Source organism: Sebastes umbrosus, chromosome 7, assembly GCF_015220745.1.
Source record: "Sebastes umbrosus isolate fSebUmb1 chromosome 7, fSebUmb1.pri, whole genome shotgun sequence".
Lineage (NCBI taxonomy): Eukaryota > Metazoa > Chordata > Actinopteri > Perciformes > Sebastidae > Sebastes > Sebastes umbrosus.
Window position 1 is genome coordinate 14,022,914 of NC_051275.1, and position 118,481 is coordinate 14,141,394.

At 40.2% G+C, this 118,481-nt stretch overlaps 10 protein-coding genes and 1 long non-coding RNA gene across 11 annotated transcripts; 1 reads left to right on the plus strand and 10 right to left on the minus strand.

The window, feature by feature from the left end:
* Positions 1 to 1,938: 1,938 nt before the first annotated feature.
* LOC119491787 (extracellular calcium-sensing receptor-like) lies at positions 1,939 to 6,405 on the minus strand. The gene is made up of 9 exons (XM_037776008.1): positions 6,197 to 6,405; positions 5,654 to 5,948; positions 5,447 to 5,533; positions 4,960 to 5,229; positions 4,592 to 4,798; positions 3,769 to 4,044; positions 3,147 to 3,371; positions 2,927 to 3,050; positions 1,939 to 2,849 (listed from the first exon to the last, which is right to left on the minus strand). The coding sequence occupies exons 1-9, from the start codon at positions 6,403 to 6,405 to the stop codon at positions 1,939 to 1,941; spliced, it is 2,604 nt and encodes an 867-aa protein (XP_037631936.1).
* A 3,235-nt stretch (positions 6,406 to 9,640) lies between these two features.
* LOC119491565 (extracellular calcium-sensing receptor-like) lies at positions 9,641 to 18,190 on the minus strand. Its single transcript, XM_037775706.1, has 9 exons — positions 17,982 to 18,190; positions 17,397 to 17,691; positions 17,196 to 17,282; positions 16,680 to 16,949; positions 16,314 to 16,520; positions 13,736 to 14,011; positions 11,500 to 11,724; positions 11,280 to 11,403; positions 9,641 to 11,201 (listed from the first exon to the last, which is right to left on the minus strand). Exons 1-9 carry the CDS (start codon positions 18,188 to 18,190, stop codon positions 10,291 to 10,293), a joined length of 2,604 nt encoding a protein of 867 aa, XP_037631634.1. The 3' UTR covers positions 9,641 to 10,290.
* A 4,542-nt stretch (positions 18,191 to 22,732) lies between these two features.
* Positions 22,733 to 23,565, plus strand: LOC119490921. The gene is made up of 2 exons (XR_005207504.1): positions 22,733 to 22,779; positions 23,003 to 23,565. It is a non-coding gene; the product is annotated as an uncharacterized LOC119490921 (long non-coding RNA).
* A 1,450-nt stretch (positions 23,566 to 25,015) lies between these two features.
* On the minus strand, positions 25,016 to 32,793 carry LOC119491566 (extracellular calcium-sensing receptor-like). Its single transcript, XM_037775707.1, has 4 exons — positions 32,629 to 32,793; positions 31,452 to 31,658; positions 26,414 to 26,537; positions 25,016 to 26,335 (listed from the first exon to the last, which is right to left on the minus strand). Exons 1-4 carry the CDS (start codon positions 32,791 to 32,793, stop codon positions 25,425 to 25,427), a joined length of 1,407 nt encoding a protein of 468 aa, XP_037631635.1. The 3' UTR covers positions 25,016 to 25,424.
* Positions 32,794 to 36,678: 3,885 nt separating this feature from the next.
* On the minus strand, positions 36,679 to 41,163 carry LOC119491804 (extracellular calcium-sensing receptor-like). Its single transcript, XM_037776024.1, has 9 exons — positions 41,039 to 41,163; positions 40,455 to 40,749; positions 40,240 to 40,326; positions 39,694 to 39,963; positions 39,329 to 39,532; positions 38,509 to 38,784; positions 37,887 to 38,111; positions 37,667 to 37,790; positions 36,679 to 37,589 (listed from the first exon to the last, which is right to left on the minus strand). Exons 1-9 carry the CDS (start codon positions 41,146 to 41,148, stop codon positions 36,679 to 36,681), a joined length of 2,502 nt encoding a protein of 833 aa, XP_037631952.1. The 5' UTR covers positions 41,149 to 41,163.
* A 3,954-nt stretch (positions 41,164 to 45,117) lies between these two features.
* On the minus strand, positions 45,118 to 49,600 carry LOC119491793 (extracellular calcium-sensing receptor-like). The gene is made up of 9 exons (XM_037776013.1): positions 49,455 to 49,600; positions 48,870 to 49,164; positions 48,655 to 48,741; positions 48,140 to 48,409; positions 47,772 to 47,978; positions 46,948 to 47,223; positions 46,326 to 46,550; positions 46,106 to 46,229; positions 45,118 to 46,028 (listed from the first exon to the last, which is right to left on the minus strand). The coding sequence occupies exons 1-9, from the start codon at positions 49,562 to 49,564 to the stop codon at positions 45,118 to 45,120; spliced, it is 2,505 nt and encodes an 834-aa protein (XP_037631941.1). The 5' UTR covers positions 49,565 to 49,600.
* Positions 49,601 to 54,963: 5,363 nt separating this feature from the next.
* LOC119491781 (extracellular calcium-sensing receptor-like) lies at positions 54,964 to 59,325 on the minus strand. The gene is made up of 9 exons (XM_037775997.1): positions 59,201 to 59,325; positions 58,618 to 58,912; positions 58,404 to 58,490; positions 57,991 to 58,260; positions 57,618 to 57,824; positions 56,794 to 57,069; positions 56,173 to 56,397; positions 55,953 to 56,076; positions 54,964 to 55,874 (listed from the first exon to the last, which is right to left on the minus strand). The coding sequence occupies exons 1-9, from the start codon at positions 59,308 to 59,310 to the stop codon at positions 54,964 to 54,966; spliced, it is 2,505 nt and encodes an 834-aa protein (XP_037631925.1). The 5' UTR covers positions 59,311 to 59,325.
* A 1,969-nt stretch (positions 59,326 to 61,294) lies between these two features.
* On the minus strand, positions 61,295 to 65,399 carry LOC119491818 (extracellular calcium-sensing receptor-like). The gene is made up of 8 exons (XM_037776045.1): positions 65,124 to 65,399; positions 64,909 to 64,995; positions 64,362 to 64,631; positions 63,989 to 64,195; positions 63,101 to 63,376; positions 62,512 to 62,736; positions 62,284 to 62,407; positions 61,295 to 62,205 (listed from the first exon to the last, which is right to left on the minus strand). The coding sequence occupies exons 1-8, from the start codon at positions 65,382 to 65,384 to the stop codon at positions 61,295 to 61,297; spliced, it is 2,361 nt and encodes a 786-aa protein (XP_037631973.1). The 5' UTR covers positions 65,385 to 65,399.
* A 2,762-nt stretch (positions 65,400 to 68,161) lies between these two features.
* LOC119491777 (extracellular calcium-sensing receptor-like) lies at positions 68,162 to 72,010 on the minus strand. The gene is made up of 8 exons (XM_037775991.1): positions 71,735 to 72,010; positions 71,520 to 71,606; positions 70,974 to 71,243; positions 70,608 to 70,814; positions 69,970 to 70,245; positions 69,379 to 69,603; positions 69,151 to 69,274; positions 68,162 to 69,072 (listed from the first exon to the last, which is right to left on the minus strand). The coding sequence occupies exons 1-8, from the start codon at positions 71,993 to 71,995 to the stop codon at positions 68,162 to 68,164; spliced, it is 2,361 nt and encodes a 786-aa protein (XP_037631919.1). The 5' UTR covers positions 71,996 to 72,010.
* Positions 72,011 to 79,543: 7,533 nt separating this feature from the next.
* Positions 79,544 to 88,783, minus strand: LOC119490910 (extracellular calcium-sensing receptor-like). The gene is made up of 9 exons (XM_037774451.1): positions 88,659 to 88,783; positions 83,382 to 83,676; positions 83,172 to 83,258; positions 82,631 to 82,900; positions 82,263 to 82,469; positions 81,375 to 81,650; positions 80,760 to 80,984; positions 80,532 to 80,655; positions 79,544 to 80,454 (listed from the first exon to the last, which is right to left on the minus strand). The coding sequence occupies exons 1-9, from the start codon at positions 88,766 to 88,768 to the stop codon at positions 79,544 to 79,546; spliced, it is 2,505 nt and encodes an 834-aa protein (XP_037630379.1). The 5' UTR covers positions 88,769 to 88,783.
* A 4,817-nt stretch (positions 88,784 to 93,600) lies between these two features.
* On the minus strand, positions 93,601 to 98,010 carry LOC119490909 (extracellular calcium-sensing receptor-like). The gene is made up of 9 exons (XM_037774449.1): positions 97,886 to 98,010; positions 97,431 to 97,725; positions 97,216 to 97,302; positions 96,671 to 96,940; positions 96,298 to 96,504; positions 95,407 to 95,682; positions 94,818 to 95,042; positions 94,590 to 94,713; positions 93,601 to 94,511 (listed from the first exon to the last, which is right to left on the minus strand). The coding sequence occupies exons 1-9, from the start codon at positions 97,993 to 97,995 to the stop codon at positions 93,601 to 93,603; spliced, it is 2,505 nt and encodes an 834-aa protein (XP_037630377.1). The 5' UTR covers positions 97,996 to 98,010.
* Between the last annotated feature and the right edge of the window lie 20,471 nt (positions 98,011 to 118,481).

The window sequence follows — 118,481 nt, forward strand, 5'->3', positions numbered from 1 at the left end:
ACAGGAAGTTTTGATTAACATATATATTTTTGGGACAAGACTAAAATTGAAAGTAGTAGGAACCAGCAGAGACACAAGTCTGTCTCACACGTCTGTCCTCTCCCTGCCTTCTTTTGGAAATCCACATTTGCGACTCAGTTGGTTTAGTTAAATTTTTTCTAGTTTCACTCATTTTTAATTTAGATAACTCAAATATTCATGCTGATAAGTAGTTAATCATAAGCTGTAGATAAAACATTTCCTTTATATTAATCACTTGATGAGATCCTGCTACATAAATATTTGTACGTGTGTATATTATACATCCCCAGAGATCTTAAACAGAAATTCAGGTGCACACTAATCTTATCACATCTTAATCTTATATCTGATATATATTTTAATCTAGTTGAAATGTATTACACCTTTTAATGTTGATTGTGAACCATATATAAATTGACTAATTTTGTTAAATATGCTTAGAACATATAGAATTAAGTTCATGATAATTAACTCTGCTTACATTTCCTTTAGTTTCATGTTATGTTGGTTACTTTTATCTCATCAAAGCTCACAGTCTCATAAACCCAGCAGTCTGTCTTTTTCAGAGCAACCGCTCCCTCTTCTCGGTTGCTCTCACCCACACTGGATGGCTGTTTGATATGCTCTGAAATTAATCTTATCTCTTCATTTACTGTGTAATAAGCGCACATATTTATCAACATGTATAGGCCTTTCTCTGTAGTGTTTGTATAGCTACATGTTTTGATAACAAGGTTTATCTGTGTTGTGTAATTGGTTAATTCCTTTTAATTCAATTGATCAAGTTTTATTCAGTGGTTTATATCCTAAAAATGTTTAACATCTTTCTACTGCAGATGAAGACAAGATGTTAAATATGAAATAATTAATTATGTGAAACAAAATAAATAACACAACCGGGGGCACGGGCTGCTTGCCTGAAAGAACGACTTTAAATAAAAGACATTTTGATCTGTGAGACACCTCAAGCCACTCCATACAGCACAATCCACCAATCTACTCATTAAATACATTTTCAGAAGGGAAAGTGTTTGATGATTAGACTAATAAACACATTTATAGTCATTTATTAAATAAGGTAATTTTAAGAAATTGATAGTTAATATTACATGCAAGAAGAATTAGGAAATCCATCAATACATTCTAAACGTAAATTAGACCAAACTTAAATTTATAATATGAAACTGCTTCACAATCTTCCTCGATGGTTCTTATATTATCTGCTGCTGAATGATGCATTAATACCAAAACTAAATTGAATTGATAGGCAAACATCAAACAACAAATTCCAATAAGAAAGATATCAGTCACTCAATTGACCTGGTAACATTTAATTTGTTTCTATTCATAAATGTTCAACATTGTATTCACAGTAATCCTTCAAATATCCTTTATTCAGTTTATTCCTTTTTCCTTTTGTTTTATGATTTATTCAATTATCGTCTATTAGTAGTTTAGTCATGTAGTTAGTCAAATAAACATGTATTTTATAAAGAACTTTGTTATTTGATTTGTGTGTGTATATAAACAATTTGAATCACTGTTCACCATGCCCAAGAACGCCGTAGCAACCCTGAGATTATGAGACTCAATTGATTTGTATACAATTTTAGATTTTTCCCTATTTTTATAAAATGGGTGGTACCTGTGTAAATTCTGATATTAAAACTCATTGTGTGTGACATCTGAAGCTGAGTGTCACCACTCTCCTTCACATTTTACGATACATAAACATATTCTGATATAAATTATTGATTGATGATTAATCTGCTCAATGCAATAACGCTACATGATCCAAGTTATTTGTCATCAGCCTACTTTTTCAATTACTAATAATATTACTATTACTACCAACAAATCTTTCTGCCTTCATGTTTGTATTGTATAGAGTAAAAGTATTAATTCTGTCTGAATGTTTTATGACTCAATGCCCCGACCCATGATTGCTTTCTTTGTGTTCCTCTCTGGTCTCAGCAGGATTATGTAACATTTGGGTCCAAACAGTGCCACCAAGAGACCAAAACTGGAGGCCAGGATGGCGAATACCTCCACTGCATCTGCATATTTGCCTGGTGAGCTGACATAAGCGGGGACAAAGGCCACCCACACAGCACAGAAGATCAGCATGCTGAAAGTGATGAGTTTGGCCTCATTGAAACTATCTGGAAGATTCCTCGCCATGAATGCTAGTAGGAAGCTGAGGATGGCCAGTAAGCCAATGTAACCCAGTAACACTGCAAAACCAACTGTGGATCCGACTACACACTCATAAACTATCTTGTCATTGTAGTATTGAGTGTTTTTATGAGGAGCTGGTGAAGCAGAGACAAGCCAGGCAGTGCAGATTGCTGCCTGGATAGAAGTCAGAACCATAACTGTCCCTCTCTGCTGCACAGCACCAAACCACTTGAGACTGGCTCCACCTCCTGGTTTGGAGGCCTTGAACACAGCCAGAACCACCATGGTTTTCACCAGGATGCATGAGACACAAAGCACAAAGCTGATCCCAAATGCTGCATGTCTCAATTGGCATGTCCACATCCTGGGACGGCCGATAAACAACAGTGAGCAGAGGAAACATAATTTAAGTGATATCAATAGCTGGAAACTCAGTTCTGAATTGTTGGCGCGTACTACAGGGGTGCTGCGATGATAGATGGAGATGCCCAAGACAACAGCACAGATGAATGTGCCCAACAATGAGGTGGCTGTCAGGAAGATACCTAGAGGCTCTTGATAGGAGAGGAACTCTATTTTCTTAGGAACACAGTGGTCACGCTGGGGGCTGGACCAGAAGTCCTCTGGACAACTGGTGCACTCCATGGAGTCTAAGAAAACATTGATAGTGTTAAGATTAATGCTTAATTATATCCCTAAACTGCAATGTTTAAAACTGAATACCAACCAGTCTTATTGCTGATCTTTCCCTCAGAACAAGGGATGCAGTCAAAACAGCACTCAGGTTGCCCCCTCTTTCTGGCCATTCGGGCACCTGGAGGACAGCTCTCACTGCACACTGACCGGGGTGGCTGTAGGGAGAAAAATACACATCTGTTATTGAGTCAAATAACTATAATGAGTCATGCATGGTACACAAAATAGGTGTCTAAAAAATCAGAAGCAACCTCTTTGGATTCAAAGTTCCAGAAGATTTTGTCTTCATCAAGTGTGAGTTCTTCACCTTTGGCTGACTCTTTGACCTCGCCCACATTCTCAACTTTAGTTCGTCCATCAGGGAGCCACAGCCAGTTCATGACATCATATATTGGTAATGCATCACCATTCTCATCAAATGATACTTGATCACCAAATGGTGTGGTGAAGTTGACCTTTTCCAAGTAATACACAAGCTAAGAATATCAGAATAACGGATAGAGGAAAATCAAAAAGGAGAGATGAAAACTCAATTCTATATGACCATGGTGAAAACAGTGGTATCTAGTATTCAATAATCAACCTGCCTACTGCACCTATGAACATATGAAGATATTAACAATTCCAACAAAGCATTTCCATTAAATTGAAGTCACTGATATTACTGTATACCCAGTGACAATATACTCTGTCCTGATAATATTATCCAATGCTGTCACTTTGTTGTAGGGGGAATTGTTTCAGCTATCTGCTCTGCACTTTAAGATTAGTAATCTCATAGCTTTGTATTTAATCCTATACCTGAAATGTTACTCCACAAGATAGCATAGGATTTAGTCACATGAACAGGTGGAGTGTAAACTGATATCCCACCTGCCATAGCTCCAGTCTTTGCAATCTGGCACAGCTGTGTCCGCTGAAAGGCCCTCTCCCTGGCACACAGCGCAGCATGTCATCAAGAGCATACGCCAGAGCATACACAGCCTTGTACACGTTATACTCTGGCCTGAGGTTTGAAATGTCCAACAATTCAGTCTCCACACTCTCTAGATCTTCCTGTCCAGTGCATAGTACTCCCCCAGCCTCCACCCAACCTGCTGGAGGTGGTGCAAATCTACACTGAAATGTGTATTCCCAAAACTGATTTACCTGAATGTATTAAAAACTTTGTGTTATACATGATGACATCATACTGTATTATTCTTACAAATACCAGATTACTACACTTTGTCTATATCTGTCTGTAGATTTCTGCTAAATTCACCAAACGTTATCATTAGATAATGCCTCATTTGCATATTTAAACATAACATTTCAGAAAACAAGTAATACAAAAAATAATTTTCTTAGTGTAAGTAATCAACTGGGGAAGTTTCATGGTGTTATCTTAAATTTTTAACCCAATTCAGCAGGAGTGTCTTCAAAATGTATTGAATTTTATAATACATATCCTTAAAGACCGTTTTCTCAAAAATGAGTTATGTCAAGACCTTTGCCTCTAATATGTCAACAAAATGAAGCAACAATTTTGAACATAGCATTATCCAATGTTCAGATTTAAACATAAAATTTCAGAAAACTTGTAATAAAAAAATAATTGTTCTACTATAAGTTATCAACTGGGGAAGTTTCCTGGCAATATATATTAGTTAAATGTTTTAACCTATACACCTGGGGTGCCTCCACTTAAACTCACCACATTATTTCCATAGAGGTTGTTGTGTTGTATGTCAGGACGTATTCTTAACAGGAAGTCCCTGAGTCCTGGTATTTCTCCTCGACGAATGGCAATGCCCAGTGTTCCACTCAGGTACGGCATGAGGTGGGGGGTCTGGAGCACAGTAGCTGCAGTCCAGGCTTCACTGGCCATCCACTGCAGGCCTGTCACATTCTGCCTCACCACCTGTGCATTGCATTATATAAAATATATAAATTCATACTGTCATGACACGATTGATGTCTTGTCTCATTCAAACACATGTAAAACCCTTTTATTTCAGACAATCAAAACATTAAGTTGTAGAATTATATAAACATATAATTAAGCTATAATTGAAGCCACACCTCTTCCATGAGGTTAATCACGTGACTCTGATGTGCAAAGACAATGACCACACGAGCTGTAGATTTCCTCATCAAATCCACAATTCTCCTTAGTTCAGCTGCGTCTTTGTCCCAGGGCAAAACCTCAAAGTAGGCCAGACACCCTCCACCAGACTGAGCAAGGTCAGATTGAAAGGATCGGGCAACGTGGAATCCATAATCATCATTACTGACCAGAAGACCTGTCCAAGTCCAGCCAAAGCGCCTGAGAATCTGAATCATAGCACGCACCTAAGTAAATACAGAGTGGAGGAATTAATGCACAGGCTGGAATAATCTCTTAGTGATTAACCTGATAAACTGGTACCACAATGGACCATGTTTAACTAGTACCCATCAGACCAAACAGCTCCATCAATGGCAAAACGTATGTGATAAGTATTACACAGAAAATATTATATTTCATTGCAGTAAAAGGATGCATTTTATTTTGCTGACTGATGGTCACCTGGAAAGCATCACTTGGGATCGTCCTAAAGAAGGATGGAAACTTTTGCCGGTCACTCAGGCACGAACATGTGGAAAAAAAACTCACCTGTGAAAGACACAGACTGTACATCCTAAAAACATTCAAAGCCTTCATCGGCTGATTAGTCCAACGTTTACACTTGACATTGCATTTAAAATTAAAATGCTACAATAGAAGACAACTTACCATAGGTACTCTGTACAAACCTAAGACAGTGGAGATGGCGATAGAACGTCTAGAGGAAGATTCACCAACAATCCCAAGGACTGGAGGGGTTCCTACACAGGTCTTGTCCAACATAAACTGCTCTTCTCGACTACTGGCTAATGACAACGCTGCACGGAATCCAATTCCTAGGTTGTTGCAGTTGTCATTAAGACTGTATCCCAGAGTCACATTAGGTAGCAGGTTGGAGTTTCTGTTGATCTCATCAATAGCAAAGGCCATGGTCTGGGCCTGCCTGAATCCTAGAACATCAAAACTAACACAAAAATATCAATGTGCTGACAAGAACGTGTTGCACAATTACAGATTTTGCAAACAATTAAGCCAATTAAATAGCAACAATACCTGAATAAAAAATATAAAGGAGACAAGTGATATGTCTGAAATGGCATGAATACGCAATGTAATTCTGACCAGGTAATATCTTATCATATAAAATACATTTTACTAACGGGATTGGCTTCTTCCAGTTTCTGCATTTTGTTGTTTCCCTGACATACTGACCTGTGGCAGGGTGGCTGTTGTGGCTCTGAGGTAAAAGACAGGTCAGGAAAGACAGAAAATAAATGGATCTTAAACAGCCCTCCCAGAACCACATCTCCAGCCTTGTGCATCCCATTTAGAGGAAACTGTCCCTGTAACCAGCAGGAGGTGGAATGGAGAGGGTTCCCTCCATCACAAGAAAAGTAGGAATACAGCAACACAGAGTACATGAGCAAGAGGAGGTTGATATCTAAAAATGCCCACATGGCTTTCCTCCTGTTTACTCCTTTTCTGACTCTGTGTCAACCCCTTTTATTAACTTGTAGCATTGTTTAAGCTTGCACTCCACCCATCAGAGCATACGTAAAAGTAAGGGCAGAGCCTAATATGCATTTCATTGGAGACTGGTTTTGTATCGAGGTGGAATTAATTTGTGCACTTTTAATTACATCTCACCAAGGCAATTTTAGCAACCTTTCCAACCCAAATTGAAGTTGTGGATGACTGCTATGATTGATGTCTACTGAAATTTGCGTGTGATTTGTGGTGTGATAAGCATACCACATTAAGCTCACCAAATGCTCAAATTAGCCCAGAGTATGTCCACTAGATGGTAGCAGCATACCAAGACCCTCAGTGAAATATTACATCTTCCCTTGCTCTGTGTTCGTTTGATGGAGAGTTTTTGTATGTGGCTGGCACCCATAGTAACTTGGCAGGTATTAGATATGATTAGTTCTGCAGAAACATGCAGGACAGATTTCCCCATTAGTATGTCCAATTTGCAGTTTTATAGATTTGCTAACTGTATTTCTACGATTACAGGCAAAAACCTGTTACTTATTTACATCAACACATTAATAGTGAGTGCATGCACATACTTTTGAGATTACTGAACTCTATTACCCTTAAAATGAAGTAGAATATTGCATCAATTAAAACACTGGCTTTGTCTGTCTCAAACACATAAAAGCATCTTATTTAGGACGCCTTTAAGTAAAACATGCAGCAAATCCATGTAGGCTTAATGGCAGAAAATAATTATAACAGTAAATACAAAAACAAAAAAAGTTACAATTCTTTTCTGTATAATGTTAGGCCATTGCATAGTCATGGCTTCCAGAAGATTAGTTAATGATTACATACTTAAAACATGAATGAGGATCTAAATGCTAGTGAACTATTAGTTAATGAGTAACTCTCAATCAAATTTTTTGGATGATTTTGTTTTAATGATATTCAACTTGATAATATTCAGGGATGTGAATTGTAATGTTTATGTTGTCTGAATATGATGAATAAAACATCTGTTAAGAATTCTGCTGTCTCCGATTCTTTAAAGGAATCAATTGTAATGATGATGAATTAATGAGGGACTCCTCATTAACTATTCAGTATTGTGTCTCACTTTACTGGGGGGGACACAAAAACAATAAGTAATGTTTAACTAATCAGTAATTAATGAGTCGTTACTAGTTTTGTAATGACTTTTGATTCAGAGTTAATCAGGAACAAGTCATGAAAGTGGTGAAGTCAAGTCAATTTCAATTGTATTTTTATAGACCAATAAAATAGTCAGAATGATCAAGTCAAAAATATTCATAAACTAATCATTATTTAATGATTCATTAATATAGGTTCTCCCTGTCAGTTCTCTAGTAACTCATCATTATCTACTATATAATACTCCATTACAAATTATTAGTGAAGTACTCATTAGATCCTGGACAGGTCGCCAGACTATCACAGGGCTGACACGTAGAAACAGACAGCCATTCATACTCACATTCACACCTATAGACCATTTAGAGTCAACAATTAACCCTACATGTCTTTGGACTTTGGGAGGAAGCCGGAGATCCCGGAGAAAACCCACGCTAACATGGGGAGAACATGCAAACTCCACAGACAATGGCCCCAAGCTGGGTTTGTACCTGCGACTCTCTTGCTGTGAGGCAACAAATTGGAGCAACAAGTGAAGAAACAAAGGAGAATTTATGGCCTACTCCCCGGGTTTTAAGACTACCTACATTCCTTTGAGATGTTGGCTCACAGTCGCCCAAAGACACATGCAGCTGTGAATGAGACCAAAATGGAAATTACATTTAATGCAAATGAACATGTACTTTAATTGATGTGTTGTGCTTTGCTAACATATGTCTAATAACAGGAAGTTTTGTTTAACATATATATTTTTGGGACAAGACTAAAATTGAAAGTAGTAGGAACCAGCAGAGACACAAGTCTGTCTCACACGTCTGTCCTCTCCTTGCATTCTTTTGGAAATCCGCATTTGTGACTAAGTTTGTTTAGGTAAATGTATCTAGTTCAGTCATTTTTAGTTTAGATAACTCAAATAGTCATGCTGGTAAGAAGTTAATCATAAGCTGTAGATAAAACATTTCCTTTATATTAATCCCCTGATGAGATCCTGCTACATAAATATTTTTAAGTGTGTATATTATACGTCCCCAGAGATCTTAAACAGAAATTCAGGTGCACACTAATGCTTCAGTTAATCTTATATCTGATATATATATATTTTAATCTAGTTGAAATGTATTACAACTTTTAATGTTGATTGTGAACCATATATAAATTGACTAATTTTGTTAAATATGCTTAGAACATATAGAATTAAGTTCATGATAATTAACTCTGCTTACATTTCCTTTAGTTTCATGTTATGTTGGTAACTTTTATCTCATCAAAGCTCGCAGTCTCATAAACCCAGCAGTCTGTCTTTTTCAGAGCAACCGCTCCCTCTTCTCGGTTGCTCTCACCCACACTGGATGGCTGTTTGATATGCTCTGAAATTAATCTTATCCCTTCATTTACTGTGTAAAAAGCGCACATATTTATCAACATGTATAGGCCTTTCTCTGTAGTGTTTGTATAGCTACATGTTTTGATAACAAGGTTTATCTGTGTTGTGTAATTGGTTAATTCATTTTAATTCAATTGATCAAGTTTTATTCAGTGGTTTATATCCTAAAAATGTTTAACATCTTTCTACTGCAGATGAAGACAAGATGTTAAATATGGAATAATTAATTATGTGAAACAAAAGAAATAACACAACAGGGGGCACGGGCTGCTTGCCTGAAAGAACGACTTTAAATAAAGTACATTTTGATCTGAGAGAGACCACTCAAGCCACTCCATACAGCACAATCCACCAATCTACTCATCAAAGGTGATATATAAATACATTTTCAGAAGGGAAAGTGTTTGATTATTAGATTAATAAACACATTTATAGTCATTTATTAAATAAGGTAATTTTAAGAAATTGATAGTTAATATTAGATGCAAGAAGAATTAGGAAATCCATCAATAAATTCTAAACGTAAATTAGACCAAACTTAAATTTATAAAATGAAACTGCTTCACAATCTTCCTCGATGGTTCTTAAATCATCTGCTGCTGAATGATGCATCAATACCAAAACTAAATTGAATTGATAGGCAAACATCAAATAACAAATTCCAATAAGAAAGATATCAGTCACTGAATTGACCTGGCAACATTTAATTTGTTTCTATTCATAAATGTTCAACATCGTATTCACTGTAATCCTTCAATTATCCTTTATTCAATTTATTCCTTTTTCCTTTTGTTTTATGATTTATTCAATTATCCTCTATTAATAGTTTAGTCATGTAGTTAGTCAAATAAACATGTATTTTATAAAGAACTTTGTTATTTGATTTGTGTGTGTATATAAACAATTTGAATCACTGTTCACCATGCCCAAGAACGCCGTAGCAACCCTGAGATTATGAGACTCAATTGATTTGTATAAAATAGATTTTTCCCTATTTTTATAAAATGGGGTGGTACCTGTGTAAATTCTGATATTAAAACTCATTGTGTGTGACATCTGAAGCTGAGTGTCACCACTCTCCTTCACATTTTACGATACATATACATATTCTGATATAAATTATTGATTGATGATTAATCTGCTCAATGCAATAACGCTACATGATCCAAGTTATTTGTCATCAGCCTACTTTTTCAATTACTAATAACATTACTATTACTACCAACAAATCTTTCTGCCTTCATGTTTGTATTGTATAGAGTAAAAGTATTAATTCTGTCTGAATGTTTTATGACTCAATGCCCCGGGCCATTATTGCTTTCTTTGTGTTCCTCTCGGGTCTCAGCAGGATTATATAACATTTGGGTCCAAACAGTGCAACCAAGAGGCCAAAACTGGAGGCCAGGATGGCGAATACCTCCACTGCATCTGCATATTTGCCTGGTGAGCTAATATAAGCGGGGACAAAGGCCACCCACACAGCACAGAAGATCAGCATGCTGAAAGTGATGAGCTTGGCCTCATTGAAACTATCTGGAAGATTCCTCGCCATGAATGCTAGTAGAAAGCTGAGTATAGCCAGTAAGCCAATGTAACCCAGTAACACTGCAAAACCAACTGTGGACCCAACTACACACTCATAAACTATTTTGTCATTGTGGTATTGAGTGTTTTTATGAGGAGCTGGTGAAGCAGAGACAAGCCAAGCAGTGCAGATTGCTGCCTGAATAGAAGTAAGAACCATAACTGTCCCTCTCTGCTGCACAGCACCAAACCACTTGAGACTGCCTCCTCCTCCTGGTTTGGAGGCCTTGAACACAGCCAGAACCACCACCGTTTTCACCAGGATGCATGAGACACAAAGTACAAAGCTGATCCCAAACGCTGCATGTCTCAATTGGCATGTCCACATCCTGGGACGGCCGATAAACAATAGTGAGCAGAGGAAACATAATTTAAGTGATATCAATAGCTGGAAACTCAGTTCTGAATTGTTGGCGCGTATTATAGGGGTGCTGCGATGATAGATGGAGATGCCCAAGACAACAGCACAGATTAATGTGCCCAACAATGTGGTGGCTGTTAGGAAGATACCTAGAGGCTCTTGATAGGAGAGGAACTCTATTTTCTTAGGAACACAGTGGTCACGCTTGGGACTGGACCAGAAATCCTCTGGACAACTTGTGCACTCCATGGAGTCTAAGAAAACATTGATAGTGTTAAGATTAATGCTTAAATTATATCTTCAAACTGCAATATTTAAATCTGAATACCAACCAGTGTTATTGCTGATCTTTCCCTCAGAACAAGGGATGCAGTCAAAACAGCACTCAGGTTGCCCCTTCTTTCTGGCCATGCGGGTACCTGGAGGACAGCTCTCACTGCACACTGACCGGGGTGGCTGTAGGGAAAAAAATAGACATATGTTATTGAGTCAAATAGCTATAATGAGCCATGCATGGTACACAAAGTAGGTGTCTGAAAAAGCAGAAGCAACCTTTTTGGATTCAAAGTTCCAGAAGATTTTGTCTTCATCGAGTGTGAGTTCTTCACCTTTGGCTGACTCTTTAACCTCGCCCACATACTCAACTTTAGTTCGTCCATCAGGGAGCCACAGCCAGTTCATGACATCATATATTGGTAATGCATCACCATTCTCATCAAATGACACTTGATCACCAAATGGTGTGGTGAAGTTGACCTTTTCCAAGTAATACACAAGCTAAGAATATCAGAATAATGGATAGAGGAAAATCAAAAAGGACAGATGAAAAATCAATTCTATATGACCATGGTGAACACAGTGGTATCTAGTATTCAATAATCAACCTGCCTACTGCACCTATGAACATATGAAGATATCAACAATTCCAACAAAGCATTTCCATTAAAGTGAAGTCATTGATATTGCTGTATACCCAGTTTCAATACACTATTGGGACCCACCAATGTGACTAGTGGCAAGTGACCACATGAACTCAGTCACATGATCCTTGACCCATGGACTCAGCTCAGTAGCCATTGGCTACTGTAGCATTATTTCTCATTCACACATGCTTGTGAAATTCACCCGGGACAAAAGCAAAGGACATTCCTTTTGTTCTTTTTTTTCTTAACCCCCTTCCCACCCCTGCTGACCTGCGGGAGGTGAGCTGCTGCTCTTCCTCCAGACCAGAAGCTGTAGGAGCAGCTCTGCTCGCGAGTGCCTGCCTTTTTGACCATCTAACTTCAAGAAATAAGAGCTAGGAAGTTAGCACCAAGCTACCAAGCTGCAGTAACAGGACTGGACCAGTTTCCCTCCAAACTGCACAACTGGATTCAAGCACAGGAAGGAGAAAGACTTTGACCCTGGAACCACTTTCTCCAGCCTGCTTCCTCCAACTCCTCCATCTTGGAATTGCAACCTTTTCCTCCATGGATTTGTAACGTACTGGGCTTACCTTAGCATTAGCAATTGAACAAGGCTGAGCAACTTTGATTTCCGGAATGTACCTGTATTGATATGTTTAATGTTATTCATTGAGTTTGATTGATGTGATATTATTTGTAGTTAAGATATTTGGGTAGCTGGCATTGACACATCTGATGTGGTTAGTTTATGCTTCACATAGACAAGGTCTTGCATGCAAACTAACCATCTTTTCTAACCCACTGCATTATCTGACACACATTAAGATCACATATATAAACTGTGAATTAGTTTTAAACATAAACATACACATTCAGATAATCTCAACCCCCACATCAACCCCCCTCATTGACCTTCCTGAGCACATGTGCTCCGAAGAACAAAAAGGCCATGTGGTAACATGTTGGCGCCATCTTTGGTCCAGCCATCTTTGTAGTTTTACAGTGCTCGTCATATTGTCTGTAGGCACATGCAGACATCTTGAGACAAGTACCCATCTTGTCTGTGTTTATCTCCCCTCCCCCCCCTCTCTCTCTCTCTCTCACACACACACACACACACACACACACACATGCTCACACACTGTGTTTGGCATGTTTAGTTTAGTTATTTAGTTAGATTAATATTGTGCTTTACACCTTTATTATCTTGTAAATAAATGTTTGTGGATTATACATGCTGGTCTGCTTAATATTGTACAAGAGTGAATAATGCCAACCGCTGCTGTGTCAAGAACTCCAATATCCTTCAACCTTTACTATCTATTTCGGTTATAGTTATTAATTTAAATATTAATCAAAGTTCAAAATGTATAGTTTAGTATATTTAATGGCACTTATCTATGAGACTACATTAATGTGCTATCATTTTCTCTTTGTTTCAAAGAGTGGTGCCCCGAGAATGATTTAATATACATTAAATCATATTATTCAATATAATTAATAATTATTTTGATAATTATTATTGACTTTTGATAGCCATTTTAATGTCTTTGGAGCTTATGTACCAATGTAATTTGGTGCCCTGTTATTATTAGTATATTGTGATAATTTGTTAATATCAATTTTATTAATATTGATAATTATCTTTAATATTTTCTAATAACTAGACCAGCTCCTATCTGCGTCCCCAACAACATTCGGACCTGACAATATTATCCACTGCTGTCACCTTGTGGTAGGGGGAATTGTTTCAGCTATCTGCTATGTGCTTTAACATTAGTAATCTCATAGCATTGTATTTAATCCTATACCTGAAATGTTACTCCACAAGATACCATAGGATTTAGTCACATGAACAGGTGGAGTGTAAACTGATATCCCACCTGCCATAGCTCCAGTCTTTGCAAACTGGCACAGCTGTATCCGCTGAAGGGCCCTCTCCCTGGCACACAGCGCGACATGTCATCAAGAGCATACGCCAGAGCATACACAGCCTTGTACACGTTATACTCTGGCCTGAGGTTTGAAATGTCCAACAACTCAGTCTCCACACTCTCTAGATCTTCCTGTCCAGTGCATAGTTCTCCCCCAGCCTCCACCCAACCTGCTGGAGGTGGTGCAAATCTACACTGAAATGTGTATTCCCAAAACTGATTTACCTGAAATGTATTAAAAACCTTGGGTTAAAAATTATGACAACATACTCTATTATTCTTACAAATATCAGATCAGATTTAAATTTTAAGGTGAGACACTACAGGCAAAAACATTGTTTTTCATGAAGTGGTCAATTTTGAAATGTTAGGGCTATTTTGCTTCCATAACATGTCTTCTTTCAGACTAGTGGAAATAAAACATCCAATTAGGTGTTTATTTTACTACACTTTGTATATACACACGTGGACAAAATTGTTGGTACCCTTCCGTTAAAGAAAGAAAAACCCACAATGGTCACTGAAATAACTTGAAACTGACAAAAGTAATAATAAATAAAAATTCACTGAAAATTATCCATTGAAAATCAGACATTGCTTTTGAATTGTGGTTCAACAGAATCATTTTAAAAAACAAACAAATTAAACTGGCCTGGACAAAAATGATGGTACCCCTAGAAAAGGTTGAAAATAATTTGACCATAGGGACATGTTAAACTAAGCTGTGCCTGTAAATAGCATCACAGGTGTCTTCAAACTTTTAATCAGTCAGTTTGCCTATTTAAAGGGTGAAAAGTAGTCACTGTGCTGTTTGGTATCATGGTGTGTACCACACTGAACATGGACCACAGAAAGCTAAGGAGAGAGTTGTCTCAGGAGATTAGAAAGATAATTATAGACAAGCATGTTAAAGGTAAAGGCTATAAGACCATCTCCAAGCAACTTGATGTTCCTGTGACTTCAGTTGCACATATTATTCAGAAGTTTAAGGTCCACGGGACTGTAGCCTACCTCCCTGGACGTGGCCGCAAGAGGAAAATTGATGACAAATTGAAGAGACGGATAACACGAATGGCAACCAAAGAGCCCAGAACAACTTCCAAAGAGATTAGAGGTGAACTCCAAGGTCAAGGTACATCAGTGTCAGATCGCACCGTCCGTCGCTGTTTGAGCCAAAGTGAACTTAATGGAAGACAACCGAGGAGGACGCAAATCATAAAAAAGCGAGACTGGAATTTGCCAAAATGCATATTGACAAGCCACAACGCTTCTGGGAGAATGTCCTTTGGACAGATGAGACAAAACTGGAGCTTTTTGGCAAGTCCCATCAGCTCTATGTTCACAGACGCAAAAATGAAGCATACAAAGAAAAGAACACTGTATCTAATGTGAAACATGGAGGAGGCTAAGTTGTGTTATGGGGCTGCTTTACTGCATCTGGCACAGGGTGTCTTGAATCTGTGCAGGGTACAATGAAATCTCAAGACCATCAAGGCATTCTGGAGCGAAATGTGCTGCCCAGTGTCAGAAAGCTTGGTCTCAGTCGCAGGTCATGGGTCCTCAAACAGGATAATGACCCAAAACACAGCTAAAAACACCCAAGAATGGCTTAGAACAAAACATTGGACTATTCTGAAGTGGCCTTCTATGAGCCCTGATCTAAATCCTATTGAACATCTGTGGAAGGAGCTGAAACATGCATTCGGAGAAGGCACCCTTCAAACCCGAGACAGCTGGAGCAGTTTGCTCACAAGGAGTGGGCTAAAATACTAGTCGACAGGTGCAGAAGTCTCATTGAGAGTTACAGAAATCGCTTGATTGCATTAATTGCCTCAAAAGGTTGGGCAATAAAATATTAAGTTAAGGGTACCATCATTTTTGTCCAGGCCAGTTTCATTAGTTTGTTTTTTAAAATGATTCTGTTGAACCACAATTCAAAAGCGATATCTAATTTTCATTAGTTAATTTTGAGTACATTTTTATTTATTGTTACTTTTGTCAGTTTCAAGTTATTTAAGTGACCATTGTGGGTTTTTCTTTCTTTAACGGAAGGGTACCAACAATTTTTTCCACGTGTGTATGTGTCTGTTGATTTCTCTTAAATTCACCAAATGTTATCATTAGATAATGCCTCATTTGCATATTTAAACAAAACATTTCAGAAAACTTGCAATAGAAAAAATAAGTGTCTTAGTGTAAGTAATCAACTGGGGAAGTTTCATGGTGAAATCCTAGATTTTTAACCCAATTCACCAGGAGTGTCTTCAAAATGTAGTAAATTTTACAATATATCTTTGAAGGCCGTTTTCTTTGAAAAACCTTTGCCTCTAAAATGTCAACAAAATGAAACAACAATTTTGAACTAAGCTTTATACAATGTTCAGATTCAAACATACAATTTCAGAAAACTTGTAATAAAAAAACATAATTGTCCTAATATAAGTTATCAACTGGGGAAGTTTCCTGGCAATATATAATAGTTAAATATTTTAACCTATACACCTGGGGTATCTCCACTTAAACTCACCACGTTATTTCCATAGTGGTTGTTGTGTTGTATGTCAGGACGTATTCTTAACAGGAAGTCCCTGAATCCTGGTATTTCTCCTCGACGGATGGCAATGCCCAGTGTGCCACTCAGGTACGGCATGAGGTGGGGGGTCTGGAGCGGAGTACCTGCAGTCCAGGCTTCACTGGCCATCCACTGCAGGCCTGTCACATTCTGCCTCACCACCTGTGCATTACATGATATAAAATATATAAATTCATACTGTCATGACATGAATTATGTCTTGTCTCATTCATGCATGTAAAACCCTCTTATTTCAGACAATCAAAACATTAACTTGTAGAATTATATAAACTTATAATTAAGCTTTAATTCAAGTCCAACCTCTTCCATGAGGTTAATCATGTTACTCTGATGTGCAAAGACAATGACCACACGAGCTGTAGATTTCCTCATCAAATCCACAATTCTCCTTAATTCTGCTGCGTCTTTGCCCCAGGGCAAAACTTCTAAATAGGCCAGACAACCTCCACCAGAGTGAGCCAGATCAGATTGAAAGGATCTGGCAGCGTGGAGTCCATAATCATCCTTACTGACCAACAGACCAGCCCAAGTCCAGCCAAAGCGCCTGAGAATCTGAATTATTGCACGCACCTAGGTAAATACAGAGTGGAGGGATTAATGCACTGGCCAGAATAATCTCTCAATGGGAAACCTGCTTAATTGGTCCCTTTCAGCTTTGTTATCTGAGACCAAACGACTCCATCAATGGCAAAAAAATGTGACATGTATTACAAAAACAATATATTTTTCATTGCAGTAAAGGGATGTTATTTCGAAGGAATGATTCAGTGCAGTGTTTTTTTTTATATCATTCTTATTTTGCAGATTAATGGTCACCTGGAAAGCATCACTTGGGATCGTCCTAAAGAAGGATGGAAACTTTTGCCGGTCACTCAGGCACGAACATGTGGCAAAATAACTCACCTGTGAAAGACGCAGACGGTACATCCTAAAAACATTCAAATCCTTCATCGGCTGATTAGTCCACATTGCATTTCAAATTAAAATACTTTAAAAGAATCATGGTGGAAAACTTACCATAGGTAATCTGTACAAACCTAAAACAGCGGTGATGGCAATAGAACTACTAGAAAAAGTATCACCCACAATCCCAAGGACTGGAGGGGTTCCTACACAGGTCTTATCCAATATAAAGTGCTCGTCTTGACCACTGGCTAATGACAACGCTGAACGGAATCCAATTCCTAGGTTGACACAGTTGTCATTAAGACTGTATCCCAGAGTCACATTAGGTAGCAGGTTGGAGTTTCTGTTGATCTCATCAATAGCAAAGGCCATGGTCTGGGCCTGTCTGAATCCTACAATATAAAAACTAACACACAAATACCATTGCTAGAAACCACACCATGATACATTACCTGTGCTGACATGAACATGTTGCACATTTACAGATTTTGTAAACAATTAAGCCAGTTGAATAGCAACAATTATTACAATACTTAATTAATAAAAAAAAATTGAGGAGACAAGTGATACGTCTAAAATGGCATAAATACACAATGTAATTCTGACCGGGTAATATCTTATCATATAAAATACATTTTACTAACGGGATTGGCTTCTTCCAGTTTCTACATTTTGTTGTTTCCCTGACATACTGACCCGTGGCAGGTTGGCTGTTGTGGCTCTGAGGTAAAAGACAGGTCAGGAAAGACAGAAAATAAATGGATCGAAAACAGCCCTCCCAGAACCACATCTCCAGCCTTGTGCATCCCATTTAGAGGAAAATGTCCCTGTAACCGGCAGGAGGTGGAATGGAGAGGGGAGGGCACAGCAGAAGAAAAGTAGGAATACAACAACACAGAGTACATGAGCAAGAGGAGGTTGATATCTAAAAGTGCCCACATGGCTTTCCTCCTGTTTACTCCTTTTCTGACTCTGTGTCATCCCCTTTTAATAACTTGTAGCATTGTTTAAGCTTGCACTCCACCCATCAGAGCATACGTAAAAGTAAGGGCAGAGCCTAATATGCATTTCATTGGAGACTGGTTTTGTATCGAGGTGGAATTAATTTGTGCACTTTTAATTACATCTCACCAAGGCAATTTTAGCAACCTTTCCAACCCAAATTGAAGTTGTGGATGACTGCTATGATTGATGTCTACTGAAATTTGCGTGTGATTTGTGGTGTGATAAGCATACCACATTAAACTCACCAAATGCTCAAATTAGCCCAGAATATGTCCACTAGATGGTAGCAGCATACCAAGACCTTCAGTGAAATATTACATCTTCCCTTGCTCTGTGTTCGTTTGATGGAGAGTTTTTGTATGTGGCTGGCACCCATAGTAACTTGGCAGGTATTAGATATGATTAGTTCTGCAGAAACATGCAGGACAGATTTCCCCATTAGTATGTCCAATTTGCAGTTTTATAGATTTGCTAACTGTATTTCTACGATTACAGGCAAAAACCTGTTACTTATTTACATCAACACATTAATAGTGAGTGCATGCACATACTTTTGAGATTACTTAACTCTATTACCCTTAAAATGAAGTAGAATATTGCATCAATTAAAACACTGGCTTTGTCTGTCTCAAACACATAAAAACATCTTATTTAGGACGCATTTAAGTAAAATATGCAGCAAATCATTATAACAGTAAATACAAAAACAAAAAAAGTTACAATTCTTTACTGTATAATGTTAGGCCATTGCATAGTCATGGCTTCCAGAAGATTAGTTAATGATTACATACTTAAAACATGAATGAGGATCTAAATGCTAGTGAACTATTAGTTAATGAGTAACTCTCAATCAAATTGTTTGGATGATTTTGTTTTAATGATATTCAACTTGATAATAATCAGGGATGTGAATTGTAATGTTTATGTTGTCTGAATATGATGAATAAAACATCTGTTAAGAATTCTACTGTCTCCTATTCTTTAAAGGAATCAATTGTAATGATGATGAATTAATGAGGGACTCCTCACTAACTATTCAGTATTGTGTCTCACTTTACTGGGGGGGACACAAAAACAATAAGTAATGTTTAAGTAATCAGTAATTAATGAGTCGTTACTAGTTTTGTAATGACTTTTGATTCAGAGTTAATCAGGAACAAGTCATGAAAGTGGTGAAGTCAAGTCAATTTCAATTGTATTTTTATAGACCAATAAAATAGTCAGAATGATCAAGTCAAAAATTTTCACAAACTAATCATTATTTAATGATTCATTAATATAGGTTCTCCCTGTCAGTTCTCTAGTAACTCATCATTATCTACTATATAATACTCCATTACAAATTATTAGTGAAGTACTCATGAGCTCCTGGACAGGTCGCCAGACTATCACAGGGCTGACACGTAGAAACAGACAGCCATTCATACTCACATTCACACCTATAGACCATTTAGAGTCAACAATTAACCTAACCTGCATGTCTTTGGACTGTGGGAGGAAGCCGGAGATCCCGGAGAAAACCCACGCTAACATGGGGAGAACAAGTGAAGAAACAAAGGAGAATTTATGGCCTACTCCCTGGTTTTTAAGACTATCTACATTCCTTTGAGATGTTGGCTCACAGTCACCCAAAGACACATGCAGCTGTGAATGAGACCAAAATGGAAATGACATTTAATGCAAATGAACATGTACTTTAATTGATGTGTTGTGCTTTGCTAACATATGTTTAATAAACAGGAAGTTTTGTTTAACATATATATTTTTGGGACAAGACTAAAATTGAAAGTAGTAGGAACCAGCAGAGACACAAGTCTGTCTCACACGTCTGTCCTCTCCTTGCCTTCTTTTGGAAATCCGCATTTGTGACTAAGTTTGTTTAGGTAAATGTCATGTTCTGGCTGTGCCAGCCTCTTATGATTTACTTTTGTGATTTTGGATTTGGTGTTTGTTATATTATTCCGGTGTTTCCTGTTTTATTTTGGTAATTCACTCCTCCTGTGTCTTGTCTGGTTTTACTTCCCTCCTTTGTTTGTTTTCCCGCCTTTTGTTGATTGTCTGCCCCGCCCTGATTTGTTTCACCTGTGTGTAGTCTTGTCTAGTATTTAAGCCTGTGTGTTTCCCCTCTGTCCTTGTTGGTTCGTCTTGTCTCCCCAGTCCCGTCTACCTTGTCCTCCGTGTTCATTGTTTCCTCCATCTCTGGTCTTAGTGTTCCTCCTGCCCGTGTTCTCGTATCCTCTGGTTTGTAGTTTTGTTTTGTTCTCAGTTTGGTTTTGGTATGTTTTCTTTGTACTTTGTTCCCCTCCTTGTTTTGTGGTTTTTTTTGGATTTTGTCAGCTTTAAATAAAGCTCGCTTTTATTTAAAAACTTCCGTTCCTGCTTGTTACTCTGCGTTTGGGTTCCCTCTGTAAACTCACCACATGACAGAACGAACCAACCAGTAAAATGGACCCAGCAGAGCTGCAAAGGTTTTTTTTGAAAGTTTGTAATTTTGAAAGGACTGTGGAAAGACTCTTTTCTGCTGAGTCTGATGCTTGGAGTCCCATCTTGGAACAGCTTGCTGTGCAGAGGCTATATTTTAAGGAGAAGCCATGGGTGAGCCATTTTGTGCCCCACTTAGACATTGTTACAAAGAGACTGAACCAGTTCATGCACACCCATCAGCTCTCTCTGCCTACAAATCACCATTCTCAACTACAGACTGTTAACATTGGCTTCCTGACCTTCCAGCCCATGCCCCAGCAGTCAGCTAGCTCTAAGCTAGCATCAGCCCCAGATCTGTTCTTAGGAACCCGCTTTGCCCTGGGAGGCCCACTAAGTTTCCAGTCTAATCCTCGCCATGCTAGCATCCAGGACACTAGCTTCAAGCCGGATGCCATGCTAGGGGTTGGATCTCCCAGAAGGAAGCGTGGGTCTCAGAGGCGGCGTCCTCCTAAGTTTCTCAGTATTCAAGCCTACTCCTGTGTCAGCGGTCCGGCCGACCTCTGCTCCAAGTGTCCTGTCGGCGGTCCGGCCGACCTCTGCTCCAAGCGCCCTGTTGGCGGTCCGGCCGACCTCTGCTCCAAGTGTCCTGTCGGCGGTCCGGTCGACCTCTGCTCCAAGCGTCCTGTCGAGGATCCGGCCGACCTCTGCTCCAAGCGTCCTGTCGGGGGTCCGGCCGACCTCTGCTCCAAGCGCCCTGTCGGAGGTCCGGCCGACCTCTGCTCCAAGCGTCCTGTCGGGGGTCCGGTCGACCTCTGCTCCAAGCGTCCTGTCGGCGGTCCGGCCGACTCCTGCTCCACGTGTCTTGTCGGCGGTCTGGCCGACTCCTGTTCCAAGTGTCCTGTCGGCGGTCCGGCCGACTCCTGCTCCACGTGTCTTGTCGGCGGTCCGGCCGACTCCTGCTCCACGTGTCTTGTCGGCGGTCCGGCCGACTCCTGCTCCACGTGTCCTGTCGGCGGTCCGGCCGACTTATGTTCCAAGTGTCCTGTCGGCGGTCCGGCCGACTCCTGTTCCAAGGGTCCTGTCGGCGGTCCGGCCGACTCCTGTTCCAAGTGTCTTGTCAGCGGTCCGGCCGACTCCTGCTCCACGTGTCCTGTCGGCGGTCCGACGGACTCCTGCTCCACGTGTCTTGTCGGCGGTCCGGCCGACTCCTGCTCCACGTGTCTTGTCGGCGGTCCGGCCGACTCCTGCTCCACGTGTCTTGTCGGCGGTCCGGCCGACTCCTGCTCCACGTGTCCTGTCGGCGGTCCGGCCGACTTATGTTCCAATTGTCCTGTCGGCGGTCCGGCCGACTCCTGTTCCAAGGGTCCTGTCGGCGGTCCGGCCGACTCCTGTTCCAAGTGTCTTGTCGGCGGTCCGGCCGACTCCTGCTCCACGTGTCCTGTCGGCGGTCCGGCCGACTCCTGTTCCAGGTCTCCTGTCGGGGGTCTGGCCGACCTCCGTTCCGGTTGGACCGCAACCGCCACCTGCTTCTCCGGTTGGGCCGCAACCGCCACCTGCTTCTCCGGTTGGGCCGCAACCTCCACCTGCTTCTCCGGTTGGGCCGCAACCTCCACCTGCTGTTCCGGTTGGGCCGCAACCTCCACCTGCTGTTCCGGTTGGGCCGCAACCGTCACCTGCTGTTCCGGTTGGGTCGCAACCACCACCTGCTTCTCCGGTTGGGCCGCAAACTGCACCTGCTGTTCCGGTTGGGCCGCAACCGCCACCTGCTTCTCCGGTTGGGCCGCAACCGTCACCTCCTGTTTCGCCTGCGTTTCAGCCCAAAAACCTTGTTCCTGTGACTGCTGGGCCACAGTTCCAAGACCCCGAGTTCCCCGGCTCTGACTCTGCCTTGCCCCCGGGTCATCTGCCGGAGTTTCTCGGCTCGGACTCTGCCCTGCCTCCGGGCCGTCCGCCCGAGTTCCCAAACTCTGTCCCGGTTCTGCCCCCGGGCCGTCCGCCCGAGTCCCCAGACTCTGTCTCGGTTCTGCCCCCGGGTCGTCCGCCCGAGTTCCCAGACTCTGTCCCGGTTCTGCCTCCGGGCCATCCGCCCGAGTTCCCAGACTCTGTCCCGGTTCTGCCCCCGGGTCGTCCGCCTGAGTTCCCAGACTCTGTCCCGGTTCTGCCCCCGGGTCATCTGCCGGAGTTTCCCGGCTCTGTCTCTGCTCTGCCCCCGGGCCGTCCGCCCAAGTTCCCAGGCTCTGTCCCGGTTTTGCCCTCGGGCCGTCCGCCTGAGATAATCGGTGCCCAAGGTTCCTGGAGTCCCTCCTCCGGACCCCCCTCCGCCCACCCGGTTCTGTTTGTGGAACGTCTGGGATCCGTCCCTTGAGGGGGAGGCACTGTCATGTTCTGGCTGTGCCAGCCTCTTATGATTTACTTTTGTGATTTTGGATTTGGTGTTTGTTATATTATTCCGGTGTTTCCTGTTTTATTTTGGTAATTCACTCCTCCTGTGTCTTGTCTGGTTTTACTTCCCTCCTTTGTTTGTTTTCCCGCCTTTTGTTGATTGTCTGCCCCGCCCTGATTTGTTTCACCTGTGTGTAGTCTTGTCTAGTATTTAAGCCTGTGTGTTTCCCCTCTCTCCTTGTTGGTTCGTCTTGTCTCCCCAGTCCCGTCTACCTTGTCCTCCGTGTTCATTGTTTCCTCCAGCTCTGGTCTTAGTGTTCCTCCTGCCCGTGTTCTCGTATCCTCTGGTTTGTAGTTTTGTTTTGTTCTCAGTTTGGTTTTGGTATGTTTTCTTTGTACTTTGTTCCCCTCCTTGTTTTGTGGTTTTTTGGATTTTGTCAGCTTTAAATAAAGCTCGCTTTTATTTAAAAAACTTCCGTTCCTGCTTGTTACTCTGCGTTTGGGTTCCCTCTGTAAACTCACCACATGACAGTAAATGTATCTAGTTCAGTCATTTTTAGTTTAGATAACTCAAATAGTCATGCTGGTAAGAAGTTAATCATAAGCTGTAGATAAAACATTTCCTTTATATTAATCCCCTGATGAGATCCTGCTACATAAATATTTTTACGTGTGTATATTATACGTCCCCAGAGATCTTAAACAGAAATTCAGGTGCACACTAATGCTTCAGTTAATCTTATATCTGATATATATTTTAATCTAATTGAAATGTATTACAACTTTTAATGTTGATTGTGAACCGTATATAAATTGACTAATTTTGTTAAATATGCTTAGAACATATAGAATTAAGTTCATGATAATTAACTCTGCTTACATTTCCTTTAGTTTCATGTTATGTTGGTAACTTTTATCTCATCAAAGCTCGCAGTCTCATAAACCCAGCAGCCTGTCTTTTTCAGAGCAACCGCTCCCTCTTCTCGGTTGCTCTCACCCACACTGGATGGCTGTTTGATATACTCTGAAATTAATCTTATCCCTTCATTTACTGTGTAAAAAGCGCACATATTTATCAACATGTATAGGCCTTTCTCTGTAGTGTTTGTATAGCTACATGTTTTGATAACAAGGTTTATCTGTGTTGTGTAATGTGGTTAATTCATTTTAATTCAATTGATCAAGTTTTATTCAGTGGTTTATATCCTAAAAATGTTTAACATCTTTCTACTGCAGATGAAGACAAGATGTTAAATATGGAATAATTAATTATGTGAAACAAAAGAAATAACACAACCGGGGGCACGGGCTGCTTGCCTGAAAGAACGACTTTAAATAAAGTACATTTTGATCTGAGAGACACCTCAAGCCACTCCATACAGCACAATCCACCAATCTACTCATCAAAGGTGATATATAAATACATTTTCAGAAGGGAAAGTGTTTGATTATTAGACTAATAAACACATTTATAGTCATTTATTAAATAAGGTAATTTTAAGAAATTGATAGTTAATATTAGATGCAAGAAGAATTAGGAAATCCATCAATAAATTCTAAACGTAAATTAGACCAAACTTAAATTTATAAAATGAAACTGCTTCACAATCTTCCTCGATGGTTCTTAAATCATCTGCTGCTGAATGATGCATTAATACCAAAACTAAATTGAATTGATAGGCAAACATCAAATAACAAATTCCAATAAGAAAGATACCAGTCACTGAATTGACCTGGTAACATTTAATTTGTTTCTATTCATAAATGTTCAACATCGTATTCACTGTAATTCTTCAATTATCCTTTATTCAATTTATTCCTTTTTCCTTTTGTTTTATGATTTATTCAATTATCCTCTATTAATAGTTTAGTCATGTAGTTAGTCAAATAAACATGTATTTTAAAAAGAACTTTGTTATTTGATTTGTGTGTGTATATAAACAATTTGAATCACTGTTCACCATGCCCAAGAACGCCGTAGCAACCCTGAGATTATGAGACTCAATTGATTTGTATAAAATAGATTTTTCCCTATTTTTATAAAATGGGGTGGTACCTGTGTAAATTCTGATATTAAAACTCATTGTGTGTGACATCTGAAGCTGAGTGTCACCACTCTCCTTCACATTTTACGATACATATACATATTCTGATATAAATTATTGATTGATGATTAATCTGCTCAATGCAATAACGCTACATGATCCAAGTTATTTGTCATCAGCCTACTTTTTCAATTACTAATAACATTACTATTACTACCAACAAATCTTTCTGCCTTCATGTTTGTATTGTATAGAGTAAAAGTATTAATTCTGTCTGAATGTTTTATGACTCAATGCCCCGGGCCATTATTGCTTTCTTTGTGTTCCTCTCTGGTCTCAGCAGGATTATGTAACATTTGGGTCCAAACAGTGCAACCAAGAGGCCAAAACTGGAGGCCAGGATGGCGAATACCTCCACTGCATCTGCATATTTGCCTGGTGAGCTAATATAAGCGGGGACAAAGGCCACCCACACAGCACAGAAGATCAGCATGCTGAAAGTGATGAGCTTGGCCTCATTGAAACTATCTGGAAGATTCCTCGCCATGAATGCTAGTAGGAAGCTGAGTATAGCCAGTAAGCCAATGTAACCCAGTAACACTGCAAAACCAACTGTGGACCCAACTACACACTCATAAACTATTTTGTCATTGTGGTATTGAGTGTTTTTATGAGGAGCTGGTGAAGCAGAGACAAGCCAAGCAGTGCAGATTGCTGCCTGAATAGAAGTAAGAACCATAACTGTCCCTCTCTGCTGCACAGCACCAAACCACTTGAGACTGCCTCCTCCTCCTGGTTTGGAGGCCTTGAACACAGCCAGAACCACCACCGTTTTCACCAGGATGCATGAGACACAAAGTACAAAGCTGATCCCAAACGCTGCATGTCTCAATTGGCATGTCCACCTCCTGGGACGGCCGATAAACAATAGTGAGCAGAGGAAACATAATTTAAGTGATATCAATAGCTGGAAACTCAGTTCTGAATTGTTGGCGCGTATTATAGGGGTGCTGCGATGATAGATGGAGATGCCCAAGACAACAGCACAGATTAATGTGCCCAACAATGTGGTGGCTGTCAGGAAGATACCCAGAGGCTCTTGATAGGAGAGGAACTCTATTTTCTTAGGAACACAGTGGTCACGCTGGGGACTGGACCAGAAATCCTCTGGACAACTTGTGCACTCCATGGAGTCTAAGAAAACATTGATAGTGTTAAGATTAATGCTTAAATTATATCTTCAAACTGCAATATTTAAATCTGAATACCAACCAGTGTTATTGCTGATCTTTCCCTCAGAACAAGGGATGCAGTCAAAACAGCACTCAGGTTGCCCCTTCTTTCTGGCCATGCGGGTACCTGGAGGACAGCTCTCACTGCACACTGACCGGGGTGGCTGTAGGGAAAAAAATAGACATATGTTATTGAGTCAAATAGCTATAATGAGCCATGCATGGTACACAAAGTAGGTGTCTGAAAAAGCAGAAGCAACCTTTTTGGATTCAAAGTTCCAGAAGATTTTGTCTTCATCGAGTGTGAGTTCTTCACCTTTGGCTGACTCTTTAACCTCGCCCACATTCTCAACTTTAGTTCGTCCATCAGGGAGCCACAGCCAGTTCATGACATCATATATTGGTAATGCATCACCATTCTCATCAAATGACACTTGATCACCAAATGGTGTGGTGAAGTTGACCTTTTCCAAGTAATACACAAGCTAAGAATATCAGAATAATGGATAGAGGAAAATCAAAAAGGACAGATGAAAAATTAATTCTATACGACCATGGTGAACACAGTGGTATCTAGTATGCAATAATCAACCTGCCTACTGCACCTATGAACATATGAAGATATCAACAATTCCAACAAAGCATTTCCATTAAAGTGAAGTCATTGATATTGCTGTATACCCAGTTTCAATACACTATTGGGACCCACCAATGTGACTGGTGGCAAGTTACCACATGAACTCAGTCACATGATCCTTGACCCATGGACTCAGCTCAGTAGCCATTGGCTACTGTAGCATTATTTCTCATTCACACATGCTTGTGAAATTCACCCGGGACAAAAGCAAAGGACATTCCTTTTGTTCTTTTTTTTCTTAACCCCCTTCCCACCCCTGCTGACCTGCGGGAGGTGAGCTGCTGCTCTTCCTCCAGACCAGAAGCTGTAGGAGCAGCTCTGCTCGCGAGTGCCTGCCTTTTTGACCATCTAACTTCAAGAAATAAGAGCTAGGAAGTTAGCACCAAGCTACCAAGCTGCAGTAACAGGACTGGACCAGTTTCCCTCCAAACTGCACAACTGGATTCAAGCACAGGAAGGAGAAAGACTTTGACCCTGGAACCACTTTCTCCAGCCTGCTTCCTCCAACTCCTCCATCTTGGAATTGCAACCTTTTCCTCCATGGATTTGTAACGTACTGGGCTTACCTTAGCATTAGCAATTGAACAAGGCTGAGCAACTTTGATTTCCGGAATGTACCTGTATTGATATGTTTAATGTTATTCATTGAGTTTGATTGATGTGATATTATTTGTAGTTAAGATATTTGGGTAGCTGGCATTGACACATCTGATGTGGTTAGTTTATGCTTCACATAGACAAGGTCTTGCATGCAAACTAACCATCTTTTATAACCCACTGCATTATCTGACACACATTAAGATCACATATATAAACTGTGAATTAGTTTTAAACATAAACATACACATTCAGATAATCTCAACCCCCACATCAACCCCCCTCTTTGACCTTCCTGAGCACATGTACTCCGAAGAACAAAGAGGCCATGTGGTAACATGTTGGCGGCCATCTTTGGTTCAGCCATCTTTGTAGTTTTACAGTGCTCGTCATATTGTCTGTAGGCACATGCAGACATCTTGAGACAAGTAGCCATCTTGTCTTTGTTTCTCTCTCCCCTGCCCCCCTCTCTCTCTCTCACACACACACACACACACACACACACACACATGCTCACACACTGTGTTTGGTATGTTTAATTTAGTTATTTAGTTAGATTAATATTGTGCTTTACACCTTTATTATCTTGTAAATAAATGTTTGTGGATTAGACATGCTGGTCTGCTTAATATTGTACAAGAGTGAATAATGCCAACCGCTGCTGTGTCAATAACTCCAATATCCTTCAACCTTTACTATCTATTTTGGTTATAGTTATTAATTTAATTATTAATCAAAGTTCAAAATGTATAGTTTAGTATATTTAATGGTACTTATCTATGAGACTACATTAATGTGCTATCATTTTCTCTTTGTTTCAAAGAGTGGTGCCCCGAGAATGATTTAATATACATTAAATCATATTATTCAATATAATTAATACTTATTTTGATAATTATTATTGACTTTTGATAGCCATTTTAATGTCTTTTGAGCTTATGTACCAATGTAATTTGGTGCCCTGTTATTATTAGTATATAGTGATAATTTGTTAATATCAATTTTATTAATATTGATAATTATCTTTAATATTTTCTAATAACTAGACCAGCTCCTATCTGCGTCCCCAACAACATTCGGACCTGACAATATTATCCACTGCTGTCACCTTGTGGTAGGGGGAATTGTTTCAGCTATCTGCTATGTGCTTTAACATTAGTAATCTCATAGCATTGTATTTAATCCTATTCCTGAAATGTTACTCCACAAGATACCATAGGATTTAGTCACATGAACAGGTGGAGTGTAAACTGATATCCCACCTGCCATAGCTCCAGTCTTTGCAAACTGGCACAGCTGTATCCGCTGAAGGGCCCTCTCCCTGGCACACAGCGCGACATGTCATCAAGAGCATACGCCAGAGCATACACAGCCTTGTACACGTTATACTCTGGCCTGAGGTTTGAAATGTCCAACAACTCAGTCTCCACACTCTCTAGATCTTCCTGTCCAGTGCATAGTTCTCCCCCAGCCTCCACCCAACCTGCTGTAGGTGGTGCAAATCTACACTGAAATGTGTATTCCCAAAACTGATTTACCTGAAATGTATTAAAAACCTTGGGTTAAAAATTATTTGACAACATACTCTATTATTCTTACAAATATCAGATCAGATTTAAATTTTAAGGTGAGACACTACAGGCAAAAACATTGTTTTTCATGAACTGATCAATTTTGAAATGTTAGGGCTATTTTGCTTCCATAACATATCTTCTTTCAGACTAGTGGAAATAAAACTTCCAATTAGGTGTTTATTTTACTACACTTTGTATATACACACGTGGACAAAATTGTTGGTACCCTTCCGTTAAAGAAAGAAAAACCCACAATGGTCACTGAAATAACTTGAAACTGACAAAAATAATAATAAATAAAAATTCACTGAAACTTATCTATTGAAAATCAGACATTGCTTTTGAATTGTGGTTCAACAGAATCATTTTAAAAAACAAACAAATTAAACTGGCCTGGACAAAAATGATGGTACCCCTAGAAAAGATTGAAAATAATTTGACCATAGGGACATGTTAAACTAAGGTGTGTCCTGTAAATAGCATCACAGGTGTCTTCAAACTTTTAATCAGTCAGTCTGCCTATTTAAAGGGTGAAAAGTAGTCACTGTGCTGTTTGGTATCATGGTGTGTACCACACTGAACATGGACCACAGAAATCTAAGGAGAGAGTTGTCTCAGGAGATTAGAAAGACAATTATAGACAAGCATGTTAAAGGTAAAGGCTATAAGACCATCTCCAAGCAGCTTGATGTTCCTGTGACTTCAGTTGCACATATTATTCAGAAGTTTAAGGTCCACGGGACTATAGCCTACCTCCCTGGACGTGGCCGCAAGAGGAAAATTGATGACAAATTGAAGAGACGGATAACACGAATGGCAACCAAAGAGCCCAGAACAACTTCCAAAGAGATTAGAGGTGAACTCCAAGGTCAAGGTAGATCAGTGTCAGATCGCACCGTCCGTCGCTGTTTGAGCCAAAGTGAACTTAATGGAAGACAACCGAGGAGGACGCAAATCATAAAAAAGCGAGACTGGAATTTGCCAAAATGCATATTGACAAGCCACAAAGCTTCTGGGAGAATGTCCTTTGGACAGATGAGACAAAACTGGAGCTTTTTGGCAAGTCCCATCAGCTCTATGTTCACAGACGCAAAAATGAAGCATACAAAGAAAAGAACACTGTATCTAATGTGAAACATGGAGGAGGCTAAGTTGTGTTATGGGGCTGCTTTACTGCATCTGGCACAGGGTGTCTTAAATCCGTGCAGGGTACAGTGAAATCTCAAGACTATCAAGGCATTCTGGGGCGAAATGTGCTGCCCAGTGTCAGAAAGCTTGGTCTCAGTTGCAGGTCATGGGTCCTCAAACAGGATAATGACCCAAAACACAGCTAAAAACACCCAAGAATGGCTTAGAACAAAACATTGGACTATTCTGAAGTGGCCTTCTATGAGCCCTGATCTAAATCCTATTGAACATCTGTGGAAGGAGCTGAAACATGCATTCGGAGAAGGCACCCTTCAAACCCGAGACAGCTGGAGCAGTTTGCTCACGAGGAGTGGGCCAAAATACCTGTCGACAGGTGCAGAAGTCTCATTGAGAGTTACAGAAATCGCTTGATTTCATTGATTGCCTCAAAAGGTTGTGCAACAAAATATTAAATTAAGGGTACCATCATTTTTGTCCAGGCCAGTTTCATTAGTTTGTTTTTTAAAATGATTCTGTTGAACCACAATTCAAAAGCGATATCTAATTTTCATTAGTTAATTTTGAGTAAATTTTTATTTATTATTACTTTTGTCAGTTACAAGTTATTTCAGTGACCATTGTGGGTTTTTCTTTCTTTAATGGAAGGGTACCAACAATTTTTTCCACGTGTGTATGTGTCTGTAGATTTCTCTTAAATTCACCAAATGTTATCATTAGATAATGCCTCATTTGCATATTTAAACAAAAGATTTCAGAAAACTTGCAATAGAAAAAAATAAGTGTCTTAGGGTAAGTAATCAACTGGGGAAGTTTCATGGTGAAATCCTAGATTTTTAACCCAATTCACCAGGAGTGTCTTCAAAATGTAGTAAATTTTACAATATATCTTTGAAGGCCGTTTTCTTTGAAAAACCTTTGCCTCTAAAATGTCAACAAAATGAAATAACAATTTTGAACTAAGCTTTATACAATGTTCAGATTCAAACATACAATTTCAGAAAACTTGTAATAAAAAAACATAATTGTCCTAATATAAGTTATCAACTGGGGAAGTTTCCTGGCAATATATATTAGTTAAATATTTTAACCTATACACCTGGGGTATCTCCACTTAAACTCACCACGTTATTTCCATAGCGGTTGTTGTGTTGTATGTCAGGACTTATTCTTAACAGGAAGTCCCTGAATCCTGGTATTTCTCCTCGACGGATGGCAATGCCCAGTGTGCCACTCAGGTACGGCATGAGGTGGGGGGTCTGGAGCGGAGTACCTGCAGTCCAGGCTTCACTGGCCATCCACTGCAGGCCTGTCACATTCTGCCTCACCACCTGTGCATTACATGATATAAAATATATAAATTCTTACTGTCATGACACAAATTATGTTTTGTCTCATTCATGCATATTAAACCCTCTTATTTCAGACAATCAAAACATTAACTTGTAGAATTATATAAACTTATAATTAAGCTTTAATTCAAGTCCAACCTCTTCCATGAGGTTAATCATGTGACTCAGAGGTGCAAAGACAATGACCACACGAGCTGTAGATTTCCTCATCAAATCCACAATTCTCCTTAATTCTGCTGCGTCTTTGCCCCAGGGCAAAACTTCTAAATAGGCCAGACAACCTCCACCAGATTTAGTCAGATCAGATTGGAAGGATCTGGCAGCGTGGAGTCCATAATCATCATTACTGACCAACAGACCAGCCCAAGTCCAGCCAAAGCGCCTGAGAATCTGAATTATTGCACGCACCTAGGTAAATACAGAGTGGAGGGATTAATGCACTGGCCAGAATAATCTCTCATTGGGAAACCTGTTTAATTGGTCCCTTTCAGCTTTGTTATCTGAGACCAAACGATTCAATCAATGGCAAAAAAATGTGACGTGTTACAAAAATAACATATTTTTCATTGCAGTAAAGGGATGTTATTTCAAAGCAATGATTCAGTGCACATGTTTTTTTTATATCATTCTTATTTTGTAGATTAATGGTCACCTGGAAAGCATCACTTGGGATCGTCCTAAAGAAGGATGGAAACTTTTGCCGGTCACTCAGGCACGAACATGTGGCAAAATAACTCACCTGTGAAAGACGCAGACGGTACATCCTAAAAACATTCAAATCCTTCATCGGCTGATTAGTCCACATTGCATTTCAAATTAAAATACTTTAAAAGAATCATGGTGGAAAACTTACCATAGGTAATCTGTACAAACCTAAAACAGCGGTGATGGCAACAGAACTACTAGAAAAAGTATCACCCACAATCCCAAGGACTGGAGGGGTTCCTACACAGGTCTTGTCCAATATAAAGTGCTCGTCTTGACCACTGGCTAATGACAAAGCTGAACGGAATCCAATTCCTAGGTTGACACAGTTGTCATTAAGACTGTATCCCAGAGTCACATTAGGTAGCAGGTTGGAGTTTCTGTTGATCTCATCAATAGCAAAGGCCATGGTCTGGGCCTGTCTGAATCCTACAATATAAAAACTAACACAAATACCATTGTTAGAAACCACACCATGATACATTACCTGTGCTGACATGAACGTGTTGCACAATTACAGATTTTGCAAACAATTAAGCCCGTTGAATAGCAACAATTATTACAATACTTAATTAATAAAAAAAAATTGAGGAGACAAGTGATACGTCTAAAATGGCATATATACACAATGTAATTCTGACCGGGTAATATCTTATCATATAAAATACATTTTACTAACGGGATTGGCTTCTTCCAGTTTCTACATTTTGTTGTTTCCCTGACATACTGACCCGTGGCAGGTTGGCTGTTGTGGCTCTGAGGTAAAAGACAGGTCAGGAAAGACAGAAAATAAATGGATCGGAAACATCCCTCCCAGAACCACATCTCCAGCCTTGTGCATCCCATTTAGAGGAAACTGTCCCTGTAACCGGCAGGAGGTGGAATGGAGAGGGGAGGGCACAGCAGAAGAAATGTAGGAATACAACAACACAGAGTACATGAGCAAGAGGAGGTTGATATCTAAAAATGCCCACATGGCTTTCCTCCTGTTTACTCCTTTTCTGACTCTGTGTCAACCCCTTTTATTAACTTGTAGCATTGTTTAAGTTTGCACTCCACCCATCAGAGCATACGCAAAAGTAAGGGCAGAGCCTAATATGCATTTCATTGGAGACTGGTTTTGTATCGAGGTGGAATTAATTTGTGCACTTTTAATTACATCTCACCAAGGCAATTTTAGCAACCTTTCCAACCCAAATTGAAGTTGTGGATGACTGCTATGATTGATGTCTACTGAAATTTGCATGTGATTTGTGGTGTGATAAGCATACCACATTAAACTCACCAAATGCTCAAATTAGCCCAGATTATGTCCACTAGATGGTAGCAGCATACCAAGACCCTCAGTGAAATATTACATCTTCCCTTGTTCTGTGTTCGTTTGATGGAGAGTTTTTGTATGTGGCTGGCACCCATAGTAACTTGGCAGGTATTAGATATGATTAGTTCTGCAGAAACATGCAGGACAGATTTCCCCATTAGTATGTCCAATTTGCAGTTTTATAGATTTGCTAACTGTATTTCTACGATTACAGGCAAAAACCTGTTACTTATTTACATCATCACATTAATAGTGAGTGCATGCACATACTTTTGAGATTACTTAACTCTATTACCCCTAAAATGAAGTAGAATTTTGTATCAATTAAAACACTGGCTTTGTCTGTCTCAAACACATAAAAGCATCTCATTTAGGACGCATTTAAGTAAAATATGCAGCAAATCCATGTAGGCTCAATGGCAGAAAATAATTATAACAGTAAATACAAAAACAAACATATTCAGGGATGTGAATTGTAATGTATATGTTGTCTGAATATGATGAATAAAACATCTGTTAAGAATTCTGCTGTCTCCTATTTTTTAAAGGAATCAATTGTAATGATGATGAATTAATGAGGGACTCCTCATTAACTATTCAGTATTGTGTCTCACTTTACTGGGGGGGACACAAAAACAATAAGTAATGTTTAACTAATCAGTAATTAATGAGTCGTTACTAGTTTTGTAATGACTTTTGATTCAGAGTTAATCAGGAACAAGTCATGAAAGTGGTGAAGTCAAGTCAATTTCAATTGTATTTTTATAGACCAATAAATTAGTCAGAATGATCAAGTCAAAAATATTCACAAACTAATCATTATTTAATGATTCATTAATATAGGTTCTCCCTGTCAGTTCTCTAGTAACTCATCATTATCTACTATATAATACTCCATTACAAATTATTAGTGAAGTACTCATTAGACCCTGGACAGGTCGCCAGACTATAACAGGGCTGACACGTAGAAACAGACAGCCATTCATACTCACATTCACACCTATAGACCATTTAGAGTCAACAATTAACCTAACCTACATGTCTTTGGACTTTGGGAGGAAGCTGGAGATCCCGGAGAAAACCCACGCTAACATGGGGAGAACATGCAAACTCCACAGACAATGGCCCCAAGCCGGGTTTGAACCTGCGACTCTCTTGCTGTGAGGCAACAAATTGGAGCAATGAGTGAAGAAACAAAGGAGAATTTATGGCCTACTCCCTGGGTTTTAAGACTACCTACATTTCTTTGAGATGTTGGCTCACAGTCGCCCAAAGACACATGCAGCTGTGAATGAGACCAAAATGGAAATGACATTTAATGCAAATGAACATGTACTTTAATTGATGTGTTGTGCTTTGCTAACATATGTCTAATAACAGGAAGTTTTGTTTAACATATATATTTTTGGGACAAGACTAAAATTGAAAGTAGTAGGAACCAGCAGAGACACAAGTCTGTCTCACACGTCTGTCCTCTCCCTGCCTTCTTTTGGAAATCCACATTTGTGACTCAGTTGGTTTAGTTAAATTTTTCTAGTTTCACTCATTTTTAATTTAGATAACTCAAATACTCATGCTGATAAGTAGTTAATCATAAGCGGTAGATAAAACATTTCCTTTATATTAATCACTTGATGAGATCCTGCTACATAAATATTTGTACGTGTGTATATTATACGTCCCCAGAGATCTTAAACAGAAATTCAGGTGCACACTAATGCTTCAGTTAATCTTATATCTGATATATATATTTTAATCTAGTTGAAATGTATTACAACTTTTAATGTTGATTGTGAACCATATATAAATTGACTGATTTTGTTAAATATGCTTAGAACATATAGAATTAAGTTCATGATAATTAACTCTGCTTACATTTCCTTGTGTAATTGGTTAATTCCTTTTAATTCAATTGATTATTTGGAATAATTAATTATGTGAAACAAAAGAAATAACACAACCGGGGACACGGGCTGCTTGCCTGAAAGAACGACTTTAAATAAAGTACATTTTGATCTGAGAGACCCCTCAAGCTACTCCATACAGCACAATCCACCAATCTACTCATCAAAGGTGATATATAAATACATTTTCAGAGGTGACAGTGTTTGACGATTAGACTAATAAACACATTTATAGTCATTTATTAAATAAGGTAATTTTAAGAAATTGATAGTTAATATTAGATGCAAGAAGAATTAGGAAATCCATCAATAAATTCTAAACGTAATTAGACCACGCTTAAATTTATAATATGAAACTGCTTCACAATCTTCCTTGATGGTTCTTATATTATCTGCTGCTGAATGATGCATTAATTCCAAAACTAATTTGAATTGATAGGCAAACATCAAATAACAAATTTCAAAAATAAAGATATCAGTCACTCAATTGACCTGGTAACATTTAATTTGTTTCTATCCATAAATGTTCAACATTGTATTCACTGTAATCCTTCAATTATCCTTTAGTCAATTTATTCCTTTTTCCTTTTGTTTTATGATTCATTCAATTATCCCCTATTAGTAGTTTAGTCATGTAGTTAGTCAAATAAACATTTAATTTGATAAAGAACTTTGTTATTTGATTTGTTTGAGTAAATAAACAATTTGAATCGCTGTTCACCATGCCCAAGAACTCCGTAGCAACCCTGAGATTATGAGACTCAATTGATTTATATAACATTTTAAATTTGTACTTATTTTTAAAGAATGGGGTGGCACCTGGGTAAATTCTGATATTAAAACTAATTGTTTGTGATATTTGAAGCTGAGTGTCACCACTCCCCTTCACATTTTACGATACATACATATTCTGATATTAATTATTGATTGATGATTAATCTGCTCAATGCAATAACGCTAAATGATCCTACTTTCTCAATTACTAATAACATTGCTATTACTACCAACACATTTTTCTGCCTTTATGTTTGTATTGTATAGATGAAAATATTAATTCTGTCTGAATGTTTTATGACTCAATGCCCCGAGCCATGATTGCTTTCTTTGTGTTCCTCTCTGGTCTCAGCAGGATTATGTAACATTTGGGTCCAAACAGTGCCACCAAGAGACCAAAACTGGAGGCCAGGATGGCGAATACCTCCACTGCATCTGCATATTTGCCTGGTGAGCTAATATAAGCGGGGACAAAGGCCACCCACACTGCACAGAAGATCAGCATGCTGAAAGTGATGAGCTTGGCCTCATTGAAACTATCTGGAAGATTCCTTGCCATGAATGCTAGCAGGAAGCTGAGGATAGCCAGTAAGCCAATGTAACCCAGTAACACTGCAAAACCAACTGTGGATCCGACTACACACTCATAAACTATCTTGTCATTGTAGTATTGAGTATTTTTATGAGGAGCTGGTGAAGCAGAGACAAGCCAAGCAGTGCAGATTGCTGCCTGGATAGAAGTCAGAACCATAACTGTCCCTCTCTGCTGCAGAGCACCAAACCACTTGAGACTGGCTCCACCTCCTGGTTTGGAGGCCTTGAACACAGCCAGAACCACCATGGTTTTCACCAGGATGCATGAGACACAAAGTACAAAGCTGATCCCAAATGCTGCATGTCTCAGTTGGCATGTCCACATCCTGGGATGGCCGATAAACAACAGTGAGCAGAGGAAACATAATTTAAGTGATATCAATAGATGGAAACTCAGTTCTGAATTGTTGGCGCGTACTATAGGGGTGCTGCGATGATAGATGGAGATGCCCAAGACAACAGCACAGATGAATGTGCCCAACAATGTGGTGGCTGTCAGGAAGATACCTAGAGGCTCTTGATAGGAGAGGAACTCTATTTTCTTAGGAACACAGTGGTCATGCTTGGGGCTGGACCAGAAGTCCTCTGGACAACTTGTACACTCCATGGAGTCTAAGAAAACATTGATAGTGTTAAGATTAATGCTTAATTATATCCCTAAACTGCAATGTTTAAAACTGAATACCAACCAGTCTTATTGCTGATCTTTCCCTCAGAACAAGGGATGCAGTCAAAACAGCACTCAGGTTGCCCCTTCTTTCTGGCCATTCGGGCACCTGGAGGACAGCTCTCACTGCACACTGACCGGGGTGGCTGTAGGGAGAAAAATACACATCTGTTATTGAGTCAAATAACTATAATGAGTCATGCATGGTACACAAAATAGGTGTCTAAAAAATCAGAAGCAACCTCTTTGGATTCAAAGTTCCAGAAGATTTTGTCTTCATCAAGTGTGAGTTCTTCACCTTTGGCTGACTCTTTGACCTCGCCCACACTCTCAACTTTAGTTCGTCCATCAGGGAGCCATAGCCAGTTCATGACATCATATATTGGTAAGGCATCACCATTCTCATCAAATGACACTTGATCACCAAATGGTGTGGTGAAGTTGACCTTTTCCAAGTAATACACAAGCTAAGAATATCAGAATAACGGATAGAGGAAAATCAAAAAGGACAGATGAAAACTCAATTCTATATGACCACGGTGAAAACAGTGGTATCTAGTATTCAATAATCAACCTGTCTACTGCACCTATGAACATATGAAGATATTAACAATTCCAACAAAGCATTTCCATTAATTTGAAGTCACTGATATTACTGTATACCCAGTGACAATATACTCTGACCTGATAATATTATCCAATGCTGTCACTTTGTTGTAGGGGGAATTGTTTCAGCTATCTGCTCTGCACTTTAAGATTAGTAATCTCATAGATTTGTATTTAATCCTATACCTGAAATGTTACTCCACAAGATAACATAGGATTTAGTCACATGAACAGGTGGAGTGTAAACTGATATCCCACCTGCCATAGCTCCAGTCTTTGCAATCTGGCACAGCTGTGTCCGCTGAAAGGCCCTCTCCCTGGCACACAGCGCAGCATGTCATCAAGAGCATACGCCAGAGCATACACAGCCTTGTACACGTTATACTCTGGCCTGAGGTTTGAAATGTCCAAGAACTCAGTCTCCACACTCTCTAGATCTTCCTGTCCAGTGCATAGTACTCCCCCAGCCTCCACCCAACCTGCTGGTGGTGGTGCAAATCTACACTGAAATGTGTATTCCCAAAACTGATTTACCTGAATGTATTAAAAACTTTGTTATACATGATGACATCATACTCTATTATTCTTACGAATACCAGATTACTACACTTTGTCTATATCTGTCTGTAGATTTCTGCTAAATTCACCAAACGTTATCATTAGATAATGCCTCATTTGCATATTTAAACATACCATTTCAGAAAACAAGTAATATAAAAAATAATTTTCTTAGTATAAGTTATCAACTGGGGAGGTTTCATGGTGTTATCTTAGATTTTTAACCCAATTCAGCAGGAGTGTCTTCAAAATGTATTGAATTTTATAATACATATCCTTAAAGACCGTTTTCTCAAAATGAGTTATGTAAAGACCTTTGCCTCTAATATGTCAACAAAATGAAACAACAATTTTGAACTTAGCATTATCCAATGTTCAGATTTAAACATAAAATTTCAGAAAACTTGTAATAAAAAAATAATTGTCCTAATATAAGTTATCAACTGGGGAAGTTTCCTGGCAATATATATTAGTTAAATGTTTTAAGCTATACACCTGGGGTGCCTCCACTTAAACTCACCACGTTATTTCCGCGGCTGTTCTGTTGTATGTCAGGACGTATTCTTAACAGGAAGTCCCTGAGTCCTGGTATTTCTCCTCGACGGATGGCAATGCCCAGTGTTCCACTGAGGTACGGCATGAGGTGGGGGGTCTGGAGTACAGTAGCTGCAGTCCAGGCTTCACTGGCCATCCACTGCAGGCCTGTCACATTCTGCCTCACCACCTGTGCATTGCATTATATAAAATATATAAATTCATACTGTCATGACACGATTGATGTCTTGTCTCATTCAAACACATGTAAAACCCTTTTATTTCAGACAATCAAAACATTAAATTGTAGAATTATATAAACATATAATTAAGCTATAATTGAAGCCACACCTCTTCCATGAGGTTAATCACGTGACTCTGATGTGCAAAAACAATGACCACACGAGCTGTAGATTTCCTCATCAAATCCACAATTCTCCTTAGTTCAGCTGGGTCTTTGTCCCAGGGCAAAACTTCTAAATAGGCCAGACAACCTCCACCAGACTGAGCCAGATCAGATTGGAAGGATCGTGCAGCGTGGAGTCCATAATCATCATTACTGATCAGCAGACCAGCCCAAGTCCAGCCAAAGCGCCTGAGAATCTGAATCATAGCACGCACCTAAGTAAATACAGAGTGGAGGGATTAACGCACAGGCAAGAATAATCTCTCAGTGGGAAACCTGATAAACAGATTCCACAATTGACCATGTTTAATTGGTGCCTTTCAGCTTTGTTATCTGAGACCAAACGACTCCATCAATGGCACAAACAATCTGACAAGTTTTACAAAAAAACAACATATTTTTCATTGCAGTAAAGGGATGTTATTTCAAAGGAATGTTTCAGTGCACATGCTTTTTTTTAATGCATTCTTATTTTGCCGATTGATGGTCACCTGGAAAGCATCACTTGGGATCGTCCTAAAGAAGGATGGAAACTTTTGCCGGTCACTCAGGCACGAACATGTGGCAAAATAACTCACCTGTGAAAGACACAGACTGTACATCCTAAAAACATTCAAATCCTTCATTGGCTGATTAATCCAATGTTAACAATTGACATTCCATTTAAAATTAAAATACTTTACAAGAATCATGGTGGAAAACTTACCATAGGTAATCTGTACAAACCTAAGACAGCGGAGATGGCAATAGAACCTCTAGAGAAAGTATCACCCACAATACCAAGGACTGGAGGGGTTCCTACACAGGTCTTGTCCAATATAAACTGCTCCTCTGGACCACTGGCTAATGACAACGCTGCGCGGAATCCAATTCCTAGGTTGTTGCAGTTGTCATTAAGACTGTATCCAAGAGTCACATTAGGTAGCAGGTTGGAGTTTCTGTTGATCTCATCAATAGCAAAGGCCATGGTCTGGGCCTGTCTGAATCCTAGAACATCAAAACTAACAGAAAAATACCATTGTTGGAAAATTCAACATGACACAGTAACCTGTGCTGACATTAATGTGTTGCACAGTTACAGATTTTGAAAACAATTAAGCCAGTTGAATAGCAACAATTATTACAATACTTGGTTAAAAAAAAAATAGAGGAGACAAGTGATATGTCTAAAATGGCATGAATACACAATGTAATTCTGACTGGGTAATATCTTATCATATAAAATACATTTTACTAATGGAATTAGCTTCTTCCAGTTTCTGCATTTTGTTGTTTCCCTGACATACTGACCTGTGGCAGGTTGGCTGTTGTGGCTCTGAGGTAAAAGACAGGTCAGGAAAGACAGAAAAGAAGTTGATCTGAAACAGCCCTCCCAGAACCACATCTCCAGCCTTGTGCATCCCATTTAGATGAAACTGTCCCTGTAACCAGCAGGAGGTGGAATGCAGAGGGTTCCCTCCAGCACAAGAAAAGTAGGAATACAACAACACAGAGTACATGAGCAATAGGAGGTTGATATCTAAAAATGCCCACATGGCTTTCCTCCTGTTTACTCCTTTTCTGACTCAGTGTCAACCCCTTTTATTGACTTGTAGCATTGTTTAATCTTGCACACCACCCATCAGCGCATACGCAAAAGTCAGGGCAGGGCCTAATATACATTTCATTAGAGACTGATTTTGTATTGAGGTGGAATTCATTTTGTGCACTTTTAATTACATCTCACCAAGGCAACTTTTGAAACCTTTCCAACCCAAATTGAAGTTGTGGATGACCGCTATGATTGATCTATACTGAAACTTGAGTGTGATTTGTTGTGTGATAAGCATACTGAATTAAACTCACCAAATGCTCAAATTAGCCCCAAGTATGTCCACTAGATGGTAGCAGCATACTAAGATCCTCAGTGAAATATTACATCTTCCCTTGCTCTGTGTTTGTTTGATGGAGGGTTATTGTATGTGGCTGGCAACCAATAGTAACTTGGCAGGTATTAGATATGATCAGTTCTGCAGAAACATGTGGGCAGGACAGATTTCCCCATCAGCCTGTCTAATTTGCAATTGTATAGATCTGCTAACTGTAGTTCTACGATTACAGGCAGAAACCTGTTAACACATTGATAGTGAGTGCATGCACATACTTTTCCAGGCAGGATGACATAACTTAACTCTATTCCCCCTAAAATGTAGCAGAATATTGCATTAAATAAAACACTGGCTTTGTCTGACTCAAACACATAAAAGCATCTTATTTAGGACATATTTAAGTAAAACATCCAGCAAATCCATGCAGGCTTAATGGCAGAAAATAATTATAACAGTAAATACAAAAACAAAAAAATGTACAATTCGATTCTGTATACTGTTAGGCCATTGCATAGTCATGGCTTCCAGAAGATTAGTTAATGATTACGTACTTAAAACATGAATGAGGATCTAAATGCTAGTGAACTATTAGTTAATGAGTAACTCTCAATCAAATTTTTTGGATGATTTTGTTTTAATGATATTCAACTTGATAATATTCAGGGATGTGAATTGTAATGTATATGTTGTCTGAATATGATGAATAAAACATCTGTTAAGAATTCTGCTGTCTCCTATTTTTTAAAGGAATCAATTGTAATGATGATGAATTAATGAGGGACTCCTCACTAACTATTCAGTATTGTGTCTCACTTTACTGGGGGGGACACAAAAACAATAAGTAATGTTTAACTAATCAGTAATTAATGAGTCGTTACTAGTTTTGTAATGACTTTTGATTCAGAGTTAATCAGGAACAAGTCATGAAAGTGGTGAAGTCAAGTCAATTTCAATTGCATTTTTATAGACCAATAAAATAGTCAGAATGATCAAGTCAAAAATATTCACAAACTAATCATTATTTAATGATTCATTAATATAGGTTCTCCCTGTCAGTTCTCTAGTATCTCATCATTATCTACTATATAATACTCCATTACAAATTATTAGTGAAGTACTCATTAGACCCTGGACAGGTCGCCAGACTATAACAGGGCTGACACGTAGAAACATACAGACATTCATACTCACATTCACACCTATAGACCATTTAGAGTCAACAATTAACCTAACCTACATGTCTTTGGACTTTGGGAGGAAGCCGGAGATCCCGGAGAAAACCCACGCTAACATGGGGAGAACATGCAAACTCCACAGACAATGGCCCCAAGCCGGGTTTGAACCTGCGACTCTCTTGCTGTGAGGCAACAAATTGGAGCAACGAGTGAAGAAACAAAGGAGAATTTATGGCCTACTCCCTGGGTTTTAAGACTACCTACATTCCTTTGAGATGTTGGCTCACAGTCACCCAAAGACACATGCAGCTGTGAATGAGACCAAAATGGAAATGACATTTAATGCAAATGAACATGTACTTTAATTGATGTGTTGTGCTTTGCTAACATGTTTAATAACAGGAAGTTTTTTTTAACATATACATTTTTGGGACAAGACTAAAATTGAAAGTAGTAGGAACCAGCAGAGACACAAGTCTATCTCACACGTCTGTCCTCTCCCTGCTTTCTTTTGGAAATCCACATTTGTGACTCAGTTGGTTTAGGTAAATTTATCTAGTTTCACTAATTTTTAATTTAGATAACTCAAATACTCATGCTGATAAGTAGTTAATCATAAGCTGTAGATAAAACATTTCCTTTATATTAATCACTTGATGAGATCCTGCTACATAAATCTTTTTACGTGTGTATATTATACGTCCCCAGAGATCTTAAACAGAAATTCAGGTGCACACTAATGCTTCAGTTAATCTTATATCTGATATATATATTTTAATCTAGTTGAAATATATTACAACTTTTAATGTTGATTGTGAGCCATATATAAATTGACTAATTTTGTTAAATATGCTTAGAACATATAGAATTAAGTTCATGATAATTAACTCTGCTTACATTTCCTTTAGTTTCATGTTATGTTGGTAACTTTTATCTCATCAAAGCTCACAGTCTCATAAACCCAGCAGTCTGTCTTTTTCAGAGCAACCGCTCCCTCTTCTCGGTTGCTCTCACCCACACTGGATGGCTGTTTGATATGCTCTGAAATTAATCTTATCTCTTCATTTACTGTGTAAAAAGCGCACATATTTATCAACATGTATAGGCCTTTCTCTGTAGTGTTTGTATAGCTACATGTTTTGATAACAAGGTTTATCTGTGTTGTATAATTGGTTAATTCCTTTTAATTGAATTGATCAAGTTTTATTCAGTGGTTTATATCCTAAAAATGTTTAACATCTTTCTACTGCAGATGAAGACAAGATGTTAAATATGGAATAATTAATTATGTGAAAGAAAATAAATAACACAACCGGGGACACGGGCTGCTTGCCTGAAAGAACGAATTTAAATAAAGGACATTTTGATCTGAGAGACCCCTCAAGCCACTCCATACAGCACAATCCACCAATCTACTCATCAAAGGTGATATATAAATACATTTTCAGAAGTGAAAGTGTTTGACGATTAGACTAATGAACACATTTATAGTAATTTATTAAATAAGGTAATTTTAAGAAATTAATAGTTAATATTAGATACAAGAAGAATTAGGAAATCAATCAATAAATTCTAAACGTAAATTAGACCACGCTTAAATTTATAATATGAAACTGCTTCACAATCTTCCTCGATGGTTCTTATATTATCTGCTGCTGAATGATGCATTAATACCAAAACTAAATTGAATTGATAGGCAAACATCAAACAACAAATTCCAAAAAGAAAGATATCAGTCACTCAATTGACCTGGTAACATTTAATTTTTTTTTATCCATAAATGTTCAACATTGTATTCACAGTAATCCTTCAATTATCCTTTATTCAATTTATTCCTTTTTCCTTTTGTTTAATGATTCATTCAATTATCCCCTATTAGTAGTTTAGTCATGTAGTTAGTCAAATAAACATTTAATTTTATAAAGAACTTGGTTATTTGATTTGTTTGTGTAAATAAACAATTTGAATCGCTGTTCACCATGCCCACGAACTCCGTAGCAACCCTGAGATTATGAGACTCAATTGATTTATATAAAATTTTAAATGTTTCCTTATTTTTATAGAATGGGGTGGCACCTGGGTAAATTCTGATATTAAAACTAATTGTTTGTGATATTTGAAGCTGAGTGTCACCACTCCACTTCACATTTTACGATACATACATATTCTGATATTAATTATTGATTGATGATTAATCTGCTCTATGCAATAACGCTAAATGATCCTACTTTCTCAATTACTAATAACATTGCTATTACTACCAACACATTTTTCTGCCTTTATGTTTGTATTGTATAGATAAAAATATTAATTCTGTCTGAATGTTTTATGACTCAATGCCCCGAGCCATAATTGCTTTCTTTGTGTTCCTCTCTGGTCTCAGCAGGATTATGTAACATTTGGGTCCAAACAGTGCAACCAAGAGGCCAAAACTGGAGGCCAGGATGGCGAATACCTCCACTGCATCTGCATATTTGCCTGGTGAGCTGACATAAGCGGGGACAAAGGCCACCCACACAGCACAGAATATCAGCATGCTGAAAGTGATGAGCTTGGCCTCATTGAAACTATCTGGAAGATTCCTCGCCATGAATGCTAGAAGGAAGCTGAGGATGGCCAGTAAGCCAATGTAACCCAGTAACACTGCAAAACCAACTGTGGATCCGACTACGCACTCATAAACTATCTTGTCATTGTGGTATTGAGTGTTTTTATGAGGAGCTGGTGAAGCAGAGACAAGCCAAGCAGTGCAGATTGCTGCCTGGATAGAAGTCAGAACCATAACTGTCCCTCTCTGCTGCACAGCACCAAACCACTTGAGACTGGCTCCACCTCCTGGTTTGGAGGCCTTGAACACAGCCAGAACCACCATGGTTTTCACCAGGATGCATGAGACACAAAGTACAAAGCTGATCCCAAATGCTGCATGTCTCAGCTGGCATGTCCACATCCTGGGACGGCCGATAAACAACAGTGAGCAAAGGAAACATAATTTAAGTGATATCAATAGCTGGAAACTCAGTTCTGAATTGTTGGCGCGTATTATAGGGGTGCTGCGATGATAGATGGAGATGCCCAAGACAACAGCACAGATGAATGTGCCCAACAATGTGGTGGCTGTCAGGAAGATACCCAGAGGCTCTTGATAGGAGAGGAACTCTATTTTCTTAGGAACACAGTGGTCACGCTGGGGGCTGGACCAGAAGTCCTCTGGACAACTGGTGCACTCCATGGAGTCTAAGAAAACATTGATAGTGTTAAGATTAATGATTCATTATATCTCCAAACTGCAATATTTAAAACTGAATACCAACCAGTCTTATTGCTGATCTTTCCCTCAGAACAAGGGATACAGTCAAAACAGCACTCAGGTTGCCCCTTCTTTCTGGCCATTCGGGTACCTGGAGGACAGCTCTCACTGCACACTGACCGGGGTGGCTGTAGGGAGAAAAATACACATCTGTTATTGAGTCAAATAATTATAATGAGTCATGCATGGTACACAAAATAGGTGTCTGAAAAATCAGAAGCGACCTCTTTGGATTCAAAGTTCCAGAAGATTTTGTCTTCATCAAGTGTGAGTTCTTCACCTTTGGCTGACTCTTTGACCTCGCCCACACTCTCAACTTTAGTTCGTCCATCAGGGAGCCACAGCCAGTTCATGACATCATATATTGGTAATGCATCACCATTCTCATCAAATGATACTTGATCACCAAATGGTGCGGTGAAGTTGACCTTTTCCAAGTAATACACAAGCTAAGAATATCAGAATAACGGATGGAGGAAAATCAAAAAGGACAGATGAAAAATCAATTCTATATGACCACGGTGAACACAGTGATATCTAGTATTCAATAATCAACCTGTCTACTACACCTATGAACATATGAAGATATTAACAATTCCAACAAAGGATTTCCATTTAATTTAAGTCACTGATATTACTGTATACCCAGTGTGAATATACTCTGACCTGATAATATTATCCAATGCTGTTACTTTGTGGTAGGGGGAATCCTTTCAGCTATCTGCTATGCACTTTAAGATTAGTAATCTCATAGCTTTGTATTTAATCCTATACCTGAAATGTTACTCTACAAGATAGCATAGGATTTAGTCACATGAACAAGTGGAGTGTAAACTGATATCCCACCTGCCATAGCTCCAGTCTTTGCAATCTGGTACAGCTGTGTCCGCTGAAAGGCCCTCTCCCTGGCACACAGCGCAGCATGTCATCAAGAGCATACGCCAGAGCATACACAGCCTTGTACACGTTATACTCTGGCCTGAGGTTTGAAATGTCCAAGAACTCAGTCTCCACACTCTCTAGATCTTCCTGTCCAGTGCATAGTTCTCCCCCAGCCTCCACCCAACCTGCTGGAGGTGGTGCAAATCTACACTGAAATGTGTATTCCCAAAACTGATTTACCTGAATGTATTAAAAACTTTGTGTTATACATGATGACATCATACTGTATTATTCTTACAAATACCAGATTACTACACTTTGTCTATATCTGTCTGTAGATTTCTGCTAAATTCACCAAAAGTTATCATTAGATAATGCCCTCATTTGCATATTTAAACATAACATTTTTGAAAAAAAGTAACATAAAAAATAATTGTCTTAGTGTAAGTAATCAACTGGGGAAGTTTCATGGTGTTATCTTAGATTTTTAACCCAATTCAGCAGGAGTGTCTTCAAAATGTATTGAATTTTATATTACATACCCCTAAAGACCGTTTTCTCAAAAATTAGTTATGTAAAGACCTTTGCCTCTAATATGTCAACAAAATGAAAGAACAATTTTGAACATAGCATTATCCAATGTTCAGATTTAAACATAAAATTTCAGAAAACTTTTAATAAAAAAATAATTGTCCTAATATAAGTTATCAACTGTGGAAGTTTCCTGGCAATATATATTAGTTAAATGTTTTAACCTATACACCTGGGGTGCCTCCACTTAAACTCACCACATTATTTCCATAGAGGTCTTTGTGTTGCATGTCAGGACGTATTCTTAACAGGAAGTCCCTGAATCCTGGTATTTCTCCTCGACGGATGGCAATGCCCAGTGTTCCACTCAGGTACGGCATGAGGTGGGGGGTCTGGAGCACAGTAGCTGCAGTCCAGGCTTCACTGGCCATCCACTGCAGGCCTGTCACATTCTGCCTCACCACCTGTGCATTGCATTATATAAAATATATAAATTCATACTGTCATGACACGATTGATGTCTTGTCTCATTCAAACACATGTAAAACCCTTTTATTTCAGACAATCAAAACATTAAGTTGTAGAATTATATAAACATATAATTAAGCTATAATTGAAGCCACACCTCTTCCATGAGGTTAATCACGTGACTCTGATGTGCAAAGACAATGACCACACGAGCTGTAGATTTCCTCATCAAATCCACAATTCTCCTTAGTTCAGCTGGGTCCTTGCCCCAGGGCAAAACTTCTAAATAGGCCAGACAACCTCCACCAGACTGAGCCAGATCAGATTGGAAGGATCGGGCAGCGTGGAGTCCATAATCATCATTACTGACCAACAGACCTGTCCAAGTCCAGCCAAAGCGCCTGAGAATCTGAATCATAGCACGCACCTAAGTAAATACAGAGTGGAGGGATTAATGCACAGGCAAGAATAATCTTTCAGTGGGAAACCTGCTTAATTGGTCCCTTTCAGCTTTGTTATCTCAGACCAAACGACTCCATCAATGGCAAAAAATTTGACAAGTATTACAAAAACAACATATTTTTCATTGCAGTAAAGGGATGTTATTTCGAAGGAAAATTTCAGTGCACATGCTTGTTTTATATCAATCTTATTTTGCCAATTAATGGTCACCTGGAAAGAATCACTTGGGATCGTCCTAAAGAAGGATGGAAACGTTTGCCGGTCACTCAGGCACGAACATGTGGCAAAATAACTCACCTGTGAAAGACACAGACTGTACATCCTAAAAACATTCAAATCCTTCATCGGCTGATTAGTCCAATGTTTACAATTGACATTGCATTTCAAATTAAAATACTATAAAAGAATCATGGCGGAAAACTTACCATAGGTAATCTGTACAAACCTAAGACAGTGGAGATGGCAATAGAACGTCTAGAGGAAGAATCACCCACAATCCCAAGGACTGGAGGGGTACCTACACAGGTCTTGTCCAATATAAAGTGCTCGTCTTGACTACTGACTAATGACAACGCTGCACGGAATCCAATTCCTAGGTTGACACAGTTGTCATAAAGACTGTATCCCAGAGTCAGATTAGGTAGCAGGTTGGTATTTCTGTTGATCTCATCAATAGCAAAGGCCATGGTCTGGGCCTGTTTGAATCCTAGAATATCAAAACTGACACAAAAATATCATTGTTAAAAACTACACCATGATACATTACCTGTGCTGACATGAATATGTTGCACAATTACAGATTTTGCAAACAATTAAACCAGTTGAATAGCAACAATTATTACAATACTTAATTAATTAAAAAAAATTGAGGAGACAAGTGAAACGTCTAAAATGGCATAAATACACAATGTAATTCTGACCAGGTAATATCTTATCATATAAAATACATTTTACTAATGAGATTGGCGTCTTCCAGTTTCTGCATTTTGTTGTTTCCCTGACATACTGACCCGTGGCAGGGTGGCTGTTGTGGCTCTGAGGTAAAAGACAGGTCAGGAAAGACAGAAAATAAATGGATCTTAAACAGCCCTCCCAGAACCACATCTCCAGCCTTGTGCATCCCATTTAGAGGAAGCTGTCCCTGTAACCGGCAGGAAGTGGAATGGAGAGGGTTCCCTCCAGCACAAGAAAAGTAGGAATACAACAACACAGAGTACATGAGTAAGAGGAGGTTGATATCTAAAAATGCCCACATGGCTTTCCTCCTGTTTGCTCCTTTTCTGACTCTGTGTCAACCCCTTTTATTAACTTGTAGCATTGTTTAAGTTTGCACTCCACCCATCAGCGCATACGCAAAAGTATGGGCAGGGCCTAATATGCATTTCATTGGAGACCGGTTTTGTATCGAGGTGGAATTAATTTGTGCACTTTTAATTACATCTCACCAAGGCAATTTTAGCAACCTTTCCAACCCAAATTGAAGTTGTGGATGACCGCTATGATTGATCTCTACTGAAACTTGCGTGTGATTTGTTGTGTGATAAGCATACCACATTAAACTCACCAAATGCTCAAATTAGCCCAGAGTATGTCCACTAGATGGTAGCAGCATACCAAGACCCTCAGTGAAATATTACATCTTCCCTTGTTCTGTGTTCGTTTGATGGAGAATTTTTGTATGTGGCTGGCACCCATAGTAACTTGGCAGGTATTAGATATGATTAGTTCTGCAGAAACATGCAGGACAGATTTCCCCATTAGTATGTCCAATTTCCAGTTTTATAGATTGGCTAACTGTATTTCTACGATTACAGGCAGAAACCTGTTACTTATTTACATCAACACATTAATAGTGAGTGCATGCACATACTTTTGAGATTACTTAACTCTATTCCCCCTAAAATGAAGTAGAATATTGCATCAATTAATACACTGGCTTTGTCTGTCTCAAACACATAAAAGCATCTTATTTAGGACGCATTTAAGTAAAATATGCAGCAAATCCATGTAGGCTCAATGGCAGAAAATAATTATAACAGTAAATACAAAAACAAAAAAATTTACAATTCTATTCTGTATAATGTTAGGCCATTGCATAGTCATGGCTTCCAGAAGATTAGTTAATGATTACGTACTTAAAACATGAATGAGGATCTAAATGCTAGTGAACTATTAGTTAATGAGTAACTCTCAATCAAATTTTTTGGATGATTTTGTTTTAATGATATTCAACTTGATAATATTCAGGGATGTGAATTGTAATGTATATGTTGTCTGAATATGATGAATAAAACATCTGTTAAGAATTCTGCTGTCTCCTATTTTTTAAAGGAATCAATTGTAATGATGATGAATTAATGAGGGACTCCTCATTAACTATTCAGTATTGTGTCTCACTTTACTGGGGGGGACACAAAAACAATAAGTAATGTTTAACTAATCAGTAATTAATGAGTCGTTACTAGTTTTGTAATGGCTTTTGATTCAGAGTTAATCAGGAACAAGTCATGAAAGTGGTGAAGTCAAGTCAATTTCAATTTTATTTTTATAGACCAATAAATTAGTCAGAATGATCAAGTCAAAAATATTCACAAACTAATCATTATTTAATGATTCATTAATGTAGGTTCTCCCTGTCAGTTCTCTAGTAACTCATCAGTATCTACTATATAATACTCCATTACAAATTATTAGTGAAGTACTCATTAGACCCTGGACAGGTCGCCAGACTATCACAGGGCTGACACGTAGAAACAGACGGCCATTCATACTCACATTCACACCTATAGACCATTTAAAGTCAACAATTAACCTAACCTACATGTCTTTGGACTTTGGGAGGAAGCCGGAGATCCCGGAGAAAACCCACGCTAACATGGGGAGAACATGCAAACTCTACAGACAATGGCCCCAAGCCGGGTTTGAACCTGCGACTCTCTTGCTGTGAGGCAACAAATTGGAGCAACGAGTGAAGAAACAAAGGAGAATTTATGGCCTACTCCCTGGGTTTTAAGACTACCTACATTTTTTTGAGATGTTGGCTCACAGTCGCCCAAAGACACATGCAGCTGTGAATGAGACCAAAATGGAAATTACATTTAATGCAAATGAACATGTACTTTAATTGATGTGTTGTGCTTTGCTAACATATGTCTAATAACAGGAAGTTTTGTTTAACATATATATTTTTGGGACAAGACTAAAATTGAAAGTAGTAGGAACCAGCAGAGACACAAGTCTGTCTCACACGTCTGTCCTCTCCCTGCCTTCTTTTGGAAATCCACATTTGTGACTCAGTTGGTTTAGTTAAATTTTTCTAGTTTCACTCATTTTTAATTTAGATAACTCAAATACTCATGCTGATAAGTAGTTAATCATAAGCTGTAGATAAAACATTTCCTTTATATTAATCACTTGATGAGATCCTGCTACATAAATATTTGTACGTGTGTATATTATACGTCCCCAGAGATCTTAAACAGAAATTCAGGTGCACACTAATGCTTCAGTTATATAATTAAGTTCATGATAATTAACTCTGCTTACATTTCCTTTAGTTTCATGTTATGTTGGTAACTTTTATCTCATCAAAGCTCACAGTCTCATAAACCCAGCAGTCTGTCTTTTTCAGAGCAACCGCTCCCTCTTCTCGGTTGCTCTCACCCACACTGGATGACTGTTTGATATGCTCTGAAAATAATCTTATCCCTTCATTTACTGTGTAATAAGCGCACATATTTATCACCATGTACAAACGTAGGCAAAGTTGTTGGTACCCTTCCGTTAAAGAAAGAAAAATTTATGGTCACTGAAATAACTTGAAACTGACAAAAGTAATAATAAATAAAAATTTACTGAAAATTAACTAATGAAAATCAGTCATTGCTTTTGAATTGTGGTTCAACAGAATCATTTTAAAAAACAAACTAATGAAACTGGCCTGGACAAAAATGATGGTACCCCTAGAAAATATGTAAAATAATGTGACTATAGGGACATGATAAACTAAGGTGTGTCCGGTAAATAGCATCACAGGTATCTTCAAACTTGTAATCAGTCAGTCTGCCTATTTAAAGGGTGAAAAGTAGTCACTGTGCTGTTTGGTATCATGGTGTGTACCACACTGAACATGGACCACAGAAAGCTAAGGAGAGAGTTGTCTCAGGAGATCAGAAAGAACATTATAGACCTTCATGTTAAAGGTAAAGGCTATAAGACCATCTCCAAGCAGCTTGATGTTCCTGTGACTACAGCTGCACATATTATTCAGAAGTTTAAGGTCCATGAGACTGTAGCCTACCTCCCTGGACATGGCCGCAAGAGGAAAATTGATGACATATTGAAGAGACGGATAATACGAATGGTAACCAAAGAGCCCAGAACAACTTCCAAAGAGATTAGAGGTGAACTCCAAGGTCAAGGTACATCAGTGTCAGATCGCACCATCCGTCACTGTTTGAGCCAAAGTGGACTTAATGGAAGACAACCGAGGAGGACACCAAATCATAAAAAAGCGAGACTGGAATTTTCCAAAATGCATATTGACAAGCCACAAAGCTTCTGGGAGAATGTCCTTTGGACAGATGAGACAAAACTGGAGCTTTTTGGCAAGTCACATCAGCTCTATGTTCACAGACGCAAAAATGAAGCATCCAAAGAAAAGAACACTGTACCTAATGTGAAACATGGAGGAGGCTCGGTTTTGTTATGGGGCTGCTTTACTGCATCTGGCACAGGGTGTCTTGAATCTGTGCATGGTACAATGAAATCTCAAGACTATCAAGGCATTCTGGAGCGAAATGTGCTGCCCAGTGTCAGAAAGCTTGGTCTCAGTTGCAGGTCATGGGTCCTCAAACAGGATAATGACCCAAAACACAGCTAAAAACACCCAAGAATGGCTAAGAACAAAACATTGGACTATTCTGAAGTGGCCTTCCATGAGCCCTGATCTAAATCCTATTGAACATCTGTGGAAGGAGCTGAAACATGCAGTCTGGAGAAGGCACCCTTCAAACCTGAGACAGCTGGAGCAGTTTGCCCACGAGGAGTGGGCCAACATACCTGTCGACAGGTGCAGAAGTCTCATTGAGAGTTACAGAAATCACTCCATTGAAGTGATTGCCTCAAAAGGTCGTGCAACAAAATATTAAGTTAAGGGTACCATCATTTTTGTCCAGGCCAGTTTCATTAGTTTGTTTTTTTAAATGATTCTGCTGAACCATAATTCAAAAACAATATCTGATTTTCATTAGTTAATTTTCAGTGAATTTTTATTTATTATTACTTTTGTCAGTTTCAAGTTATTTCAGTGACCATTGTTGGTTTTTCTTTCTTTAACGGAAGGGTACCAATGATTTTGCCTATGTCTGTATAGGCCTTTCTCTTTAGTGTTTGTATAGCTACATGTTTTGATATCAAGGTTTATCTGTGTTGTGTAATTGGTTAATTCCTTTTAATTCAATTGATTATTTGGAATAATTAATTATGTGAAACAAAAGAAATAACACAACCGGGGACACGGGCTGCTTGCCTGAAAGAACGACTTTAAATAAAGTACATTTTGATCTGAGAGACCCCTCAAGCCACTCCATACAGCACAATCCACCAATCTACTCATCAAAGGTGATATATAAATACATTTTCAGAGGTGACAGCGTTTGACGATTAGACTAATAAACACATTTATAGTCATTTATTAAATAAGGTAATTTTAAGAAATTGATAGTTAATATTAGATGCAAGAAGAATTAGGAAATCCATCAATAAATTCTAAACGTAAATTAGACCACGCTTAAATTTATAATATGAAACTGCTTCACAATCTTCCTCGATGGTTCTTATCTTATCTGCTGCTGAATGATGCATTAATTCCAAAACTAATTTGAATTGATAAGCAAACATCAAACAACAAATTCCAAAAAGAAAGATATCAGTCACTCAATTGACCTGGTAACATTTAATTTGTTTCTATCCATAAATGATCAACATTGTATTCACTGTAATCCTTCAATTATCCTTTATTCAATTTATTCCTTTTTCCTTTTGTTTTATGATTCATTCAATTATCCCCTATTAGTAGTTTAGTCATGTAGTTAGTCAAATAAACATTTAATTTGATAAAGAACTTTGTTATTTGATTTGTTTGTGTAAATAAACAATTTGAATCGCTGTTCACCATGCCCAAGAACGCCGTAGCAACCCTGAGATTATGAGACTCAATTGATTAATATAACATTATAAATTTGTCCTTATTTTTATAGAATGGGGTGGCACCTGGGTAAATTCTGATATTAAAACTAATTGTTTGTGATATTTGAAGCTGAGTGTCACCATTCCCCTTCACATTTTACGATACATATTGTGATATTAATTATTGATTGATGATTAATCTGCTCTATGCAATAACGCTAAATGATCCTACTTTCTCAATTACTAATAACATTGCTATTACTACCAACACATTTTTCTGCCTTTATGTTTGTATTGTATAGATAAAAATATTAATTCTGTCTGAATGTTTTATGACTCAATGCCCCGACCCATGATTGCTTTCTTTGTGTTCCTCTCTGGTCTCAGCAGGATTATGTAACATTTGGGTCCAAACAGTGCAACCAAGAGACCAAAACTGGAGGCCAGGATGGCGAATACCTCCACTGCATCTGCATATTTGCCTGGTGAGCTAATATAAGCGGGGACAAAGGCCACCCACACTGCACAGAAGATCAGCATGCTGAAAGTGATGAGCTTGGCCTCATTGAAACTATCTGGAAGATTCCTTGCCATGAATGCTAGCAGGAAGCTAAGGATAGCCAGTAAGCCAATGTAACCCAGTAACACTGCAAAACCAACTGTGGATCCGACTACACACTCATAAACTATCTTGTCATTGTGGTATTGAGTATTTTTATGAGGAGCTGGTGAAGCAGAGACAAGCCAAGCAGTGCAGATTGCTGCCTGAATAGAAGTAAGAACCATAACTGTCCCTCTCTGCTGCACAGCACCAAACCACTTGAGACTGGCTCCACCTCCTGGTTTGGAGGCCTTGAACACAGCCAGAACCACCATGGTTTTCACCAGGATGCATGAGACACAAAGTACAAAGCTGATCCCAAATGCTGCATGTCTCAGCTGGCATGTCCACATCCTGGGACGGCCGATAAACAACAGTGAGCAGAGGAAACATAATTTAAGTGACATCAAAAGCTGGAAACTCAGTTCTGAATTGTTGGCGCGTACTATAGGGGTGCTGTGATGATATGTGAAGATGCCCAAGATAACAGCACAGATGAATGTGCCCAACAATGTGGTGGTTGTCAGGAAGATACCCAGAGGCTCTTGATAGGAGAGGAACTCTATTTTCTTAGGAACACAGTGGTCACGCTGGGGGCTGGACCAGAAGTCTTCTGGACAACTGGTGCACTCCATGGAGTCTAAGAAAACATTGATAGTGTTAAGATTAATGCTTAAATTATATCTTCAAACTGCAGTATTTAAAACTGAATACCAACCAGTCTTATTGCTGATCTTTCCCTCGGAACAAGGGATGCAGTCAAAACAGCACTCAGGTTGCCCCTTCTTTCTGGCCATGCGGGTACCTGGAGGACAGCTCTCACTGCACACTGACCGGGGTGGCTGTAGGGAGAAAACTACGCATCTGTTATTAAGTCAAATAACTATAACAAGTCATGCATGGTACACAAAATAGGTGTCTGAAAAATTAAAGGCAACCTCTTTGGATTCAAAGTTCCAGAAGATTTTGTCTTCATCAAGTGTGAGTTCTTCACCTTTGGCTGACTCTTTGACCTCGCCCACACTCTCAACTTTAGTTCGTCCATCAGGGAGCCACAGCCAGTTCATGACATCATATATTGGTAAGGCATCACCATTCTCATCAAATGACACTTGATCACCAAATGGTGTGGTGAAGTTGACCTTTTCCAAGTAATACACAAGCTAAGAATATCAGAATAACGGATAGAGGAAAATCAAAAAGGACAGATGAAAAATCAATTCTTTATGACCACGGTGAACACAGTGGTATCTAATATTCATTAATCAACCTGCCTACTGCACCTATGAACATATGAAGATATCAACAATTCCAACAAAGCATTTCCATTAAATTGAAGTCACTGATATTACTGTATACCCAGTGACAATACACTCTATCCTGATAATATTATTCACTGCAGTCACCTTATGGTGGGGGAATTGTTTCAGCTATCTGCTATGCACTTTAAGATTAGTAATCTCATAGAACTGTATTTAATCCTATATTTGAAATATTACTCCAGAAAATAGCATAGGATTTAGTCTTATGAACTTGTGGAGTGTAAACTGATATCCCACCTGCCATAGCTCCAGTCTTTGCAAACTGGCACAGCTGTGTTCGCTGAAAGGCCCTCTCCCTGGCACACAGCGCAGCATGTCATCAAGAGCATACGCCAGAGCATATACAGCCTTGTACACGTTATACTCTGGCCTGAGGTTTGAAATGTCCAACAACTCAGTCTCCACACTCTCTAGATCTTCCTGTCCAGTGCATAGTTCTCCCCCAGCCTCCACCCAACCTGCTGGAGCTGGTGCAAATCTACACTGAAATGTGTATTCCCAAAATTGATTTACCTGAATGTATTAAAAACTTTGTGTTATACATGATGACAACATACTGTATTAGTCTTACAAATACCAGATTAATACACTTTGTCTATATGTGTCTGTAGATTTCTTTTAAATTGCCAAAAAGTAATCATTAGTTAATGCCTCATTTGCATATTTAAACATAACATTTCAGAAAACTTGTAGTACAAAAAATAATTGTCTTAGTGTAAGTAATCAACTGGGGAAGTTTCATGGTGATATCTTAGATGTTTATCCCAATTCACCAGGAGTGTCTTCAAAATGTATTGAATTTTACAATACATTTCTTTGTACGCCGTTTTCTTAAAAATGAGTTTTGTAAAGATCTTTCACTTTAATATTTAAACAAAATGAAAGAACAATTTTGAACTTAGCTTTATCCAATGTTCAGATATAAACATAAAATTTCAGAAAACTTGTAATACATTTTTTTTTTTTCCTAATATAAGTAATCAACTGGGGAAGTTTCCTGGCAATATATATTAGTTAAATGTTTGAACCCATACACCAGGGGTGCCTCCACTTAACCTCACCACATTATTTCCATAGCGGATGTTGTGCTGTATGTCAGGACGTATTCTTAACAGGAAGTCCCTGAGTCCTGTTATTTCTCCTCGACGGATGGCAATGCCCAGTGTGCCACCCAGGTATGGCATGAGGTGGGGGGTCTGGAGCACAGGAGCTGCAGTCCAGGATTCACTGGCCATCCACTGCAGGCCTGTCACATTCTGCCTCACCACCTGTGCATTTCATAATATAAAATATATAAATTCATACTGTCATGACACGATTGATGTCTTGTCTCATTCATACACATGTAAAACCCTATTATTTTAGACAATCAAAATATTAAATTGTAGAATTATATAAATATATATTATAATTAAGCTGTAATTCAAGCCCGACCTCTTCCATGAGGTTAATAACGTGACTCTGATGAGCAAAGACAATGACCACACGAGCTGTAGATTTCTTCATCAAATTCACAATTCTCCTTAGTTCAGCTGCGTCTTTGCCCCAGGGCAAAACTTCTAAATAGGCCAGACACCCTCCTCCAGACTGATCCAGATCAGATTGAAAGGATCGGGCAGCGTGGAGTCCATAATCATCATCACTGACCAGCAGACCTGTCCAAGTCCAGCCAAAGCGCCTGAGAATCTGAATCATAGCACGCACCTAAGTAAATACATAGTGGAGGGATTAATGCACAGGAAAGGATATTCTTTCAGTCGGGAAACTGCTAAACAGGTTATTTCAAAGGAATGTTTCAGTGCACATGCTTTTTTTTATGGATTTTTATTTTGCTGATTGATGGTCACCTGGAAAGCATCACTTGGGATCGTCCTAAAGAAGGATGGAAACTTTTGCCGGTCACTCAGGCACGAACATGTTGCAAAATAACTCACCTGTGAAAGACACAGACTGTACATCCTAAAAACATTCAATTTCTTCATTGGCTGATTAGTCCAATGTTTACAATTGACATTGTATTTCAAATTCAAAAATATAAAAGAATTATGGTGGAAAACTTACCATAGGTAATCTGTACAAACCTAAGACAGCGGAGATGGCAATAGAACCACTAGAGAAAGTATCACCCACAATCCCAAGGACTGGAGGGGTTCCTACACAGGTCTTGTCCAATATAAACTGCTCCTCTCGACCACTGGCTAATGACAATGCTGCACGGAATCCAATTCCTAGGTTGACGCAGTTGTCATTAAGACTGTATCCCAGAGTCACATTAGGTAGCAGGTTGGAGTTTCTGTTGATCTCATCAATAGCAAAGGCCATGGTCTGGGCCTGTCTGAATCCTAGAATATCAAAACTAACAAGCAAATACCACTGTTGGAAAATACAACATGATACAGTACCTGTGCTGACATGAACGTTTTGCACAATTACAGGTTTTTCAAAAAATTAAGCCAGTTGAATGCAACAATTATTACAGTACTTGATTAACAAAAAAATAGAGGAGACAAGTGATATGTCTAAAATGGCAGGAATACACAATGTAATTCTGACCAGGTAATATCTTATCATATAAAATACATTTTACTAATGGGATTGGCTTCTTCTAGCTTCTGCATTTCGTTTGTTTTCCTGAAATACTGACCTGTGGCAGATTGGCTGTTGTGGCTCTGAGGTAAAAGACAGGTCAGGAAAGACAGAAAAGAAGTGGACCTTAAACAGCCCTCCCAGAACCATATCTCCAGCCTTGTGCATCCCATTTAGATGAAATTGTCCCTGTAACCGGCAGGAGGTGGAATGGAGAGGGGAGGGCACAGCAGAAGAAAAGTAGGAATACAACAACACAGAGTACATGAGCATGAGCAGGTTGATATGTAAAAATGCCCACATGGCTTTCCTCCTGTTTACTCCTTTTCTGACACAGTGTCAACCCCTTTTATTGACTTGCAGCATTGTTTAATCTTGCACACCACCCATCAGCGCTTACACAAAAGTAAGGGCAGGGCCTAGTATGCACTTCATTTGAGATTTATTTTGTATTGTAATTTTATTTGTCTGACTCAAACCCAAAAAAGCATCATATGTAGGAAGCATTTAAGAAAAACATGCAGCAAATCCATGCAGGCTTAATTGTAGAAAATAATTATAACAGTAAATACAAAAACACAAAAGTTACAATTCTTTTCTGTATAATGTTGACCTTTGCATAGTCATGGCTTCCAGAAGATTAGTTAATGATTACGTAATGAAAAAATTAATGAGGATCTAAACGCTAGTGACTATTAGTTAATCAGTAACTCTCAATACAAATGTTTTGATAATTTCTTTGAATTATATTCAGCTTGATAATATTCAGGGATGTGAATTTTAATGTATATGTTGTCTGAATATGATGAACAAACCCTCTGTTAAGACTTCTACTGTCTCTGAATTTTTAAAGTAGTCAATTGTAAAGATAATGATTAAGTAATGAGGGACTCTTCATTAACTATTCAGGATTATGTCTCACTTTACTTGGAGGGACACAAAAACAGTAAGTTATGTTTAAGTTCTCAGTAATTAATGAGTCGTTTTTGTGCTGATCAGCAGCTTATTCAGAGTTAATCAGGAACAAGTCATGAAAGTGGTCAGTATGATCAAGTCAAAAATATTCACAAACAAATGTTTACTTAATGATTCATTAATATAGGTTCTCCCTGTCTATCTTCTAGTAACTCATTATTATCTGCTATATAACACTCCATTACGAATTATTAGAGAAGTACTCATTAGACCCTGGACAGGTCGCCAGACTATCACAGGACTGACACGTAGAAACAGACATCCACTCATACTGACATTCACACCTACAGGCCATTTAGAGTCAACAATGAACCTAACCTGCATATCTTTGGACTGTGGGAGGAAGCCGGAGATCCCGGAGAAAACCCACGCCAACATGGGGAGAACATGCAAACTTCACAGAGAAGGGCCCCAAACCGGATTTGAGGCTGTGAACCTCTTTCTGTGAGGCAACAAATTGGAGGAACAAGTGAAGAAACAAAGGATAATGTATGGCCTACTCCCTAGGTTTTAAGACTATCTACATTCCTTTGAGATGTTGGCTCACAGTCACCCAAAGACACATGCAGCTGTGAGTACCTAAACTAAATTTGATTGATAGGTAAACATCAAACAACAAATTCAATCAGAGATATTAGTGACTGAATTGACCTGGTCACTTTAAATTGTTTCTAACCATTAATGTTCATGATTGTATTCACAATAATATTCAATTATCCTTTTTTTATGTATTCCTTTTTCTTTTTGTTTGATCATTTACAGTATGCAATATCTTCTGTTAGTAGTTTAGTTATGTAATTAGTCAAATAAACATTTAATTTTATACAGAACTTGGTTCTTGGTTTTTATAAAATTGGGTGGCACCTGGGTAAATTCTGATTTTAAGACTAATTCTTTGTGATTTTTGAAGCTGAGTGTCACTACTTTTCTTCACATCTTACCAAAAATTCATGGTTTTAGGATTAATAATTTTGGGTTATAAATTATTGATACATATTTTGATATTAATTATTGATAGATGATTAATCTGCTCTATGCAATAACGCTACACGATCCAATTTATTTGTCATCAGCCTTCTTTCTCAATTACTAATAACATTGCTATTTCTACCAACACATTTTTCTTCCTTTATGTTTGTATTGTATAGAGAAAAAGTAATAATTCTGTTTGAATGTTTTATGACTCAATGCCCCGACCCATGATTGCTTTCTTTGTGTTCCTCTCTGGTCTCAGCAGGATTATGTAACATTTGGGTCCAAACAGTGCCACCAAGAGGCCAAAACTGGAGGCCAGGATGGCAAATACCTCCACTGCATCTGCATATTTGCCTGGTGAGCTAATATAAGCGGGGACAAAGGCCACCCACACAGCACAGAAGATCAGCATGCTGAAAGTGATGAACTTGGCTTCATTGAAGTTGTCTGGAAGATTCCTCGCCATGAAAGCTAACAGGAAGCTGAGGATAGCCAGTAAGCCAATGTAACCTAGTAACACTGCAAAACCAACTGTGGATCCGACTACACACTCATAAACTATGTTGTCGTTGTGGTATTGAGTATTTTTATGAGGAGCTGGTGAAGCAGAGACAAGCCAAGCAGTGCAGATTGCTGCCTGAATAGAAGTAAGAACCATAACGGTCCCTCTCTGCTGCACAGCACCAAACCACTTGAGACTGGCTCCTCCTCCTGGTTTGGAGGCCTTGAACACAGCCAGAACCACCATGGTTTTCACCAGGATGCATGAGACACAAAGTACAAAGCTGATCCCAAATGCTGCATGTCTCATTTGGCATGTCCACATCCTGGGACGGCCAATGAACAACAGTGAGCAGAGGAAACATAATTTAAGTGATATCAATAGCTGGAAACTCAGTTCTGAATTGTTGGCGCGTACTATAGGGGTGCTGCGATGATAGATGAAGATGCACAGGACAACAGCAGAGATGAATGTGCCCAAGAATGTGATGGCTGTCAGGCAGATACCTAGAGGCTCTTGATAGGAGAGGAACTCTGTTTTCTTAGGAACACAGTGGTCACGCTGGGGGCTGGACCAGAAGTCCTCCGGACAACCGGTGCAATCCATGGAGTCTAAGAAAACAGAGGAGTTGTTGTGATATATGCTTAAATTATATCTCCAAACTGCAACGTTTAAAACTGAATACCAACCAGTCTCATTGCTGATATTTCCCTCAGAACAAGGGATGCAGTCAAAACAGCACTCAGGTTGCCCCTTCTTTCTGGCTATGCGGGTACCTGGAGGACAGCTCTCACTGCACACTGACCGGGGTGGCTGTCAGAAGAAAAATAAATATCTGTTATTCTACGCTCCTTCTACACTGCTATAATGAGTCATTCATGGCACACAGAACAGGTGTCTGAAAAAGCAGAAATAACCTGTTTTGAGTCAAAGTTCCAGAAGATTTTGTCTTCATCAAGTGTGAGTTCTTCACCTTTGGCTGACTCTTTGACCTCGCCCACATTCTCAACTTTTGTTCCTCCATCGGGGAGCCCAAACCAGTTCATGATATCATATATTGGTAAGGCATCACCATTCTCATCAAATGACAATTGATCACCAAATGGTGTGGTGAAGTTGACCTTTTCCAAGTAGTACACAAGCTAAAAACAGTTAAAAGAAATAAACCTATATGACCATGGTGAACACACCGGTATTTGGTATTCAATAATCAAACTGTATACTGCACCTATGAACATATGAAGACATTAACATTTCCAACAAAGCATTTTCTTTAAAGTGAAGATATTAGCGTATACGCAGAGACAAGACATTTTTGTCTCTGACCTGATACTATTATCCACTGCTGTCACCCAGCAGTAGGGGAAATCCTTTCAGCTATCTGCTATTCACTTTAAGATTAGTAATCATATAGTTTTTTATTTAATCATATACCTTAAATGTTACTCCAGAAGATAGCATAGGATTTAGTCAAATAAATATGTGCACTGTAAACTGACATCCCACCTGCCATAGCTCCAGTCTTTGCAAACTGCCACAGCTGTGTCCGCTGAAAGGCCCTCTCCCCGGCACACAGTGCAGCATGTCATCAAGAGCATACGCCAGAGCATACACAGCCTTGTACACGTTATACTCTGGCCTGAGGTTTGAAATGTCCAACAACTCAGTCTCCACACTCTCTAGATCTTCCTGTCCAGTGCATAGTTCTCCCCCAGCCTCCACCCAACCTGCTGGTGGTGGTGCAAATCTACACTGAAATGTGTATTCCCAAAACTGATTTACCTGAAATGTATTAAAAACTGTGTGTTATAAATTATCACAATATACTGTATTATTCTTAAAAATACCAGATCATATTGCAAGGTTCAGGTTAGACACTACAGTCTGAAACATTGTTTTTCATGAACTGGTAAATTTTTAAATTTTGGGCTATTTTGCTTCCATAACATGTCTTCTTTCAGACTAGTGGAAAGAAAACATTCAATTTAGGTGTTTATTTTACTACACTTTGTCTATATCTGTCTGTAGATTTCTCCTAAAATCCCCAAAAGTTATCATTAGATAATGCCTCATTTGCATATTTAAACATAATATTTCAGAAACTTGTAATACTAAAAATAATTGTGTTAGTGTTAGTAATCAACTGGGGAAGTTTCATGGTGATATCTTAGATTTTTAAACCAATTCACCAGGAGTGTCTTCAAAATGTATTGAATTTTACAATATATAATTTTAAAGGCCGTTTTCTCATATTGAGTTTTGTAAAAACCTTTGACTCTAATATGTGAACAAAATGAAAAAATAATTTTAAACTTAGCTTTATCCAATGTTCAGATTTAAACATACAATGTCAGTTTTAACCTATACTCCTGGGGTGTCTCCACTTAAACTCACCATGTTATTTCCATAGCGGTTGTTGTGTTGTATGTCAGGACGTATTCTTAACAGGAAGTCCCTGAGTCCTGGTATTTCTCCTCGACGTATGGCAATGCCCAGTGTGCCACTCAGGTACGGCATGAGGTGGGGGGTTTGGAGCACAGTACCTGTCGTCCAGGATTCACTGGCCATCCACTGCAGGCCTGTCACATTCTGCCTCACCACCTGTGCATTGCATTATATAAAATATATAAATTCATACTGTCATGACACGTTTGATATCTTGTCTCTTTCATACACGTTTAAAACTCTCTTATTTTAGACAATCAAAATATTAAATTGTAGAATTTTGTAAATATATATTATAATTAAGCTGTAATTCAAGCCCGACCTCTTCCATGAGGTTAATCATGTGCCTCGGTTGTGCAAAGACAATGACCACACGAGCTGTAGATTTCTTCATCAAATCCACAATTCTCCTTAGTTCAGCTGGGTCCTTGCCCCAAGGCAAAACTTCTAAGTAGGCCAGACACCCTCCTCCAGACTGACCCAGATCAGATTGAAAGGATCGGGCAGCGTGGAGTCCATAATCATCATTACTAACCAGCAGACCTGCCCAAGTCCAGCCAAAGCGCCTGAGTATCTGAATCATAGCACGTACCTAAGTAAATACAGAGTGGAGGGATTAATGCACAGGCCAGAATAATCTCTCAGTGGGGAACCTGCTAAACAGGTTCCACAATTGACCATGTTTAATCGGTGCTTTTCAGCTTTGTTAGCTGAGACCAAAGGGCTCCATCAATGGCACAAACAATGTGACAAGTATTACACAAAAACAACATATTTTTCATTGCAGTACAAGGGAGGTTATTTCTAAGGAATGTTTCAGTGCATATGCTTTTTGTTTATGCATTCTTATTTTGCCGATTGATGGTCACCTGGAAAGCATCACTTGGGATCGTCCTAAAGAAGGATGGAAACTTTTGCCGGTCACTCAGGCACGAACATGTGGCAAAATAACTCACCTGTGAAAGACACAGACTGCACATCCTAAAAACATTCAAATCCTTCATCGGCTGTTTAGTCCAATATTTACAATTCACACTGCATTTAAAATTAAAATGCTATAAAAGAATCATGGTGGAAAACTTACCATTGGTAATCTGTACAAACCTAAGACAGTGGAGATGGCAATAGAACGTGTAGAGGTAGAATCACCCAAAATCCCTAGGACTGGAGGGGTTCCTACACAGGTCTTGTCCAATATAAACTGCTCCTCTAGACCACTTGCCAGTGATAATGCACCACTGAATCCAACAAAAAGCGCACCGCAGTTATCATAAAGACTGTATCCCAGAGTCACATTAGGTAGCAGGTTGGAGTTTCTGTTGATCTCATCAATAGCAAAGGCCATGGTCTGGGCCTGTCTGAATCCTAGAATATCAAAACTAACAAAAAAATACCATTGTTGGAAAATTCAACATGATACAGTAACTGTACTGAAATGAACATTTTGCACAATTACAGATTTTGCAAACAAGCCAGTTGAATAGAAATAATTATAATACTTGAATAAAAAAAAATTAGAGGAGACAAGTGATCTGTCTAAAATGGCATGAATACATAATGTAATTCTGACTGAGTGATATCTTAGCATATAAAATACATTTTACTAATGAGATTGGCTTCTTCCAGTTTCTACATTTTGTTGTTTCCCTTACAGACTGACCTGTTGCAGGTAGGCTGTTGTGGCTCTGAGGTAAAAGACAAGTCATGAAAGGAAGAAAAAAAGTTGATATGAAACAGCCCTCCCAGAACCACATCTCCAGCCTTGTGTATCCCATTTAGATTAAACTGTCCCTGTAACCTGCAGGAGGTGGAATGGAGAGGGGAGGGCACAGCAGAAGAAAAGTAGGAATATAACAACACAGAGTACATGAGCAAGAGGAGGTTGATGTCTAAAAATGCCCACATGGCTTTCCTCCTGTCTACTTCTTTTTTGACTCAGTGTCAACCCCTTTTATTGACTTGTAGCATTGTTTAATCCTGCACACCACCCATCAGCGCATACGCAAAAGTAAGGGCAGGGCCTAATATGCATTTAATTTGAGATTGATCTTGTATTGAGGCAAAATTATTCGTGCATTTTTAATAACGTCTCACCAAAGCAATTTTAGCAACCTTTCCAACCCAAATTGAAGTTGTGGATGACCGCTATGATTGATCTCTACTGAAATTTGCGTGTGATTTTTTGTGTGATATGCATACCGAATTAAATTCACCAGATGCTCAAATTAGACCCAAGTATGTCCACTAGATGGTAGCAGCATACCAAAACACTCAGTGAAAGATTACATCTTCCCTTGCTCTGTGTCTGTTTGATGGAGTGTTATGGTATCTGGCTAGCACCCATAGTAACTTGGCATTAGATATGATCAGTTCTGCAGAAATGTGAGCAGGACAGATTTCCCCATTAGTATGTCCAATTTTCAATTTTATTTTCTGACTCAAACCCAAAAAAGCATCATATTTAGGAGGCATTTAAGAAAAACATGCAGCAAATCCATGCAGGCTTAATTGCAGAAAATAATTATTAAAGTAAATACAAAATCACAATAAATTACAATTCTTTTCTGTATAATGTTGACCATTGCATAGTCATGTCTTCCAGAAGATTAGTTAATGATTACGTAATTAAAAAATGAATGAGGATCTAAATGCTTGTGAACTATTAGTTAATCAGTAACTCTCAATAAAAACGTTTTTCATAATTTCTTTGAATTATATTCAACTTGATAATATTCAGGGATGTGAATTTTAATGTTTATGTTGTCTGAATATGATGAACAAAACATCTGTTAAGAATTCTACTGTCTCTGAATTTTTAAAGTAGTCAATTGTAAAGATAATGATTAAGTAATGAGGGACTCTTCATTAACTATTCAGGATTATGTCTCACTTTACTTGGAGGGACACAAAAACAGTAAGTTATGTTTAAGTTCTCAGTAATTAATGAGTCGTTACTATTTTTGTGCTGCTCAGCAGCTTATTCAGAGTTAATCAGGAACAAGTCATGAAAGTGGTCAGTATGATCAAGTCAAAAATATTCACAAACTAATTTTTACTTAATGATTCATTAATATAGGTTCTCCCTGTCTGTTATCTAGTAACTCATCATTATATGCTATATAACACTCCATTACGAATTATTAGAGAAGTACTCATTAGACCCTGGACAGGTCGCCAGACTATCACAGGACTGACAAGTAGAAACAGACAACCACTCTTACTGACATTCACACCTACAGGCCATTTAGAGTCACCAATGAACCTAACCTGCATATCTTTGGACTGTGGGAGGAAGCCGGAGATCCCTGAGACAACCCACGCCAACATGGGGAGAACATGTAAACTTCACAGAGAAGGGCCCCAAACCGGATATGAGGCTGCGAACCTCTTTCTGTGAGGCAACAAATTGGAGGAACAAGTGAAGAAACAAAGGATAATTTATGGCCTACTCCCTGGGTTTAAGACTATCTACATTCCTTTGAGATAATGGCTCACAGGCATCCAAAGACACATGCAGCTGTGAATACCAAAACTAAATTCAATTGATAGGCAAACATCAAACAACAAATTCAATCAGAGATATTAGTGACTGAATTGACCTGGTCACTTTAATTTGTTTCTAACCATAAATGTTCATGATTGTATTCACTATATATCTTCAAATATCCTTTTTTTAATGTATTCCTTTTTCTTTTTGTTCGATAATTTATGCAATATCCTCTGTTAGTAGTTTAGTTATGTAGTTAGTGAAATAAACATTTAATTTTATACAGAACTTGGTTCTTGGTTTTCATAAAATTGGGTGGCACCTGGGTAAATTCTGATTTTAAGACTAATTGTGTGTGATTTTTGAAGCTGAGTGTCACTATTTTCCTTCACATGTTACCAAAAATTCATGAGTTTAGGATTAATAATTTTGGGTTATTAATTATTAATACATATTTTGAAATTAATTATTGATAGATGATTAATCTGCTCTATGCAATAACGCTACATGATCCAAGTTATTTGTCATCAGCCTTCTTTCTCAATTACTAATAACATTGCTATTTCTACCAACATATTTTTATTCCTTTATGTTTGTATTGTATAGAGAAAAAGTCATAATTCTGTTTGAATGTTTTATGACTCAATGCCCCGACCCATGATTGCTTTCTTTGTGTTCCTCTCTGGTCTCAGCAGGATTATGTAACATTTGGGTCCAAACAGTGCCACCAAGAGACCAAAACTGGAGGCCAGGATGGCAAATACCTCCACTGCATCTGCATATTTGCCTGGTGAGCTAATATAAGCGGGGACAAAGGCCACCCACACAGCACAGAAGATCAGCATGCTGAAAGTGATGAACTTGGCTTCATTGAAGTTGTCTGGAAGATTCCTCGCCATGAATGCTAGTAGGAAGCTGAGGATAGCCAGTAAGCCAATGTAACCTAGTAACACTGCAAAACCAACTGTGGATCCGACTACACATTCATAAACTATCTTATCATTGTGGTATTGAGTATTTTTATGAGGAGCTGGTGAAGCAGAGACAAGCCAAGCAGTGCAGATTGCTGCCTGAATAGAAGTAAGAACCATAACTGTCCCTCTCTGCTGCACAGCACCAAACCACTTGAGACTGGCTCCACCTCCTGGTTTGGAGGCCTTGAACACAGCCAGAACCACCATGGTTTTCACCAGGATGCATGAGACACAAAGTACAAAGCTGATCCCAAATGCTGCATGTCTCAGTTGGCATGTCCACATCCTGGGACGACCAATAAACAACAGTGAGCAGAGGAAACATAATTTAAGTGATATCAATAGCTGGAAACTCAGTTCTGAGTTGTTGGCGCGTACTATAGGGGTACTGCGATGATAGATGAAGATGCCCAGGACAACAGCACAGATGAATGTGCCCAAGAATGTGATGGCTGTCAGGCAGATACCTAGAGGCTCTTGATAGGAGAGGAATTCTGATTTCTTAGGAACACAGTGGTCACGCTGGGGGCTGGACCAGAAGTCCTCTGGACAACTGGTGCAATCCATGGATTCTAAAAAAACAGAGGAGTTGTTGAGATACATGCTTAAATTATATCTCCAAACTGCTACGTTTAAAACTGAATACCAACCAGTCTCATTGCTGATCTTTCCCTCAGAACAAGGGATACAGTCAAAACAGCACTCAGGTTGCCCCTTCTTTCTGGCCATGCGGGTACCTGGTGGACAACTCTCACTGCACACTGACCGCGGTGGCTGTCAGAAGAAAAATAAATATATGTTATTCTACGATACTTCTACACTGCTATAATGAGTCATTCATGGTACACAAAATAGGTGTCTGAAAAAGCAGAAATAACCTGTTTGGATTCAAAGTTCCAGAAGATTTTGTCTTCATCAAGTGTGAGTTTTTCACCTTTGGCTGACTCTTTGACCTCGCCCACATTCTCAACTTTAGTTGTTCCATCAGGGAGCCACAGCCAGTTCATAATATCATATATTGGTAAGGCATCACCATTCTCATCAAATGACACTTGATCACCAAATGGTGTGGTGAAGTTGACCTTTTCCAAGTAATACACAAGCTAAGAACAGATACAAAAAATAAGTCTATATGACCATGGTGAACAACACAGTATTTAGTATTCAATAATCAAACTGTATACTGCAACTATGAACATATGTAGACATTAACATTTCCAACAAAGCATTTTCTTTAAAGTGAAGATATTAGCGTATACCCAGAGACAAGACATTTTTGTCGCTGACCTGATACTGTTATCCACTGCTGTCACCCAGCAGTATGGAAAATCCTTTCAGCTATCTGCTATTCAGTTCACAAGATTAGTAATCTCATAGCTTTGTATTTAATCATATACCTGAAATGTTACTCCAGAAGATAGCATTGGATTTAGTCACATAAACAAGTGCACTGTAAACTGACATCCCACCTGCCATAGCTCCAGTCTTTGCAAACTGCCACAGCTGTGTCCGCTGAATGGCCCTCTCCCTGGCACACAGCGCAGCATGTCATCAAGAGCATACGCCAGTGCATACACAGCCTTGTACACGTTATACTCTGGCCTTAGGTTTGAAATGTCCAACAACTCAGTCTCCACACTCTCTAGATCTTCCTGTCCAGTGCATAGTTCTCCCCCAGCCTCCACCCAACCTGCTGGAGGTGGTGCAAATCTACACTGAAATGTGTGTTCCCAAAACTGATTTACCTGAAATGTATTAAAAACTGTGTGTTATAAATTATCACAATATACTGTATTATTCTTAAAAATACCAGATCAGATTACAAGGTAAAGGTGAGACACTACAGTCTAAAACATTATGGAAGTTTCATGGTGTTATTTTCGAATTTTAACCCGATTCACCAGGAGTGTCTTCAAAATGTATTGAATTTTACAATACATGTCTTTAAAGGTCGTTTTTCTCATATTGAGTTTTGTAAAAACCTTTGACTCTAATATGTCAACAAAATGAAAAAAATATTTTGAACTTAGCTTTAGCCAATGTTCAGATTTAAACATACAATTTCACTTTTAACCTATACACCTGGGGTGTCTCCACTTAAACTCACCATGTTATTTCCATAGCTGTTGTTGTGTTTTATGTCAGTACGTATTCTTAACAGGAAGTCCCTGAGTCCTGGTATTTCTCCTCGACGGATGGCAATGCCCAGTGTTCCACTCAGGTACGGCATGAGGTGGGGGGTCTGGAGCACAGTAGCTGCAGTCCAGGCTTCACTGGCCATCCACTGCAGGCCTGTCACATTCTGCCTCACCACCTGTGCATTACATGATATAAAATATATAAATTCTTACTGTGATGACACAAATTATGTCTTGTCTCATTCATGCATGTAAAACCCTCTTATTTCAGACAATCAAAACATTAACTTGTAGAATTATATAAACTTATAATTAAGCTTTAATTCAAGTCCAACCTCTTCCATGAGGTTAATCATGTGACTCTGTTGTGAAAAGACAATGACCACACGAGCTGAAGATTTCCTCATCAAATCCACAATTCTCCTTAGTTCAGCTGGGTCCTTGCCCCTGGGCAAAACTTCTAAGTAGGCCAGACACCCTCCTCCAGACTGACCCAGATCAGATTGAAAGGATCGGGCGGCGTGGAGTCCGTAATCATCATTACTAACCAACAGACCTGCCCAAGTCCAGCCAAAGTGCCTGAGAATCTGAATCATAGCACGCACCTAAGTAAATACAGAGTGGAGGGATTAATGCACAGGCCAGAATAATCTCTCAGTGGGGAACCTGCTAAACGGGTTCCACAATTGACCGTGTTTAAGCGGTGCCTTTCAGCTTTGTTATCTGAGACCAAAGGGCTCCATCAATAGCACAAACAATGTGACAAGTATTACACAAAAACAACATATTTTTCAATGCAGTACAGGGAGGTTATTTCTAAGGAATGTTTCAGTGCATATTTTTTTTGTTTATGCATTCTTATTTTGCCAATTGATGGTCACCTGGAAAGCATCACTTGGGATCGTCCTAAAGAAGGATGGAAACTTTTGCCGGTCACTCAGGCACGAACATGTGGCAAAATAACTCACCTGTGAAAGACACAGACTGCACATCCTAAAAACATTCAAATCCTTCATCGGCTGTTTAGTCCAATATTTACAATTCACATTGCATTTAAAATTAAAATGCTATAAAAGAATCATGGTGGAAAACTTACCATTGGTAATCTGTACAAACCTAAGACCGTGGAGATGGCAATAGAACGTGTAGAGGTAGAATCACCCAAAATCCCTAGGACTGGAAGGGTTCCTACACAGGTCTTGTCCAATATAAACTGCTCCTCTAGACCACTTGCCAGTGATAATGCACCACTGAATCCAACAAAAAGCGCACCACAGTTATCATAAAGACTGTATCCCAGAGTCACATTAGGTAGCAGGTTGGAGTTTCTGTTGATCTCATCAATAGCAAAGGCCATGGTCTGGGCCTGTCTGAATCCTAGAATATCAAAACTAACAAAAAAATACCATTGTTGGAAAATTCAATATGATACAGTAACTGTCCTGAAATGAACATTTTGCACAATTACAGATTTTGCAAACAAGCCAGTTGAATAGAAATAATTATTATAATACTTGAATAAAATAAAATTAGAGGAGACAAGTGATCTGTCTAAAATGGCATGAATACATAATGTAATTCTGACTGAGTGATATCTTAGCATATAAAATACATTTTACTAATGAGATTGGCTTCTTCCAGTTTCTACATTTTGTTGTTTCCCTTACAGACTGACCTGTTGCAGGTAGGCTGTTGTGGTTCTGAGGTAAAAGACAAGTCATGAAAGGAAGAAAAAAAGTTGATATGAAACAGCCCACCCAGAACCACATCTCCAGCCTTGTGTATCCCATTTAGATTAAACTGTCCCTGTAACCTGCAGGAGGTGGAATGGAGAGGCGAGGGCACAGCAGAAGAAAAGTAGGAATATAACAACACAGAGTACATGAGCAAGAGGAGGTTGATGTCTAAAAATGCCCACATGGCTTTCCTCCTGTCTACTCCTTTTTTGACTCAGTGTCAACCCCTTTTATTGACTTGTAGCATTGTTTAATCCTGCACACCACCCATCAGCGCATACGCAAAAGTAAGGGCAGGGCCTAATATGCACTTCATTTTCAGATTGATTTTGTATTGAGGCAAAATTATTTGTGCATTTTTAATAACGTCTCACCAAAGCAATTTTAGCAACCTTTCCAAACAAAGTTGAAGTTGTGGGTGACCGCTATGATTGATCTCTACTGAAATTTGCGTGTGATTTTTTGTGTGATATGCATACCGAATTAAATTCACCAGATGCTCAAATTAGACCCAGGTATCAAATCAAATCAAATCAAATCAATTTATTTTTGTATAGCGTCAAATCACAACAGAAGTTATCTCAAGACGCTTTATATATAGAGCAGGTCTATGACCGTACACCATAGTTTAGAGACCCAACAGGATCCACCAAGCGCACTGTGGCCAGGAAAAACTCCCCGATTACTGGGAAGAAACCTGGAGCAGAACCAGGCGCAGGGCGGGCGGCCATCTGCCGAGACCGGCTGGGGGGATAGATAGATAGAGAGAGAGTGAGAGAGAGAGAGAGAGAGAGTGAGAGAGATAGAGAGAGAGAGAGAGAGAGAGATAGAGAAGCAGCCACAATAGTAGCCTAGCAGCTGTAATAGCTAATACAAGTAGGACTGATAACACAAAACCAATAGTGGTGGATGGAAAGAGTGATAATACAACTATCAGAAATGATATCATTGGGTCGTCCCCAGACGGGCTTTCAAGTGGAGCTTCCAGCTGTCTCAGTCCACCATACATCTGGCTAGCTCGCCAGCACTGTCCAGCATCTCTCCTCAGTACGTTCATGTGTGTTGGTGTGGGACGTCCCTGCGATCGATGCCCGTGCGTTGGTTCCTGCAGCATTAGCATGCTTGCTGGGAGCTCTTGATGTCTTTGGCAGTGACTGAGAAGTGTTATTCTCCAGGCTGCCACATTGTCACTAGGTGTTGGAAATCCCTCGTTAGCATTGGTAGTCCCTCGTACAGACGTAGTTAATTAAGGATGGTAGCAGTTGGTGTCAAGCAGGCACCGACGCGGCAGCAGATGCAGCCACAATACCGGAGACCACCAAGATCCAGGTGAAACCCTGCTCCAAGTGTACCCCTGCTCCAGGTATAACCTCGCTCCCGGTGTGATCCCGCTCCAGGTATGACCTCGCTCCAGGTGTGACCCCGCTCCACGGTTAGCTGCGAGACAAGGAGGCACAAGGACTCCCGGGAAGGAATGAAGTTAGTAACAACATGGACATGGGACATGAGTATATACAGAAGGAGAGGGGAGCTCAGTGTGTCATAGGAAGTTCCTTATGACAGTGTGTCATAGGAAGTCCCCCGGCAGTCTATGCCTATAGCAGCTTAAGTATAAGCGTTATCAAAGAGGAAAGTCTTTAGCCTACTCTTAAATGTAGAGACGGTGTCTGCCTCCTGGACTGAAACTGGGAGCTGGTTCCAGAGAAGAGGAGCTTGATAGCTGAAGGCTCTTGCTCCCATTCTACTTTTGGAGACTCTAGGAACCTCAAGTAACCCTGCATTCTGTGAGCGCAGTGCTCTAGTGGGGTAGTAGGGTACTATGAGCTCTTTAAGATATGATGGGGCCTGACCGTTTAGCGCTTTGTAGGTGAGGAGGACGATTTTAAAATCTATTCTGGATTTTACAGGCAGCCAGTGTAGAGAAGCTAATACAGGCGTAATATGATCTCTTTTTCTAGTTCTAGTCAGTACACGTGCTGCAGCATTCTGGATCAACTGGAGAGTCTTAAGAGACTTATTGGAGCAGCCTGATAATAAGGAATTGCAGTAATCGAGTCTAGAGGTAACAAATGCATGGACTAATTTTTCTGCATCATTTTGACACAGGATGTGTCTGATCTTCGCAATGTTACGTAGATGAAAGAAGGCAGTCCGTGAGGTTTGTTTTATGTGAGAGTTAAAGGACATATCCTGATCGAAGATAACTCCCAGATTCCTTACGGTGGTGCTGGAGGCCAGGGCAATGCCATCTAGAGTAACTATATCATTAGATAATTTGTTTCGGAGGTGCTCAGGGCCTAGTACAATAACTTCAGTTTTGTCTGAGTTTAACATCAGGGAATTGCAGGTCATCCAGGTTTTTATGTCCTTAAGGCATGCTTGAAGTTTAGTTAACTGGTTTGTTTCGTCTGGCTTGATCGATAGATATAATTGGGTATCATCTGCATAACAATGAAAGTTTATGGAGTGTTTTCTAATAACATTGCCTAAGGGAAGCATATATAAGGTAAATAGAATTGGTCCAAGTACAGAACCCTGTGGAACTCCGTGACTAACTTTGGCGTGCATGGAGGACTCATCGTTGACATGTACAAACTGAGATCGATCTGATAAATAGGACTTAAACCAACTTAGTGCAGTTCCTTTAATGCCAATTAAATGTTCCAGTCTTTATAATAGGATGTCATGGTCAATGGTGTCGAAAGCAGCACTGAGATCTAGCAAGACAAGTACAGAGACAAGTCCTTTGTCCGATGCCATTAGAAGGTCATTTGTAATTTTCACTAGTGCTGTCTCTGTGCTATGGTGCACTCTAAATCCTGACTGATAATCTTCGAATAAATGATTGTTCTGTAGAAAGTCACACAGCTGACTGGCAACTACTTTCTCGAGTATTTTGGAGGTAAAGGGAAGGTTAGATATAAGTCTATAGTTGGCTAGGACCTCTGGATCAAGAGTGGGCTTTTTAAGAAGAGGTTTAATTACAGCTACTTTAAAGGACTGTGGTACATAGCCTGTTAGTAAAGACACATTGATCATATCCAGTAAAGAGGTGCTAACTAGAGGTAAAACTTCTTTAAGCAGTCTAGTTGGAATAGGGTCTAGGAGACAGGTAGATGATTTAGATGAGGAGATCAGTGAAGTTAGTTTGTGGAGATCGATAGGAGAAAAGCAGTCTAAATATATATCAGGTTGTACAGCTGTTTCTAAGGTTCCTAAGTTTGAGGATAAATTGGTACCAGTTGACGGTAGGAGGTGATTAATTTTGTCTCTAATAGTTATGATTTTATCATTAAAGAAACTCATGAAGTCACTACTACTGAGGGTTGTAGGAATACATGGCTCAATAGAGCTGTGACTTTCTGTCAGCCTGGCTACAGTGCTGAATAGAAACCTAGGGTTGTTCTTATTTTTCTCTATTAATGACGAGTAATGGGCTGCTCTGGCATCACAGAGAGCCTTCCTATATGTTTTAAGACTATCTTGCTAGACTAAATGAGATTCTTCCTGTTTGGTGGAAAGCCATATCCTTTCCAGTTTCCTCGATGCTTGCTTTAATTTGCGTGTTTGAGGGTTATACCATGGAGCTGACTTCCTTTGTTTTATTAACTTCTTTTTTAGAGGGGCAACAGAATCAAGTGTGACTCGCAGTGAGTCTGTAGCACTATCTACAAGATGATCAATTTGGGTAGGGCTAAAATTAACATACGAGTCCTCTGTTATATTGAGACATGGTATTGAATTTAATGCTGATGGAATCGCTTCCTTAAATTTAGCTACAACACTATCGGATAGACATCTAGTGTACACACTTTTGTCTGATGGTGTATAGTCTAGTAATAAGAATTCAAAAGTGATTAAATAATGGTCTGATAAAAGAGAGTTCTGTGGAAAAACAATTAAATGTTCAATTTCAACGCCATATGACATAACAAGGTCGAGGGTGTGGTTAAAGCGGTGAGTGGGTTTATGCACGTTCTGCGAGAAACCAATTGAATCTAATAAAGAGATAAACGCAGTACTGAGGCTATCATTATCAACGTCCACATGAATATTAAAATCACCTACTATAATGACTTTATCTGTTTTCAGGACTAAGCTTGATAGAAACTCTGAGAATTCAGATAGAAATTCAGAATATGGGCCTGGAGCGCAGTACACTATAACAAATAAAATTGGCTGTAGTGCTTCCCAGGTTGGGTGTGAAAGACTAAGAACAAGGCTTTCAAATGAGTTAGAATTTAGTTTAGTTTTAGGGTTTATTAATAGGCTTGAGTCGAAGATGGCTGCAACTCCACCTCCTCGGCCGGTGTCTCGAGGAATGTGAGTATTAATATGACTCGGGGGAGTGGATTTGTTTAGGCTGACATATTCTTCCTGACACAGCCAGGTTTCAGTAAGACAAAATAAATCAATGTGATTATCTGATATTAAATCATTTACTAGTAGAGCTTTAGATGACAGAGATCTGATATTTAAGAGTCCACATTTAATTCTCCTGTTTTGTTGCTTTATTGCAGTGCTAGTGTTAGATTTTATTAGATTATTATGTTTAACTCCTCTTCTGTTTACTTTTGATTTAATTAATTTAGGTGGGGCAGACACAGTCTCAGTTAGGTTTGGGGTTAAGCTATGGGTGGGTAACTGCTCTAATGGAAGCGCAGAGAAGTGTGTAAGACTATAGCTCTGCGTCCTGGAATGACCCCTGGTTTGTCATGGATTTGTTCCACCGACAATCTTGGTCAGATTTCTAGATAAGAGAGCCGCACCATCCAAAGTAGGATGAATGCCGTCTCTCCTAATCAGACCAGGAATTCCCCAGAAAGGGTTCCAATTGTCAATGAAGCCCACATCGTTTGCTGGACACCACCTCGACAGCCAGCTGTGGAATGACTTCATGCGGCTATACATGTCGTCACTGGTCAAGTTGGGGATGTCCACTAGATGGTAGCAGCATACCAAAACACTCAGTGAAAGATTACATCTTCCCTTGCTCTGTGTCTGTTTGATGGAGTGTTATGGTATCTGGCTGGCACCCATAGTAACTTGGCATTAGATATGATCAGTTCTGCAGAAACGTGAGCAGGACAGATTTCCCCATTCGTATGTCCAATTTTCAATTTTATTCTTCTGACTCAAACCCCAAAAAGCATCATATTTAGGAGGCATTTAAGAAAAACATGCAGCAAATCCATGCAGGCTTAATTGCAGAAAATAATTATTAAAGTAAATACAAAATCACAATAAGTTACAATTCTTTTCTGTATAATGTTGACCATTGCATAGTCATGGCTTCCAGAAGATTAGTTAATGATTACGTAATTAAAAAATGAATGAGGATCTAAATGCTTGTGAACTATTAGTTAATCAGTAACTCTCAATAAAAATGTTGTCTGAATATGATGAACAAAACATCTGTTAAGAATTCTGCTGTCTCTGAATTTTTAAAGGAATCAATTGTAAAGATAATGATTAAGTAATGAGGGACTCCTCATTAACTATTCAGTATTATGTCTCACTTTACTTGGAGGGACACAAAAACAGTAAGTTATGTTTAAGTTCTCAGTAATTAATGAGTCGTTACTGTTTTTGTGCTGCTCAGCAGCTGATTCAGAGTTAATCAGGAACAATTCATGAAAGTGGTCAGGTTGATCAAGTCAAAAATATTCACAAGCTAATTTTTACTTAATGATTCATTAATATAGGTTCTCCCTGTCTGTTCTCTAGTAACTCATCATTATCTGCTCTATAACACTAAATTTAGAATTATTAGAGAAGTACTCATTAGACCCTGGACAGTTTGCCAGACTATCACAGGGCTGACACATAGAAACAGACAACTAATCTTACTGACATTCACACCTACAGGCCATTTTGAATCAACAATGAACCTAAACCGCATATCTTTGGACTGTGGGAGGAAGCAGTAGAACACGGAGAAAACCCACGCTAACATGGGGAGAACATGCAAACTCCACAGAGAAGGGCCCCAAGCCATATTTCAACCTGCAACCCTCTTGCTGTGAGGCAACAAATTGGAGGAACAAGTGAAGAAACAAAGGAGAATTTATGGCCTACTCCCTGGGTTTTAAGACTACCTACATTTCTTTGAGATGTTGGCTCACAGTCACCCAAAGACACACGCAGCTGTGAATGAGACCAAAATGGAAATGACATTTAATGCAAATTAACATGTACTTGAATTGATGTGTTGTGCTTTGCTAACATATGTTTGATAACAGGCAGTTTTGTTCAACATGTACATGTTTGGGACAAGAAGAAAACTGAAATTAGTAGGTGCCAGCAGAGACAACAAAAGCCTGTCTCACACTTCTGTCCTCTCCCTGCCTTCTTTTGGAAATCCACATTTGTGACTAAGTTTGTTTAGAACAATTTATCTAGTTCAGTCATTTTTAATTTAGATAACCCAAATACTCAATGCTGATAAGTACATAATCATAAGCTGTAGATAAAAACCTTCCCTTTATATTAATCACTTGATGAGATCTTGCTACATAATTATTTTCATATTTTATATGTGTGTGTGTATATTATACTACTTAAACTCTACGATGCTGAATGGTGCATTAATACCAAAACTAAATTTAATTGATAGGCAAACATCAAACAACAAATTCAATCAGAGATATCAGTCACTGAATTGACCCGCTCACTTTAATTTGTTTTTTTTCCATAAATGTTCATCATTGTATTCACTATATTTCTTCAATTATCCTTTATTCAATTTATTCATTTTTCTTTTTGTTTGACCATTTATGCAATGTTCTCTGTTAGTAGTTTAGTTATGTAGTTAGTCAAATAAACATTTAATCTTATACAGAACTTGGTTCTTGTTTTTTATAAAATTGGTTGGCACCTGGGTAAATTCTGATATTAAAGCTAATTGTGTATTATATCTGAAGCTGAGTGTCACTACTTTCCTTCACATTTTACCACAATTCATGGGTTTATGATTAATAATTTGGGGTTATTAATTATAGATACATATTTTGATATTAATTATTGATTAATGATGAATCTGCTCTATGCAATAACGCTACATGATCCTACTTTCTCAATTACTAATAACATTGCTATTACTACCAACAGATTTTTCTTCTTTTATGTTTGTATTGTAAAGAGCAAAGTAATAATTCTGTTTGAATGTTTTATGACTCAATGCCCCGACCCATTATTGCTTTCTTTGTGTTCCTCTCTGGTCTCAGCAGGATGATGTAACATTTGGGTCCAAACAGCGCCACCAAGAGACCAAAACTGGAGGCCAGGATGGCGAATACCTCCACTGCATCTGCATATTTGCCTGGTGAGCTAATATAAGCGGGGACAAAGGCCACCCACACAGCACAGAAGATCAGCATGCTGAAAGTGATGAGCTTGGCCTCATTGAAGTTGTCTGGAAGATTCCTCGCCATGAATGCTAGCAGGAAGCTGAGGATAGCTAGTAAGCTAATGTAACCCAGTAACACTGCAAAACCAACTGTGGATCCGACTACACACTCATAAACTATCTTGTCATTGTAGTATTGAGTGTTTTTATGAGGAGCTGGTGAAGCAGAGACAAGCCAAGCAGTGCAGATTGCTGCCTGGATAGAAGTCAGAACCATAACTGTTCCTCTCTGCTGCACAGCACCAAACCACTTGAGACTGGCTCCACCTCCTGGTTTGGAGGCCTTGAACACAGCCAGAACCACCATGGTTTTCACCAGGATGCATGAGACACAAAGCACAAAGCTGATCCCAAATGCTGCATGTCTCAGTTGGCATGTCCACAGCCTGGGACGGCCGATAAACAACAGTGAGCAGAGGAAACATAATTTAATTGATATCAATAGCTGGAAACTCAGTTCTGAATTGTTGGCGCGTACTATAGGGGTGCTGCGATGATAGATGAAGATGCCCAGGACAACAGCACACATGAATGTGCCCAACATTGTGATGGCTGTCAGGCAGATACCTAGAGGCTCTTGATAGGAGAGGAACTCTGTTTTCTTAGGAACACAGTGGTCACGCTTGGGGCTGGACCAGAAGTCCTCTGGACAACTGGTGCAATCCATGGAGTCTAAGAAAACAGAGGAGTTGTTGAGATACATGCTTAAATTATATCTCCAAACTGCAATATTAAAACTGAATACCAACTAGTCTTATTGCTGATCTTTCCCTCAGAACAAGGGATGCAGTCAAAACAGCACACAGGTTGCCCCTTTTTTCTGGCCATGCGGGTACCTGGAGGACAGCTCTCACTGCACACTGACCGCGGTGGCTGTCAGAAGAAAAATAAATATATGTTATTCTACGATACTTCTACACTGCTATAATGAGTCATTCAAGGCACACAGAAAAGGTGTCTGAAGAAGCAGAAATAACCTGTTTGGAGTCAAAGTTCCAGAAGATTTTGTCTTCATCAAGTGTGAGTTCTTCACCTTTGGCTGACCCTTTGACCTCGCCCACATTCTCAACTTTAGTTCGTCCATCAGGGAGCCACAGCCAGTTCATGATATCATATATTGGTAAGGCATCACCATTCTCATCAAATGACACTTGATCACCAAATGGTGTGGTGAAGATGACCTTTTCCAAGTAATACACAAGCTGATAAAACAGATACAGATGAAAGAGATGAAACAGATAAAAAAAATAAGCCTATATGACCATGTTGAACACCACAGTATTTAGTATTCAATAATCAAACTGTATACTGCACCTATGAACATATGTAGACATTAACATTTCCAACAAAGCATTTTCTTTAAAGTGAAAATATTACCGTATGCCCAGAGACAAGAACCTTTTGTCTCTGACCTGATAATATTATCCACTGCTGTCACCCAGCAGTAGGGAAAATCCTTTCAGCTATCTGCTATTCACTTTAAGATTAGCAATCTCATAGCTTTGTATTTAGTCATATACCTTAAATGTTACTCCAGAAGATAGCATAGGAGTTAGTCACATAAACAGGTGCACTGTAAACTGACATCCCACCTGCCATAGCTCCAGTCTTTGCAATCTGGCACAGCTGTGTCCCCTGAAAGGCCCTCTTCCTGGCACACAGCGCCTCATGTCATCAAGAGCATACGCCAGAGCATACACAGCCTTGTACACGTTATACTCTGGCCTTAGGTTTGAAATATCCAACAACTCAGTCTCCACACTCTCTAGATCTTCATGTCCAGTGCATAGTTCTCCCCCAGCCTCCACCCAACCTGCTGGAGGTGGTGCAAATCTACACTTAAATGTGAATTCCCAAAACTGATTTACCTGAAATGTATTAAAAACTGTGTGTTATAAATTATCACAATATACTGTATTATTCTTAAAAATACCAGATCATATTGCAAGGTTAAGGTGAGACGCTACAGGCTAAAACATTGTTTTTCATGAAATGGTCAATTTTTTAATTTTGGGCTATTTTGCTTCCATGACATGTCTTCTTTTAGACTAGTGGAAAGGAAACATCTAATTTAGGTGTTTATTTTATTACACTTTGTCTATATCTGTCTGTAGATTTCTCCTAAATTCCCCAAAAGTTATCATTAGATAATGCCTCATTTGCATATTTAAACATAATATTTCAGAAACTTGTAATACAAAAAATAATTGTCTTAGTGTAAGTAATCAACTGGGGAAATTTCATGGTGATATCTTAGATTTTTAACCCAATTCACCAGGAGTGTCTTCATCATGTATTGAATTTTACAATATATATCTTTAAAGGCCGTTTTCTCATTTTGAATTTTGTAAAAACCTTTAACTCTAATATGTCAACAAAATGAAAAAATAATTTCAAACTTAGCTTTATCCAATGTTCAGATTTAAACCTACAATTTCAGTTTTAAACTATACACCTTGGGTATCTCCACTTTAACTCACCATGCTATTTCCATAGCTGTTGTTGTGTTGTATGTCAGGACGTATTCTTAACAGGAAGTCCCTGAGTCCTGGTATTTCTCCTCGACGGATGGCAATGCCCAGTGTACCACTCAGGTACGGCATGAGGTGGGGGGCCTGGAGCACAGTAGCTGCAGTCCAGGCTTCACTGGCCATCCACTGCAGGCCTGTCACATTCTGCCTCACCACCTGTGCATTGCATTATATAAAATATATAAATTCATACCGTCATGACACGATTGATATCTTGTCTCTTTCATACACATGTAAAACACTCTTATTTCAGACAATCAAAATATTAAATTGTAGAATTATATAAATTTATAATTAAGCTGTAATTCAAGCCTGACCTCTTCCATGAGGTTAATCATGTGACTCTGATGTGCAAAGACAATGACCACACGAGCTGTAGATTTCCTCATCAAGTCCACAATTCTCCTTAGTTCAGCTGCGTCTTTGTCCCAGGGCAAAATTTCTAAGTAGGCCAGACACCCTCCACCAGACTGACCAAGATCAGATTGAAAAGATCGGGCGGCGTGGAGTCCATAATCATCATTACTAAACAGCAGACCTGCCCAAGTCCAGTCAAAGCGCCTGAGAATCTGAATCATGGCACGCACCTAAGTAAATATAGAGTGGAGGGATTAATGCACAGGCCAGAATAATCTCTCAGTGGTGAACCTGCTAAACTGGTTCCACAATTGACCATGTTGGTGCCTTTCAGTTTTGTTATCTGAGACCAAACGGCTCCATCAATGGCACAAACAATCTGACAAATATTATACAAAAACAACATATTTTTCATTGCAGTACAGGGAGGTTATTTCTAAGGAATGTTTCAGTGCATATGCTTTTTGTTTATGCATTCTTATTTTGCTGATTGATGGTCACCTGGAAAGCATCGCTTGGGATCGTCCTAAAGAAGGATGGAAACTTTTTCCGGTCACTCAGGCACGAACATGTGGCAAAATAACTCACCTGTGAAAGACACAGACTGTACATCTTAAAAACATTCAAATCCTTCATCTGCTGATTAGTCCAATGTTTACAATTGACATTTAAAATTAAATTACTATAAAAGAATCATGATGGAAAACTTACCATTGGTAATCTGTACAAACCTAAGACAGTGGAGATGGCAATAGAACGTGTAGAGGAAGAATCACCCAAAATCCCTAGGACTGGAGGGGTTCCTACACAGGTCTTGTCCAATATAAACTGTTCCTCTAGACCACTTGCCAGTGATAATGCTGCACTGAATCCAATAACAAGCGCACCGCAGTTATCATAAAGACTGTATCCCAGAGTCACATTAGGTAGGAGGTTGGAGTTTCTGTTGATCTCATCAATGGCAAAGGCCATGGTCTGGGTCTGTCTGAATCCTAGAATATCAAAACTAACACAAAAATACCATTGTTGGAAAATAAAACACGATACAGTAACTGTGCTGACATGAACATTTTGCACAATTACAGATTTTGCAAACAAGCGAGTTGAATAGAAATAATTATTAAAATACTTGAATAAAAAAAAAAATAGAGAAGACAAGTGATATGTCTAAAATAGCATGTATATATTATATAATTCTGACTGAGTGATATCTTATCATATAAAATGCATTTTATTAATTGGAGTGGTTTCTTCAAGTTTCTACATTTTGTTGTTTCCCTGACATACTGACCTGTTGCAGGTAGGCTGTTGTGGTTCTGAGGTAAAAGACAAGTCAGGAAAAACAGAAAATAAGTGGATCTGAAACAACCCTCCCAGAATCACATCTCCAGCCTTGTGCATCCCATTTAGATGAAACTGTCCCTGTAACCGGCAGGAGGTGGAATGGAGAGGGGAGGGCACAGCAGAAGAAAAGTAGGAATTCAACAACACAGAATACATGAGCAAGAGCAGGTTGATATCTAAAAATGCCCCCATGGCTTTCCTCCTGTTTACTGCTTTTCTGACACAGTGTCAACCCCTTTTATTGACTTGCAGCATTGTTTAATCTTGCAAACCACAAATCAGCGCTTACACAAAAGTAAGGGCAGGGCCTAATGTGCATTTAATTTGAGATTGGTTTTGTATTGAGGTGGAATTAATTTGTGCACTTTTAATTACATCTCACCAAAGCAATTTTAGCAACCTTTCTAACCCAAATTGAAGTTGTGGATGACCGCTATGATTGATGCCTCGTGAAATTTGCATGCGATTTTTAGTGTGATAAGTATACCGAATTAAACTCAGCAAATGCTGAAATTAGCCATGAGTATGTCCACTAGATGGTAGCAGCATACCAAGACACTGAAATATTACATCCTCCCTTGCTCTGTGTCTGTTTGATGGAGGGTTATTGTATCTGACTGGCACTCATAGTAACTTGGCATTAGATATGATAAGTTCTGCAGAAATGTGGTCAAGACAGATTTCCTCATTAGTCTGTGCAATTTGCAATGTTATAGATTTGGTAACTGTATTTGTATGAAAACAGCTAGAGACCTATACTTATTTACCTCAACGCATTAATAGTGGGTGCATGAATGCGTGAAATATTATGTCTTTCCTTGCACTGTGTCCGTTTGATGGAGAATTATTGTGTCTGGCTGGCACCCACTTGGCAGGCATTAGATATGATCAGTTCAGCAGAAACATGTAGGCAGGACAGATGTCCCTATTAGTCTGTCAAATTTGCAATTTTATAGATTTGGTAGCTGTATTTCTATAATTACAGACAGTAATCTGTTACTTATATACATGAACATATTAATAGTGAATGCATGCACATAATTTTCCAGGCAGGATGACCTTACTCAACTGTATAATATCAGAATATTGCATCAATTAAAACACTGGCTTTCTCTGACTCAAACCCAAAAAAGCATCTTATTTAGGAGGCATTTAAGAAAAAATTGCAGCAAATCCATGCAGGCTTAAGTGCAGAAAATAATTATAACAGTGTACACAAAAACACAAAAAGTTACAATTCTTTTCTGTATAATGTTAGGCCGGTGGAGAGGTTTGTGTGTCCCTATGACCTTTAGGGCTGTGTTGTCTGGAACCTGGTGCTCCTGGTAGGGTCTCCCATGGCAAATTGGTCTCAGGTGAGGGACCAGACTAAGAATGGTTCATAAACCCCAATGTGAAAACGAGGCAGAGGAGTAGTTACCCGGCCCACGTCTTGAGCCAGGCCCAGACGGAGGGCCCATCAGCAACAAGAAGCCCCAAGAAGCGACGTGGCACCCCCCTCCTCTCCATCCTGTGGGCCCACCACCTGCGGGAGGAACCGCTGGGGTCGGGTGTGCTGTCACGCGGGTGGCAGTGAATGCCAGGGACCTCAACGGAACGTACCGTGCGGCAGAGGCTAGCTCTTGGGACGTGGAACATCACCTCTCTGTGGGGGAAGGAGCCGGAGCTTCGGGCGGTTGTGGGGATACTCACAAATCCCCGGCTGAGTGCCGCTACGTTGGAGTCCTGCATGGGGCTCCAGTAGGGGACTCCATAGTTCTGCTGGGAGACTTCAACGTGCACGTGCGCAATGATGGAGGCACCTGGAGTGGCGTGATTGGGAGGAATGGCCTCCCTGATCTAAACCCGAGTGGTCGTTTGTTATTGGATTTCTGTGCTAGTCATGGACTGTCCATAACGAACACCATGTTCGAACATAAGGATGCTCATAAGTGTACGTCGTAGCAGAGCACCCTAGACCGAAGGTCAATGATTGATTTTGTAATCGTATCGTCTGATCTGAGGGCGCATGTTTTGGACACTCGGGTGAAGAGAGAGGCGGAGCTGTCAACTGATCACCATCTGGTGGTGAGTTGGGTCAGAGGGTGGGGGAAGACTTTGGACAGACCTGGTAAGCCCAAACGCGTAGTGCAGGTGAACTGGGAACGTCTGGAGGAGGCCCCTGTCCAAAAGATCTTCAACATACACCTCCGGCGGAGCTTTTCTGTTATCTTTGTGGAGGTTGGGGGCATTGAACTCGAGTGGTGGACACCGTTGGTCAGGGAAGCCGTCCAACTGAAGAAGGAGGCCTTCCGGGATATGTCTCGGAGGACTCCGGAGGCAGTTGCAAGGTACTGTCAGGCCCGAAGGGCAGCAGCCACTGCCGTGAAGGAAGCAAAGCAGCAGGTGTGGAAGGATTTTGGAGCAGCCATGGAGAAGGACTTTTGGTCGGCACCAAGGTGCTTCTGGAAAACCGTCCGGCACCTCAGGAGGGGGAAACGGGTAACCATCCAAGCTGTGTACAGTAAGGAGGGGACACTGTTGACCTCAACTGAGGAGGTAATCGGGCAGTGGAAGGAGCACTTTGAGGAACTCCTGAATCCGACTAATACGCCCTCTATTGTATAGGCAGAGCTGTAAGCTGATGGGGGACCATCATTAATTTCCCCTGGTGGAAGTCACTGAGGTAGTCAAACAACTCACCAGTGGCAAAGCCCTGGGGAGTGATGAGATCCCTCCAGAAATGCTAAAGGATTTGGTGTGGAGGGGCAGTCTTGGAGGACACGTCTCTTCAACATTGCTTGGAAGTCGGTGACATTGCCTAAGGAGTGGTAGACCGGGGTGGTGGTTCCCCTGTTCAAAAAGGGGGACCAGAGAGTGTGTGCCAATTACAGGGGTATCACACTACTCATCCTCCCTGGTAAAGTCTACTCCAAGGTGCTGGAAAGTAGGGTTTGGCCGATAGTCGAACCTCGGATCGAAGAGGAACAATGCGGATTCTGTCTTGGCCATGGAACAACGGACCAGCTCTTCATTCTCGCAAGGATCCTGGAGGGGGCCTGGGAGTATGCCTATCCAGTCTACCTGTGTTTTGTGGACTTGGAGAGGGCATATGACCGGGTCCCCCGAGAGATACTGTGGGGGGTGCTGCCGGAGTATGGGGTGAGGGGGGCACTTCTTAGGGCCATCCAATCTCTGTATGCCCAAAGCGAGAGCTGTGTTCGGTTTTTCGGCAGTAAGTAGGACTCGTTTCCGGTGGGGGTTTGCCTCCGCCAGGGCTGCGCTTTCTCACCAATCTTGTTTGTGATTTTCATGGACAGGATATCAAGGCGTAGTCGGGGGAAGGAGGGTTTGCAGTTCGGTGTTCTGAGGTGGTCCTGTTGGCATCATCGGTCTGTGACCTCAAGCACTCACTGGATCGGTTTGCAGCCGAGTGTGAACCGATCCAGTGAGTGGAATGAGTCCTTACCCCAAGTGAAGGAGTTCAAAGCAGGAAGGCAAAGCTCTCGACCTACCAGTCAATCTTCGTTCCTACTTTCACCTTTGGTCATGAGGGCTGGGTCATGACCGAAAGAACTAGATCGCGGGTACAAGCGGCCGAAATGGGTTTTCTCAGGAGGGTGGCTGGCGTCTCCCTTAGAGATAGGGTGAAAAGCTCAGTCATCCGTGAGGAGCTCGGCGTGGAGCCGCTGCTCCATGCGTTGAAAGGAACCAGCTGGGGTGGTTCGGGAAACTGGTAAGGATGCCCCCAGGGCGCCTCCCTAGGGAGGTGTTCCAGGCACACCCAGCTGGGAGGAGGCCACGCGGAAGACCCAGGACTAGATGGAGAGATTATATCTCCAAACTGGCCTGGGAACGCCTCTGGATCCCCCAGTCAGAGCTGGTTAATGTGGCCCGGGAAAGGGAAGTTTGGGGTCCCCTGCTGGAGCTGTTGGGTGTTTTGTGTGGCAAAATAACTCACCTGTGAAAGACACAGACTGTACATCCTAAAATCAATCAAATTCTTCATCGGCTGATTAGTCCAATGTTTACAATTGACATTGCAATTCAAATTAAAAAATATAAAAGAATCATGGTGGAAAACTTACCATAGGTAATCTGTACAAACCTAAAACAGCGGAGATGGCAATAGAACCACTAGAGAAAGTATCACCCACAATCCCAAGGACTGGAGGGGTTCCTATACAGGTCTTGTCCAATATAAACTGCTCCTCTCGACCACTGGCTAATGACAATGCTGCACATAATCCATTTCCTAGGTTGACACAGTTGTCATTAAGACTGTATCCCAGAGTCACATTAGGTAGCAGGTTGGAGTTTCTGTTGATCTCATCAATAGCAAAGGCCATGGTCTGGGCCTGTCTGAATCCTAGAATATCAAAACTAACAAATATCATTGTTGGAAAATACAACATGATACAGTCACTGTGCTGACATGAACGTGTTGCACAATTACAGATTTTTCAAACAATTAAGCCAGTTGAACAGCAACAATTATTACAATACTTGATTAAAAAAAAATAGAGAAGACAAGTGATACGTCTTAAATGGCATGAATAAACAATGTCATTCTGACCGGGTAATATCTTATCATATAAAATACATTTTACTAATGGGATTGGCTTCTTCTTTTCTGCATTTTGTTTGTTTCCCTGACTTACTGACCTGTGGCAGTTTGGCTGTTGTGGCTCTGAGGTAAAAGACAGGTCAGGAAAGACAGAAAATAAGTGTATCTCAAACAGCCCTCCCAGAACCACATCTCCAGCCTTGTGCATCCCATTTAGATGAAACTGTCCCTGTAACCGGCAGGAGGTGGAATGGAGAGGGGAAGACACAGCAGAAGAAAAGTAGGAATAAAACAACACAGAGTACATGAGCATGAGGAAGTTGATATCTAAAAATGCCCACATGGCTTTCCTCCTATTTACTCCTTTTCTGACTCAGTGTCAACCCCTTTTATTGACTTGTAGCATTGTTTAATCTTCCACACCACCCATCAGCGCATACACAAAAGTAAGGGCAGGGCCTGATATGCATTTCATTTGAGATTGATTTTATATTGAGGCAAAATTAATTGTGCATTTTTAATAACGTCTCACCAAGGCAATTTTAGCAACATTTCCAAACCAAATTGAAGTTGTGGATGACCGCTATGATTGATGTCTACTGAAATTTGAGTGTGATTTTTTGTGTGATAAGCATACCACATTAAACTCACCAACTGCTCAAATTAGACCCAAGTATGTCCACCAGATGGTAGCAGCATACCAAGACACTCAGTGAAATATTACATCTTCCCTTGCTCTGTGTCTGTTTGATGGAGGGTTATTGTATCTGGCTGGCACCCATAGTAACTTGGCAGGTATGATTAGTTCTCCAGAAACGTGGGCAGGACAGATTTCCCCATTAGTATGTCCATTTTGCAATTTTATAGTAGAACTGCATTTCTACGATTACAGGCGGAAACCTATTACTTATTTACATCAACACATTAATAGTGAGTGCATGCAGATACTTTTCCAGGTAGGATGACCTTACTCAGAATAAATAAACACAGGACGTGGTGTTAAAATCTGCCCTGCCCGGATCATTCCGCTTGAGTCAAATCCACTGGCTGCCTCTTTCAGCCGCTTCTGAGATTGCTCTGATGGTCCGCCGCAGAGCCTGACCATGGCATCCCAGCTCTTTCAGCAATCTGATGGTAGAAGAAGCCACGAATCCTCTGCATCCTACTTCCACTTGATAGACTTTGGTGTTCCAGCCTCGCTGCTTCGCTTCTGCTGCTAGCTCTGCGTAGCGCAGCTTCTTACATTCGTAGGCCTCTTCAATCAAGTTTTCCCATGGAACTATGAGCTCTACTATGTAAGCAGTCTTCAGTGAGGGGGACCAGAGTATGCCATGAATAGGCGTCCTGTGTCTGGCTTGGTCTTGCAACCTGTCATGATGTGTTTGAGAGTCGCTGGAGCTGGGCAGAGGGCACAGGTTGGATCCTCACCATACCACTGACAGAGATTCTTTGGTGATGGAAGAAGGTTGTATGTCACTCTGATGATAAAGCTGATCTTGCTTGCTTCCATTTCCCATAGCTCCCTCCAGCTGATTTTTCTTCTCTCCACGCTTTCCCATCACGTCCATTGCCCCTGCTTTGCAAGAGAGACAGCCTTTGCACCTCGTGTGGCCTCCTCCTGTCTGCGCACCTCCTCGACCACCAGTGTTCTCCGCTCCGACGCTGTGGTCTTTCGCCAAGTTGGTTTACTTGCTGTCAGGCCAAAGCCCCCTCTTCCCTGCTGGACTTGCCCCACAATGTCTTTGTGCCTCAGGGTTGATGTAGCTTGCTGTACTACATCGGATGGTGTCCATTTCCGCCCAGTTCTTAGGGGCAGTGCAGCATTACTGATGGTCTTGTCTCTGGAGTGTTTCAGTGTCATTTGGAGTCTTACTTCAGAACACTTGTATTCCTCCGTTAGACTGGTGAGAGGCAGTTCCAGGATCCCTTTGCCTTAGAGGGCGATGTTATTCAAACATCGTGGGACTCCGAGCCATTTCTTCACATATGAGGTGATGGTTCGCTCCATCTTCTCCACAGTTGTTAGCGGGACTTCATAGATGGTGAGTGGCCACATTGTCTGGGGGAGGAGTCCAAACTGTAGGCACCAGAGTTTCAATTTCCCAGGCAACAGGGTCATGTTGATGTTCTCTAGCCCATTGACAACTTCTTGCTTTAGTTGTTGCACTTGCTCTTTGTCCTTGAGGCTAGCATTGTACCATCTGCCCAGGCTTTTGACAGGCTGCTCAGAACCTGTTGGTATCGGGTCGTCACCGATGTAGAACCTTGTGTCTTTAAGCACTCCCTTGACACGGAGATGCTCCGAGACTTGCTTGGATTTATTTTCATGCGGGCCCACTTGATGTTCTCCTGCAGCTTTCCAAGTAGTCGCTTGGAGCATGCTGCAGTAGTGGTCAGTGTGGTCATGTCGTCCATGTACGCCCTGATAGGTGGAAGACGGAGGCCAGCCCTGGTTCTCTCACCGCCAACCACCCATTTTGAAGCCCTGATGATGACTTCCATGGCCATTGTGAAAGCCAAAGTTGAAACTGTGCAGCCTAACATAATGCCTACTTCCAAGCGTTGTCATGTTGTAGTAAATTCGGCTGTTGTGAAGCACAGCTGCAGGTCTTGGAAATAGGTCTTAACCAGTGTAGTAATGGGCTCTGGTACGTGGAAAAAGTTGAAAGATTCCTAGAGGAGGTCATGGGGAACAGAGTCGAATGTGTTTGCCAGGTCAAGGAAGATCACATGGAGGTCCCTTTTGTCCTTCTTGGCTGACTGGATCTGGTGCCAAATCATGCTACAAGCAACCAGAGAACCCTGGTATCCCTGCTGTTTGCACAGTTGCATCGATGTACTTGTTTCTTTGCAGGTAGGTAGACAGCCTCTGTAATACTATGCTGAAAAAAAGATTTTCCCCTCGACGTTCAGAAAGCAGATTGGTCGGAATTGGTCAATGTCTGATGCAACTCTATTCGCTCTAAAATGTAGCACAAAATTGCATCAATTAAAACACTGGCTTTGTCTGACTCAAACCCCAAAAAACATCATATTTAGGAGGCATTAAGGAAAATATGCAGCAAATCCATGCAGGTTTAATTGCAGAAAATATTAATAAAAGTAAACACAAAAACACAAAAAGTTACAATTATTTTCTGTATAATGTTAGGCCATTGCATAGTCATGGCTTCCAGAAGATTAGTTAATGATTACGTAATTAAAAAATGAATGAGGATCTAAATGCTAGTGAGCTATTAGTTAATCAGTAACTCTGAATAAAAATGTTGTCTGAATATGATGAACAAAACATCTGTAAAGAATTCTGCTGTCTTTGAATTTTTAAAGGATTCAATTGTAAAGATAATGATTAAGTAATGAGGGACTCTTCATTAACTATTCAGGATTATGTCTCACTTTACTTGGAGGGACACAAAAACAGTAAGTTATGTTTAAGTTCTCAGTAATTAATGAGTCGTTACTATTTTTGTGCTGCTCAGCAGCTGATTCAGAGTTAATCAGGAATAAGTCATGAAAGTGGTCAGTATGATCAAGTCAAAAATATTCACAAACTAATTTTTACTTAATGATTCATTAATATAGGTTCTCCCTGTCTGTTCTCTAGTAACTCATCATTATCTGCTATGTAACACTCCATTTAGAATTATTAGAGAAGTACTCATTAGACTCTGGACAGGTCGCCAGACTATCATGGGGCAGACACATAGAGACAGACAACCATTCTTACTGACATTCGCATCTACAGGCCATTTTGAGTCAACAATGACCCTAAACCGCATATCTTTGGACTTTGGGAGGAAGCAGGAGAACACGGAGAAAACCCACGCTAACATGGGGAGAACATCCAAACTCCACAGAGAAGGGCCCCAAGCTATATTTGAACCTGCAACCCTCTTGCTGTGAAGCAACAAATTGGAGGAACAAGTGAAGAAACAAAGGATAATTTATGGCCTACTCACTAGGTTTTAAGACTATCTACATTCCTTTGAGATATTGGCTCACAGTCACCCAAAGACACATGCAGCTGTGAATGAGACCAAAATGGAAATGACATTTAATGCAAAATAACATGTACTTGAATTGATGTGTTGTGCTTTGCTAACATATGTTTGATAACAGGCAGTTTTGTTCAACATGTACATGTTTGGGACAAGAAGAAAACTGAAATTGGTAGGTGCCAGCAAAGACACAAGTCTGTTGCACACTTCTGTCCTCTCCCTGCATTCCTTTGGAAATCCACATTTGTGACTAAGTTTGTTTCCAACAATTTATCTAGTTCAGTCATTTTTAATTTAGATAACCCAAATACTCAATGCTGATAAGTGCATAATCATAAGCTATCGATAAAACCCTTCCCTTTATATTAATCACTTGATGAGATCCTGCTACATCAATTTTTATATTTTATATGTGTGTGTGTATATTATACTACTTAAACTCTCTGATGCTGAATGGTGCTTTATTACCAAAACTAAATTTAATTGATAGGCAAACATCAAAAAACAAATTCAATCAGAGATATTAGTCACTGAATTGACCTGCTCACTTTAATTTGTTTCTATCCATAAATGTTCATCATTGTATTCACTATATTTCTTCAATTATCCTATATTCAATTTATTCATTTTTTTTTTGTTTTATCATTTATGCAATGTCCTCTGTTAGTAGATTAGTTATGTAGTTAGTCAAATAAACATTTAATCTTATACAGAACTTGGTTCTTGGTTTTTATAAAATTGGGTGGCACCTGGGTAAATTCTGATATTAAAACTAATTGTGTGTGATATTTGAAGCTGAGTGTCACCACTTTCCTTCACATTTTACCACAATTCATGGGTTTATGATTAATAATTTTGGGTTATTAATTATAGATACACATTTTGATATTAATTATTGATTGATGATTAAAATGCTCTATGCAATAACGCTACATGATCCTACTTTCTCAGTTACTAATATCATTGCTATTACTACCAACATATTTTTCTTCCTTTATGTTTGTATTGTATAGAGAAAAAGTAATAATTCTGTTTGAATGTTTTATGACTCAATGCCCCGACCCATGATTGCTTTCTTTGTGTTCCTCTCTGGTCTCAGCAGGATTATGTAACATTTGGGTCCAAACAGTGCCACCAAGAGACCAAAACTGGAGGCCAGGATGGCGAATACCTCCACTGCATCTGCATATTTGCCTGGTGAGCTAATATAAGCGGGGACAAAGGCCACCCACACAGCACAGAAGATCAGCATGCTGAAAGTGATGAACTTGGCTTCATTGAAGTTGTCTGGAAGATTCCTCGCCATGAAAGCTAACAGGAAGCTGAGGATAGCCAGTAAGCCAATGTAACCCAGTAACAATGCAAAACCAACTGTGGACCCGACTACACACTCATAAACTATCTTGTCATTGTGGTATTGAGTATTTTTATGAGGAGCTGGTGAAGCAGAGACAAGCCAAGCAGTGCAGATTGCTGCCTGAATAGAAGTAAGAACCATAACTGTCCCTCTCTGCTGCACAGCACCAAACCACTTGAGACTGGCTCCTCCTCCTGGTTTGGAGGCCTTGAACACAGCCAGAACCACCATGGTTTTCACCAGGATGCATGAGACACAAAGTACAAAGCTGATCCCAAATGCTGCATGTCTCAGTTGGCATGTCCACAGCCTGGGACGGCCGATAAACAACAGTGAGCAGAGGAAACATAATTTAAGTGATATCAATAGCTGGAAACTCAGTTCTGAATTGTTGGCGCGTACTATAGGGGTGCTGCGATGATAGATGAAGATGCCCAGGACAACAGCACAGATGAATGTGCCCAACAATGTGATGGCTGTCAGGCAGATACCTAGAGGCTCTTGATAGGAGAGGAACTCTGTTTTCTTAGGAACACAGTGGTCACGCTGGGGGCTGGACCAGAAGTCCTCTGGACAACTGTTGCAATCCATGGAGTCTAAGAAAACAGAGGAGTTGTTGAGATACATGCTTAAATTATATCTCCAAACTGCAACGTTTAAAATTGAATACCAACCAGTCTCATTGCTGATCTTTCCCTCAGAACAAGGGATGCAGTCAAAACAGCACTCAGGTTGCCCCTTCTTTCTGGCTATGCGGGTACCTGGAGGACAGCTCTCACTGCACACTGACCGCGGTGGCTGTCAGAAGAAAAATAAATATCTGTTATTCTACGATACTTCTATACTGCTATAATGACTCATTCATGGCACACAGAATAGGTTTCTGAAAAAGCAGAAATAACCTGTTTGGAGTCAAAGTTCCAGAAGATTTTGTTTTCATCAAGTGTGAGTTTTTCACCTTTGGCTGACTCTTTGACCTCGCCCACATTTTCAACTTTAGTTGTTCCATCAGGGAGCCACAGCCAGTTCATGATATCATATATTGGTAAGGCATCACCATTCTCATCAAATGACACTTGATCACCAAATGGTGTGGTGAAGTTGACCTTTTCCAAGTAATACACAAGCTAAGAACAGATAAAAAACATAAATCTATATGACTATGGTGAACACCACAGTATTTAGTATTCAATAATCAAACTGTATACTGCACCTATGAACATATGTAGACATTAACATTTCCAACAAAGCATTTTCTTTAAAGTGAAGATATTACTGTATATCTAGAGACAAGACATTTTTGTCTCTGACCTGATAATATTATCCACTGTTGACACCCAGCAGTAGGGGAAATCCTTTCAGCTATCTGCAATTCACTTTAACATTAGCAATCTCATAGCTTTATATTTAATCATATACCTGAAATGTTACTCCAGAAGATAGCATAGGATTTAATCACATAAATAGGTGCACTGTAAACTGACATCCCACCTGCCATAGCTCCAATCTTTGCAAACTGCCACAGCTGTGTCCCCTGAAAGGCCCTCTCCCTGGCAAACAGCGCAGCATGTCATCAAGAGCATACGCCAGAGCATACACAGCCTTGTACACGTTATACTCTGGCCTTATGTTTGAAACGTCCAACAACTCAGTCTCCACACTCTCTAGATCTTCCTGTCCACTGCATAGTTCTCCCCCAGCCTCCACCCAACCTGCTGGAGGTGGTGCAAATCTACACTGAAATGTGTATTCCCAAAACTGATTTACCTGAAATGTATTAAAAACTGTGTGTTATAAATTATCATAATATACTGTATTATTCTTAAAAATACCAGATCATATTGCAAGGTTAAGGTGAGACACCACAGTCTAAAACATTGTTTTTCATGAACTGGTCATTTAGAAATTTTGGGCTATTTTGCTTCCATAACATGTCTTCTTTCAGACTAGTGGAAAGAAAACATCCAATATAGGTGATTATTTTACTACACTTTGTCTATATCTGTCTGTAGATTTCTCCTAAAATCCCCAAAAGTTACCATAAGATAATGCCTCATTTGCATATTTAAACATACCATTTCAGAAAACTTGTAATATGAAAAATAATTAGTGTTAGTGTTAGTAATCAACTGGGGAAGTTTCATGGTGATATCTTAGATTTTTAAACCAATTCACCAGGAGTGTCTTCAAAATGTATAGCATTTTACAATATATATCTTTAAAGGCCATTTTCTCATATTGAGTTTTGTAATAACCTTTGACTCTAATATGTGAACAAAATAAAAAAAAATAATTTTAAACTTAGCATTGTCCAATGTTCAGATTTAAACATACAATTTCAGTTTTAATCTATACTCCTGGGGTGTCTCCATTTAAACTCACCATGTTATTTCCATAGCTGTTGTTGTGTTTTATGTCAGTACGTATTCTTAACAGGAAGTCCCTGAGTCCTGGTATTTCTCCTCGACGGATGGCAATGCCCAGTGTGCCACTCAGGTACGGCATGAGGTGGGGTGTTTGGAGCACAGTAGCTGCAGTCCAGGCTTCACTGGCCATCCACTGCAGGCCTGTCACATTCTGCCTCACCACCTGTGCATTGCATTATATAAAATATATAAATTCATAATGTCATGACACGATTGATATCTTGTCTCTTTCATACACGTTTAAAACTCTCTTATTTTAGACAATCAAAATATTAAATTGTAGAATTATGTAGATATATATCATAATTAGGCTGTAATTCAAGCCTGACCTCTTCCATGAGGTTTATCATGTGACTTGGTTGTGCAAAGACAATGACCACACGAGCTGTAGATTTCCTCATCAAATCCACAATTCTCCTTAGTTCGGCTGGGTCTTTGTCCCAGGGCAAAACTTCTAAGTAGGCCAGACACCCTCCACCAGACTGACCCAGATCAGATAGAAAGGATCGGGCGGCGTGGAGTCCGTAATCATCATTACTAACCAGCAGACCTGCCCAAGTCCAGCCAAAGCGCCTGAGAATCTGAATCATAGCACGCACCTAAGTAAATACAGATTGGAGGGATTAATGCATAGGCCAGAATAATCTCTCAGTGGGGAACCTGCTAAACAGGTTCCACAATTGACCATGTTTAATCGGTGCCTCTCAGCTTTTTAGGCGAGACCAAACGGCTCCATCAATGGCACAAACAATGTGACAAGTATTACACAAAAACAACATATTTTTCATTGCAGTAAAAGGAGGTTATTTCTAAGGAATGTTTCAGTGCACATGCTTTTTGTTTATGCATTCTTATTTTGCAGATTGATGGTCACCTGGAAAGCATCACTTGGGATCGTCCTAAAGAAGGATGGAAACTTTTTCCGGTCACTCAGGCACGAACATGTGGCAAAATAACTCACCTGTGAAAGACACAGACTGCACATCCTAAAAACATTCAAATTTGTCATCTGCTGTTTAGTCCAATATTTACAATTCACATTGCATTTAAAATTAATATGCTAAAAAAGAATCATGGTGGAAAACTTACCATTGGTAATCTGTACAAACCTAAGACAGTGGAGATGGCAATAGAACGTGTAGAGGAAGAATCACCCAAAATCCCTAGGACTGGAGGCGTTCCTACACAGCTCTTGTCCAATATAAACTGCTCCTCTAGACCACTTGCCAGTGATAATGCACCACTGAATCCAACAACAAGCGCACCGCAGTTATCATAAAGACTGTATCCCAGAGTCACATTAGGTAGCAGGTTGGAGTTTCTGTTGATCTCATCAATAGCAAAGGCCATGGTCTGGGCCTGTCTGAATCCTAGAATATCAAAACTAACACAAAAATACCATTGTTGGAAAATACAACATGATATACAGTCAGAATACATAATGTAATTCTGACTGAGTGATATATTATCATATAAAATACATTTTACTAATGGGATTGGCTTCTTCCAGTTTCTACATTTTGTTGTTTCCCTTACAGACTGACCTGTTGCAGGTAGGCTGTTGTGGCTCTGAGGTAAAAGAAAAGTCAGGAAAGGAAGAAAAAAAGTTAATATGAAACAGCCCACCCAGAACCACATCTCCAGCCTTGTGCATCCCATTTAGATGAAACTGTCCCTGTAACCGGCAGGAGGTGGAATGGAGAGGGGAGGGCACAGCAGAAGAAAAGTAGGAATACAACCACACTGAGTACATGAGCAAGAGCAGGTTGATGTCTAAAAATGCCCACATGGCTTTCCTCCTATTTACTCATTATCTGACTCAGTGTCAACCCCTTTTATTGACTTGTAGCATTGTTTAATCTTGCACACCACCCATCAGCGCATACGCAAAAGTAAGGGCAGGGCCCAATATGCACTTCATTTGAGATTGATTTTGTATTGAGGCAAAATTATTTGTGCATTTTTAATAAAGTCTCACCAAGGCAATTTTAGCAACCTTTCCAACCCAAATTGAAGTTGTGGATGACCGCTATGATTGATCTCTACTGAAATTTGCTTGTGATTTGTTGTGTGATAAGCATACCACATTAAACTCACCAAATGCTCAAATTAGACCCACATATGTCCACTAGATGGTAGCAGCATACCAAAACACTCAGTGAAATATTACATCTTCTCTTGCTCTGTGTCTTTTTGATGGAGTGTTATGGTATCTGGTTGGCACCCATATTAACTTGGCACTAGATATGATCAGTTCTGCAGAAACGTGAGCAGGACAGATTTCCCCATTAGTATGTCCAATTTGCAATTTTATTTGTCTCACTCAAACCCCAAAAAGCATCATATGTAGGAAGCATTTAAGAAAAACATGCAGCAAATCCATGCAGGCTTAATTGCAGAGAATAATTATAAAAGTAATTACAAAAACACAATAAGTTACAATTCTTTTCTGTATAATGTTAGGTGGTGCAGTGGTTAACACTGGCGCCTCACAGCTAGAGGGTCGCAAGTTAGAATCCGGCTTGGGGCCCTTCTGTGTGGAGTTTGCATGTTCTCCCTGTGTTAGCGTGGGTTTTCTCCGGGTACTCCGGTTTCCTCCCACAGTCCAAAGACATGCAGGTTAGGTTAATTTTTGACTCTAAATTGCCCGTAGGTGTGAATGGTTGTCTGTCTCTATGTGTCAGCCCTGCGATGGACTGGCGACCTGTCCAGGGTGTACCCCGCCTTTGCTCAATGTCGGCTGGGATCAGCTCCAGACCCCCTAACGGGATAAGCTGGATGGATGGATAATGTTAGGCAATTGCTTAGTCATGGCTTCCAGAAGATTAGTTAATGATTACGTAATTAAAAAATGAATGAGGATCTAAATGCTTGTGAACTATTAGTTAATCAGTAACTCTCAATAAAAACGTTTTTTATAATTTCTTTGAATTATATTCAACTTGATAATATTCAGGGATGCGAATTTTAATGTATATGTTGTCTGAATATGATGAACAAACCCTCTGTTAAGAATTCTACTGTCTCTGAATTTTTAAAGGAGTCAATTGTAAAGATAATGATTAAGTAATGAGGGACTCTTCATTAATTATTCAGGATTATGTCTCACTTTACTTGGAGGGACACAAAAACAGTAAGTTATGTTTAAGTTCTCAGTAATTAATGAGTCGTTACTATTTTTGTGCTGCTCAGCAGCTTATTCAGAGTTAATCAGGAACAAGTCATGAAAGTGGTCAGTATGATAAAGTCAAAAATATTCACAAACTACGTTTTTACTTAATGATTCATTAATATAGGTTCTCCCTGTCTGTTCTCTAGTAACTCATCATTATCTGCTATATAATACTCCATTACAAATTATTAGAGAAGTACTCATTAGACCCTGGACAGGTCGCCAGATTATCACAGGACTGACAAGTAGAAACAGACAACCACTCTTACTGACATTCACACCTACAGGCCATTTAGAGTCAACAATGAACCTAACCTGCATGTCTTTGGACTGTGGGAGGAAGCCGGAGATCCCTGAGAAAACCCACGCCAACATGGGGAGAACATGCAAACTTCACAGAGAAGGGCCCCAAACCGGATTTGAGGCTGTGAACCTCTTTCTGTGAGGCAACAAATTGGAGGAACAAGTGAAGAAACAAAGGATAATTTATGGCCTACTCCCTGGTTTTAAGACTATCTACATTCCTTTGAGATAATGGATCACAGGCACCCAAAGACACATGCAGCTGTGAATACCAAAACTAAATTTAATTGATAGGCAAACATCAAACAACAAATTCAATCAGAGATATTAGTCACTGAATTGACCTGGTCAGTTTAATTTGTTTCTAACCATAAATGTTCATGATTGTATTCACTATATATCCTCAGTTATCCTTTTTTTAAAGTATTCCTTTTTCTCTTTGTTTGATCATTTATGCAATATCCTCTGTTAGTAGTTTAGTTATGTAGATAGTCAAATAAACATTTAATTTTATACAGAACTCGGTTCTTGGTTTTTATAAAATTGGGTGGCACCTGGGTAAATTCTGATTTTAAGACTAATTGTGTGTGATTTTTGAAGATGAGTGTCACTACTTTCCTTCACATATTACCAAAAATTCATGGGTTTAGGATTAATAATTTGGGGTTATTAATTATTAATACATATTTTGATATTAATTATTGATAGATGATGAATCTGCTCTATGCAATAACGCTACATGATCCAAGTTATTTGTCATCACCCTATTTTCTCAATTACTAATAACATTGCTATTACTACCAACACATTTTTCTTCCTTTATGTTTGTATTGTATAGAGAAAAAGTAATAATTCCGTTTGAATGTTTTATGACTCAATGCCCCGACTCATGATTGCTTTCTTTGTGTTCCTCTCTGGTTTCAGCAGGATTATGTAACATTTGGGTCCAAACAGTGCCACCAAGAGACCAAAACTGGAGGCCATGATGGCGAATACCTCCACTGCATCTGCATATTTGCCTGGTGAGCTAATATAAGCGGGGACAAAGGCCACCCACACAGCACAGAAGATCAGCATGCTGAAAGTGATGAACTTGGCTTCATTGAAGTTGTCTGGAAGATTCCTCGCCATGAATGCTAGTAGGAAGCTGAGGATAGCCAGTAAGCCAATGTAACTTAGTAACACCGCAAAACCAACTGTGGATCCGACTACACACTCATAAACTATCTTGTCATTGTGGTATTGAGTATTTTTATGAGGAGCTGGTGAAGCAGAGACAAGCCAAGCAGTGCAGATTGCTGCCTGAATAGAAGTAAGAACCATAACGGTCCCTCTCTGCTGCACAGCACCAAACCACTTGAGACTGGCTCCACCTCCTGGTTTGGAGGCCTCGAACACAGCCAAAACCACCATGGTTTTCACCAGGATGCATGAGACACAAAGTACAAAGCTGATCCCAAATGCTGCATGTCTCAGTTGGCATGTCCACATCCTGGGACGGCCGATAAACAACAGTGAGCAGAGGAAACATAATTTAAGTGATATCAATAGCTGGAAACTCAGTTCTGAGTTGTTGGCGTGTACTATAGGGGTACTGCGATGATAGATGAAGATGCCCAGGACAATAGCACAGATGAATGTGCCCAACAATGTGATGGCTGTCAGGCAGATACCTAGAGGCTCTTGATAGGAGAGGAACTCTGTTTTCTTAGGAACACAGTGGTCACGCTGGGGGCTGGACCAGAAGTCCTTTGGACAACTGGTGCAATCCATGGAGTCTAAGGAAACAGAGGAGTTGTTGAGATACATGCTTAAATTATATCTCCAAACTGCAATGTTTAAAATTGAATACCAACCAGTCTCATTGCTGATCTTTCCCTCAGAACAAGGGATGCAGTCAAAACAGCACTCAGGTTGCCCCTTCTTTCTGGCCATGCGGGTACCTGGTAGACAGCTCTCACTGCACACTGACCGGGGTGGCTGTCAGAAGAAAAATAAATATCTGTTATTCTACGATACTTCTACACTGCTTAAATGAGTCATTCATGGCACACAGAATAGGTGTCTGAAATAGCAGAAATAACCTGTTTGGATTCAAAGTTCCAGAAGATTTTGTTTTCATCAAGTGTGAGTTCTTCACCTTTGGCTGACTCTTTTACCTCGCCCACATACTCAACTTTAGTTCGTCCATCAGGGAGCCACAGCCAGTTCATGATATCATATATTGGTAAGGCATCACCATTCTCATCAAATGACACTTGATCACCAAATGGTGTGGTGAAGTTGACCTTTTCAAAGTAATACACAAGCTAAGAACAGATAAAAGCAATAAGCCTATATGACCATGGTGAGCACCACAGTATTTAGTATTCAATAATCAAACTGTATACTGCACCTATGAACATATGTAGACATTAATATTTTCAACAAAGCATTTCCTTTAAAATGTAGATATTACCGTATACCCAGAGACAAGACATTTTTGTTTCTGACCTGATAATATTATCCACTGCTGTTACCCAGGAGTAGGGAAAATCCTTTCAGCTATCTGATATGCACTTTAAGATTAATAATTTCATAGCTTTCTATTTAATCATATACCCTAAATCTTACTTCAGAAGATAGCATAGGATTTAGTCACATGAACAGTTGGAGTGTAAACTGATATCCCACCTGCCATAGCTCCAGTCTTTGCAAACTGCCACAGCTGTGTCCCCTGAAAGGCCCTCTTCCTGGCACACAGCGCCTCATGTCATCAAGAGCATACGCCAGAGCATACACAGCCTTGTACACGTTATACTCTGGCCTTAGGTTTGAAACGTCCAACAACTCAGTCTCCACACTCTCTAGATCTTCCTGTCCACTGCATAGTTCTCTCCCAGCCTCCACCCAACCTGCTGGAGGTGGTGCAAATCTACACTGAAATGTGTATTCCCAAAACTTATTTACCTGAAATGTATTAAAAACTGTGTGTTATAAATTATCATAATAAACTGTATTATTCTTAAAAATACTAGATCAGATTGCAAGGTTAAGGTGAGACACTAAAGGCAAAAACATTGTTTTTCGTGAACTGGTCAATTTTGAAATTTTGGGCTATTTTGCTTCCATAACGTCTTCTTTCAGACTAGTGGAAAGAAAATATCCAATATAGGTGATTATTTTACTATACATTGTCTATATCTGTCTGTAGATTTCTCCTAAATTCCCCAACAGTTATCATTAGATAATGCCTCATTTGCATATTTAAACATAACATTTCAGAAAACTTGTAATACAAAAAATATTTTTCTTAGTGTAAGTAATCAACTGGGGAAGTTTCATGGTGTTATCTTAGATTTTTAACCCAATTCACCCGGAGTGTCTTCAAAATGTATTGAATTTTACAATACATATCTTTTAAGGCCGTTTTCTCATATTGAGTTTTGTAAAAACCTTTGACTCTAATATGTCAACAAAATGAATATGAATACAATTTCAGTTTTAACCTATACACCTGGGGTGTCTCAACTTAAACTCACCGTGTTATTTCCATAGCTGTTGTTGTGTTTTATGTCAGTACGTATTCTTAACAGGAATTCCCTGAGTCCTGGTATTTCTCCTCGACGGATGGCAATGCCCAGTGTGCCACTCAGGTACGGCATGAGGTGGGGGGTCTGGAGCACAGTAGCTGCAGTCCAGGCTTCACTGGCCATCCACTGCAGGCCTGTCACATTCTGCCTCACCACCTGTGCATTGCATTATATAAAATATATAAATTCATTTTTTCATACACGTGTAAAACTCTCTTATTTTAGACAATCAAAATATTAAATTGTAGAATTATATGAATATATATAATAATTAAGGTGTAATTCAAGCCCGACCTCTTCCATGAGGTTAATCATGTGATTCTGTTGTGCAAAGACAATGACCACACGAGCTGTAGATTTCCTCATCAAATCCACAATTCTCCTTAGTTCAGCTGGGTCCTTGCCCCAGGGCAAAACTTCTAAGTAGGCCAGACACCCTCCACCAGACTGACCCAGATCAGATAGAAAGGATCGGGCGGCGTGGAGTCCGTAATCATCATTACTAACCAGCAGACCTGTCCAAGTCCAGCCAAAGCGCCTGAGAATCTGAATCATAGCACGCACCTAAATAAATACAGAGCGGAGGGATTAATGCACAGGCAAGAATAATCTTTCAGTGGGGAAACTGCTAAACAGGTTATTTCGAAGGAATGTTTCAGTCCACATGCTTTTTGTTTATGCATTATTATTTTGCCGATTGATGGTCACCTGGAAAGCATCACTTGGGATCGTCCTAAAGAAGGATGGAAACTTTTTCCGGTCACTCAGGCACGAACATGTGGCAAAATAACTCACCTGTGAAAGACACAGTCTGTACATCTTAATAACATTCAAATCCTTCATCGGCTGACTAGTCCAATGTTTACAATTGACATTGCATTTAAAATTAAATTACTATAAAAGAATCATGGTGGAAAACTTACCATTGGTAATCTGTACAAACCTAAAACAGTGGAGATGGCAATAGAACGTGTAGAGGTAGTATCACCTACAATCCCAAGGACTGGAGGGGTTCCTATACAGGTCTTGTCCAATATAAACTGCTGCTCTCGACCACTGGCTAATGACAATGCTGCACGGAATCCAATTCCTAGGTTGACACAGTTGTCATAAAGACTGTATCCAAGAGTCACATTAGGTAGCAAGTTGGAGTTTCTGTTGATCTCATCAATAGCAAAGGCCATGGTCTGGGCCTGTCTGAATCCTAGAATATCAAAACTAACACAAAAATACCATTGTTGGAAAATACAACATGATACAGTAACTGTGCTGAAATTAACATTTTGCACAATTACAGATTTTGCAAACAAGCCAGTTGAATAGAAATAATTATTACAATACTTGGATAAAAAAAAATAGAGGAGACAAGTGATATGTCTAAAATGGCATGAATACATAATGTAATTCTGACTGAGTGATATCTTATCATATAAAATACATTTTACTATTCGGATTGGCTTCTTCCAGTTTCTACATTTTGTTGTTTCCCTGACAGACTGACCTGTTGCAGTTGTGCTGTTGTGGCTCTGAGGTAAAAGACAAGTCAGGAAATGAAGAAAAAAAATGGATCTCAAACAGCCCTCCCAGAACCACATCTCCAGCCTTGTGCATTCCATTTAGATGAAACTGTCCCTGTAACCAGCAGGAGGTGGAATTGAGAGTGGAGGGCACAGCAGAAGAAAAGTAGGAATACAACAACACAGAGTACATGAGCAAGAGGAGGTTGATGTCTAAAAATGCCCACATGGCTTTCCTCCTGTTTACTCTTTTTCTGACACAGTGTCAACCCCTTTTATTGACTTGCAGCATTGTTTAATCTTGCACACTACCCATCAGCGCATACGCAAAAGTAAGGGCAGGGCCTAATGTGCATTTCATTTGAGATTGGTTTTGTATTGAGGTGGAATTAATTTGTACACTTTTAATTACATCTCACCAAGGCAATTTTAGCAACCTTTCTAACCCAAATTGAAGTTGTGGATGACCACTATGATTGATGCCTCATGAAATTTGCATGCGATTTTTAGTGTGATAAGTATACCGAATTAAACTCACCAAATGCTCAAATTAGCCATGAGTATGTCCACTAGATGGTAGCAGCATACCAAGACACTGAAATATTACATCCTCCCTTGCTCTGTATCTGTTTGATGGAGGGTTATTGTTCTCGCTGGCACTCATAGTAACTTGGCAATAGATATGATAATTTCTGCAGAAATGTGGGCAAGACAGATTTCCTCATTAGTCTGTGCAATTTGCAATGTTATAGATTTGGTAACTGTATTTGTATGAATACAGCTAGAGACCTATACTTATTTACCTCAACGCATTAATAGTGGGTGCATGAATGCGTGAAATATTATGGCTTCCCTTGCACTGTGTCTGTTTGATGGAGAATTATTGTATCTGGCTGGCACCCACTTGGCAGGCATTAGATATGATCAGTTATGCAGAAACATGTAGGCAGAACAGATGTCCCTATTTGCAATTTTATAGATTTGGTAGCTGTATTTCTATAATTACAGACAGTAACCTGTTACTTATTTACATGAACATATCAATAGTGAATGCATGCACATAATTTTCCAGGCAGGATGACCTTACTCAACTCTCTTCCCTCTAAAATGTAGCAGAATATTGCATCAATTAAAACACTGGCTTTGTCTGACTCAAACCTAAAAAAAGCATCTTATTTAGGAGGCATTTAAGAAAAAATGCAGCAAATCCATGAAGGCTTAATTGCAGAAAATAATTATAACAGTGTACACAAAAACACAAAAAGTTACAATTCTTTTCTGTATAATGTTAGGCCGGTGGAGAGGTTTGTGTGTCCCTATGACCTTTAGGGCTGTGTTGTCTGGAGCCTGGTGCTCCTGGTAGGGTCTCCCATGGCAAATTGATCTCAGGTGAGGGACCAGACTAAGAATGGTTCATAAACCCCAATTTCAAAACGAGGCAGAGGAGTAGTTACCCGGCCCGGAGGAAGCCCGGTGCCCCCGACTGGAGCCAGGCCCAGACGGAGGGCCCGTCAGCGACAAGAAGCCCCAAGAAGCGATGTGGCACCCCCCTCCTCTACATCCTGTGGGCCCACCACCTGAGGGAGGAACCGCTGGGGTCGGGTGCGCTGTCACGCGGGTGGTAGTGAAGGCCAGGGACCTCAACGGACCGGACCCGTGCGTCAGAGGCTAGCTCTTGGGACGTTGAACATCACCTCTCTGTGGGGGAAGGAGCCGGAGCTTGTGCGGGAGGTGGAGCGCTATCAGTTGGATCTGGTAGGGCTTACCTCTACGCACTGCCACAGTTCTGGAACCGTACTCCTGGATAGGGGTTGGACTTTATTCTTCTCTGGAGTTGCCCATGGTGTGAGGCGCCGGGCGAGTGTGGGGATACTCACAAATCCCCGGCTGAGTGCCGCTACGTTGGAGTCCTGCATGGGGCTCCAGTAGGGGACTCCATAGTTCTGATGGGAGACTTCAACGCGCAATGATGGAGGCACCTGGAGTGGCGTGATTGGGAGGAATGGCACTTTGAGGAACTCCTGAATCCGACTTATACCCCCTTTATTGTAGAGGCAGAGCTGATGGGGGACCATCATTAATTTACCCTGGTGGAAATCACTGAAGTAGTCAAACAACTCCACAGTGGCAAAGCCCCGGGGATTGATGAGATCCGTCCAGAAATGCTGAAGGATTTGGTGTGGAGGGGCTATCTTGGATGACACGTCTCTTCAACATTGCTTGGAAGTCGGTGACATTGCCTAAGGAGTGGTAGACCGGGGTGGTGGTTCCCCTGTTCAAAAAGGGGGACCAGAGAGTGTGTGCCAATTACAGGGGTATCACACTACTCATCCTCCCTGGTAAAGTCTACTCCAAGGTGCTGGAAAGTAGGGTTCGGCCGATTGGCCGTGGAACAACAGACCAGCTCTTCATTCTCGCAAAGATCCTGGAGGGGGCCTGGGAGTATGCCTATCCAGTCTACATGTGTTTTGTGGACTTGGAGAAGGCATATGACCGGGTCCCCCAAGAGATACTGTGGGGGGTGCTGCGGGAGTATGGGGTGAGGGGGGCACTTCTTAGGGCCATCCAATCTCTGTACGCCCAAAGCGAGAGCTGTGTTCGGGTTTTCGGCAGTAAGTCGGACTCGTTTCCAGTGGGGGTTGGACTCTGCCAGGGCTGCGCTTTGTCACCAATCCTGTTTGTGATTTTCATGGACAGGATATCGAGGCGTAGTCGGGGCAAGGAGGGTTTGCAGTTCGGTGTTCTGAGGTGGTCCTGTTGGCATCATCGGTCTGTGACCTCCAGCACTCACTGGATCGGTTCGCAGCCGAGTATGAAGCGGCCAGGATGAGGATCGGCACCTCGAAATCTGAGGCCATGGTTCTCAGCAGGAAACCGATGGATTGCCTACTCCGGGTAGGGAATGAGTCCTTACCCCAAGTGAAGTAGTTCAAGTACCTCGAGGTCTTGTTCGCATGGGAGGGGACTATGGAACCTCAGATTGTCCGGAGAATCAGAGCAGCGGGGGCGGTATTGCATTCGCTTTACCGCACCGTTGTGACGAAAAGAGAGCTGAGCCGGAAGGCAAAGCTCTCGACCTAACAGTCAATCTTTGTTCCTACTCTCACCTATGGTCATGAGGGCTGGGTCATGACCGAAAGAACTAGATCGCGGGTACAAGCGGCCAAAATGGGTTTTCTCAGGAGGGTGGCTGGCGTCTTCCTTAGAGATAGGGTGAAAAGCTCAGTCATCCGTGAGGAGCTCGGCATAGAGCCGCTGCTCCTTTGTGTTGAAAGGAACCAGCTGGGGTGGTTCGGGCAACTGGTAAGGATGCCCCCAGGGTGCCTCCCTAGGGAGGTGTTCCAGGCACAACCAGCTGGGAGGGGGCCACGGGAAAGACCCAGGACTAGATGGAGAGATTATATCTCCAAACTGGCCTGGGAACGCCTCGGGATCCCCCAGTCAGAGCTGGTTAATGTGGCCCGGGAAAGGGAAGTTTGGGTTCCCCTGCTGGAGCTGTTACCCCTGCGACCCGACCCCGGATAAGCGGTTGAAGATGAGCCATAATGTTAGGCCATTGCATAGTCATGGCTTCCAGAAGATTATTTAATGAATACGTAATTAAAAAAATAATAAGGATCTAAATAACAGTGCACTATTAGTTAATGAGGAACTCTCAATCAAATTTTTTGGATGATTTTTTTTAATGATATTCAACTTGCTAATATTAATGGATGTGAAATTTAATGTATATTTAACCCAACACAGTATAGAGAGTGGCCAATGCAAAGACAAATAGACTCTAATCACCACACCTACATGGGGGGTTGCCCTGCCTAGGTGATATATATGATATATACAGACGTAGGCAAAGTTGTTGGTAACGTTCCGTTAAAGAGAGAAAAACCCACAATGGTCACTGAAATAACTTGAAACTGACAAAAGTAATAATAAATAAAAATTTACTGAAAATTATCTAATGAAAATCAGATATTGTTTTTGAATTGTGGTTCAACAGAATCATTTTAAAAAACAAACTAATGAAACTGGCCAGGACAAAAATGATGGTAACATTAACTTAATATTTTGTTGCACAACCTTTTGAGGCAATCAGCTTCACCAGTACGTTTAACCGCAGGAATACGGCCAACTGAGTGACATGGCGGCCAGGACGAGGGAACAGACGAACCGCTGCGGCACGAGCCAGACAGAGGCGTCTTCACCGGTACGGTAGAGCAGCAGGAACACGGCCGACAGAGTGACAGGACGGCCAGGACGAGGGAACAGACGAACCGCTGCAGGACAAGCTAGACGGAAGGGAAAAGACTTGATTCAACGCCTACTAAAAGCTAAGTAAAGGAAAGTGAACCAAGCAACCTCTGGTGTGTGTGAGCTGCTACTGTGTGTGCGCTGGCCACTGAGGTTCCCGTTTTCTCTCTGTAGCGCCAACGACGGACGAGGGCGCAGCAGAGCTGCAGGGCCGTAGCAGAGGAGTAGAGGAGCCGACGGCCTCGGGACCCCCTTGCCCCCCTTGCCTCCCTTGACATCTTAAGACTTAAATACTCCCCTTTCTTGAACTATTTATTGCCTGCTGTGAAATTGGACTTTGCACCTCCATTTTAAGGACATTTTATTGTAGTTTATTCCAATTAGCACTGTTTTAACTGGTTTTATTAATCTGTTTTATGGTGACAATTTTAGCAGTTTAAATAAATCTTTTAAACTGATTATATTGTATTGGCTCTTTCTTAACATCAGAACTAAACCTCAGAGAGGTGCGCTGCTCGGCTGCACACTGCGTCTCAGTATGCTCCGTTTGCTCTGTGTTTTGTTTTTTGTTTTTGTTTAATTGCTGTCTAAGTTGTTGCGTCTGTAAGAACTGTCCTTGTGTAAAGTGTAAGATGATGACTGCCCTGAAAACTACGCTTCTGATTCTGTGGATTATTGGCCTCCGTGGACAATGTTTGTCGGTGCAATTTTCAACCGCACACCTGAGTGGCAACATGGACAGGTGTGGCGAGGAGCCGTGCCTCGCACGCTCGTACAGTCGAGAGACTTTGCTGGAGCTACAACCCGAGCTGACACGGGAGATGACATCAAGCCATGTCTACCATTCGATGCTGGATAACATCCCTCAGGAGCTGATCAGAACGAATAGGAAAAAGAAACGAGGAAAAAGAGGAGGTATTCGGAACCGACTACGGCGGAGATTCAATCGGCCACCTCTTCCGTCTATTGTTCTTACAAACCTGCGACCTAAACGACCTGCGACCTACGACCTACGACCTAAACACTTTCTTTACCAGATTGGAATCACTAGACAATTCTGATAAGTGCACTGAAATACTTAAAACTATTATACCAACTAACTCAGACAGAATTGTCATCACTGTCGAAGATGTTAGGAAAAGTTTTCGGTGTACAAATTCCAAGAAAGCTGCTAGACCGGATGAATGCAGCGCTTTCCTACTGAAGAACTTTGCAACCGAGCTGGCACCAGTGTGGCAACCAATCTTTCAGGCTTCTGTAGACACGCACACTGTACCTCTGTCATGGAAAACTGCGCACATAAAACCTTTACCCAAAATACCATGTCCTAAAGAACACAAGGATTTTAGACCAATAGCCCTTACCTCAGTGATTATGAAATCTCTAGAAAGAATTCTGCTCCAATATCTTGTCAGTACAACAAAAGACAAACTCGATCCATATCAATTTGTATATAAGCAGGGTTGTGGTACAGAAGACGCTGTTGCCACTCTGGTTCATATTATTACGAAACATTTAGACAAACCAAAAACCTATGCAAGAGCCCTTTTTCTAGACTTTTCATCAGCCTTCAACACAATACAGACAGACATCTTGGTGTCAAAAATGGTCCAGCGGGAACTGAATCCCTATTTAATTCACTGGTATGCCTCTTTTCTCACTAACAGAGTTCAAATTGTAAAAGTGAATAAAACCCTTTCCACTGCCATCACGACCAATGTCGGGGCCCCCCAGGGTTGCGTGAGTTCAGCTATGCTTTTCACCTTTTACACTGATGACTGTCGTACAAATACACCAAATCAATATATTCTAAAGTATTCTGATGATACGGCTATAATATCTCTGTTAAGTCACTCGGACAACCCTGAGCTGCACCAACATTGTGTGAACAAAATGGTCGAGTGGAGTGACAGTAATGCTCTTAAGATTAACACAAAGAAAACGGAAGAAATTGTATTTGGTTCACCATCTGATTCTCATAAAGTTCCTATTGTTATTAATAATGAAAAAATCCTGCAGGTATTTTCATATAAATACTTGGGAGTAATGATTTATCATCTGTTATCTTGGAAAGACCACATTGAATTTGTCTGTAAAAAGACAAAACAAAGAATTTACTTTCTCTGCCGCCTCAGGTCTTTTGGGGCGAGTAAACAAATTCTTCTTTTGTTTTTTACTTCTGTGATTATGAGTGTCCTGCAGTATTGTTATACTACATGGTACAATAACTTGTCAACTACTTTAAAGTCAAAACTGCTTCACCAAATGAAAATCTGCTCAAAGATTGTAGGTCAACCCCTTGAGAAACTCTATGAATCAGCCTACCATAATAACATCTTAAGGCTGGCTAACAACATCGTCTCTGACCCCAACCATGTTTTGAACGGTGAATATCAATTGTTACCATCAAATCGGAGATACAGGGTTCCACGATTTAATAAGGTTAGACTGAAGCACTCTTTTGTACATCAGTCAATCCTTAAACTAAATATGGAGCCTAATCCCAGATCAAATGTGCGTTAAAGGGCCCTGAATATTGTCATCTGTGATTGTAATGTTTAAATGTTTGTATCCTGGTTTATTGTCTTTGTCCTTTCTGTGATGTTGCAAACGGAGCTGCTGTGATGCAAAAGAAATTTCAGACCTGTCTGACAATAAAGTATTATCGTATTATCGTATCATCGTATTAACAGTGGAAACACCTTTTAATCGCTGGTATCCAAAATAAGAACCTCACACTTTTGTGACACTTTGGCATTGTCGGCAGGATACCAGCTTCACTGTTAAGAAATGGACGCCACCGAACAGAGTAATGCTAATGTACCCATAACTGCACAGTTAGTTATGCCATGGTTTATGGGGGCTGCTTGGATCCCGAAATTTAGTGGCGAAAAAGGAAAATTTACAGAATGGAGGTCTCAGACGGAGGCTATGCTAAAGGCACAAGGACTGAGTCAGCAGCAACAAGCTGATTTTGTGTTGGGTGCTCTTGAGGGCGACGCTAAGCGTGAGCTGCAGCTTACTAACCCAAGGGATAAAGACAAAGGACAGAAAGTGTTGGATCTCTTGGAAAGACTGTATGCCAAACCGGCTACCAAAGCACAGCTACGGGCTAATTTATTTAATTGCAGACAGTGGGCTGATGAAAATGTTAATGCTTTTATATTAAGACTGCGGGAACTCTTTTCCAGATGGCAGGAACGGGATGAAGGTCAAGCTGAAGAGGGTGTAGGGATTCTACTGTAACAGGTTTTGGTTATTAGCAAATTAATTAATAAATAATAATAGAATTATTAATATTAATAAAGATTATCAATAAACATTAATAATAAACGGGGCACCATCCTGGAATCAGGGACCAATGACCAAAACGTTAATATAGTCTCATTATATATGCTAAACTATCAATTTGGAATGTTGATTAATAATTAAATTAATAACTATAACCAAAATAGATAGTAAAGGTTGAAGGATATCGGAATTCTTGACATAGCAGAGGTTGGCATTATTCACTCTTGTGCAACATTAAAGAGACCAGTGTGTATATTCCACAACCATTTATTTACAAGATAATAAAGGTTTTAAACACAATATTAATCTAACTAAATAACTAAACTAAACAAACCAAACACAATGTGTAAGCATGTGTGTGTGTGTGTGTGTGTGTGCGTGTGTGTGTGTGTGTGTGTGTGTGAGAGAGAGAGAGAGAGAGAGAGAGAGAGAGAGTGACTCTAGACAAGATGGCTTCTTGTCTCAGGATGTCTGTATGGCCTAGACAAAATGGCGAGCACTGTAAAACTACAAAGATGGCGGAATCAAAGATGGGGGGAGGGGTGGGGGTGATGTGGGGTTAAGATTATCTGAAGCTGTATGTTTGTGATTAACTAATTCACAGTTTCTGTATGTGATCTTAATGTGTGTTAGATATGTAGTGGGTTAGAAAAGATGGTTAGTTTGCATGCAAGACCTTGTCTATGTGAAGCATAAACTAAACACATCAGATGTGGCGGAGCCACCTACCCAAATATCAAATACAGATAAATCACCACAGTCAAACTCAATGAATAACATTAAACCAAATCAATACAAGTACATCCTAGAAATCAAAGTTGGACAGTCTTGCTCAGCCATGTACGATTGCTAATGCTAAGGCCCAGTACGTTACCGATGGAAGAACAGGGTTTGTGATTAAATGTGTTAAAGTTGTGGTTCCAAGTCAAAGAGGTCGTCTTTGGTTAGCTTGGTGCTAACTCTCCAGTAGCTTGATAGCTTGAAGTTAGCTGGTGAAAAGGGCAGGCTCTCACGTCTTCTGCCTTTTGGTTCCTTGTGTTGAAATGGCTGTTTCCTAACAGACCATAGATCAGAAGCAGAACTGCTTTGCAGGTTCTGGAGCGCAGCAGCTCACCTCTCGCAGGTCAGGAGAGATGAGGAGATGAAGAGCAGGAAGAGAAGAAAGAGGAGGAACGAAGACATTCCTCTGGTTTTGTTCTCTGTGATTTTCACACCTAGGTGTGAATTGTTAAAGTAGCCAATGACAAGTGAGCTGAGTACACAGCCAATGAGAGCATACCTCAAGGATTCTGGGAGACAGTTCACTGTGTCTGCCACCAGAAATGGCAGGTCCCTACAAGGGTGATGATCTGTTGCTGGACCAGTTGTTGGTGGGGTTACAAGCTGGACCCATAAAGCAGGAGTTGAGCCGACAGATCCGGCGGAATGAACGGATGACCTTAACAGCCACCTGCAAAGAAGTTCGGGCCTTGGAACAGGAGCTGTAAGATTGGGACGATGCCATCTTGTCCCAGAGGGTCACAGTCCCAGCCCGATCGAGCACAACTACAGCGACTGTGGCGCAATTAAAGGACCAGATACAGGCTGAACTGCAGCAGGAACTGATGGGTGAGATGAGAAAAGAAATCATAGAACAAATGAAATCCCTGTCGGCTAACCTAATGGAGGAGGTGAGGGCACAATTAACCAGGGAGGTGCCTCTAACCCCTACAACCCAACCTAGGGACTGTCATACACCACGAGCCCCCCAGGCGAGACAACTGCGAGTGGGCACCATGGCACCCTCCTACCAGTTGGTCACACAGGGCCAACCCATTTGTCGGAGTTGTGGTGCAGCCGGACACGTTCAGCGTCTGTGCACCCGCCGACCATCAGGGTCTCAGGATTTTTAATCTCCCCTGCAGCTGAGGGCCAAGAAGTAGGGGCAGTCACTCAGCATCAAAGAGCCCTGAGGCACGCCTACCAGGCTGTAAAGAAACAGTCCCAACACAGACAGGAACGGAAACAGGCCTGTTACAACCGACGAGCCAAGCCAGCACCCCTGCTTCCAGGTGAACGGGTGCTCGTTCGCAACTTCCGCAGGAGGGCCAAAGGGAAGTTGACCCCGAGATGGACCCCAGAACCAGTCGTAGTGGTAACACAGCTACGGGAGGGTCATCCAGTTTATGTCCTTCGGCCGGAGGGTAAGGAAGCACCTACACGTACAGTGCACCGCAATAACCTCCAACCATGTCCCTTAAATGTGTTGCAGGACAGCAGGGAGCCGGTGGGAGCACCAGAAATTCCAGTAGTGGACCCGCCAGACCAGTTGCCCCCTCCCACTTGGTGTTTCCTGTTTTGATTACAAACTCTACCCAGCCACAGACAAAAGGGCCAGCTTTGGCCGAACCACCTGACCCTCTAGAAGGACCAGCAGCCCCCAGTAACGAGCCTGAGCACCCCAACACACGTCGCTCACGGCGAGCTAATTTTGGGTTGCCCCCAGCCAGGTATCACAACGAGTAATTGGTTGGGACGACCATTATTAAAGAGGGGGGAAATGTCACAGGGAGATATAGTTGTTTTAATCACTTGATCCAGTATTGCATGTTTATTTAGTATTATGGATTTTATCATGTGTGTACATGTCTTTCTTATATTGTTTTTATTGTTGTCGTGGTGTTGCATGTTTGCCCATTTTATTATTGCATGTGTTTTTATATTTCATCTCTGGTTTTACTGTGTGGTTTTTAACTGGATTGAACTTTGGATCAAGGTGATTAACGGATGAGAGACACCTGTGACTAATTGATTGACACACCCCTGCTCCGGATTGGCACACAGAGACGCTGGGCTTCTTCATAAGTGGATTATGGACAGGTGTGCAGGAGGAACAAAGGAAGGAACAAAGGTAGAGAACCAGCAAGAACGAGGAAGCAGAGTTTGAGACGCGAGTTTGGGGACCGCGGCAGCTTCACCGGTACGTTTAACCGCAGGAATACGGCCAACTAAGTGACAGGGCGGCAAGGACGAGGGAACAGACGCACCGCTGCGGGACGAGCCAGACAGAGGCGGCTTCACCGGTACGGTAGAGCAGCAGGAACACGGCTGACAGAGTGACAGGACGGCCAGGACGAGGGAACAGACGAACCACTGCAGGACGAGCTAGACGGAAGGGAAAAGACTTGATTCAACGCCTACTAAAAGCTAAGTAAAGGAAAGTGAACCAAGCAACCTCTGGTGTGTGTGTGAGCTGCTACTGTGTGTGCGCTGGCCACTGAGGTTCCCGTTTTCTCTCTGTAGCGCCAACGACGGACGAGGGCGTAGCAGAGCTGCAGGGCCGGAGCAGAGGAGTAGAGGAGCCGACGGCCTCGGGACCCCCTTGCCCCCCTTAACCCCCTTGACATCTTAAGACTTAAATACTCCCCTTTCTTGAACTATTTATTGCCCGCTGTGAAATTGGACTTTGCACCTCCATTTTAAGGACATTTTATTGTAGTTTATTCCAATTACCATGTGTTAACTGGTTTTATTAATCTGTTTTATGGTGACAATTTTAGCAGTTTAAATAAATCTTTTAAACTGATGTATTGGCTCTTTCTTAACAGTGGAAACACCTTTTAATTGCTGGTATCCAAAATAAGAACCTCACACTTTTGTGACATATGTTTTCTGAATATGATCAATCAAACATCTGTTAAGAATCCTGCTGTCTCTGATTTTTTTTTTTTTAAAGGAATCAATTGTAAAGATAATAATGATCGGGCCCTCGCCCCTCCTCGTGCGTCGGGGGTACTGGCGGGATGCCGACCGACGCGGCCGTGCACGGTAAAACCTAAACTCTGACGAGTGCCATGACGCCTGTCACAAGACTCTACGACAAACAGTTATTGAGTTATGAAAGGGGCCATGGCTAATGTGTAGGGGACGGGGATAGCAATACCAACTTAACAGGCACTTTCAGCCGAGTGATATGACACCTCTCACAAGACTCTACGACAAATGGTTCATGAGTTATGAAAGGGGCGGGGCTAATGTGTAGGGGGTGGGGCTAACCTTCACCAATGAAACAAGAACTCTCTGCTGAGTTATATGACACCTCCCACAAGCCTCTACGACAAACGGTTCATGAGTTATGAAAGGGGGCGTGGCTAACGTCTTGGGGCGGAGCTATGAGTATATTTTTGTATTTACATGTCCTCAGGACTGGACCACCATCATACCTGAGAAATTTGGGGCAGATCGGACTATGTACAGTTGAGTTACAACAACTTCCTTTTTCATGGCAAATGGCTCAAAATGTCCGCCACGCCACGGTCAGGTCGTTAAGTGAAAATTCACCATTTTGATAAATTTTCATCCTCAAGGTCTTAAGATGGTCCTGACCAAATTTGAAGTTGTTGTGATTAAATATGTAGGAGGAGTTCGTTAAAGTACACGACCTATAAAACGCAAAAAATGAGTGAAAATCGCATATTAAATTCAAGATGGCTGACTTCCTGTGAGTTTTGGGCATACCTCCCAGAGGCTTTTTTGTTTGTCTTCACATGTTACATCTATCTGCCAAATTTCATACATGTAGGTGAAATCCGAGCGCGGTGCTCAACTTTTTCGACTCACTAGGGGGCGCTAGCGAGGCATTTTGCAACAGCATATTCCGAGACCCTTAAAATATAAAATTTTTCACCGCGTCTGATACTTGTGCCAAGTTTAGCAACTTTTGGGGCGTGGCAAAGGCCTCAAAAACACGATTCATTTCGGAGAAGGAGAATAATAATAATCCTTTCAGTTTCGATAGGGCCTTCGCTGGCCCGAAGTTGTCGGTGCTCGGGCCCTAATGATGAAGTAATGGGGGACTCCTCATTAACTATTCAGTATTATGTCTCACTTTACTTGGGGGGGGGGACACAAATAGGGTAAGTAATCATACGTTAATGATGACATAATGAGGAACTCCTCAGTAAGTACTCTGTATTATGTATCATTTTATTGGAGGGACACAAATACAGTAAGTAATGTTTAAGTAATCACTAATTAATGAGTCGTTACTAGTTTTGTGCTGCTCAGCAGCTGATTCAGAGTTAATAACGAACAACTCATGAACTCATGAAAGTGGTCATGTCAAGTCAATTTCAACCCTGGACAGATCGCCAGACTATCAGAGGGCTGACACATAGAGACAGAAAGCCATTCATACTCACATTCACACTTACGGGCTATTTAGAGTCAACAATTAACCTAACCTGCATGTCTTTGGACTGTTGGAGGAAGCTCGAGATCCCTGAGGAAAAACCCACGCTAACATGGGGAGAACATGCAAACTCCACAGAGAAGGGCCCCAAACCGGATTTGAACCTGCAACCCTCTTGCTGTGAGGCAAAACATTGGAGGAACAAGTGAAGAAAACAAAGGAGAATTTATGGCCTACTCCCTGCATTTTAAGACTTTTTAAATTCCTTTGAGATGTTGGCTCAGTCTGCCAAAGACACATGCAGCTGTGAATAAGAATGTAAAATGTAATGGAAATTACATTTAATGCAAATTAACATGTACTTGAATTGATGTGTTGTCCTTTGCTAACATATGTTTAATAACATGCAGTTTTGTTTGACATGTACATGTTTGTACATGTTTGGGGTTGACGAAATGGCACAGAGACGCTGCACCACACAGAGGGATATGGAGATGGATTCCGAGTTCACATCTAAAGGTGCCCGAGGATGCCAAAGAGAGCCACTGAGGGAGAAAAAACAACTTAAACCGAATCACACCGTTGGATCCAAAAGATCCAAAATGCCGTGTTCTACACAGAACCTGCGACCACTCCATACAGCACAATCCACCAATATACCCATCAAAAGTGATATATAACTACATTTTCAGAAGTGAAAGGGTTTGATGATTAGACTAATAAACACATTTATAGTCAATTAATATATAAGGTAATTTTAAGAAATTGATAGTTAATATTAGATGCCAGAAGAAATAGGAAATCCATCAATAAATTCTAAACCTGAATTACACCACGCCTAAATTTATGATATGAAACTGCTTGACA

Bases quoted from the DNA above. Each gene is read 5' to 3' on its own strand.
- LOC119491787 (XM_037776008.1), bottom strand. From the start codon at position 6,405: ATGTACTCTGTGTTGCTGTATTCCTACTTTTCTTGTGATGGAGGGAAC. The intron at 4,045-4,591 runs GTGAGTTTAAGT...TAATACATTCAG, and splicing joins ACCTCTATGGAAATAATGTG to GTAAATCAGTTTTGGGAATA. The intron at 3,372-3,768 runs GTGGGATATCAG...TGATATTCTTAG, and splicing joins AAAGACTGGAGCTATGGCAG to CTTGTGTATTACTTGGAAAA.
- LOC119491565 (XM_037775706.1), bottom strand. From the start codon at position 18,190: ATGTACTCTGTGTTGTTGTATTCCTACTTTTCTTCTGCTGTGCCCTCC. The intron at 16,521-16,679 runs GTTGGACTTGAA...TGTAATGCACAG, and splicing joins TGATTAACCTCATGGAAGAG to GTGGTGAGGCAGAATGTGAC. The intron at 11,202-11,279 runs GTTGGTATTCAG...ATGTTTTCTTAG, and splicing joins AAAGATCAGCAATAACACTG to ACTCCATGGAGTGCACAAGT.
- LOC119491566 (XM_037775707.1), bottom strand. From the start codon at position 32,793: ATGGCCTTTGCTATTGATGAGATCAACAGAAACTCCAACCTGCTACCT. The intron at 31,659-32,628 runs GTAGGAACCCCT...TGTAATGCACAG, and splicing joins TTATATTGGACAAGACCTGT to GTGGTGAGGCAGAATGTGAC. The intron at 26,538-31,451 runs GTGAGTTTAAGT...TTTTCCCTACAG, and splicing joins ACCGCTATGGAAATAACGTG to CCACCCCGGTCAGTGTGCAG.
- LOC119491804 (XM_037776024.1), bottom strand. From the start codon at position 41,148: ATGCACAAGGCTGGAGATGTGGTTCTGGGAGGGCTGTTTCAGATCAAC. The intron at 40,750-41,038 runs GTCAGTATGTCA...TTTTTCTGTTAG, and splicing joins CAACAGCCAACCTGCCACAG to TTTTGATGTTCTAGGATTCA. The intron at 37,590-37,666 runs GTTGGTATTCAG...ATGTTTTCTTAG, and splicing joins AAAGATCAGCAATAAGACTG to ACTCCATGGAGTGTACAAGT.
- LOC119491793 (XM_037776013.1), bottom strand. From the start codon at position 49,564: ATGCACAAGGCTGGAGATGTGGTTCTGGGAGGGCTGTTTAAGATCCAT. The intron at 48,410-48,654 runs GTGACCATTAAT...GTATTTACTTAG, and splicing joins TCCCAAGTGATTCTTTCCAG to GTGCGTGCTATGATTCAGAT. The intron at 46,230-46,325 runs GTCGCTTCTGAT...TTCTCCCTACAG, and splicing joins GGAACTTTGAATCCAAAGAG to CCACCCCGGTCAGTGTGCAG.
- LOC119491781 (XM_037775997.1), bottom strand. From the start codon at position 59,310: ATGCACAAGGCTGGAGATATGGTTCTGGGAGGGCTGTTTAAGGTCCAC. The intron at 58,261-58,403 runs GTGACCATCAAT...GTATTTACTTAG, and splicing joins TCCCAAGTGATGCTTTCCAG to GTGCGTGCTATGATTCAGAT. The intron at 55,875-55,952 runs GTTGGTATTCAG...ATGTTTTCTTAG, and splicing joins AAAGATCAGCAATAAGACTG to ACTCCATGGAGTGCACCAGT.
- LOC119491818 (XM_037776045.1), bottom strand. From the start codon at position 65,384: ATGGCCTTTGCTATTGATGAGATCAACAGAAACTCCAACCTGCTACCT. The intron at 63,377-63,988 runs GTGAGTTTAAGT...AATACATTTCAG, and splicing joins ACCGCTATGGAAATAACATG to GTAAATCAGTTTTGGGAATA. The intron at 62,408-62,511 runs GTTATTTCTGCT...TTCTTCTGACAG, and splicing joins GGAACTTTGACTCAAAACAG to CCACCCCGGTCAGTGTGCAG.
- LOC119491777 (XM_037775991.1), bottom strand. From the start codon at position 71,995: ATGGCCTTTGCTATTGATGAGATCAACAGAAACTCCAACCTGCTACCT. The intron at 71,244-71,519 runs GTGACCATCAAT...GTATTTACTTAG, and splicing joins TCCCAAGTGATGCTTTCCAG to GTGCGTGCTATGATTCAGAT. The intron at 69,073-69,150 runs GTTGGTATTCAG...CTGTTTTTTTAG, and splicing joins AAAGATCAGCAATGAGACTG to AATCCATGGATTGCACCAGT.
- LOC119490910 (XM_037774451.1), bottom strand. From the start codon at position 88,768: ATGCACAAGGCTGGAGATGTGGTTCTGGGAGGGCTGTTTGAGATACAC. The intron at 83,259-83,381 runs GTAAGTTTTCCA...TGTCTTTCACAG, and splicing joins GTTTGTACAGATTACCAATG to GTGAGTTATTTTGCCACATG. The intron at 80,656-80,759 runs GTTATTTCTGCT...TTCTTCTGACAG, and splicing joins GGAACTTTGACTCCAAACAG to CCACCGCGGTCAGTGTGCAG.
- LOC119490909 (XM_037774449.1), bottom strand. From the start codon at position 97,995: ATGCACAAGGCTGGAGATGTGGTTCTGGGTGGGCTGTTTCATATTAAC. The intron at 97,303-97,430 runs GTAAGTTTTCCA...TGTCTTTCACAG, and splicing joins GTTTGTACAGATTACCAATG to GTGAGTTATTTTGCCACATG. The intron at 95,043-95,406 runs GTGGGATGTCAG...ATCTGTTCTTAG, and splicing joins AAAGATTGGAGCTATGGCAG to CTTGTGTATTACTTGGAAAA.